This window comes from Phascolarctos cinereus, unplaced genomic scaffold (genome assembly GCF_003287225.1).
Source record: "Phascolarctos cinereus isolate Bilbo 61053 unplaced genomic scaffold, phaCin_HiC Scaffold_7;HRSCAF=346, whole genome shotgun sequence".
Taxonomy (NCBI): Eukaryota; Metazoa; Chordata; class Mammalia; order Diprotodontia; family Phascolarctidae; genus Phascolarctos; species Phascolarctos cinereus.
In genome coordinates, this window is record NW_027556180.1 from 174046925 (window position 1) to 174157930 (window position 111006).

Consider the following 111006-nt stretch of genomic DNA (forward strand, 5'->3'; position numbering starts at 1 on the left):
ATGACAAAAGGGCCTGATTGCCTTTCGGAAATTCAAGAACATGGAGAGCTGAGATGGCGAATAATTAAAACCTTACTCCATCCTACTTTGAGGTCTCATTCACTGACTAAACATCTTCAAGTATGTTATCTTTAAAAGGTAATTTTGAAGTAACATGAATTACAACTTCATGTAATCTTACACAAAGCGGTGGTTTTGGTTATATGGATAGTTTATCAAAGTCCATCCAAACGCCTTGAATTGGTCTTTCAATATTTTGAGTGTATATATATCCTAACACACTAGAGACATCATCTTGTCTACTCCAATGCTATCAAAGGAACGATCACTGCTCTTTCCCAATATTCTAATACTGGAATTCCAATATACCTAAAATTCCAGCTCTCATTCAATAAGGGCAATAGTAGATGTAACCCATGAGTTGATTCAAAACCCCCAAAGAGATGATGTTAATAAAAGACTTAGCCATAAAAATGTATTACACAGTGAAACATGTTTAATAAGTGATTATTAAAATAATCATAAATTATGGTTTCATTACTGAAAGTCTCAAAGAATATTTCCCCCTGTAATTAAAAGTAACCATTTTGTATCATGCAAAAGTATTTTTATTACATTCATGAATACAGACTCAATATTTCAATACAAGTATGTATACGATTCACAAATCTGAGGGTCAGTGAGAAATTAAAATTTCTTTAAATACTATCAAAGTGTTACATCGTATGCTATTGGCATACTTATATTCACAGTTTTCAAAGTAAGAAAAACAAATGTTTAATTTAACTTCAGTTTTAAAACAAATGCATATGTGACACATTCACCAGTTTTGGTCTGTTTTTCTAAAACATGACAAAAGTCACTCAGGAGGAGAAATTTCTTAAAAGAACAAACTCAACAAGTCAGCAGCATCCTTTCACTTAAACTTGTTTGGAAGTTAATGTTCTAGTACAAAGTGCAAAGTCAGTTCTCCAGCTGAGAGTTTTAAAGGTAAAAGTACAAATCAACAGGTTTACAGAACTTCATCAAAATGGTTGTACGTCGACATCACTAAATAGTAAATGATTTTTAATCAGATTGCTCTCAAATTTTCAGATTTAATAACACAATGTTGATTTTACTAGCCAATCGTACGTACTCAAAAGTCAGAGGACGGCAACCCCTTTCTACACCACTCTGCTAGTCACAGAGACTGTGGATTATCCTCCGAATGGACAGATAGCCTCCAATAAGCCACCCCTATGGAACCAATGCCTTTTTCATTCCTTGTTACTGGAAAGCCTTTGGGGCTATACACTCTACATGAATACAGGAAGTTCCTTAGTGTTGTTTCATTTAAATATAATGCTGAATTCTATGGCTTTGAAGATCCACATTCTCACTAACCTGGGGTGAGGTGGGGGTGTAAGTGGGAGAGGGAAGGGGAATGGAAAAGAGCTACAGAGAACAAGTTTGTAATAATTTAGCCAAACTCTGAACACACAATGAAGGCTTACAAATTAACAGAATGGAAAAGGTTATCATGCAATAAAAATAGTCTCTTTTGATTCGGTATTCTATCATCTAACAGTATTCTTATTCCTGTAGCCATACCAAAAAAGACTGAAAGCATGTCCACATTCTGAACACATTTTAAAACATTTGTGTGGAATTCGGTAACCTGGCCTCATAATTCATTTGTAATATTTTTATCCAGTCACTTAAGTTCATGGACACTTTGCCAATTGTCAATTTTCCAATTGTACATTTTCTTTGTATCTTTAAATTCAAGTCCTATCAATTTTGCTGCCAATTAATTTCTAGCAACAACACTTCTGGCAAATCATATTTTGGCAAAGTATAATTAACATTAAATGCTCTAAATTCCAGTTCTGTTATGGGGCCAAAACTTGGGTTCGGGACTTACAGTATTCTCAAGCAAGAACAGGATTCAGAGCCACTAAAGAGTGAGAGGATAGGTACCCCCTTCCCATCCCCACTGGCAGCATAATTAAAAGCCCACAAAAAAGATGGTCTTGGCAGCATCCGATCTCTGAAGGCCTGACATTTGACATCAACCTTCAAGCTGCTGTTGATGTACTTTTTGCCTACATAAATCCTGTCTGTGCACACACACACACACACACAAATTCACAAAAGAAACAAAAGGACTTCATGTGTCTGGGTTATTTTTGTCACAAATATTCTATTTGGTTACAAGCTCAAAAAACATTCTCTTATCACCGTATTAGCGAAGGCCTGACCAACTGTGTAGGTAGGATGCCCATCCAGAGGGTCGAGATGTACTTTCTTCTTCACCTTTGTAGGGAAAAAAAAATCTATTCAAACTCTTCAGTATCAAAGACATTCACATACGAAATAAAAATTAAGCAACTGTAGTTTATAGTCCACTCCAAGTCCCTTAGCAAACAATGCTGTGGTGTCAAAATAAACATGAAAACTTAAAAGGCCTAATCTAAATATGTACTTGTAGAAATTAAGAAGTCAAGTGGAGTCAAGAGGACCTGAGTTCAAGTCCAACATCATTACTAGCTGTGTGACCTCGGGCAAGTCACTTAAGCCTAACTGCCTCAAAAAAAAAAATTAAGGATTGAGCCTTCTTTAAATATACATGGGAAATAATACATGATTACAAGAACTACTGTTCAGAAGAACAATTCTCTTGTATTATATATTTGTTTTCCCATAATCGATATTTATTGACTTTGCCCTTGTGAAGATACAAAAAAAATGCATGAAGTGCTCAGTACATTTATATGTCTAAAGTGAAAAGATTTTTTTTTTTGCTTTTTAGTGAGGCAATCGGGGTTAAGTGACTTGCCAGGGTCGTACAGCTAGTAAGTGTCAAGTGTCTAAGGCCAAATTTGAACTCAGGTCCTTTTGACTTCAAGGCCGGAGCTTTATCTACTGGGCCACCTGGCTGCCTCAAAAAGAGATTTTAAAAAATGTTGTTATTTAAAGTTTTGAAATCCAAATTCTATCCCTCCCTCTCCTCCTCTCCCCGCTCCCTCAGACAATAAGCAATAAGATATAGGCTATACATGTGCAATTAAGTAAAACATTTTAATATTAGTCATTTTGTAGAAGAAGACTTGAATAAGAGAAAAAAAAATGAAAAAAAACCCCAGCATGCTCAAGTGAATATCGGTTCTTTCTCTGGAGGTGGATAGTACACTTTATCATTAGTCCTTTGAGATTGTCATGGATCACTATATTGCTGAGAGTAGCTAAGTTATTCACAGTTCATTGAACAATATTGCCGTTGCTGTGCACAAGGCTCTCCTGGTTCTGTTCACTTCACTATGCCTCAGTTCATGGAAGTCCTTCTAGGTTTTTCTGAAATCACCCTGCTTGTCACTTCACAGTACAATTCCATCACAATCACATACCATGACTTATTTAGCCATTCCCCAATTGATGGGCATCTCTTTGATTTCCAATTCTTAGCCACCACGAAAAGAACTGCTATAAATATTTTTGTACAAATAGGTCCTTTGTCCTTTTTCTTTTTTTGGATGTCTTTGTGATACAGACCTAGCAGTGGTATTGCTGGGTCAAACAGTATGCAGAGTTTTATAGCCCTTTGGCCATAGTTCCAAACTACTCTGCAGAGATTTAAAAAAAAAATTTCAAAATTGAAACACCTGTACCAATCTTTCTTCAAGAACAAAATTTTAGAAAGGATAATTCTATCCTTTAATTGAAAAACACAACTCTTCATTTCTTCTGCATTGGGGAGTAACATTCATGTTCTAAGTGGCATGGTAAGTGCCCAAGAAACTGCTAAGGACTGTCGTCCTAATTTTTATGGGTATATGCTTAATATAAAAAAAAGTATAAGGGGCAGCTAGGTGGCGCAGTGGATAGAGCACCGGCCCTGAAGTCAGGAGTACCTGAGTTCAAATCCGGCCTCAGACCAAACACTTGACACTTACTAGCTGTGTGACCCTGGGCAAGTCACTTAACCCCAATTGCCTAAAAATAAAAAAAAATTTAAAAAAAGTGTAGATTAGTCGATGAAATTATATTTTTTGGTGAAATTTGGGATTAGGATCACCAACACAATTAGCTAAGGAGCTGAAATATTAAATTTGCATTTTATTATGAACATATCGTAATTATACTGAAATATATAAAACTGTTTTTGGTGTCCTAAAAACTTACATAAGTTTGTCACTGAATAACACAAAATTTATTTCATATCTACAACAGACTAAAAAATTTGAAAAGATAAATAACTTGAGTTTATACCTTGAAGAAATTTATGAAGATATATATACAGCAATATGTGATATGTAGTATATGTGTGTATATATGACATACATCTACATACAGACATGTATAATAGACAAATCACACTCTAAGTGCGACAATTAGGGGAAAATTTAATTTCACCAACCTTGAGCAATTGCAACAAGCTTTCCTTTCTCTTCAGGACTGAGCTGCAACATTGTGTCTATGACAGGAAGAAGCCTCTCTCTTTCACTCCCGGCTTTTAGAAATATAAACTGTAGCAGAACATTCTTCAAGTATTCTAGGTTAGCTACTGACTTCTCCCGCTCCTGGTTCCTTTCCAATCTTCTTACTTCACTTTTGAGAAGCTATAAAGAAAAATAGATTTGAAAACGTGTATAAAGGCACCAATCTGGCCTTTTTTCACAGGTCCCAAATAGTCACTAGTGTAATCCCATAAATTTCAGCCACATCCCCGCCTCCACCATTTTGGGATTTATGAAAAAAAAATAGAGGTGAAAATGGTCCCATACTTGAGTAAATGTGCCTTATCCGCAATCATTCCTAAAGGTTTCAAGACTCACTATGTGCAGAAGTACTCTCTTGTGCTGCTCCACCCCCCCCGGCAGTAAAGCTGCAATCTAAATGATTTCTTTTAGACTTAAACCTGCTCAAGCCATGTCATTCTGCTTAAAATCTTTCCATGCCTTTCTACTGGGTAAAGTTCAAATGCTCCTACCTGGCATTCGATGCTTTCCACAATTGGAGAGCATGCTCTCTTTCAGTCTTAACTGATTAGAGAGTTAAGCAGGTTTACCACTCTCTGAAGTCCCCATGTTTCCTCTGTCCTTCCATCTCTTGGGTCACGATGTCACCTATGCCTAGAACCAACTCCCATTTCCCTCTTCTGTGTGAAAATTTTTACCCATGCTCATCCTTAAGCCTTCTCTGATCTGTAGGTGGATAAAAATACCCCACCTTGGATTTTACACAAGGGTACTTGGTTTTGGAGTTCTCTAATGAACACATCATATAATGTCATTATAGTTATCTATGCTTTTGTCCCCTTTTTAAACTATAAGCATGATGGGTAGAGTTACACCTTATAGGTTTCCTAAGGGTCTAGAAGAGTGTTCTGCACATTACAGATGCCCAATCAATGCCTGATAAATGTTTCTTGAATTTCAAGTAGTTCATGCTTTACGGCTCTTTATAAAATATACAGTATAACTTTTTGTTGGAGATATGTTTAATGGGCACATCATATAGAAAGAATGCTTACAAATATTGACAGTTTCACTGGCGACTGGGTTTGGTTAGACTCACCTTAATTTGCTCCATGAGAATCGCATTGGTTGCTTCAGTCTCCCTAAGGAGGCCATTCAAGTGGTCGGCACTCTTTGTGGTGGAATTGAGCTTCTGAACCAATTCTTCTTTGCTGAGTTCTTCGTGCCATAAAGGAGGTTCTGAAATTTTATTTCCAAATGAAAGATTAATTTCCAAATGAAAATACCCAGAGTCAGGAAATGGAGCATCTTATGTGAGCAACAGTAAGGAGGCCAGTGTCACTGGATCACAGATAGTAGGTAAGGGGTTAAGAACATTGGAAAGATAGGGGAGGGCCAGGTTGTGAAGAGCTCTGAATGCCAAACATGTCTATCAGTGGACAGAGTGCCAGGTCTGGAGACACGAAGACTCCTCTTACTGAGTTCAAATCTGGCCTCAGACACTAGTAGTTGTGTAACCCTGGGCAAGTCACTTAACTTGGCCTCAGTTTCCTCATCAATAAGTCCTTATTGATTACAGCAAGATTAATTTCCAAAACTAAATTTTGTATTTGTCTTTGCTAAGTCACTTTACTGCTCTGGATATCATCTGTAAAATGTGGGTATATCTGAGATCCCTTTAACTTTTTAAATTCTCTCTCTAAATATAAGATTTTCTAATTGGGTTCACAAACTGAAGAACTGCTTTACGAATTCCTAAATTTCTAAACTCCTCAACCCTAGTCTTTTTCATTCTTATTTCAAATATTCATGCATTAATTAAGTACTTTCTCCTCTTTCCATCTTTAAACCAATGAATGTTCATAGTTTCATTATTAAAGAATCAAATGCGTTTAGGTCTACCATCCAATTATTCAATGGGTCTTTAATTGAAAGATTACCCTGCAGTGAAAAAAAGGTAAAAAAAAAATCAATGTAAGATAGGTTTTTGCCTTCAAGAAACTTAAGAGGCTTCCAGGTAATTATGGGTTGTATTAGCCTCTCCTCTGCAGTCTGGTAAACTTTCACCTTTACAACTTTTTATCAAAACTGTCATTGATCTTCTGGTCATTTATCTGTCTTCCTGAGAACTGAAAGTATCATGTTACTTACAATCTACTAAGGGAGATTCAAAAGGGCAACTGCATGGCCAGCAGCTATTGCCCTCACCCTCCCAGTGGACCTTCTGACTTACCATCTTTGACTTCCTGCTCAATGAAAGCACTGCCCAAACACCCCCAGCTTGTGTGATCCCAAGACTAGGAAGAAACCAAAACTACATGCTCCTTTGGAAATATTCATGTAGTCTGCTACACAGCCAACATGGATTCAATTGTGAAGGCAAACACTTATTAAAATTTCAAAGGACAAAAGTTTACAGTTAAATAAAGTAAGTTAAGTCACTGATTCTGAATCCAGTACGCAATTATGGAATCATATGAAAACAATCAAACTTTCAGTTTACAAATGGGGACAATGAAAAATTAATATTACTTTTTAATTTTTTCTGGACTAGAACTGTGATTTTATTGGTAGAGGGAATTCTAAGTGAGGAAACTCTCTTAATCAATGCAGAGAATACCCTGCCCAGGGCTCTAAGAGATTGTGACTTGACAGGGGTCACCCAGCTAGTGTAAGAGAAGGGCTTAGATGCAAATCTTAATAACTCCAAAGTCAGCTCTCTATCCAATAGGCCCTGCTGCCTTTTTTATACCTTTTTAAAAAAACATTGCCACTTTTTACTTTTTAATATTGCTACTGAATTCTCATGCATCTACCTGGCTCAGATTTAGGAGAGAACTGGAGCTTATTTAAACAAAATCTCAAACCGCACTCTAGGTAAGGCTTATCACTTGCAATTCAGGAAGGAGTACAATGGCATTCAAAAAAATATCATCATGACTCAACAGGGGACCCTCATAATTTATAGCAGTAGTAATTCTACAGAATACCTAAATAAGGAAAACTATGTTTTAAAAAACGAACATACCAAGTTTAGTTTCAGGAGAATTAAGAAGCTGTTCCAGAGATGGTGTATGGATACTGGTAGAAGACACAGACTCAGTGTCAGTAGTTTCCATTCCCTCTCCCTCCTCCCTGGTTACAGCATGCATTTCAAGGAGGGGCAGGTCTGTGTTTCTCCTTTCACGAAGATTCTTCAACGGTTGATGTGAGGAAGCTGCACCCAATTAGAAAAAGTAAAACAAGAAAGAATGACATGTCTTTGAATCCATAAATGGAAAAAAAAAGATCAAAGATGAAACCAATTCCAAATAAGCTGTACATGCGTAAGTCAAAGACCAACAATGAAAATGAACTGATAATTGGGACAAATTCAAAGGTGAGAAAATTATTTAACTTAAAAGGCCAAGTGGTACAAAGAAGGAATTCATTCTCTCACTCTTAAAAACCAGAAATGAATATATTTCCTAATGATATGAAATCTTTTATCATTCAATCCATTTCTACAGGGACCGAAGGTTACTGCTTTCTAAACAGCTGGATGAGGTAAAATGATCTTCACAAAATTCTTAGAATGGCCAGCTTCTAAAACTCACAAACTTTTTGGTAACTCAACGTGGAGGGTTATTACACTACTAAACACAAGCATGGGTCTTAATTTCTCTACTCCTCTCCTCCCACCCTCAGCCAACACCTGTATAAAGCAGTGGAGAAGAGTGTATGTGTGAGGGGATGGGAGAAGAACAAGATGATAACTAAATCTCACACGATTGGTGTTGAAGGAAAATAAAACATTTTTTAACATTATTGCTTTGTGCTGGGCAAACCTAGCCCCTAAAGTGTGCTGCTTGCCTGCTTCCAAGATGCTGCAATAGCTTTTACTTGATTCAGAGGCTTTGTCAGAGTCTAATCATCCCTTTTGGGCAGCAGGATCTAAATCTAACTAGTCATCTTGGTACAGCTGAAGTCATATCAACCTTTTCTAGCCTATAGGGCTATGCTGAAGCTAGTAGTATCATTAAAAGCAAACCTGAAAACATCTTTTAAAACTATCCTGAAGATGTCACTTCTATAATAGCTTAGGCTTTAACTTTCTATTAACCAAAGAAAAGTATTTAGGGCAGTTAGGTGGTGCAGTGGATAGAGCACCGGCCCTGAAGTCAGGAGGACCTGAGTTCAATCTGGCCTCAGACCAAACACTTGACAGTTACTAGCTGTGTGACCCTGGGCAAGTCACTTAACCCCAATTGCCTAAAAGCAAAAAACAAAACAAAATAAAACAAAACAAAAGTATCTGTGAAGCTAATGCTTTGGGAAATGAGGTGTTTTGTCTTTCTTTTGATCATAAAATATTTATATCAGTCTGTTTAATGAATAGCAATAAAGAATGCTATATAGTCCCACAAAACACTAGGACTAAGCATCATTCTACGGAGATTGATGGAGCAAGTTTAATGTCAAAGAAAAGGAAATATTATCTGATACAATAGATAGTATATAAATGAGGATTTATTACACTAAAAGGTTATGTTGGCTGAAAATATGAACTTAAAAATTTAGACATATTAATGGATAATTTAGGATAAGTTAAAGATAATTATGGTATATTCTTAAAATTGCTGAGATTGATTTAATGAAGGGCAACCACTGCAAACATTTATGAACAGGAAGATTTCAGAGTGGCATTTATTATGGTCATATGGAAAGTGCTGTGAAAGTCTGAAAGTTCAAAAAAAAATGACATCATCAAAAAGTTACTACTTTCATGAATGCATACATACTTCTGGTAGCGGGGTCGCTCTTAAGTTGGAAATACTGAGCTTCCACTTTGGAAAGTTGCTGCTGCAGTGTCTCCATGGTCTTCCTGTGCTCTTCCTGCAAATGCCTCACCTGATCCCGGAAGTTACTGCGGAGTGTTTCGTTCTGGGATGTTAGCTGACTCACAGTCTGTGCATGCTCTGACTTCAACATCATGTTTTCTGACTGTACGGAACAGAGCCTGAAGAATGAATAAAATTTATTTTCTAAAACCATTTAATTTTACTTGCTGCTTCTTTAGGGACTGGGAGACAGAACAAAAAATCTGTTCCTCTACGGAAATTAGGGTATACCCTCAGTGTGACAAAAGCCTTTCTACAATCTCAATTCTATATTGCTTTGAAATCTGTCACTGCCTCATGTTGCTGCTCCCAGTACGAAATGCTAGACACCTGCTTCTCTGAGCAAGCCTTAAAATGTTTAAAAATATAGAAGATATTTTAGTACCATTTTATTTCTTCTTTCTAGGGCATGGCTATATTAATAACAATCACTTTCCAATCTCACTTAAAACAAAACCAAACTTCCAAACAAAGCACAACTCAAAAATACTGAGGGCAAGCCTTTTCATATTGTTTTACAATCACATCAACAACTATGTAAGAGCATCAATGATATTTTCCCCCTCATTATTCATGTACTTTGCATTAACATTTCTAAAGGGAACTCCAGGTGACACAAAGCATAGAGCACTGAACTCAGAGTCAGGAAAACCTGAGTTCAAAACCTGTCTCAGATACTGTCAGCTGTATGGCTTCAGGCAAATTATTGAACCTCTGTCTGTCTCAGTTCCCCATCTCCGAAACAGGGATGAAAATAGTACTTCCCTCACAGGGTTGTTGTGAAGATCAAATGAAATGACACATGTAAAGCTCTTTGATATATAATTTTCAAATTCATAAAAACAAAATACTAATGAGCTTGATTTATAGTGTCATGACAATTTCCAGTACTAAATTATAATGGCAAAATTACCTCAAACTTGTTATAGTTTTTATTTCATGTAATTTTCTTAGCTCTTTATCTGAACAGCTAGGTGGGGCAGTAGGTAAAGCACTGGGCCTGGAGTCAGGAAGACTTATCTTCTTGAGCTCAAATCTGGCCTCAGACACTTAGTAGTTGAATAACCCTGGGCAAGTCACTTAACCCTGTTGGCCTCAGTTTCCTCATCTATAAAATGAGCTGGAGAGAAGGAAATGGCAAAGCACTCTGGTATCTTTGCCAAGAACACCCCAAATGGGGTTACGAAGAGTTGGACATAACTGAAAATGACTGTACGATACATAAAGGCAAAATAACATGTTAGTACTAGAAAAAATATACTTTTCTCGGAGTTCTGCCTCTTTCGCGACTGTCTCCTGCAGCATCTTATTGTGCCTTTCCAGTAGAGTATCATGTTCAGACTGTAATACTTGAAGTTCAGATGCATTGGTCTGTAAATTATTCTGGGTATCTTGCAATTTCATTTTCAGTTGGTCTATCATCATTTCTAGATGCTGTCTGGAGGGAAAAGGAAAGGAGGAAATCTGACTTTGAAATATATTTTAATTTCCACAATTCAACTCCTAATAGGTAAGCTGTTCAGCTATGTCATCAGGAGTCTGAGACAGATGTCACAATGGAGAAGTTATAACATTTATTGACACTTTAATCTCCACATACTAGGCAATCTGAGGCATACAAAATATCCCTGAGTAAACATATTTCACATTAGGATGGAATGCAATAATTTAATAGCACCAAAGAACTTATTTGAAGTAACATGATTGTGTCATGAGCGAAATATGACATAGCTCTAAAGTTTTCAGAGGACAACCTCTGAAACTATATCTAGTTTTCTATTGTCCAATAGAAGAAAGAATGGTATGTTAAGATAGGGTAAAAGTGAAAGAATAAGCAAAAACACTTTCTGCTTTGTTGAATTCTACCTTCAGATAAGGCTAATGTATATAAAAAAAAAAAGAAAAATAATAAATAAGAAAATGAGTAAGAAAGCAAGAAAAAAATTCAACACAACTATGGCTTATTATTTGACCTCAGAATTCAGAGATATTTAGGAATGAAACAAACAAAAAAACCCAAACCAAGCATTTTTAGAGCCAGATGAAAACTCAGTTAATTAAATTCTTAGTTATATTCCACAATTTTTACAAGTGACAGGCTAGTTGCCATCATTTATCAGCCTGCATTCTCTGTCAACAGATTTCAAAATAAGAAGCTTCAGAGTTATAAATATACAAAAACATTCCAGGATATTTGATCTTTCTTAGAATAGTGAGGTCCTGATGGGAAAATTCTTTTGAATGCTGAATCTCTAGTTATAAAAACAAAAACATATGCATCAAAAGAATTCCTGAATCATCTTTTGCTCCAATTTTTTTTTTTTGGTAATCCACAAAAAGTGATCTGGAAATATTTAAACCAAATACTATTTCAATATGGTAATTGAGATACACATAAAGAGTAATAGTTATACATGAAAACATGTTTCTTGACCAAAATTCAGTTTTCAGTTTTAAATGATTTCGAATATTTAAAGAAACCAGACTCAATCATTTCTCAATCTGTACAAAAAATGTTTTTAAACATTCAAAATTTGAAAGTTTGAAAGATACCAGTCCCAGAGGAATTTCAATGTTAGTATTTTTAATAAAAACAGATGCAACAAGTTCAACATAAACTGTAGGCCTGCACAACTTGCACTTGCAGCAGGCCAAAGGATTTCCTCTACATACAAAGGCTATTTTTCTCCACATTTACTGCAGGCTGCCTGAAACACTTTGGTGTGCTGCAAGCAGCCCACGCATAGCCTATGGGTTGCAAGTTGTGCAGGCCTGACACTGCCATTTAACAAAGAATAGAGTACATCATCTATTTACCAGAAAGACCTAAATGTTCACATGGCCATCTTTTTTTCTTTCTTCCCTGCCTGAAGTTCAATATAATGCTTTAACTGATCAAGTTTCGCTACTGTCCTTGATAGGCAATGAAAATTACATTTTCTTATTGGTCTGGCCATGGGCTCCACTCCTCCCCCAAAGTTAGATTATATGAAATCTGAGTATGGCCTAGACTTACTGTTTACTTACATAAGATTTGTTAGTATTCCTTCAAAGAAATTTCACTTTAGAGATATAGCCTATATTTGGAGATATCCTAATATTTTATGTGTTTGATTTTTAAAAAGAAAAATATTTATTATGAACTTAAAACACTAAAAAAAGGAACAAAAAGACAAGATACTCTACAAAAGTATAACTCCCCATTCTGTACCCCTTTAAAACAAACACATACATATATTTTAAAAAAATCTAGACATTAACTGCCAATACTCCTCCAATTAAAAACTGAGAAAAAACATACACAAAAAATGGTCAAAAACTAGATATAAAAGGTCACATAATAAACAAATTAGCAGCAAGGAAGAAATCATCTTTCAAATGAATGAAAAGGGGAAGATTCATCACCAAAACAAGTGATAAAAAGGACTGCACAGGGTAAAGTGAACAATTTTGATTACATAAAATTTAAAACCTTTTGCACAAACATATCTAATGTAGTAAAAATTAGAGGAGAAACAAGTAACTGAAAAAAAATTGCAACAAGTTTCTTTAATAAAGGTCTTGTATTCAAGCTCTATGAAGAACTGGTTCAAATTTATAAGACAGCCATTCTCCAAAAAATAATGGTCAAAGGATATAAGCAGGCAGTGTTCAGAGGAAGACATCCATGTTATTAGTGATCATTATGAAAAAATACTCTAAATCATTAAAAATCAGAAAAATAAAAATTCGGATAACTTTGAGGTTCCTCTTCATACCTATCGGAATGGCAAAAATGAAAAGAGGAAACTTACAAATCTTGGGGGGTGCTGTGGGAAAACAGATACATTACTGCTCTGTTAGTGGAGCTAATAAATTGTTTCAGCCATTTTGGAAAGGAATTCGGAACTATGCCAAGAAAGTTACCAAGCTTTTGACCCAGCTATATCAAATTAGTAGGTCAGTGCCCCAAAGAAATAAAGAGGCAAAGTATCTCTACATACAAAAATATTTATAACAATTCTTTGTGTGGTAGCCACAAATCGTAAACAAAAGGGATTTCCTCTTATTAGGAAAAATGGCTAAATACTGTGCCAGAGGAAATGATGAAATGCCAATTTCAGAAAAAAAAAACCAGGGAAGACCTTTATGAAGAGATGAAAAGTGAAGTGAACAGAACTTGGGAAAAAAATACACTGATAACCTTATAGAGAAAAACAAACTATGAAACATGAAAGACTTTAGAACTCTGGTCAACACAATGACAAACCATGATTCTGAAAGAATGAATACAGATCATTCCATTCACCTCAACAGTGGGATGATGAACTTAAAATGGCGAAAGAGAAGTGCATTTTGGGGCATGGCTAATGTGGGAATTTATTTTACCAGACTATGTAGATCTATGTTTAGAGGGATGTGTTTTTCCAGGTTTTGTTTCTTTTTCAAAGTTTACTCAATGGGGGTAAGATGGGAGGGGGTAAGTAGGAGGGACAGATGCATTTTTAAAAACTTGAATTTGAGGGGCAACTAGGTGGCGCAGTGGATAGAGCACTGGCACTGAAGTTAGGAGGACCTGAGTTCAAATCCGGCCTCAGACCAAACACTTAACACTTACTAGCTGTGTGACCCTGGGCAAGTCACTTAACTCCAATTGCCTAGAAGCAAAAAAACCAAAAACAAACCAAAAAAACCCCCAAAACAATTTGAAAATAAAAACAATGAATCATTATTTTAAAAAGAAACTAATTTATTATTTCTGTGTGTGTGTGTGTGTGTGTGTGCGTGTGTGTGTGTGTGTGTGTGTGTGTGGCAACTGGGATGAAGTGACTTGCCCAGAGTCACACACCTAGTAAGTGTTATTCGTCTGAAGCCAAATTTGAACTCAGGTCCTCCTGACTTCAGGGCCAGTGCTCTATCCTGTGCCACCTAGATCCCCCAAGAAACTAGTTTCTTTTTGGATTTTTTGATCACTAAGTCTGGTGTGAACTTTAGGATTTTGCTGTAGTAGGTGCGTATGAGCTGGGCAGTCTGTCTCCCTTTCAAATAACTATCTTGTAACAGCACTCTCAAATACGCAAATATACCTGTGACCTCTTTGATTTGGGAGTTTCCTCCAAGGATGGAGACTGAAAACCATCCATGCCTATCTTGCTCTTATCTACGTACTCCTAATAGTTGCCACTGGGCAAGCCTGGGGGTGAGTAAGCGATGGAGTCCATCCAACATGCTGTAAGTTTTCTTGCTTTCTCCTGACATTGTGAACACACTAGTGGGCCACCATGGATGTCAATCTGTCAACTCTTGCTCTTGCTATTTCACTAGAACATTTTCTCTTTTCTTCTTGTCATACAATCCCCTGATGACATTCTTTACTTTTATTCTCCTTCAAAGTTCTTCACTGGTTCTATGCAGCAGCCTGCTCACACCCACCATGTGCCTTTCTATTGCCCTCTGTGTGAAACTCATCTTTGGAGGTAGTGGTATTCCATGTCTCCCTGACATATAGCAATGTTAATAAAATGTTAGCATTAAAAAGACAGGACTTTGCTTTCATGGGAAGCTTGGAGTCAGTAAAAATTCTTTGTAATTTCGGTAGACTCTGCAATGTTTTGGGCTTTGAAGAAAATCAGTACAATATCATCTCTAACACAGAACATCAAGAAAACCTCACTATCCACAGGGAATCCCTCCTTAACCTGGACTTTGCTATGTTGCTCTTCTACTGCAGTGGTGAATACCTCTGGTAAGCATATATCGCCTAGTTTTATACCTTGCCTGATGTTAATGATCAGAGGGTCACTAAAGACAGTAATTTTTGTTTACGTCTTCCAACAACTTCTGAATGATCTCAATGTATGGACGGGAGGACATCTTACTGTAAGGAAGCATTATGTCCTACCAATGACTCGACTTTTTTTCATTATCACAAAACAATGAACACAACAGATTCTTATGTTCTCTATATTTTTCATTTAATTGTGAGATGGTAAAAATGTGATTTAAAAAAAAAAGTAAAAAAAGTGGTGAGGACCACTTGTGAACAACAGCTTGTTGCTTATGAGTACTCACTGAGGATGTATATATGTAAAACTTCAAAATGAAAATAAATATGTTATATTATTCAAAGGAACCTTGTTTATCCCTTTTATTTTAGAATTTAACCTGCATACTTGGAAAGTAAGAGGAAATGGATTTTTTCTTAACTGCTAATTCATTTGGTCATACTTTCCCTATTTTGTTTGTCTTTGCTGATAGTAATTACTTTCATAGCAAAAATGAAAAAAAATTACCTTTCTTGTTTTGCTCCTTCTGTTTCACTCTGGGACAAAGACTTATTTTTTTGTTGTTTTAAAACATTATGAACTCGGACTTTGTAGCTTTCGAATTCAGAGGTAACGGCAGCTTGCTCTGCCTATAACATTTAAAATGAAAACAAAAGAAACACATTTTAGTCTCAAATACAATTTATCAGCTCCTTTTGTATTGAAGGAATTTATCTACAGAGAGGAAAAACTTATATAAGGTAGGGGGTGTAGGCAGGGAAAGAAATACTCATTCTCTGAATCAATTTTTAAGTTCTTTTGCAAGATTTATGTTGGGTTTTATTTTTCTTAAGCTCATAACACACACACGTTCTCTGAAAGAGGGGTTTGTATCTTATTATGATGCCCTTGACTCTGATGATCACTTAACCTCTTTGGGCTTCAGTTTCACCATTTATAAAATAAAGGGGTTGAGGGAGGTGATTTCTAAGGTTCCTTCCAGTGCCAACACTCTATGCTTCACATACTGGTAACTTAATTTAATATTTATAGGCTTAATACATTATTTTTCAGTCTTCAGGATTTGATCAAGATTATTCAATGTTGTTACAATGCTAATATGAGAGACAGAATAGTTTAACAGACAGAGAGCCAGCTTTGGTATAAGGAAGTCCTAGGTTCAAGTCTTACTGATGACAATTACAGACCAGGTATTGATCTACATTAGTAGAGGGAGTTTCCTCACCAGGAATTCCTACCAATGAAATCACAGGTCTAGTCCAACAATTCAGTGTAATTATTGCACTTCTTTTCCAGAGAAATAAATTAGAATACTGGGAAATTAAGCAATTTGCTATAGAATACAGAGAGGGATAATGGGTAGATGAGAAATAATCACAATGATAATTTAATTCCTAGAACACAGTGACTTAAGTTTAAGTCAAGTCAAGAAGCATTTATTAAGTGCCTTTATGTGCCAGACATTGTGTTAAGTACATTGGACATAAAAAGAAAGGAAAAATTTCAAGGAACTCACAATCTAATGAAGGAGACAACATGCAAAGGACTATGTACAAACGAGATATATAAATGTAAACTGGAGAAAATCTCAGAGAGAATGCACTAGTGTTAAAGAAGATGGAGAAAGGCTTCTTGCAGAAATTAGGAGATTAAGTATCCAGTATGAGGGGGAGTATGGAGACCAAAGCCACTGGACTGCAGAATACATGGAGGGGAATAAAGGGTAAGAAACTGAAAAGGTAGCAAAGGACCTAGTAATGAAGGACGTTAAGAGCCATACAGAAGACTTTGTATTTGACCCTGGAAATAAGAGGTAGCTCCTGGAGTTTACTGTGTGTTAGAGAGGGGTGACATAGTCAAATCTGTGCTTTAGGAAGATGACTGATAGCTGAGTGGAAGAATGGAATGGAAGGGTAGAGACTTGAGGCAGGGAATAAGTCAGAAGGCTACTGCAATAGTGCCAGTTTAAGGTGATAAGGGCCTGCAACAGGGTGGCAGCAGTGTCAGAAGAGAGAAGGCATGAAGGTAAATTAGAGATGTTATGAAGGTAGAATCGACAGGACTTGGCAACAGATATTAGTGGGGAATGGGGAGAGTGAGGAATCAAGGAGAATCCTAGGTTGAAAGCCCAAGTCATTGGGAGGATGTTGGTACCTCTGACAGTAACAGGGAAATTAGGTAAAGGGGAGAATTTTAAAGGAAAGATAATGAATTCAGTTTTGAATATGCTGAGTTTAAGATGTCTAGGTGACATTCAGTTTGAGATGTCGGAATAGGCAGTTGAAGATGCGAGACTGGAGATCAGAAGAGAGGTTAGGGCTGGAAAAATAGGTCTGAGAATCATCTGCATAGAGATGATAAACTGAATACATGAGAGCTGATAACATTACCAAGCGAAATCCTATAAAGCGAGAAAAGAAGAGGGCCCAGAACAGAGGCTTGGTAACAATATCCAATTAGTGGGTGATATTTAGATGAAGATCTAGCAAAAAATATGGAGGAGTAATCAGATAAATGGAAGAAGAATGAGGAGAAAGCAAGGTCGTCATAACCTGGGACAATACGAGTATCAAAGAAAAGAGGGTAATCAACAGTCAATGGTGCACATAGGTCTAAGGATGAGAAAATGCCACCTGTCAATTTGTCAATTAAAAGATCATTGGCTCCAGAGGTCTTGGGATGGAAAATGCTGTCCACATCCAAAGAAAGAACTATGGAAGTCGAATCACTATCACTTATTTTTACCTTCTGTTGAGTTTTGTTTCATCTTTCTGATGGTTCCTCTTATTGGTTTTAATTTTTACTTACAACTTCACTAATGTGAAAATATGTTTAATGGCAATGTAAATGTAAAACCTATATCAGATTGTGTGCCGTCTTGGGGAGGGTGGGGGGGAGGAAGGGGGAGAAAAATTTTCAACTCAAAAGCATATGGAAGTGATTATTGATAAATCAATAAATTAATAAAATTGGGGAAAAAAAGATCATTGGTAACTTTGGAGAAAACAATTTCAGTTAAATGATGAGATCAGAAACAGACTGTGTTTAGGAAGTAAGCATAAAGGAAGTGTACAGATGGGTTGTAAATGGCCTTTAGTCACAAAAAGGAGGTGATATATAGGATAACAGCTACTGGGGATGGACAGATTAAGTGAGGCTTTTTTGAAGATGAGGGAGATATGACTGTGTTTGTTTGCATCAGGAAACCAGCCACTAGTTAGAGAGAGAACGAAGATAAGTGAGAGTGGGAATAATAGAGAGTGATCTGCCAGAGAAAATGGAGTAGATATAGAGGGGTTTGTCTTAGTAAGGAAAAGGACTAGTTTTTTTTCATGTGAGACAGTAGTGAAGAAGATTAGTGAGGAAAGACATCTGAATGAGGGAAGATGAGGAGGGGATAAAAGGGACCTCTCAGCAAATGGGTATTTTTCAGTGAAATATAAGGCCAGGTTCTCAGTTCAGAGAGTGGGGAAGGGGGAGCAACAGAAGGTTTGAGGAGAGACGAAAAGGTTTGGAAAAGCTGCTGTGTTAAGGGAAATCGTAAATAAATTTGGAAGGTTTAAAAGGATTGCTTTGCCAGTGAGGGTTCAGTTGTGATTATACAACAGAAATTTGTAGTGGATCCTAAGGGAAACTTTTGCAAATTTTTAGTCCACAGATATAACCTTCCTATGGAATTAATGACAGCTCATTCTTTTGGGTACTGTTTGAGAAGTATTTGTATCTATACCTGAACATAACAGAATCAGTTTTTTGAATTAAAAGAGCATACCTTAACATGTCCTACTTTCACCCAAACAAGTAATGAACTCTAACTACCAGAACTTTTATTAGACCCACTCCAACTCCTATTTTGCAAATATTCAACAATCAGAACCAGAATAAGATCCATCATATCTTCCCTAAGGCAGATAAATGGGGTAGTGGATAGAGTGCCAGGCCTGGAGTTGGGAGACTCATCTTCCTGAGTTCAAATATGGCTTCAGACACTTATTAGCTGTGTGACCCTAGGCAAGTCACTTTTCTACAGAGTTGCATGGAACATGAAAGTTAAGTATTTTAGACACACTCTCACAGCACTTGAATAACTCAGATAAATACTTGGCAATCAGCAGGGATCTAAGAAGGAGTAGAAATCAAATATCATTAAACATTTATTTAGTTTTTACTATGTACCAGACATGATGATCCTTCATTTGAAAGGAACAAATAAAACAAATTCATCTCCCCTACTTAAAACATTTTATCATTTTCTGAATAATCTTTTGGGATTCAACACTTTGCATCACAGCTAAAACTATCCCTGTCCTTTATGCCTTCTGACTTTCCTTCTTAAACTTACAATGGTGGATACTTCTGTCCACTAGGGCAGAACAATCCTTTAATTTTTAAGGGGTTGACAGAATAAAACAGTAAGTCTACTGAGTTAATCGTCAAGTTACATCTTTACAAGTTACTGAGTTACATTGAGGATACAATGAAGGATTCCCCTTTCATACATTTTTTGCTACAGAATGTTAACTGGTGTAACATTTATAATAACTATGCTTATTAATAATAATAATAGAAAATAAGTTTTGAAGGACAAAAATTCATGTGTTTATAGATTCCATTTAGGGTTATTCTAAAGTTTCTTTAGGTAACTTGGTTCTACACTAAAAGGTAAGGAAATTCATTTCAGTAATTATGAAACAACAGACAAATATTGTGTAGTAAGTCAAATCTTTTTTGTATAAAGTACCTTAGCTGTGTTGCATTCTTCTTGCAGAACTGTGATTTTTTGGTGGCAAGAACTCAGAGCTCGCTGGTGTTGCTCTATAGAAGTCCTCAGATGTTCCTGGATTTTGTGTTTCTCTGATGTTATTTCAGCTAACTGAATCTGAAAAAAAATATTGTTTCAAAATACTGGTAGTAAATAAATTTCTCATTGATTAAACTGATTCAATCACCAAGGCATTTGGAAAACTTTTTTTTTAAAAGAAGCCATAGTTACAAAAAAAGATACATCTTAAACTAGGTGACAACATTTAAATACTTCATTTAAAGAGTGAATAAAATATAATTAAAAAATTAGCTATTCATTATTAAAAAGGAACCTAGGTCAAGAAGAAGTAAACTTCCCAGGAGAATAAGTACTAGTTATATAGAAAAAACTAGCTGCCTAGGCATGGATGTTACATTTTAATGTTTACCTCAAATGCCAAGAAACTGTCAGTTTGCTTTTTAAAACTTATGATTCTAAATTAAATTTTAGTCTATGGGGGCTCAGTCTCCAAGACTCCAGCAGAAGCCAAAGGATTGGGCTCTATGGCGCTCTCTTGTGGTTTGTTACTGCTACCACCTCTCTCCTCTCTGAGCTGTAATTTCTTCACATTCAAGTTTTAACTGTAATAAAGAATTTGATTTTCCTTTTTACTCCTGCTTTGCTACTGAAAACCATATATATCCCTTGCTTTAGGCATTTTAAAGGATTTTGTTACTAAGCACTAAAATAATGAATAAATGTTAAATGTTGCAGGTTTCCTAAATAATCTTGGTCCTATCTATAAGCTCTGAAGGGATTAAAGCCTTGTTCATTCTTAGTTGCTCCCTCTAGCCCAACAGAATTTTTTTGGGGAATAAGCTGACCCAATCCTGTTTATTGCTGATACATCAATATTTCTAAACTGACACAGATCAGACTTGGCAATAATGACACATGTCACACCCTTTTAAGAATCTTCTCCACAAAGTGTTCAGGTATAGGAATTCCATGCCATGGCTCTCCTCCTATGCTCCCTTCTCCTCCAAAAGAGAACCCTTTTTTCTTGGGTTTCAGCCTTGTAAGGAACTAATGATCATCTCCTCTCATCTTAGATCATTCTGGCTACAGACCAACTTAAAGCCTACCTATCCCTGGGCACCCCAGACAATAAAAGCCCCTTCCTATCCTTCAAGGTTTAGTCTTAAATGTTGACCTTACTGTGATCTTTGGCAGTTCCCAACTATACCCTTGAGGAGATTTCAAAAGCTCTAACTACACATGTATTCTAGTCTCTGACCCATCTTTCTCTGCTGGCTGATCTGCACTTGCTAGCTACTTTTAATAGCTGTTCCTACTCTTATTGGTGAAATTTCTTTCTTCACCCACATTGCTCTACATATGGATCTAGGAAACCTCTTCTCTGGCGATATTGGTCATTGGGTCTAGGACCATGCAATTTAAGCTATCATCCATGTTACTCTCTACAGTGTTTCAAAACCTAACATTTTGTAAGGCTTCACAATGAGGGGTGGGGGTAGGGGAGAAGTTTGGTACATAAAATTAATGAGAAAAAGATTCCCTCCATCAACAAAAGTCAGGTTGTATTATCATATAACCACAGAAAAATATTAGTTTGGAAACAAGTTTATTTAGTTTTATATAGGATATCACTGTAACTTTTCAAATGTTTTCTTGAGATATCTCAAGATATCTCAATTCTTTGTAAGCTGTATATCTACAACCTAACTGTATGCTAAACAATTATTCACTGATACTATTTCAAGACATTTAAAACAGTCTACAGATTGAAGACTCTTGCTTATTGAAATGTGGCCATTTAGGAACATGCACAAGTCACCCTACTTTCCAATGAAAAAATTCATTATTCAAATGAACCTTACTTTATAGACTTCAACTTGCTGCTGGCTTGCTTCTAGTTCACCTTTTAAAGACGACTGAAGTATTAGTTGGTTGGTTTCCTAAAGAATAAATATTTTGGTTAATTGGCAAAGAGTTAACAAATGGGTTATGAAGACTATTAAAGTATAAAGTCAAGAAATTAACATACTGCTTGTTTTGAATCTGCTAGTTCTTTTTTGGTTTTTACTAGTAGTTGCTTTATTCTGGTGTTTTTATCCTCAGCTTGTTGCATTGAAGACTGAAGTGAACCTGGTGTAAGAAAAACAAGTTTTAGAAATCAAAAATAAAGAGCATTCTGTGTTCCTTTAACCAAATTTATTTTAAATTAAAGGGATAATTCACTACAAAACCCATTACAACCTTTCAAAGACAATTTTTTTAATATTCTGAAATGCTAATAAGAACCATAGAAATTAAACTGTGACTAATGAGTTAAGCAGAGGCTACAACACTTAACGATGCTTCTCTTTTGTAGCTTTTACATTTTATTGCTGTGATTGCTCTGTGAAAATATCTTTTGATATAATTAACTTTATGAAGTTGTGTTTACATGGTTAGAATGGCTCATATTCCCCAAATATATGAAAGGTATACAATGGTACCATATCTAATAAACATGAATAAGTGTATATTCATTCCTCTGCTACATTCAGATTCTAGGTTATACATATGTAACTTAAGCTTTACTACTACTGTTTTCTAATCTTACATCTTTCATTTCCTTCCTTTTCCAACTTCTACCATTTTAAGTATAGGACTTCATCATCTCACTTTTGATTTAGTGTAATCTAAACTTCTCTTCTGTCCTCACTATCTCTCTCTGCTTATTATCTGCCATCAGATAAATATTCCTAAAAGTGATTTTATTTCTGGACTAGACGATTTACGATTTCTAAGATCTCATTTCTTTCAAACTCTACTACTAATTATGCCATTTTTTTTGTGCTCAAAAGCTTCAAAGGCTTAAAAAATCCCAATTACCTATAAAATGAAAACCAAATTCCTCATGCTGTCATTCAAGGCCCTCTACAGTCTGTCCTAAACATACTTTTCCACTCTTATTTCCCATATTTTTCTCATCTTATTTCCTGCTACTACTTCTTAGCAGGAACTCTGCACATTCCTGCCAAATCAGTCTTCTTCATGATGTATTTCAAACACGCCGTGTTCATTTCTTCCTCCAAATTTTTACTTACACCATACTCTCTTTACTTTCCAGTTCAAGATCTACCTTCTGTGCGTTAAGGTCTCAAACACCCTAATACCTTCTGATCTCTCCAATTTTTTGGGCTCCCACCTCATATATTTTCAATATTCCTCAGTTTAGCTTTGATCACATTCTACTCTGCACCGCAATTTCCTTTTTCACTAATGCAGGTCTTATGTCTCTAGCTATACTGTAAGTTCCTTAAATTCACATGTATCATTTTTTGCATCTTTCATGGTATGTGTTATGCACGTAGTAGGCAAACATTGATATATGAATAATCTTTAATCTCCCATCCTTTAAGCTGAAATTCTGAAAACTGAATGAATCAATTAATAAAATCATGGAACTGCAGAGTTAAAAAGGAACTGATGTAATTTATTCCAACTATTACTTTAAGAATGAATCTAATTTATAAAATCCTGATAGGCAGTCATCTAACCTCCACCTGATTCTAATGATGGGGGATCCCAAGGCAGCCCAATGCATTCTGGGCCAGCTCTAAGTATTAGGAAGCTTTGCCTTACAAAGAGATAAAACTGGTTTCATTTCTACCCACTGGCTACCAAGGACAGAAACTGGATCAACAGTTTAATACTTCTCCCACTTGATAGCCTTCAAATACTTGAAGATAGCAGCCAAGTTCTCCTCAGGTCTTCTCCCGGTTTAACATGTCTTTCCAACATCACCTGTTCTCTTCAGCCAATTCTTGCATGGTATGCTTTCAAATTATAAGTAAAGAGAAAAGTGAGTTTACATTTTACTCACTCATTTCCTCCTGTAGGGTTTCTTGTTTTTGTTTATAAATTTTAATTTCTTGTTCTAAATCTTCAATTCTGCTGTTTTTATCAGTAATTTTTTGATTCAGTTCTTTCACTAAACGTTCATAATCAGCTATTTCCATGTCCATCAATGTAGTTTGCTGAGCATCCTGCATATTTTGTATATAGAAGATCCACACAAAATTCCAAATCAGTTCAAAATTGTTTTAATTATTAAAAAAAAATTATCAGTAGAGAATATAAAACCCCTTCAATAAAAGAGGAATTATTTTATATATCGATGTTTAACCAAAGGCTAATGCTTATTCATCTAGTTTTAATTTTTACAATGCTTTTCTTAGATTTATTCTAGTTTTATATTACTTTTGTTCTTTTACATGCACAAAATAATTCTCCCCTAAATATTTTTATTATTATTAAATTCTGACTCTTATTGGTTTTTCCACTGTCATTCACATTTTTTTCAAATATAGGTAAGTTTAAATGTTTACATTTTGAAAACTGGTAAGTAATAAAAGTTTTTCTCTTTCACCATAATTGTTCACAAAAGAAAAGAAATTAATAAGATTTCTATGCATTCTAACAAATGTGTAATGTTAAATAAGATCTCAAAATAGGCAAAATTATAAAAGGGGCAAGATTCTTACAGGAAGGTAAGCGCTTTCAAACCGTGCATTGATTCTTTCATTTTTATGAGGGTACTATTTTAGAAATTACTAATTTTACACAATATAATAATTTAAAAACTTAAAAGGGCTTCTAAAATGTTTCTTCTCAAACTATTGGAAGCAATTTGGTACTATATTTACCTGGCTTACAAAATTTAACTAAACGGGCTTATTTACCTTCCTAACCATCTCTAACTCTTGCATGGTTTTCTGAAGATGTTTCTTCTCCTTCTGGAGTTGTACCTGAAGCTCTTCAAGTTCCTTTAAAGTATTAGTATGCTCCTAAAAATCAGAACAAAACTATTAAAAAAGCATTTGCAACAAGGTTACCCAAATGAAGTTACCTCACAGTAGATAGGACCTGTGATTTCAATGGTATAAAGGACTCCCGGATGAGGAAACTCCCTCTACCAACACAAGCTGGCACTTTTTCTGTAACTTACAGCCTTGGAGAGTTACCTAGGACACTAAGAGCTTAAGTGACTAGACAAGGGTCACACAGCCAGTAAGTCCTGGCTCCAAGGCTAGCTCTCTATCCACTATACCACATGCTGCCTTTTTACCTTGTGACACTTTATACAAATCTTCTGATTTATATTTAAACTAATCTAGATTTGGTGAATATTACAGCCAGCTCCTTAATTTCTTACCTTCAACTACATAAAATCATATCCCTAACATGGAATCAACAATTGGCAAATATTCAAGATTTAATGAGTGTCATTTTATATCTGTTGACCATTTTCTCAGAGAGCCTTTCTTTCACTTAAATAAAATCATGAATAAACATTTAGCTCACAACACAGAATCAGAGAATCTTAAAACTAGAAGAGAACAAGCTCAGAGGTCATCTAATTTAAAGCTTAATCTACACCCTATTCTCTTCAACAATATTACTGACAAATGGTCATTTGCCTCCATTTGAATAACTCTAATAACAGTGACCGTAATATTTTAAGAAGCCCATTCCATTTCTGAATACCTCAAATTATTACCAAGTTCTTCCTTATAAGTAAGCTGAAATCTGCAGCCCATTAACTTCTATCTAGTTCTCTCATTCTGGAGCTTTAAAGAATGTAGACTGTCTTTTGGGGACATGACAGATCTTCAAATATTTAAAGAGACAACTATCAGGTCTAATCTCCCTTCTCCTGGACTCTAATTTTATAGGTCATATGAGATTTTATGGCTGTTATTATACTACTGACTCAAATCTGTTTTGCAATTCACACTTTTTTTTTGGTTCATGAACTGTTATATTTCCAAATTTCCCCCAATCTTGCACTAGTGAAGCTAAGTTTTTGAACCTGAGTAGATTTTACATTTATTACTAATACTTTTTATTATTTGGTACAGTCAATTGATCCAGCTTGTCAAGACATTTGTTGGATTCCAGTTTTGTCATGTAAAATAGCTTTCTTTCCACATTTCTGTGTTACTGTAACATTTTTTGAAGATATATGCCAATTAGGGCCATCATTTAAAGTCACTGCTAAAAATACTGAACAAAAAGGGTCAAGGACAGGACCCTGTAGTATGCCACTAGAGATTTCCAGGATAATACATAGTGATCCAAAATCACTGTTACGTAGGTAAGGTTGTTTAACCAATTATTAATCCAGTTAACAGTACATCCCATATTTCTTCAACTTGTCCCCAAGGATACAGTACGTTACTTTACCTTTCTAGGCTTATATTATACATTATTCTTCTTCAGGAACTTTATCACCTAATCAACTAGCCTTACTGCTATTCCTCATACAACCTATTCCATTTCTCATCTCTGTGCCTTTGCATAGGTCTGGAATTCAGTAATTCCTAGTTTCCTTCAAAGTTCAGATTAAGCATCACCTTCTACATGAGGACTTTCTTGATTCTACAAAGCTGCTAAAGCCTTCCATGGTCCCAAATTAACTTAGATCTATTCTTGTATATACTTATACACACATATTTATCTTCCTCAATAAAAAATAAGCTCTTTGAGAGATTATATAAGCTCTCTGTCAGTAAGATGCATTTAATTATTGTCTTTGTATACTCAGTACTTGGCATATAGTAGGCATTTAATAAATGCTTGTTGATTAATTGGACATCATAATTGCTAAGTGTCTGTTGAATTGAAAGGGATATCATAAGTAAAATATCTTACTGAGATCCAAGGATACTGTGTCTACAGAATTCTCTTAATTTACCAATTAAGCAATGTAAAATGAGAATACCAAAATATAAATGCATAAATGGGACTTTACATCACAGTTACCTTTATCTTTTGCTCTTTCTGAAGTTTTTCAGTTTCCAATTCTTTGTCCACTATGACCTTGGCTCTCTGAACTTCCAGAATCTGGGCTTCTAACAACTTGGCATTAGCCTGTAGAGTTTCAATACGAGCTAGGAGATCTTCATTATCAGAGCTCAGCCTGTCACACTAAAAATGACAAACTATTTAGTACTGTGAATCAAGAAATCATTATTTCTTTACAATGTGATGTTGCTTAAGGAAAGACAAAGTGGCCCAAGTTGGACATGGAGCAAGTCAAAGCTTCTTTGCTGAAGAGCAGCAGGAACAGGTTCATGAATGACTGCTACCCTTCAAGCTTTGGCAAGCTAGGAAGATGAAGTCCCCACCTCCACCCCCCTCCCCTATAAAAAATGACACTGGAAATAGGAGGAGGAGGGAAATGATTAGATGTCAAATGACTAGAGGCTTGAAAAGTAAAACCACTCCACTTTCTTTAAGGTTGAAATTTCACAATCAATTCTAAAGTATAAAATATAATATATAAAAAAAATATAATATACATATATATATGTATAAAAATATCACTTTGATATTGATATACTTTTTTTTTAACCTTACATCAGGAAGAGTGGGCAAAGGCTGCTATAAATCCTATATAAGTGACCAAATATGCTAGAAGAGTTAGCATGGTACAGGGAAAAGAGGACTCTATGTGCAGTTAGAGGAACTAGGATCAAATCTGACGTTTGTTGCTACCTGCCTGACCTCGGGAAAGTAAGTCACTTAATCTCTCTGGGCCTCAGTTTCCTCATCTGCAAAATGAAGGGGAGGATTAGATGATTTTTTACATTTCCTTCCAGTCTTAATCTATGATCCTATGAAAATACAAAAAATGACAAAAAGACAAAAGAAGGAAATGAGCATTATTTAGCACCTAATATGTGCTAGGCATTGTGCTAAGTGCTTTATAAATATTACCTCATTTGATCCCCACAGCAACCCTGAGAGGGAGGGGTGCCATTATTATCACCATTTTACAGCAGAGGAAACTGAAGCAGGCAGAAGGTAAGTGACTTGCCCAGGGTCACACAGCTACTAAACGTTCAGATCACATCTAAACTCAAGTCTTTCTGAATCCAAGCCCAGTGCTCTATCCACTGTGCCAATTTGGTGCCTCCTAAAAGGAATAAAGAAGGGAATGAAAAAGTTTAGAGTAAGGATGATGGTTCTTATAGAACTATTCTAGCTCTATCGGTCTCCTGGCAATAAAAGAAAGTAAAAAAATCTCATTTTTAATTGAACCCTAGTCTTGCAATCTACTGTCCTGTTCATGCTGCTTACTTCTGAGCCCATCTCTTCATCTATAATATGAGCCTAGATAGCTGTATTCTGAACCCTAGGTTTTTTCCATGCCACCAATATTCTGATGCATCTGTGATCTTAGGCATCTTTTCAGCAGTGGAACCCACTCTTGCCTTCTCACCCTATGTGACTCATTCCTACCATAAATCATCCAAGGGGATGCTCACCCAACATTCTGGAAACGTCTGATTTCATCCCAGTGGAGCCAAAGGGTCTGCCCAATAGCTTGATTCTGGTACATGACCAGCCCTCTTCCATTTCCGCTCATACATCTCTTTGATGACATCCCTTAGGCAGTTTCTCTTGTGTACCTATGTTAGCTAAGTATTGTCACCTACTTATGCCCACCATGCACTTGTATGCCCTCTTGGTAATCAAAACCTTTAATTCTTCAGAGACTACATTATTCTGACTTGTAGCCACATAACATCACTGGAAAAATATTGATGAAAAAAATCTGGGCCTTTGTTTCAGGAAATTTTGAGGTTACTTAAAGCATGTTATAACTTTCCAAATTAATTCAGCCTAGTCTTTCTTCTGTTCAATTCTGGGACTAAGTCATGGAATATCTGATGTGTCTTTCTTAGACATCTGTAGTGGTGGACCAGTTCTAGCTATAGGTTGTCTACTCAACAGGACAACAGTTTGAAAAGTAGGTACTCTTCATCTACCTAATTAAGGGTGAACTCTTGAGTATGTATCTTTGTTAGGAGGCACTGCAGGGTTTTGGACTTGATACAATCAACACAATATTATTTACAAACACTGCCAAGTAGAAGACCTTTTTTAAGTTTCTGTGCTGGATAGGAAATCTTACAAGAACACTGGCAAACACCTTTGGTAAGCCTAAGTCTTCCTGGTTTATGCCTCAATATATCAAATGATAATAAATAATCAGAGGGTCAAATAAAATTTCTATTATTCATTTCAGGGAATCTTGTACGATTCTGCCACATGCACAGAAGAGATTTTGTTGAGAGTTTGTACAGAGGAAGTGTGTTCTAATTCAATGCTTTTTACAGTCAACAAACAAGCACAGTGGGACCTTGTGTCTAAGTTAAGTTTTTTGACTGTAAAAATGCAGAATACTATTTGTGAAAGCTTACCTGTTTTCTTGTCACAGCTAAATCAAAGATATCTTTGATGTGTATGTAAAATCTTAATTTTTGTAAATATTTTGTAGAGATGGAAAAATGGCATTAAGGTTAATAGCTGACTTTTTTTCTGGGTCACTTTCTTTGGGGTTCTGATTTTTTCCCCAAGTATTTGGTATCTCTCTTCTCTTTGAGACCGAGAATTAATCTCTCAAAAATTGTGTTTCCTCCAACATGGACCATGCCTTCATGTCTGGTTTACTATAGCTGCTATTCTCATCTTTAGTGCCATTATGTAGAACATAAAGGGCTGTGTTTTCAGAGTCTAAATATGGCAGCTACACTGTCATTGATAAGACTGTTACAAATATCTTTATAATCTTTTCTGTTGTTTGTCATCTTTCCAGAAATGCTTTTGGGGAAAAAAAAAGAAAAAAAAAGAAATGCTTTTGGGATGACCCAACTCATTTGGTTATTTTGCCAAGAATCTTTTATTATTTTCTTCTAGTAGATTTTACAAATAAGTTTATATTCTTGCTAACCATTGTTGCCTTTGGCTGGCATCTCTCCTTGCTTGTAAGAGACAAAATGTTTAATGACTGAGGTGGTTTCTGTGGTCTTTGGTTTTCCCCCTTGTGGCTACTGAATTACACTGTTAAAACTTAGGAAACTATCACAGGCTGTTTCAATGTCTATTCTTTAATCCATTTCCCATTTTTCAGCATCAACAGTTTTAAAAATAGGTCAAAATAGAATTGCCTTAATTGTGTTCCCTATCTTATCTTTACTCTTTATTCTAATTTAGTAACAATGAAGTCACAGTTATATGTCCAAGTGTTATTTTTCAACTAGATTATAAACTCCTTAAAGGCATGGATTCTGTCTTATATACTTCTTTGTATTCCACCTACCACCCTCATTTTCTTATTAGCATAGTGCCTGCACACAGCAGGAAATTAAAAAAAAACAACACATTGATTAACTAAAAATTTTATATTCCACTAGCATTTAATCTGATCTATATCTGATGAAAGAAGTTTTCTTAAAGAAAGAACTGAATATATTCTTCAGGATTAAGTATTGATAACTCAGAGCATTCAACACAGTGAAGGGAGAAGTAACCTGTATCTGTAACAGTATATGTATTAAATGAAATTCAACATAACTGGTGGCCAACTTAGTGGACAATAATTACAGGTTTTGCAAAAGAAATCTTATTCAATGAACCATAAAAATGTTTATTCAATTCCCTAAAGTGAACTTATCCCTCACCTATGCAGCTGCTCACATTTGGAAGGCTTTGTTTAAAAATATTTACCAACTGTTGCTATGTTTCATACTCATTCCCCTCAACTAGAAAAAAAAAATTACTAAAAAGAAATGATCTAATCTTTGATATGTAACAAACAGAACAGACATAAAGTAAAGACACACAAAATCCATGATTATATGTTCATTTCTTTTGGTTACTTGCCAATCAAAAGGAAAGCATAGTGCTTTTCCTTATACAGTTGATTTCTGCTGGATGAAAAGGAAAAACAGATGCTCAATTTTACACCATGAATAAGTTTCCAAGTACGGCATATTAAAAAAAAAAACAAAAACAACAGACAATGGCCAAGAAATCTATCCAGTAAATAAGAGTTGCTGATATTTGAATAATTTAATAATTTTAAAAAGTTATACATTAATAGTTTTGGTAACATATCTTCTTTATTAAAATCAATGAGTATCTGTTAATTAGTATACTCAAAAGTAATCAATTTTCAATTACCTGAGAACCTGAACTCTTTAATTGTCTTATAAGATCTTCTATCTGATGCTCAAAATTATTTGCACGCTCCTTTTCCATGTCCAATTGTTCTGCTTGTTTATCATATTCTAAAAAAAGATTCTTTAAGAAGAGATAAAACAATACCATAAGTAAAGCACACAAGAATATCACATGCTGAACCCTTAGGGCAATATTATTGTATTTAATATTTGTAAATAACCACTGGATGTTAATTTTTTTTAATCAGGGATAAATTGGAATACTTAATTTGCACGAAAACTAGGCAATGAAAAACACCTTTGCTACAATTAAATAATTTTTGCCATTAACATGGAAGATAGCTAAAATAATTAAAGGAAAAGAAATTTTTTAGTTTTAAAAATTTTCTACAAAGTGATGAAAAGAGTTGTTATGTATTTCACTCCAAACTGCTACTTTAAGCATAAGAGACTAAAGTTATTACTACTACAAATCCTACTTGGACTTACAATATAAATTTCCACACTAATTTCAAGTTAGTGATTGGCAACCTAGAGCCTATAAATATAAATATTCATTTAATAAGTCAAAACTAGCTCTTAGTTGGACCCTAGTGGTCCATGGGAACAATTATTTTTTCAAGCTACTATCATGTTCTTGATCCTGTACCTTAACTTTTGGTTCAATCATGCCCTAAAAGTCAGGGGACATGATAGCCTCCACTCTTACATACACATTTTTTAAAGGAAGAATATAAACTATTTATTGTTTACAGTATTTAACATAAAATATAGTTGTATAACATTCCAATGACTACAAAGTTACTGGTTTTGTCTCTTTTGGAGGCAATTGACATGAATATGTATTTCACCGCAGAATTGTTGCAGATTTTGTGCCAAAAAGTGGGGTGTGACAATTATGTGAAGCTTAAACACCACCACCACCACCACCACCACCACCACCACCACATTGTGCTGGTATTACTTATTTTTCAGTTTCTGCCAGTCTCTCACCAACTTTTTACTCACTGAAAACTGTTTTTCCGAAGCTCTGTTTCCATGCTGTTCAGTGAACACAACTTTCAACTTGAAGCCCACAGAATAGTTTTTATATTTATCCATAATCAGAAAGAAATACTTTGCACGTTAATGTATTGCTGGCAGATTAACTGTACAGTTTGGCTAGTGCAAGAGGATGCAAGTCTTACCATATCACGTGACTCACTTATGTCAGCTTCACCTGTCCATCTGCTCCCCTTGTGTCTACGGCTCTTCATTGGGTTGAGTGACAATACTGTTAGCATTACAGCACTCCAAACAAATCATGCAAGTTGGCTTTCAGAAATACACTGACAATGTGCATGCACTGAGAATTCTAGGCTTGCGGCTTAATGTGTGAGAGATAAATGCATATCCATATGCCACTGGTGAATACATTGCTGTTCTGTTTACCTTTTAAACGATGTGACAAACAGGACTATACCATGCGATTACACAATGAAAGATCATAAACAAATTTTTGGACCGAAGGGGGAAAAAACCAAACCAAAACACCAGGATGAGGTAATTATGTGGTGGCGATGACTATGCGGTGAAATACGGTATTCAAAAGGTTGGTCCTACATGTTGAAGGTATGGGCTGGGATAAAAAAATCCTCTCAATTTTCAATTCTTTGCCACCACAAAAAGAGCTCTTATAAATATTTTTGTACATATGAATCCTTTTCCTTTTTCTCTGAGATACAGATAGTAGTGGTATTGCTGGGTCAAAGGGTATAATACAGTTTTATAGCCCTTTTGGTATAGTTCCAAATTATTCTTCAGAATGCTTTAACTAGTTCACATTTCCACCAACAATGCATTAGTGTAGTCATTTTTTCCACATCCCCTCCAGCATTTCTCATAATCCATTTTCACCCTGTGAGTTAATCTTATGGGTGTGGGGATACCTCAGAGTTGTTTTAATGTGAATTTCTCTAATTATTGGTGATTTGCAACATTTTTTCACGTAACTATTGCTAGCTTTGATTTCTTTCTTTTCTTTCTTTTTTTTTAAAGGCAATTGGGGTTAAGTGACTTGCCCAGGGTCACACAGCTAGTAAGTGTCAAGTGTTCGGTCTGAGGCAAGATTTGAACTCAGGTCCTCCTGACTTCAAGGCCAATGCTCTGTCTACTGTGCCACCTAGCTGCCCACGATAACTTTGATTTCTCATTCTGAAAACTTCTTGTTCATATTCTTTCACCATTTCTCAATTGGGGAATGGCTCATATTTTTATAAATCTGGCTCAGTTCCCTATATATCTGAAAAATGAGACCTTTATCAGAAACTTGCTGTAAATTCTTTCCTCAGTTTTCTGTAGTCTTTTTAACTGGCTGCATTGGTTTTGTTTGTGCAACTCCTTTTTAATTTCAAGTAATCAAAATTATCCATTATACTTCCTTGATCATCTCTATCTCTGGTTTGATCATAAAATTTTTCTTATCTATAGATTCAAAAGGTAATATTTTCTATGCTCCTCTAATTTGTTTATATCACATCACCCTTTATGTCTAAATCACATATCCATTTTAACCATATCATGGTGTAGGGTATGTTTCTGCCAGACTGCTTTCCAGTTTTCCCAACAGAACTTGTTAAACAGCAAGTTCTTGCCCCAATAACTTGGCTCTTTGGGTTTATCAAATACAAGTTCACTGTGGTCATTTATTTCTGTATATTGTGTACCTAATCTATTCCACTGACTAACTGGCCAGTACTAGATTGTTCTGATTACCCCTTTGTAGTACAGAGTCTGAGATCGGATATGGCTAGGCTGCCTTCCTTCATTTATTTTTTCTCACTAATTCCTTTGCCATTCTTGACCTTTTTTCTTCCAGATGAATTTTTTTTAGCTCTATAAAATAATTCTTTGATTAACTGTTTTGGCACTTAATGAGTAAATTAATTTAGGCAGTATTGTCATTTTTATTATACTGGCTCAGCCTACTCATGAGCAATTAATATTTCTCCAATTATTTAGATCTGTCAAAACAAGTATTTTGTAACTTTATTCATATAGTTCCTAGCTGTGTTTTGGCAGGTAAATTCCCAAGTATTTTATACTGTTTGCAGTTTTTAAATGGAATTTCTCTAATTCTTCCTGACAGGTTTTGTTGGTAATATGGAGAAATGCAAATGATTTATGTGGGTTTATTTTAAATCTTAGAATTTTGCTAAAGTTGTTAATTGTTTCAACTAGTTTTTTTAGTTGATTCTCTAAGTATACCACCATATCATCTGCAAAAAGTGATTTTTCCCCCTTATTCTCTATTCTTTATCTCTTAAATTTCTTTATCTTGTCTTACTGCTATAGCTAGCATTTCTAAGTACAATATTAAACAATAATGGTGATGACAGATATCCTTGCTGTACCCCTAATTGTACTGGGAAGGCTTCTAGTTTATCCCCATTACAGATAATGCTTGCTCTTAGTTTAGATGTATATTACTTATCATTTTTTAAGCTCCACTGATTTCTATGCTTTGTGGTGTTTTTAACAGGGATGTTGTTTTAGAAGGAATCTGATGGCTCCTTTATTTTTAAAAACCGTTTATATAGTAATGAAATTTATTGGTCTTTAAATATTTGGTAGAATTAGCTTATAAATCCATCTGGTCTGTTTTTTTTCCCCCTTAGGGAGCTAATTTATAGCTTATCCAGTTTCTTTTTGTAAGATGGGGCTATTCAAGTATTTTTTTTTCCTCTTTTATTAATCTGGGCAATTTTAATTTTGTAAACATTTATCCATTTCATTTAGATCATTAATTTTATTGACACATAATTGGGCAAAACAGTTCCTAGTAATTTCTTTAATTTCATTTTCATTGGTTATGCATTTATCCTTTTAATTTTGAATTTGTATTTTGCTTTTCTTCTTCCCTTTTTAAAAATCCAATCAATCAACAGTTTATCCACTTTATTTTGCCATAAAACTAGCTTGTAGCTTTATTAGTTCAATAATTTTTTTAACTTTAAGTTCTAATAATCTCTCCTTTGATTTTCAGGACTTCTCTTTTGGTGTTTAACTGAGGATTTTTAATTTGCTCTTTTTTTTTAGTTGCATAGCCAATTCATTCATCTGCTTTTTCTCTTTTACTGATGTTAGCTTTCAGAAACATAAATTTTCCCTTCTAAGCACTGCTTTGGCTATATCCTACAAATTATGGTACGTTATCTCATTTTGGTCATTATCTTTAACGAAATTATTCATTGTTTCTATGATTTGTTTCTATGATTTGTTCTTTTGTTTAATTTCCAATTAATTTTTAATCTATGATTCAAAGGCTCTTAATTAAAAATAATTTTTATTGCCTTATGGTCCCAAAGGGGTGCATTTAACATTTCTGTTTCTTCGCATTTGTTTGGGAGGTTTTTACGTCCAAATACATGGTCATTTTTTGTGAAGGTGCCATTTATCACTGAGAAAACATATATACTTCATTCTATTTCCATTCAATACTCTCCAGAGACCTAGCATAGCTAACTTTTCTAAAATTCTATTCCTCTTAACTTTTTTCTTGATTATTTTATAGTTAGATTTACCTAAGTCAGAGAGGGATAAATTGAGATCCTCACTAGTATAGTTTCACTTTTTCCCTTTTGTAACGCATATATCTTTTCTTTCAAGAATTTAGATTCTATAACAGCTGGTACATATATGTTCAGTATTGATATTACTTCATTCCTCCTCTTACCAAATGCAGTTTCCCTTATTATCTCCTTTAATTAGGTGTATTTTTGGTTTTCCTTTGTCTGAGCTCATATATGCTACCTTTGTCTTTTTTTTTTTTTACTTCAGCTGAAGTATAATAGATTCTGCTCCAGCCCCTTAATTTAGTGTACATCTTTCTGTTACAGTGTGCCCCTTGTAAACAGCATATTGCTAGATTCTGATTTCTAATCTACCCATATCTAAAAACTTACAATAAAAAAAGAAAATGCATATGAATAAACAGAGTATGAAACTAAAAAACTCGAAAAAGAACAAATTAAAACCATATATCTTGCTTGTTTGAGGAGTTATAAGCTCTTGTAAAGTAAAAATAAATTTGATTTACCTGTGTATATAATCTGCATTGCCTATCAAAGTGTCTTGAAAAACTACAGGTACTTAACAAGTTTTAGTTGGACTGGGATATAAAAATGAAACCTTTGCAGATATTCCTCAGCAGATTTAAATGTAAATTTAAAAAACTGGCATCTTAAATGACAAAAGGGCCTAAATCCTCTATTAAAATTAAGCCTCCTACTTCTTCTGTTGGATTACATTTCTCAAAACTTATTAACCAGATTAGCTAAACTGTATAATACTTGACATTCCTAGGCTTTTGCATAAGATGTCATTCATAAGTGGAATGCTCTCCCTCCTCCTCCTCTCTGCTTTCTAGAATTCCTAGATTGCTTTTGAGACTCTGCTCAGATGCTACTTCCTTTATGAGGTCTTGTATTAGAGCTCACCTCCCTCATCCCCAAATTATTCTGTAAACATTTTGTACTTATTTATATGTGTACAATCTGTTATCTTCAATAGAAAATAAGTTCCTTGAAGACAGGAATTCTTTCTTTCTTTTTTTTGTCTTTATACCCCATCACCTAGCCCAACGCCTTATAAATAGTAGTTGCTTAATAAATGCTTGCTGAATTGAGGATAGAATATATGTATACAGTAAAAAAGATCAGTTTGAAATTTAGAGTATTATCCTAGCATAGGCAAAAATATATTTCTAGAAATAATTATCTTCACTTTTAAGCTATAAGTGATATTTCAAAAAAATTATAATAAAAAATTTTTTAAAAAATAGAAAAAATTATAAAGACAATAATTATTTTTACCTTATAGCCTTCTGCTCCTTGAATGAGGTCTTTCATGGAAGTAGACAAATTATCTCTTTCAGATCGAACCAATTCAAGTTCTTCCCTCAGAGACTGTGCCTATTATACATACATATCAATATTGTGAATTTATTCAGCACAGAAAAATGCAGATTTGCTTAAACTGTGAAACTCCAGAGTCTGTTTAAAGATATCTTACCTCTTTTCTGCTGGAATCAAGTTCTTTCCTTGCTTTCAAGGCAACAACTTTTATCTTACTTAATTTCTCTTCTTTTTCTTTGGATTCTTTTTCTAAATTTACTGAAAACAAGGATGAAAAGAATTATGTTTACTGAACTGAACTGAACCCACAAGGAGCTCTTCAGTAAAATGCTCTTAGGATCTGTTCACAGCCCTATTAAATTCAATATTTTTATCAATGACTTGAATAAAACCAGAGAGGGTATGTTCATCAGACCTGTGGAATATCTGAATTTAGGAGAAATAGGTAACATACAGCATGATAGAAGTAGGATCCAAAAATGAGGTTATTATTATAATCCAAACTTAGCAAGATAGAACAAGTATTTTGGGCAGAATATTTTAGAGAAAATACTAATAAGGATGGTGATGGGACTAGAAATAGAAAACCTGCTATATAAAAACTGAGAACAGAGAAAGTTTAATCTGGAGAAGAAAAGACACATTTCTGGGGGTGGTGGGGTAGAGTGCAGAACAGTCGTGGGATACAGTAGAAAGAGTGCTGGATTTAGAGTCAAAAGTTCTGGGTTCTAACTCTCGCTCTGCTACTTACTGCCTACATAACTTTGGACAAGGCCTTTGAACCTCTCTGGGCTTTAATTTCCTCATCAATAGTGAAAGGTTGGATTAGAGGTCCCATTCAACACTAAATCTTTTATCCTACAGTCCAAATGTTGTCTCCCACTTCTGGGCTTTTACATACATTGTCACTCATGAATATAATGCTCTCCCTCCTCATCTCTGCCTTCCAATGGCAGAAGGATTAGATTGATTGACTAATTTATCAAAGGGCAGAGCTAGGAACAATGAGTTTTAGAGGCAGGTTTCAGTTTGATATAACGAAAAACTTCCTAATAATTAGAACAGTCCACAGAAAGGGTTGTCTTTCTAGGTAATGAGTTATCCATTACCTAAGCCTTCAGATGGAGATCCTGGAGAACTATTTGTCTGGGATGTCACAGTTACAGAGAAGAAAACTGTTCAAGTCCATCTCTGACTAGATGACATCTGAAATCCCTTCCAATATTAAGACACTAGGCATAAACTTAATTAGAAATCATCAAGATGGAATTCAATAAACACATTGTTGGACTGTTAAAATGGGATAGTAACATTAATCTTTTTAACCATCTAAAGGCTAACTGCTCCTAGTTAAGTTAGGTAAACAGAGTGGTTTCATGGCATTCGTATCCTTCAATTTTCCCAAATATCCTATATTTGGATCCATTTCTAGATTGTCAAAGGTAATGGGGAAGCCATTATAACAGTACAATGAAGTAGGAAGGCAAGGACCAAAGGGATTAATTTGTGAGTCAGGATCAGGTCAAACAGAATAAACCACTTGGTACAGTCCATTACTAAAGGGTCTTCGGCATTCTCATCTTTGCTGGAGATGTGTTTCTTATTTCCTAACCTACACCATGATGCTCCTGTTCTCGTTCTCTCTCCAACTTAGCTACAGAGTTCCTTATTGTCATGATGACGTCTAAGCCATTGCATTCTGAGTTTCTGATTTCAGTTTTTTCATTAATTGGCTCTTGATTATTCCTTTGTTTGGAAGATGGCTCTGACACTGACCCTTGATTAAACTCTAATTAACTAAAACAGAGATGCTTAGGAGAAAAAAGCCTGAGCTCTCTCTCTTGACAATTTTCTTCTTTTCTTCCTCATTTTAACACTACTACCAATTTAGTTTTTGATATTTGCTTCCTATCTCAAATATTTTTCACCTTCACTAAGAAGTTACATCAAGATGCTGGCTGATAATACTTAACAGATTTCTTATCTGGTATGTAGTTTTCAGACTGTGTAAAGCTTAGATATGCATTCACCTTGGTGTTAAAAAGCCTTCTTAAAAGGACAAAGAGGGAAAAGACTACTAAGAGACCACAGACCTATTATTTGAGGCATTTTTTGATCATAAATCTTGCATTTATAAATTGAATGTCAACTGAATTGATGTTTTGATTGGGAATTTCTAAAATTTAAATGGCAGGACTGATGGGCAGATATGCAATTTTTTGCTTCATGTTTAGTAAAGATAATATTAAGTTCTATATATTTTCAAGTGAGAAATTTCCAAATTGCAGAAGATGTTTTTAATTAAAGAAACGCTTCTTTTCATTAATTAACTGGATAGGCCATAGTTTTAAAAAAACTGAGATTTAAGGAGTAACTAATATAAAAGTAAATTTCTGCTAAATTATTTATAAGTAGCCATAAAAGTCAGTAAATATGATCCTGGAGTACTTTAAAATTATCTTGTTTAAATCTGTTTAACCAGATTTTCTTTCCAGATAGCTTTAACCTCCTATTCAAAAAGGTAGCATTCAGAGAGAGTTGACTATTTCAAACCACCAAATAAAAAATACATATTGTTCAAAATCTAATATCACATTCTGGATCCTCCTTCCCTTATAATCCTTGGAGCAAATCTGACCTCAAACCCTTACTAGCTGTATGACCCTGGGAAAGTTACTTAACTCTGCCTCAATTTCCTCACCTATAAATGAGGTGGAGAAAGAAATGGTAAACCCCTCTGGTATCTTTGCCAAGAACATCCCAAATGGGGTCACAAAGTACGGCATGACTGAAAATGACTGAACACACAATTACACAGGTACTTGCTACCTTTTTGGTATCTGAATCTGTATATCCCAGGAGCCTAATACAGAGCCTCATACAGAACAAGCATTTAATCAATTTTTGAAGTGACCAATGAAGGAAAAGGCAATCAGTACATTTAACCACAAACACTGGTTTAAATTACAGCTAGCCTTTTTTCACTACTAGACGGTGCTAATGCCTCAGTAAGGCTCACTACACTTGAAGACCAAGCAAACTGCCAAATGAACACGTAAAGGTGGCAGAAGACAAAGTAAAAGTGGGCTTTTTTCTTTTAGGTAGTACTATATGACTGCCTAAATGAGTCGAGAAAAGCAAGAACTAGTTAAGTGCTAGTTAGTTTCCTAATTGGAAATCTAAGGTATCTTTTAATTATCACTATGTTAGAGCTTGCTGCTGTATGGTTACCAATCTAATCCTTTGGAGTTTCATCTCATCTGGACATATAAACTTGGTGACTGGACATGACATTGCTTAGTTTTCATGACCACTTATCTATGCAAAACAATACAGAAGTTTATTTGCTCTTATTACTTTACTAACTCTTTTTACAATCAGGAAATCACTATCAGGAAACTGGATAAGACAGATACAACAATCAGAATAGGCAGAAAGAATGTGTGTGGTTGCTTGCATAAACATAAAGTACTCCTACTAAGAGTTCACAGGATCACTGACCTCAGAGATTATCTAATATAATCCCCTCATTTTATAAATGAGGACTGAGGCTCAGAAATGATGAGTGTTTTGTCTACGGTCACACAAGTGGCAGACCCAAAACTCGGTTCTCTGACTCTAAACCTAGTATTCTTTCAATTCTAACACATGCTTTCTACTTCCATGTTATGTTATTTCACAGTATTGCCAAATTGACTCTTTGAAATTTGTAGCTTAGACTTTAATTTTTTACTTATATGATCTTTAACAAGTAGTAGTTCATAAACTTTACACTCTAAATCTTTCACTTTTTTCTCCTTAATCCACCTTTCATATTGTACCAACTTAAATACGTCATTTCTGATAAATGCAACTATCTTTTAAAAATAAAAACACACTGCTGTTAGACTAAGATTTCAATCTTTAACAAATTATATTGCCTTTTCATTTGCTTAGTCACCAATGCTCAAAACTTTGGTGTCCCCTGTTATTATCCCACATTTCTTCACTTCCAACATCCAAACTGGTTGGCCAGTCCTATTGATGGTGTCCCTGGTATACCTCTACTAATTCTGTTCACTACAATGGCTGCTCCTTTACATTCCCACTGCCATCACCCTAGTCCAAGTCTTCATGATCGCTTGGATTAGAGCAGTGGCTTCCTAACCAATCTCCCTGCCTACAGCTTTCCACCCAATAAATCCTCACAACACTGTCAAAGCAATCTTTTAAATTCAAGGTCTGACTATGAAACTTTACTATTCAAAAACTTCTATGTCTTCTTATTATCTACCAAAAAAAAAAGTTCAAACTTCAAAGATTAGCACTCAAGGTCCTGTATAGTCTGGTACCACTTTACCTCTCACAGACTTCTCAATGAATATTCATGCTCATATAACTGGCACGCAGGCCAAACTATTCACTATGTCATAAACAGAGACCACATTTCCTTGCCTTGGTGTCTTTGCTTATTCCATTTTTCTATGCCTGGAATTTCTCCAACTCTCCTCATTTCTACCTGCTGAAATCCTAATCATCCTTTAAGACTTAGCTGAAATGCCATGTCTTCTAAATTTTCCCTGACCTTCCTAGTTAGAAAACAATTTCTTTCTCTTGAGAACTTTCATAACACTTTTTAACTATTTTATCTTTATATTCCATATTACTTCTATTTCTATACATCTTATATCCTTAAGAATTGAATATTTTATATTTAGGTGCCCATTGTTTATTGAACAAATGTATGCAAATGCAGTATGTTTTAATTTAGAAAGTTAACTGCTAAAGCTGTTGTAAGGCTGATTTTATTTTTATCACAATCAATTCCAATTTCTATAGCATTATTCACGCTTTTCAATTAAAGATTAGTATCAATTCAAGTGAGTAGTAAGTGATTGAGAAAAAATAACCTTGTGGCAACTGTAATATTTCATGCTAATTATTAATTGGTAATATAAAAATGTTTTAGATGATTTGTTGGTGAAGTCATTCACTGTAAAACATAGAATTACTTAAATGATGTCACAATACTTTAAAAAAAACCCTACAGGAATTGCCAAATTAAAAATGGCACACAGAAAATACCAGAAAATAATAAATTTATAGAAATCAAGGGTTGAACCTCCTTCTGAATAAACCTTTTCAGATGAATTTAATTCTTTAAAATTTCCAAGATTTCATAACTTCCTTTGTATTACATGTTTAACTAAACCAAACTTAACACCCTAAGCCTTTAAATTCCCTTCCTCCCCACCAGATCAAACATCCTTTTCTACAGACAAATACTTGGAAAAAGAAGGCATAACTTAATAAATAGTAAAGGCACTGGGAAAAGAATATTTGCCATAAAAATCTAATAGCTGCATGAATTCTTATTCCATTAGAATGTGATATTAAAAAAATTATCTTTACAAAAAGATAGGTTAAACAAAAATAGTTACCAATTTTATCTTCTAGTTCCATTACTGAATGTTGATCACTTTTTACAGAGTGCGAGTTCTCTAAGGAATCCTACATTTTAAACAAAGGCAAAAGAAAAATGCAAAATAATGAAATCAGACCAGTTTTTTTGTAACAAAGAGTAAAAATATCATCTTGAAAAAAGGGAAGCTAAAATAACAGATGATTTACATAAAGTTTTTTTGGGGGGTAGCTTTTTCTAGACCAACAATGTAACTAATATTGAACTCATAATAGTATTATCAAAATTTATCAAAATAAATCAATACAAAGTTTAAATGTAGAAAAGTGTAGCATCCATGAATAAGGTACACAATCTGTAACACGGAGTCCTCATAATTAAATATAGACAAGATCAAATAGTTCTTCCTGCTTACCATACTACTATTAAATAATTTTTTGGTAGGAGAATCCCACGTTTTAAAGGGAAGTATCCATACAGTTCTATTTTTATTTTCAAACTGTTGCTTACTGTGTTACAAGTTTGTATGCAAAATTTTCTGGATCTTAGTGACCTGCTATATAAAAAAGAAAAAGTCACTTAATCTCACTATTCCTTTGCATAAGCAAGATTAAGATAATTAAAATCTAAGTGGCGCAGTGGATAGAGCACCAGCCCTGAAGTCAACAGGACCTGAGTTCAAATTCAGCCTCAGACCAAACTCAACGCTTACTAGCTGTGTGACTCTGGGCAAGTCACTTAACCCTCACTGCCTAAGAAGAAAAAAAGAAAAAAAAGATAATTAAAATCTAAAAAATAAAATGTTTAGTGCTACACTTTCAATATTTTTGAGAAAGCTTACCATTTAGAAACAGAATTAAAAAATACTGAATTCTCTTTTGAATTTATCTAAGTTTATTCTCCCAAGGTTTTATGATTAAGCTAGTGTTTTGAATGGGCATACTCTATAATCAAGGATTAATTTTATTAATAAAATAATTTGCAACCTTTAAAGATGTCAATTCTGCTTTCACATCATGTAGTTCTGCCTCTCTTTGTTCTAGCAACAGTCTTATATTTTCTTGTTCTTCTACAGAAGATTCTCCTTGATCCTGAATTTCATTTTTGTTACATAAAAGGTTCTCAGAAAGTTCTGTTATCTGAGCTAAAAGATTTTGGTTTTCAAGCCTAGTCTTTTCATTTACATTATTCATCTCTTGAAGGTCGAGTTGCAATGCTGCTTTTTCTGACAGACATCCTTCTAATTCTTCCTTTAGAAGAATTCTCTCTTTTTCATAGTCTTCAAGTAAAGATCTAAGCTCTTCACAATGAGCCAAATTCTCTTCTTTGATATGTTCATTTTCTTTCTGCAATTGTAGCACTGTTTCATTATTCTGAAAAACCAAAGTCTGTTTTTCCTCCTTCATTCTACCTAAAGAGTCACTTACAGCTTGTAGGATAATCATTATATCTTCTTCCTCACTTATTTCTGAAACTCTGGATCCCATCTCTTTCAGAAAATCATACAGCTGAGACCTAACAATTGAGTTTTGTGTTTGTTCCTTTACAAATAACTTATCTAAATTATCTTTTTCTTCAATTGCCAGTTGAAATTTATTTTCCAATTCTGCAACTTGCTCTTTAAAGCTAATATCTCCTTTTTTTTCAGATATAAAAGTATCCAAATCTTTACTCAATTGGTCTTTTTCCTTATTTAGTCTTTCATTTTCTTCCTGAAGGTTCTTAATTTGAGATGACATTATTTGCTGTTCTTCAGATAGAACTTTAACTTGAACCTTAAGTTTTTCCATGTTTTGGTTGTTGTCCTTTTTTTCTTTTAAAGTTTCTTCCTGTGCTTCTGTTAATGCTTTCACCTTTTGTTCCAGTTCGCTGCTGTACTGAGTAATTTGATCCATTTTTTCCTTAAGCTCTACAATCTCTTCTTCTTTCTTCTTACATTTTTCATGGAGATTATCCAACTCCTCCTCAGCATTTTGTATTTTAGTTAAGAAATCATTTTTTTCATCACTAAGAATGCATATTTTTGCCTGTAGCTCTTGTATCATTATATCTTTCTGATTAAGACTAATCAATATTTCTTCATTTTTCTCTTGAAGGTTCCTGATTACATTTTCACTTTTCTGTGCCTCATCTTGTTTAGATAACAATATTTCTTTTTCTCCTTTGAGACGATTCACAGTTTCAATAAGACTATCTTTTTCATTAAAAGCAGTTCTGAGTTTTTGCTGCAATTCATGAACATCAGAAGCTTGCTGCTGTTTCATGGATTCAAATTCCTGGCTGATCTTTCCAGCTGACTCACCCAATTCTCTCTGCAGAATTTCCATCATTTCTCGCAAACCCTCATAATTTAAAACTGCTTCTTGCTTTTCTTGCTGTAAATTTTCATATTGTTCCCTAAGATCCTGCATTTCAAACATTACGGTTAATTTTTCTTTTTCTGAGTTTGACAATAAAATTTGCTTTAGTTCTGATATTTCTTTTTGGTACTCTTCTTTAAGACTCTGTACTTCCATGTTATGCTGTTTCACAGTATTACTAAATTGATTTCTTGAAACTTCTAGCTCTGACTTTAATTTTTCAATTATACAACAATGATCTTCTTTAACAAGTAGTAGTTCATTAACTTTAAACTCTAAATCTTCCCGTTCATGAAAAAACTCATCCTTTATGTTCTGGGTATCCATCTCCAGTTTTAACTTAAGATTATTCATATAGGTTACTTCATCTTTTAACATACTATGCTGTGACTCCAGTTCTTTCAAGGAATCTTCTAAATGTTTGACTTTTTCATTAACTATTTGTTTTACAGCTGTATCTTCTTGGATCTCCCTGTCATATACTGGATTTTCTTTAACTGGATTCAGTGCTTCTTTAAGGTTTTCAAATTCATGCTTAGAGTTCTCTTGAATGTTTTTATCAGTTGCCATACTCTCCATTAGCTGCATAAATTTGTTTCTTTCTTCTTCATGTTCTTTACCAGAAGCTTCAAGCTGATGCATCAATGTTGCCATTTCTTCTTTGTGTGTAGTCTTCAGTTGCAAAAGCTCCTCTTGCAAGCTACTAATTTCACTTTGGTAATGTTGAGAATTAGCCTTGATAATGATTTGGAGATCACTAATTTCTTGGTTCTTTTCCTCAGTAATGGCTTCCAACTGCTTTTGCAGATGTAAAATTTGTTCTTCATAAGCTGGTTTAATTCTTTGAATCTCTTCTTGCAACTTTTTGACATCATCTTGGGATTCACTATTAAATTTAAGCTGTTCTGAAAGTCCTATTTGTTTTTTCACTGCTTCCTCCAACTCCTTCTCTAAGGCAGCTCTATCTTCACTGTACTTTGACTGTAACTGAGTCAATTCAGTTTTCCAACTTTCAATTTCCTTCAAGTAACTGCTATGTGAGTGTTCAAACTCCTTCTGTAGGTCTTCCATCTTAGTTATGGAATGCTGGTTAAAAAAAAAACACCATACATTTTAATTTGATAAGATTTGAAAAGATACAATTAATCTTAACTTCCAGTTTTCTTTGCATATTTTTAGTTGCGGTCTAACCAGACAGAAGAGGAACCAAGCAGAGGTGGTAGAGAACAATTATCCTAAGAAGGCTCAAAAACTTAGCTTAATTCCTGTCCCATCACAATAGGAACAAGGACCAAGAAAAAAAGCTTTTTTTTTTTTACCTCTCCCCATAAGGCTCAGACTGAATGAAAAAGCAAGATGTTTTAAACAATATGACCACAAGTAACATTTAATGAACACTACTGTAAAAGATACCATAAATACTACAGCCAATGGTTGGAAAAAAAGCAGATAAAATCTATGAATCTGACTTTCCTTTAAAAAGCTCCTAAAAAGTATTTTTTACTTTAAAAAGTAAACTTTCTCTTAATCAAATATGGTAAAGTATAATCAGACTTTGTTTAAAAGAAAAAGGAATTTCATAACCAGAAATGGATGACAGGATTAGCACTGTACTTTTTAAGAGCAGGGATACTTAGGTTCATCAGATATATTACAACTCCTATAACAGTAAATGAGTGAAGGTTATTATAGTTTGTGCTACATATATATAGAAAGAAATATGAAGAAAACTAATTTATCACTATGGAATGAACTTGATGAGGGTACTTCTAGCTCAAAAATCTATGCTCCTATTAACTGTATTTAAATAGTTAATCATAACGTTGAAATAATGTTATTCCAAGTCTTTATATAATAAACATTACTCACGTCTCTCTCACCTCATCCTGCACCTACATCTTCACTTTGGGTATTTAGGTTAAATTAAAGACGTAAGACATCTCCATTTCTTATACTTGTAGCTAACCCAAGGAGAAAAAATAAACCATTTAAACTTCCAGACATAGTTCCTATTAACCTTGGAGAAGATGCATTTATAAGCAATTTTTTACCACTGTCCAATTGTTATTATTTGATTACAGTTGAAAATAAAAATTGCTTGTCTGTGGCAAACATGGGAAGAAAACTTTCTATAGTGGCTTTAGCCTACATTTTCTGTTTGTTTTTTCTCAATGGTATTCCTTTTTCCCTTCCTCTGACTCTCCTCCCCCATTAGCTGTTCAATGCCTGGCTTTCTAACCCTTTCCTCAACACAATAAAAACTTTGGCTAAAACTCATTTACAACAGCTTTAACTATTTTTGGCTACTTTCATGTTTAAATTTTTTTCCATAAATGTCAAATGAAAGGTAATTTAATCAGGTGAATCTTGGTTGAGAATTTATTGGGCAAGGAACTCCTTCCCAGGGCCTTATGAAATCATAAATCATTGAGATTAGCCTAGAAAGTAAAATTACTTTGACTGGTAAAGGTTGGTGGGTGGGGCTAGAACAAACAATGGGCAGCTCAGCTGGTCTTTCTTCTATCCTGTCCCTCAGGGACCCTCAACCCTTTCTTTCTATATCCCTATATTTTGATTCATACTGGGGAATCCTGTCTATTTCTAATTCTCACCGACTCACTGCCCTTCTTCCATGCCATCATCCCTAGACTAGATCTTGCTTTATTCCAAATAGCACTGTAATTATTACTTACTTTGATATTTTAAAAATATCAGACTATGTATATATGTAAAACAAAATCAACTTAGAATCATATAAACAATAAATACATAAATAATAAATGACAAAAATACATAAAATTACTTTTTTCACTCCAAAATGATTTTTCTCAATACTGCTACCATGATTAAACAATGTAACAATAAAGCTAGAGATACTAATCAAGAATATACAAAAAACATGAGAAAAGGCTATGTTTCCATACTTCAGTTTCTTGCTTCATTTTAACATTTTCTTTCTTCAAAGCTAAACAATGTTGCTCAACCTCTGCTTTTTCCTGAAGAATAGTATCCAGCCGTTCTGTGAGAGCCTATTTTTGAACAAGACAATGTGTTTGTAAAGTACTAATCAAAAAACAGATTATAGTTCAACTACAGAACATTAATACAGTTTTGAAACATTTTCTGCTTTTTATCAGGGAAATGGATGACCAGACACTTATTTTTAGGAACTCTCTATGGTCTGCCATCTAGAAATGGTATAATAAAACTCTGAGGATAATCCGATGGTGGAACAGCTAATATTTCACAAAAATTATTTTGAATTTAACTCTCACAAAGGCTAAAAAAGACTAGAGGAATGGTAACAGCTTTGAGAGAACTAAGGTAATTGGAAAAAGAAGCTGGTTTGGGAAAAGGCAGGGTTGAAGGGAAAAGGAAAGAGTATTTGGATTTGGTCTTGTTGGGTTTGAGGGGATGGAAAGACATCAAAAAACAATTTTAAGATGGGCATTATAATGTAAAGAAAACAATACTGAAAGACTTTGGAACTCTGATAAATGAAGTGATAAATCATGATTTCAGAAGACTGAAGGCAAAGCATAACTCCTTTTTCTTGGCAGAGATGTGGTGGACTATAAGTGCAGAATGAGGCATATAATGCTTTAAGAATTGGCCACATATTATTTGCTTTGCTTGATTTTATTTACATGGAGTGGGTCGAAGGTGGGGAGGAAAAGTCTGTGGGTAGCGGTAGTGATATTTCAAAAAAAGAATATGAAGACAAAACAAACACTCAAATGAAGAAGCATGACCAATTATATGGGCCTATTAGCTACAAGCACAAAACTTTTAAGCTGAAGCCTATATAAAAGTGGTTTAGGTATCAAAGAGAATATAGATAGAAATGAGTAGATGAGCAGGATCACAATCAAAGTTAAGGGGTGAGAAAAAAAGTAAAAAAATTACACACACAGAGAACAGTTTTTGGAGCTACAAATTATCTTAAAGACCATCTGGTCCACAGGTTCTTAACCTAGGGTCTGTGGATAGATTTCAGGGAGTCTGTGAACTTGGATGGAAAAAAAAATTTATACCTTTATTTTCCTAACCTTTGCCTTCCTCTGAAATTCTATTTTTATTTTATTGTATGCATTTAAAAACATTATGCTAAGAAGGGGTCCATTAGTTTTACCACACCGCCAAAGAGTCCAAGATACAAAAAAAGGTTAAGAATTCGTGATCTTAGAGTCCACTCTCATTTTACAGATGAGAAACTGAGGTGTTACAAGTCTAAGTGACTTTCCCTAGGTCAGAGAGATAAAAGAGCCAGGATTAGAACAAGTCTCCTGATTTATTGTAGTGTTTTTTCCAATGTGCTAAGCTGCCAACCTGCAAGGAGACATGACTTATCAGATATTTCCCACGAAAGTAAATGTGTATAAAAACAACCAATCCCAGGAGCACTATTCAGAAATGTGCTATTACCTGAATTACATCATTAGTTCCCCCAGCAAGAGGTTTTGATCTGAATTCTTCAATCTCCTTCTCTAATTCTAAAAAGTTAAAAAAAATCTGTCATTACATTTTGAATGATTTAGAAATCAGTAAAATAATTGCATAAAGATTCTATAAAAGCATTTTGTAAAGCAACACTTCCACTCCTCTTTCCTCTCTCAACAATATATTAAGTACCAAGGTAAAACCTACTTTACCCTCTAAGATCAGTACACAACAAGTTATGTGTAGACCTAAATATAGCTACAAATGCCCTCTTCTGGAACAGGATTTCTTTCTAACTAAAATAGTGTCCCTTTTCATCTTGATCCAAATATTACTGAAAACCAAAACTGGCAATTTTTCTAGTAAGAACTTAAGTTTTAGGATGACATTTTAAATCATTAAAAATTCTGGAAATTCAAAGGTAACACATGTAAGTATTTACATTAAAGAAAGATAACAGAGTTTTCTTTTTAAGAGGAAAACATAAACCAAAGATGGCACTCAATATCAATGAATATTAATAACAATAACTACTAACATTTATATAGTGATTACTATTGCCAGGCACTGTGCTAAGTGCTTTACTATTATCTCATTTGATCCTCACTCTCTAATTTCTTTGATACTCTCTAAAACAGTTCTAAAAACTGATAGTTTTAAATTATTTCATTAGAACCATCTCTTTTTCTACCCTTCATCTTCTAATTCCACTCACCTCAAACAAGCTTTGTTCTATCCTTCTAATATTCCCTTCAGCTCAATCAGACAAAGACAACTACTCTTTAGTGTGGTGAGATAATGAAAACATCAAAGACTAGAGTGGGTGGAATCTTAATAGCCTTAGGATCCATAAGACAGTCTGGAAAGAATTATATGTCTTGCATGGTATCATCAAGGACCAAAGCTAAGTCAGCGTAATATTAGCAATTATATAATTTTTCTAAAAAGAAAATGAAGATTTGGGTAGTTAAAGTGAACACTTTATCAATCCAATTACCTGTGCATCTTGATTTAACTTTCTGCATCAACATCATCTGCTTCTTGGCAAACTTGATGAGATCTTCCTTGGGTAATGTTTCCAACTGAAATGTATATAGATGTTATTAAATTGGTTATAACTTACGTTTCTACTACAGCACAAAGAAAACACTTCAATGTTTTGCTAAAACATCTGCTGAAAAAGATTTAATCTTTGCTTTTCTTAGAACTTTTAAGTCAGTTGAACAAAAACTACTCCTAACTCCATGTTTACTTTTTAAGCAATCAATTATAAAAAGAATCTTTTTTTTTTTTAAAAGCCATTTCTGTGGGCTTCTTAAGAAACTGGAAGTCTGACCACATGAAAATTCAAGAACTGTTCCTAAGAGAGAAAGAAGAGACAAGTTAGGGCTACCAACAATTCAATGTTTTCATAAAGATTTTTGTGGAGAAATTACTGCCCTCTTGGATACATAGAGACCTTAGAGATCAAGTGATTCAATACCCTAATTTACAGAAAAAGAAACTGAGACCTCTTAGGTACAAATCATAACTAAGGATCATACCACTAGTCAGTAGTAGCAGAACTTTGACTATCCCATGTCTTTTGACTCCTACTTAGTTTACTTTTTTTGTTTGTTTCACTACAGAATTATGCACAAAGTGCTTAACTTTCGGACTGTGGGTTCTTTCAGTAGTTATAACATCTCTGCTAATTAGGAAATAAAAAAGTATATGTTAAATTTATCAAAAAATTAAGGTATCCCTAAGAAATACCCTCTAAAGGGCTCTCCTACTGTTTTCAAGTTGTAAAATAATGCAGATTGGCCTCTAAGGTCCTTTTCAGTTCTCAATTTTAGGGTTCTATTAAAATTTCAGATAACCAACAAGCATTTACTACATTCAAGACACCGTGTTAGGCCCTGGAAAGATGACAAAAAAACAAGCTTCTCATGCAATTTACTGGAAGGAAAACAAAATAATAAGAAAAACAAATATATGAGAAATAAAAGCAAAGTTATTTGGCTAGGGGAGGGCCCTAGACGCAGACAAGGAAAGGCTTCCAACAAGACTGAAGTTAAGCTATAAAGGAAGTTATGGATTCTAAGAGGCAGAGGTGAGGAACTCTTCACAGAATTTGCTAAGTAACTCTGTATACAGCCCTAATGAAGTTTTTCTTTACCTTTGATTTGCCAGCCCCAGGTGTGGCTGGTGAGGCCACCACATCTTGCCCGGGATCCTGCAAGAAAAGCAGACTCAAACCTGTGAGCTGTCAGCACTGTTCTCTTATAGGAGCTACATCGATAAACACACCCACACCCAGCCTTTCACACCCACCTCTCACCTGGAACTAGGTGAGCAAAACAAGTATACGTATATACGTATATATAATTTAAAGACTTTGGGGACACCTTGTACTCCTTTAAGGGCAATGGGGAGGGCTTGGGGATGTAGCGGGCAGACATCCTTCAGGCAGGTGGCAGAGGTTGTCACTCCCGGGGAACTTCCTGCTTCGGGGCCGGGGGGGGCAGGAAGGACCCGGGCCCGGAGCGGGGATGGGGGGCGGGGGTCAGGCAGCCACCGAGGGGGTCCACAGGCGGCTGAGGAGGCCTCCGACGCCAGGAAGACTTCGCGAAGGCAGGGGCAGGGGAGGCACGTCTACGCCGCAGGCACCTCAGCTTCTCCCCAACCCCACAGCCCGCGAAGCGGCTTACCTCCATGTCCACGCCGGCATCACACCCACCCACACACAGGCAGACCCCCCCACGGCCCGGACTAGCCGGTCGCGGTCGCTACCTCCCCCGCAGTCGCTTCACTTCCGTCTCCAGCAGCTGCGCGGGCAGGACCCGCTGTTGACGTAGGATCCATCCGCGGGTCAAGGGTGACGTTTTACCGCAGCCCCGCCCCGCCCCGCCCCCACTGTTACCGCGGTAACCGCGGCAGCGCTTCCCTGGCTGTTCCTGCTTCTTGCTCCGCCCCACCCCCACTCCCCGCCACGGCCTGTTGGCTGAGCTGGCGCTTCCTGCTTCCGCCTTCCAGATCCGGGAGGAGGCTGCGGGCTGGAGTCGCACTCTTTTTCCTCCATTCTCCTTGTTATGTGAATCCGGGGCAAAGGGTGGTGAGGAAGGGGAAGGAGAAGGAGAAGGGGAAGAATAGGGGAAGGGAGGTGGACGAAATACTGGGTTAACCCCTACACTCTCTCTCTTTCTCTCTCTCTCTCTCTCTCTCTCTCTCTCTCTCTCTCTCTCTCTCTCTCTCTCTCTCTGTCTCTGTCTCTCTGTCTGTCTCTCTATCTCCCTGTCTGTCTCTCTGTCTGTCCCTCTTTGTCTCTTTGTATCTGTCCGTGTCTCTGTATCTGTCTGTCTCTCTCTCTCTCTGTTTTTGTCTCTGTATCTGCCTGTCTCTGTCTCCTTCCCTCCTTGTCTCTCTCAAGCACACCTAAAACTATTTAGCCAGTGGCACTTTAGAGTCACCTAATAGAAAGAAGAGAAAGGCAGTGTTAATGCCAGAGTCTTAAAATGACCCACAAAGCTTAGTCTAGGGTTAATCAGATGCAACCTGTCAAAGGATTCCAAAATGAAAAAACATACATTTGGCACACATTTGGTGACATTAAGTGTAAATAAATAACTGACCAAAGCAATGCTTTGTGTAGGCCTTCTCTGTTCATGGCCCTGTGCACATTGAAGGGATAACAGAAGGTGGGTCGTGTTGTAGATGTCATCCCTGCCCCCCCCATCACACTAATTTTCAAAACTGCCAACACATCTCAGCATAAACCTCATTCCCATAAGCATTTGAGGGGAAAGGGTGGTGAGGAAGGGGAAGGAGTACAGCAGTGCTGTACTCCTAGTGAAGATTTGAAATTGGAGATAGAACAAGGTGCATCAAACCGGGAAGAAGAATCAGAAAAAGTGGAAAGCGTTGACTGCAATATTTCTATCTGCATAATGGACCAACAACTGGTGGTCACCCATTAATCTGGACACCTTGTAAGGTTTGTGACCTTCCTATGGAATTAGACTGGTAAACCTGGATACCCCTTTGAAACTTAGATAATTATAGCTTGGTGAAAAGAAAGAATGCTGGATTTTGAGTCTCTACCACCACCCCTTCCAGCTCTAAATCTATGCTCTGTGATCCTAAGGATGATAATATTGCTATGAAAAAACACTCCAACAGACCTTTGATTTCATCAATTTGTATTCCTCCTCCAATGATATACTGCAAGCTATCCATGCTTGCTCATCCTATGTAACTGTTGTTTATGTTCCTCCGGTAAATTCACCACAGGAGGTCTGTGCAATGTACTGTGAAGGTGGTTAGGCCTCATTCTTGCTTTCTATCCAGTCTATCTATTTTTCCAATTGTACATTTCTCTGATATTTAAGCAAATAGGTAGTTAATGAGTAGGTGCTGCTGTGACCTGTTAATCTGTTCCTATTCAATAGGAATGATCAGAATCTGGGCAAGTCTCATACCTGGCTGTCATGGCACTTCATTATACTGGTCAGACTTACCTAGCTTTTAGTCTCTCTCTGGGAGCCTTGCCAGCTCATCAGAAAAGGAAATGTGGTTAATGTGGATCTACCCAATTAAAACAGCTCTCAAATTCCTATCCTACTGGCAAAATTTGGCCTCTTCTTTGGACTTGTTATATTTTACTGATCCCAAGTCACATTATTGTGACATAATGGAAGTCTTCCCATTTAGGAAGAGATAGAACATACCCATCTGTAAGTAGTTTCTTATTCTTGGCAAAAGAACATGTGTGTGTATATATGTGTGTGTGTGTGTGTATAATTAATGTATACATATACATACAGCTATATACCCCATAATTATGTAGATATATTCCATACACATAGGTATTTCGTTTCCATTTCATTTCTCTTTCATTTCATGTATATTATATATGAAATGAAATTTTCATTTCTGTCTCAATTATATATATAAATGAGTTTTGTTTTATGTATATATGAAATGAAACATGAATTTGAAATGAAATACATATGTGTATTGTATATGCATATATATATGAATGTACCTATATATGTTTACGTATGGGCATATGTCTATATAAGTGTATGTACACACACACACACATATATACACATGGTATATATGTGCATATATGTGTATGTATACCACAAAGCTGTAGACTGTAGCTTCTCCTAGTTGCAGGCAGCCCCTTCCCTGCCCATGCTACCCAGTCCAATTTGAATCCTGGAATTCTTTGAAAGTCACTTTTTTGGTTTGTTTAATTTCCCTAGTTGCACCTGTGAGGAGGTAAAGGAAGAGACTAGAGACCATGAAACACAATTCCCAGATGATATTTGGCTCGTGCCTTGTAGTACTGCCAGTTATTAAATGAAGTCTTGGTTAATCTGGACTTGAGACTCAGCCCCTCATCCTTGAGCACAGACCATGGACTTGAGATTGGATAAAGACTGAGGCTCTTATTGCTGGTGCATTTTCCAAACATGCTTTGTCCTTGGCAGAGACTGATGACTTTTTTTTTTAATGGTGGATGTATTATTGTTTATTGTAGAGCAGGGGCATAAATAAGGACTGGGCTGATGGACAGCATAGAGAGCTTGGAACTTCTGCCCAATCTAGTGAAGTGCCATGACAGCCAGTTGGAATGTGGAGAGAGAAACTTGCCCCCTCTGAGGAATCTCCCAAAGTCGGCATAGACAGGTTTGTAGGTTGAATCCCACCTGGTTCAAGGACTCTCACAGGTTCAAAGGATAGCTTGGGCCCTAGACCTCCCAAATTATAGTAAGTAGTATAGTAAGGCAACAAGACACAGTTAGTTCTATGAATGATATTTACTAAGATGACACAGTAAGAATAGTAGGTACAAAACATTCCATTCAGAAACCTGAGGTGCATATACATACCTTGTCTGTAGCAAGACTGAGCACATGCTTATAATTCACAAGTACTCTGTATCTCTCCATTGCCTCTTGGGTGATCCCTGATTTCAGTTCTCTAGAGATTAGAACATTCCATAATTCAACCATACAAAATCCACAGAAGACCATTCGTGTTAAGAAAAAAAAAAGATACTTTTTTATTTCAGGGACATGCTTGGAGGTCATTAAAAGACTTCAATTTCCTGAAGGCATTTCAGTTCACTCTCCTATTCCATCGTGGGCCTAGTTCAGTGTTCATTTGCAGTGCATTTATTGAGCACCTGCTGTGTATCAAGGACTGTGGTAGACCTTGGGGATACAAAGACAAACATGAAACCATCTCTTCCTCAAGGATCTTATATTCTATATTATACAATTATATGAACTCAAGGATCTTATATTCTGTATTATACAATCATGTGAACTCAAGGATCTTATATTCTGTATTATACAATCATGTGAACTCAAGGATCTTATATTCTATATTATACAATTATATGAACTCTGTATGTTGGCCATCTACCTATATGTCATATTCTGAATAGCTGGGATTCTTCAACAACTTGTTTTTTCCTGGGTAGATTGTCATTTTAGTTTTTTTTGTTATTCAGATCTAAATTAGAAATCTCATAGTTGTTTGACAAGTTTTGAAAGCCAGTTTGCTAGACTGAGAGATATAATGAGAATAATAATAGTTCACATTTGTTTAGTGCTTTAAGATCTTTAAGCAGACAGCTTTTCATATGTTATCTCATATGAGGTTGGTGCTAGTCTTATCTGCATTTTACAGATGAAGAAACTGAAACTGAAACATTAAGAGACTTGCCTCGGGTCACGTAGCTCAGGTCTTTCTGATTGCAAGTCTGGCATCTATTATGCTACCTATGTAAATAGCAGGTAAAGCTAATGGCTAGTCAGTTAAGTATAGTATGGGAGGCAGCATATTGAGGTGCAAAGAACACTGGATTTGGGGTAAGGAGAACCGTGTTCCAGTGCCACCTCCGCCATAAACATTGTTTGACTTTAGGCATATTGCTTTAGCCTAACTAGACCGTAGTTTCCTTCATCTATAAAGTGAGATTAGATGAGATGATCTGTACATATGATTCTCTGAATAATAGAATAAATCAACAAGAACTTGAAAGCCACATTTATAGTGGTTAAGACAAATGACTATAAATGTTTTTTTTTTCTGTTTATAGGAAGGCTTCATAATAATCAGCTGAAACTCAAATTCCAAGAGAATACTTGTTAAATGCAGAAAATTGCATTTTGCTAATGCCACAGCAAAGAAATGCTCATTTTAAAGAGCTTATAATCATAGATTCCTGTCAGTTAATAGCTTGGAAGAAAATAGTTTTTGAAATAATGATCATATCAAAATAATAATGAGATTAAATAGATGTTATGATCATCCTAGCCTTCTAAAAGTTTCCCAGAAAAAGACATTGGGAAAGAGGGTTGCTATGGAATATTTATTATTTCCAAAGAAAAGGACAGATTTTTTTTATCTACCATAAATAAAAACTGTGCTAAGCATGGGTTACAAAGAAAACTATGCCAGCCTTTTTTCCCTGTTTTTACTAGTAACAGCCTAGCTGAGTTGTCTTTTGCATTTAGGTTTGGCTACTATGTTTCCAATCCTGCACTTCCAAGAATAGATAAGGGAAGGGTTGGAATAGCAGGTGGAACAGATAGGTGGGAGTATGGAGTCCCTCATTACTTCCTGGAGCTACCTAGGAAATTCTTCTACTACTTGTTTTCTAGATATTTTCCTTTGCCAATTTTGTTAGCAATGTCTGTAAGAATTATCCCGTCAAGAAAATGGAGGCAGTCAGGCTGATCTTACCCTTTTGTAAGATTTGAGAAATTTCTTTTTCATTTCTGAATCTAACTAGAAACCTTAAAAAAATGCCATTTCATTCAATGAAGAAAATCTTATGCTGGCAAGTAGAGTTTTGATATCCCTTATAATAATTACAACATGTTCTTCATACCAACCAGCCTCTTGTTTAATAGTCTTAAGCAAACTTAAGGAAGTTTGTGAATTGATATATAAATATTCTAGCAGAAACCTTCAAAACTTCCAATAACTCAGATTTCAATGTTTATATATTGTCTTGTTCACATTAAAAAAAACTGCAAAATCACAAACTTAATAAGAACCAACAAAAACAAACAACTTGGCAAAACCACAAACTTAATAAGAATCAACAAAAACAAAAAACTTGCAAAATCTTACACAAACCTCAAGGCTTTAACAAGGTAGAATCAAACAAATGAACACACAAAATATGTCATTCTTTTTGTTGTTCTTACATTTTCAGTTCTGAGTTTTTTCTCTCTTCTGCCCAATTCTACACCAGGCAAGACCAACGGACACACAAACACACACGTATACATGTATATATGTGTATATAATATATGTATGTATGTATATATATATGTGTGTATATCTATATCTATAACTGTGAGCATTTTCCTTTATAAGTCCTTTGTAGTTGATTTGAATATTCATATTACTCAGAATAGCTTAGTCATTCACAGTTGCTCTTAGAACAACATTGTTCTTCACTGTATACAATGTTCTCTTGATTCTGTTCATTTTACTCTTCATTATTTTATGCAAGTCTTTCCATGTTTTTCTAAAGTCAACCTGTTTGTCATTTCTTATAGCACAACAGTATTCCATCACAGTTCCATCATAGACCACAACTTATTTAGCCATTCCCCAAATGATGGACATCCGATGGACATCCTTTCAATTTCCAGTTCTTTGCCACCACAAAGAGAGCTGCTTAAATATTTTAGAACATATAAGTTCTTTCCCTTTTTCTCTCATTACCTTAGGAAACAGACCTTATAGTGGCATTGTTGGTTTACATATATGTCATTCCATGTCTCATTGAAATCTTCTGTTTCTTCGTTTCATATAATGCAATGGGAGTCCATCACATTCATTTACCATAACTTATTCAGTGATTCCTCAAGTGATGGGCATCCCTTTACTTTTTAGTTTTTTGACACCACAAAAAAAGCTGCTATAGACATTTTGTACACATAGGAATTTTTCCTATTTTTAAAAAAAAATTTACTTTTGGGCATAGGCCTAGCAGTAGCATAGCCAGGCACATACTATTTAATTAATTATTTAATAGCAGTTTGCATATAATTAATTCCATATTGCTTTCCAGAATGATTGTACTCATTTACCAGTCAACTAGCAGTGCATCAACGTACCTGTTTCCCATGTTCCCTTCACCATTTATGGTTTTCCCTTTGTTTTTTATCTTGATATTTCTTTCCTTGAGAACAGTTGACTGAATAGCAATCTCAGAGATGCACTTTTTGAGCTCAGTGACTTTTTTGAGAGTTTGCAAGTTCTGGGGTTCCTCAGTTGGTGCTAGATGTCCTGCGGACACTGTGCTACTACAATGCTTTTCAGAGAAGATGACCTCTGATAGGATGATGAGACCAAATTTTGCTCAGGATGGCCAGAATATATGTAGCAAGTAAGCATCTATTAAGCACACAGTAATGGTCAATGTGTGTTCATGTTTCTTTCATATTTTGACCATTTCTTTTGTGTGAAGGATATGAATGTCTGTCTGTGTTGTAGTCTGTCAACAGTCATCCTGTTTATCCCTTTCGGTGAGATCCTCTCAATGAGTCAGAGTTCTCTGTATGTGTGTGTGTGTGTGTGTGTGTGTGTGATAATTACCTAGAGGAAATGAAAGATTGACCCCTTTCTTTAGAGACCAGGCTCCCCCAAGATTGAACAGAGTCTGCTTGACCCCAGAGTAAGGGTCCCTTAGTCACAATTTTACATACTGTATATTGGCATACTGCTCTGTAAAATGTTTGCCACACTCTAAAGTCCCTCCAATATTGTTAAGATTGTTGAGTACCTGTTTCTCTGCAAACTCTTTATTACTTGACTTTATAATTATTTTTGCTAGGTTTGCCATTTTTATGTATCTAAGGTGATATTTTAAAGTTGTCTATATTTGTATTCCTCTAATTATTAGAGACGTAGAAAATATGCTCAAAACATAATTCCATGTGATTATTAATAGCATTTCCACCTTTGTAAATTGTTCATATCCCTTGTTCCACTGGAGAGTGTATATTAGTTTTATAGATCTCAGGATTATAATATAGATACATACCTGTTCCTTATAAATTCTGGATGTTAGGCCTTTATTTGATGTGTTTATTGTAATCATTTCCCTAATCTATATCTTTTTTTTATAAATTTTAGAGCTATTTCTTTTTATTGTTCAAAATCTCTGTCTTAAATATAGATAAGATGCTCTGTACATGCTTGTTGAATGAATGGTCAAACCCATTAATTTTTTTTCTAATAATTTCTTGTTTGTTTGATAAAAATTCCCTTCCTGAAGGTTAGTATTAACTGATGAAAATAACTTGAACTAGGATAAAAATTTACATGATGGCCACAATAATGTAAAGAAAAACACTGGGGGGGGGCAGCTAGGTGGCGCAGTGGATAGAGCACTGGCCCTGAAGTCAGGAGGACCTGAGTTCAAATATGGCCTCAGACCAAACACTTAACACTTACTAGCTGTGTGACCCTGGGCAAGTCACTTAACCCCAGTTGCCTAAAAAAATAAAAAAAATAAAAATAAATAAAAATAGCACTGAAAGATTTCATTATCAATGCAGTGACAAATCATGACTTTAGAGCTCTTAGTGGTGAAACAAATCTCTTGGCATTTTGACAGAGTGATGGACAAAGGCTGAAAAATTAAGCATACATTTTCAAACATGGGTGATGTGTTGATATTATGCTTGGCTATATTTACTTGTCACAAAGTAGAGTTCTGTTGGTAGGGGGGAGGATATCACGCCATCTTCATTTTGAACTTTTGACCCCCCTCTCCACCTTCCACTAGTATCTAGACATGCTCAACTCCATCCCAACCACTTCCTTCCTTTCTAACTTCCTCATGAGAATTAGTATCTTGGAGAAGCCAATATAGTGGAGTGGTCAAAATTTCCCTCCACTCCCAGGAGAATTTCGAGACATTTGTCTCATTCCTTCCTCTGTTCAGTTGTTTTGTGATATTATCAGATCATTCTCCTTAACTGGTGATACCCATCTTCCACTTCTCCATCTAAGATTTCCCCCAATGATCTAGCCTTATTCTCCCAATATTCCAAAAGTCTTTTTCTCCTCTCCCCCCAACATTCCATCTTCTACTCTCCCCACCAGAGAAGGGTTCCTTTGTATAAACCCACTACTTGAAATATTTGTCTTACTAATAAAGGAATAAGATTCCCTACCCCTGAAATATTAAATCATTCTTCCACATACTCTCCTCCTAATTTTTCCCATGATATCTTTTGTCTTTAGATTCCTTAGCTCATTGGTGCTTTCCTTTTCCTCTCAATTTCTCTCATATACCATATTAGAGGTTTTTTTTTTTTATTAAAGACTATCTAACAAAAACAAACAAAAAGACTCACCTTCCTCATGCTCACAGCCTTGTTTGGTCCTAATTGTGTGAAAAGAATAATTATGTTTCTTAGTCTGTTGTTGCAATCTAAACATATTTAACTTTCTTCTATTTGGTATTTTGCATGTTAATTACTGGGCTCACTTCTGGCAAACAAGCTGGAGAGATGTAAGCTAATGAGAATTCTTTTAAATAGATTAGAAACTGGTTAAATGGTTTTGGCTTCTCAAAAATTTTATGTCACTTTGGAGAGAGAGCTCCAGAGGAGTGCATCTGGGATTTTTTTTGTTCTATTCTGTTTGACATTTTGATCAGTGACTTGGATGAAGTCAGAGAAGGCGTGTATAGATTTCCAGCTTCAATTTAATTCAATAAGCATTTTATTAAGTGCTTTCTATGTGTGGGGCACTATGTGTGCTAGTTTCTGGAGATAAACACATACCACAATGAAATAGTTTCTGTTCTCAAGGAACTCACAATCTTTTAGGGCAGGGGTGGTGGAGGACAGAATATATACATAGAAAATTCAATAAAAATATATACGAAGTAAAGTCTAAGGAGGGAAAACAGACAATATGATTGGCAGTTTTTTAAACAATAGAACTGGAGTTTCAGATGACATAATGAAATCAATCACCTATCAATCCGTAAGTATTTAGTACGTGTCTCCTCCATGGCAAGCACTGATGGTGCTGCAGATATAAGTAGAAAGAAACTTCTTCCCTAGGGAAGAAGTATAGATCAGAAAGAGAGTTTGGGTAGAGTGAAGGGAAGTCCCACAGATGAAGAACCTCTAATCCTGCCCAAAGGTCAAGGGGTTAGGGTCCTGGGGAGTGGCTTATTATTAAGGTGTGAAGGTTTGAGATACCCTCCTATTCAGATCATCTTTGACACTGATAACACAAAGCTGTCTGGAATAGCTAAGGTGGATGACAGAATCTAGACTGAGAACAATTTTGCCTGGTTAGAACATTGGTTATATTTATAATTAGCATATTAGCTTTTGTATTCCTCATTCCTTTTTGGTAATTTAGAAAATACCCTCACTTTCCTGGTCCTATAAATAGTAAATAGGGCAGTCTCCCATTGTATCATCTTGGATCTTGGTCATAAATGATAATGTAACTTTGAGTCCTGAGGGACTTAGGACATTAAACTGGAGCATGGCTACCCTTCTCCAGTGGGCATGGAAGCTGCACCCCGAATTGTCCCCGCTATCAACTATTCTCCTCTATCCCTTGTGAGTACAAATAAAGTTGGTTAAAGCTATCTCTTTGTAGGCTGACACTCCTGAATTCCCCTGAACTGCCTCATGGTGGGGACAACAGAACTGGAAACTATACCATATGGGAGACCTTAGTGGGACAGAGTGAAGAGCATGATCATCAAGTCCATATTAGAGGGATTAGGCTTTCTTTCTTTCTTCTTTCCTAAGCAAAATAATGGAGAGCTAATTCTTTATCTAAATAAATCAAGCTTAACAACATTTAAAAAAAGCCCCCAAATTCATCAGTGCGTTGTGAAAGATCAGTGTAAAGAGAACTGAAAATGTAACATCTGGGTATACAGGGAGTAGGCAATGGGGAAAGAGAATAGTTCATTAGCCAACAACAGGGTAAAAATTCATTACTATTCCTCTGCTGTGGTTGCCAGTGCCTCAAGTGCCTGCTATGGACTTCTGGTCTTCTAGAACTGTCTCTTCTCTGTCTTTCTTTCCTCATCTCCAAGTGCCCCCAAACTTCATGCAGAGACAACACATTGTACAGTCTCATCTCAGACTCCAACATAGCTGTGATCCTAATTCTCTCCCTCAAGGAAGTTAGCTCATTAGTTCTGGGAAGCTTGCTGGAAGGGATATACCTATAGAAGGTGAGGTCCTTCATTGCTGTTTGCTAATGGACTTGCAAGTTTCAAAATGACCTGGAACACAGTAGAGCCTTTTAGATCATAACCATTCTATTTTTAAAAAATTGTATTTATTTTATCCTGAACTTAAGAAATACAATGAGCACTTCCATAACTTAGTAGAATAACAACAAAAAAAGATGATTATACACGAAACCTCAAATCTGAAGTATATGACTTGCTATTTTTTTTGAAGTATATAGTAAAGTTATTATGTAACATTCTTTTTTTCCCTTTTTTCTTTCCTCCCTCCTCCCCCCCCGAGATGGCTAATATTACATGTAAAACCATTCTATACATGATTCTATTTATCCATTCTTTTTAATTAATTAATTAATTAGTTTTTAGTTTTCAACATTCACTTCCACAAGATTTTGAGTTCCAAATTTTCTCTCCATCTCTCCCCTCTCCTACCCCCAAGATGACTTGCATTCTGAATATCTCTTCCCCCAATCTTCCCTCCCTTCTCTCGCTCCCTAGCCTTCTATTATCCCTCTCCCTTTCAATTTTTTTTTTTGTCTAGGCAATGGGGTTAAGTGACTTGCCCAGTTAGTAAGTGTTATGTGTCTGAGGCCACATTTGAACTCAGGTCCTCCTGAATCCAGGTCTGGTACTCTGTCTACTGTGCCACTAGCTGCTCCTCCCCCCCTTCTGTTTTCCTGTAGTGCAGGATAGATTTTTATACCCTATTGCCTTTATATCTTATTTCCCGGTTGCTGTAAAAATAATTTTTAACATTCATTTTTAAAACTTTGAGTTCCAAATTATCCCCCTTTCTCCTCTACCCAACGCCATCGAGAACACAAGCAATTTGATATAGGTTATACATGTTAGTCATATAAAACACTTCCATAATAGCCATGTTGTGAAAGACTAACTATATTTTCCTCTATCCTTCCCACACCCCCTCCTGTTTATTCTGTTCTCTCCTTTGACCTGGTCCTTCCTCAAAAGTGTTTGCTTCTGATTACACCCTGCCTAAATCTGTCCTCTCTTCTATCATTCCTCCCTCCCCCATCTCTTATCCCCTTCCCCCTCTGTTTTCCTGTAGGATAAGATAGATTTCCATACCCAATTGAGCATGTATGTTATTCCCTCCTCAAGCCAAATCCGACGAGAGTAAGATTCACTCATTCCCTTTCACCTCTCCCTTCTTCCCCTCCGCTGTAAAAGCTGTTTCTTGCCTCTTTTATGTGAGATAATTTACTCCATTCTGCCTCTCGCTTTCTCCTCGCAATACAAGCGTCTCTCACCCTTTAATTTTATTTTTTAGATACCATTCCTTCATATTCAACTCACCCTGTGCCCTCTGTCTATATATATATATATATCTTCCTTCAAACTCCCCTAATACTAAGAAGGATGTCATGAGTTACAAATATCATCTTCCCATGTAGTAATGTAAACAGTTCAACTTTAATAAGTCCCTTATGATTTCTCTTTCCTGTCTACCTTTTCATGCTTCTCTTGAGTCTTGTATTTGAAAGTCAAATTTTCTATTCAGTTCTGGTCTTTTCATCAAGAATGCTTGAAAGTCCACTATTTCATTGAATGTCTATTTTTCCCCCTGAAGGATTATACTCAGTTTTGCTGGGTAGGTGATTCTTGGTTTTAATCCTTACTTCTTTGGCCTCTGGAAATCTTATCCCTTAATGTAGAAGCTGCTACATCTTATGTTATCCTGATTGTATTTCCACAATACTTGAACTGTTTCTTTCTGGCTGCTTTCAATATTTTCTCCTTGATCTGGGAACTCTGGAATTTGGCTATAATAAGATGATGTCTTCTAGGGTTTGTTTTTTTTTTGGTTAGGCAATGGGGTTAAGTGACTTGCCCAGGGTCACACAGCTAGTAAGTGTTATGTGTCTGAGGCTGGATTTGAACTCAGGTCCTCCTGAATTCAGGGCCAGTGCTCTATCCACTGTGCCACCTAGCTGCCCATAGGCTTTTTTTTTTTTTTGGTCATGGCTTTCAAGTAGTCCAGTAATTTAAAAATTATCTCTCCTAGATCTGTTTTCTAGGTCGGTTGTTTTTCCAATGAGATATATTTCATATTGTCTTCTATTTTTTCATTCTTTTGGCTTTGTTTTATAATTTCTTGGTTTCTCATAGAGCCATTAGCTTCTATTTGCTCCATTCTAATTTTTAAGGAGTTATTTTCTTTAGTGAGCTTTTGGACAACCTTTTCCATTTGGCCAGTTCTGCTTTTTAAGGCATTCTTCTCCTCATTGGCTTTTTGGACCTCTTTTGCCATTTGGGTTAGGCTATTTTTTAAGGTTTTTTTTTTGGGTCTCTTTTAGCAAGCTGTTGACCCATTTTCATGATTTTCTTGCATCACTTTCATTTCTCTTCCCAATTTTTCTTCTATTTCTCTTACTTGTTTTTCAGAATCCTTTTTGAGTTCTATGGCCTGAGACCAATTCATATTTTTCTTAGAGGCTTTGGATGTAGGAGCTTTGACTTTGTTGTCTTCTTCTGGTTGTATGTTTTGATCTTCTTTGTCAACAAAGTAAGATTCTATAGTCTGATTTTTTTTCCCTCTGTTTGCTCCTGTTCCCAGCCAGTTACTTGACTTTTTAACTCTTTGTTAAGGTAGGGCTCTACATCCATTGTGGAGGGTATACTGTCCCAAGATTCAGGGGTTTTGTGTAGCTGTTTTCAGAGATACTTCTAGGGACCTGTAAATTTTCGGTTCTTCCAAGGTGGCATGATCAAAGGAGAAGTGTTTATTCCTTTTCTGGCCTGTGCTGTGGTCTGTGAGTGACCACAAGCACTCTTTTCTGCTTTGGAACTATGAGGAGGATTCGCTCTCCACCACAAGCTCTGCCACGCCAACATTTCTCGTTTCCCCAGGACTGCCACCCAGGACTGTGACCTAGATCCAAGCATGGGCAAAGCAAGAGAATCCTACCTCAAAGCCAGCAAAGAGATCTCTGCAATTCCCCTCTGATCAGCCGCTTGATCCCCTCACCATTTGTGGGCCGAAAGCTCTGGAAGCAGCTGCCACCACTTCAAGGCTGTGCGAGAGCTGGGGCTGGACCACGCTCCTCTCTCATCCAGGTCCAACAGACCTTTCCTACTGATCTAAATTGTCTTTGGTGTTTATGGGTTGAGAAGTCTGGAAATTGCTACAGCTGCCAGTGATTCAATCCCCTGAGGCCTGCTCTAGGTTCACTCGGGCCCTATCTTTGCCTGTGGCCCATGTTGAACTGTGCCTCTCTGCCAGCTTGGTGCAACAGACCTTTCCCATCAACCATCCAGGTTGTCTTGGGCTGGAAATTTGTTTTGCGCTGTCTTTTTTGTGGGTTCTGCTGCTCTAGAGTTTGTTCAGAGTAATTTTTTATAGGTATTTGGAAGGATTTGGGAGAGAGCTCAAGCAAGTCACTGCTTTTATTCCACCATCTTAGCTCCACCCCCTATTTGTCAGTTTTCTCTGGATGCAGATAGCATATTCCTTCATAGCTCCTTTGTAGTTAATTTGGGTATTTATAATAGTCAAAATGACTTAGTCATTCAAAGTTGTTCTTAAAACAATATTGTTGGGTGGGAAGGGAGGAGGGGAGAAAATTTGGAACCCAAAATTTTAAAAACAAATGTTAAAAAATTGTTTTCACATGCAACTGGGAAATAAGATATACAGGAAATGGGGTATAGAAATCTATCCTGCCCTACAGGAAAATTGAAGGGGAAGAGGATAAGAGAAGGGAGAAGAGATAAAAGGGAGGGCAGATTGGGGGAAGGGATAGTCAGAATGCATGCCATCTTGGGGTCTGGAGGGAAGGATGAGATGGGGAGAAAATTTGGAACTCAAAATCTTGTGGAAGTGAATGTTGAAAACTAAAAATAAATAAATTAATTTAAAAATATTGTTACTGTAGAGCTTTCTCTTGGTTCTGCTCATTTTGTTTATTATTTCATACAAGTCTGTCCATGTTTTTCTAAGATCATTGAGCTCATTTCTTATAGCACAGTAGTATTTCATCACAATCATATACCACAACTTGTTCAGTTGTTTTAAAAAGTTTGGCCTTACCATCCACATGGAAAAGCCATGTAGATGGGAAATGTCTACTGCTCAGGCTATGAAATATAGTTAAAGGGGTACCAGAGCTTATCCATCAGTACACTGAAGGGCAGACACAGCAAAGAGATGAATTGGTAGTAGTTGTTCCCTTTTTTTGGTTATAAATAAAGCCCAAGATTTTTCTTACACCTTTAGTATCTTTCCTTCCCTCTGATATTTTGTGAATGACCTGCCTCAACACATTCACAAACTTGTTGCCTTGAGCACAGTTCTCCTCTGTGTATAGTTGGTATAATACAGGGATGGGGAACCTGTAGCCTCAAGGCCACAAGTGGCCCTCTAGGTTCTCAAGTGCAGTCCTTTGACTGAATCCAAACTTCACAGAACAAATCCCCTTAATAAAAAGATTTGTTCTGTAAGACTTGGAGTCAGTCAAAAGGCTGTACCCAAGGATGTAGAAGGCCACATGTGGACTCAAGGCCATAGGTTTCTTACCTCTGGATCGAATTGCTTTTTTTTTTTTTAATGCCATTTCTACCTTTTCTATAAATGCATCCTGAGCTGTGATATTAGAATCCAAGTAGGATGGCTGTACTGTTCTTAAGATGAAATGAGTTTGTTATAAAAATATTTGTAGAGCTTTCTCCTATTTCATCTGTTTGTTGTCCTTTTTCTAGCTTCATCCTTATGTGCCCTTTGGATGACTTTGCTTTAATTCAGTCTCTCACAAAACTTACTCTGAACTGGTTTTATTCTACATTGTTTCTATTTTATGAGGAAATAGTGCTAATAATCTTCCCATCATTCTTTTCTGTAACATTTCACAAATTAGTTTATGTTCTAAAGCAGAGTTGCCTTTGGCTGCTATATGTTTTCACTTGGCAAGTCATGTGTTTGCTGATTGTGGTGCATTTTAGACTCTTAATCCCCTTATTATGGCAACTGACTTATATTGGTTGAATTTTAGTATGAAATTATTGTAATTGATGTTTTCATCATTTCTTCTGACTATATCCCATTTTTCGTCATCAAGAACTAGTTGCCTCTTTACCATATATACTGTCTAAGCTTTAGCCCATTTTTTCCTGGACTCTGCATACAGTTAGGCTACTATCTTGTTGGACAAAAGATCTAAATTAGTACAAAGCTAAAATAAAGAATAAAAAATGATGATAAAATATGGCATGCAAATAAGGCAATGAAAACCTGGCAAATTATATTTTATTTTTCCAATTAACAAAAATCTATTTTCTCTCCCTATTATCTCCCCTTTCGCACTGAAAAAGAAAGGAAAACAAATTCTTTATAATAAATACGCATAGTCAAGCAAAACAAATTCCTTCATTGGCCATGTACCTCCCCCCCCAAAAAAAGTCTTAGTTTGTACCCTGAGTTCATTATTTCTCTGTCAGAGGGGGTTTGCTGAGCAGCAGAGACCCTTATTTTGCTATTTTACCTGAGTTGATGATTTTGCTGTGAATCTCTTGTAGGCATGGCTTTACTAGACTGTAATACATACTATGGAGCTACTATGCCAGCTCCAAGAGCTGGGTTCCCAGGGCTTGGCTATTAAATCCTTTCAGAGATTACAGGTATCCCTGAGGTACTGAAGAATATCTTTGTGGCACTATAGATCATGAGCCTGCATTAATGTTTCCTGTCATAATTATCAGTTGATATCATTTAGTTAGCCAGAGTTAAGTGGCTTTTAGAAAGGAGAATTTACTAAGGTGGTATAGTTGGTACAATTATCCTCCCCAAAAGACTGACATTCTGTTTCACCAGCATATGCAGAGTCCAGGAAAAAATGGGCTAAAGCTTAGACAGCATATATGGTAAATAGGCAACTCACAGATCCTAGTTCTTGGAAGTTATTTTCTTTCTTTTTGGAAGAAGGTCTACTTAGGCTGTGGCTTTTTTTTTTCAGGGATCTTTGTGGATTTGTGGATATTTGTACAATCTGTCCTTGGTGTCTGATGTGGACATGGCCTTCAGCTATTCTAGGGATGCTATTAGGAGACTGATGGGAAGGTCTCTGGCCATCAGAGGACACTAGTTGGTGGGTGATAGGAGAGATCAAGGCAAGATAAAGTAATCTGTTCTTCCCCAAGCAAATCCTTCTTGGGGGGTGGGGGTTAGTTGTAACTCTTTCTCCTCATTATCTGCTCACTGGAGTCTATATCTCTGCCAGTGGCTCAAATAATTTTGATTCTGAACTGGTCTTCTGTTATCTATGACTCTTAGCTTATCTAAATTTCTTCAACCAATCTGAATTCCCTTCCTATTAATGACACTCCAGGCCATGGAAGGACATTTTCCACTTAATCTAAATTGTTTGATTAAGACTTGTAAGGTATCTAGGCATCTTATCACTTACTTTAAGTGGGAAGAGATAACTTGATTGATTTACTCTATCAGTCTCTAGCATGGGAGACTCTGCTGATAGATGAAGCTTCCTTCTGGTTGCTCATTTAGTTCAACCTTTCTTGATCTGGATCTTCCTTTTGCCTGTGTCTCTGAAAAATCTACTTTTTTAATTTTAGTTTTACTTAAGAAGTAAGTTTCTCAGTCCTTATAGAGCCTCCTTTCCCAGTTCTCTTGGACACTGAAGAAAGATGCTTCTTTATGTTTGATAAATAACTTGATTTCTTTCTCTCTGTGTATACCTGAAGTGTCTTTCTGAGACTCATCTTTTTTTTTTGTATTTTTTTGTACTCTTTCCTTTCTCTCTAGGACTTCCTGAGTTCTATTTGTCTTTTATTTTTTATTCACCAATACTTACTTCAGTGTCCAGCCCCTAGTCTAGCCTACCTTGCAAATAGGTATTTAATGAGTGCAGCACCCCCTTAATGATACATGAACAATGGATCCATTCCCACACCCTGCTTCAGAACCAACACAGATATCCTCAACTATTTCCTATTAGCTATAAGAATCATTTAAATTGTTTGCTGTGCTGGAACACCATGGATATAGTAAAATGATAATCTTCGCCTTTCAATCCTAAGGACTACTGTCTGAGCTAGTCTACATTGCCCCATGCAAGCCATGAGTTTATTACCTGGTAGGTAAGTTTGAGGGCAGTTAGGTGGCACAGTGGATACAGTGCTGGGCCTGGAGTCAGGAAGACCTGAGTTCAAATGTGGCCTCAGACACTCACTAGCTATGTGACCCTGGGCAAGTCACTTAACCATGTTTGCCTCAGTTCCTCATCTATAAAATGATCTGGGGAAGGAAATGTGCAAACCACTCCAATAAAACCCAGATGGGGTCACGAAGAGTTGAACATGATTGAACAACAGCAACAAAATAAGCTTGTGTCAGGGAGAGGGCTGCCTCATTTTGTGTTTTCTTTCCATTGGTACAGAGCCATGTGTGGTGTCAAAAGGCAGCTGGCATCTTCCTCAGGGCACCTGAGCAGTAAGGGTATTATCTATCCAAATAGTTTCAATGGCAACAGCTACAATATATTACACATCTGCTTGGGGGAGTTACCTACACAGTGAAAAACCACAGAAAGAAAGAAAGCTTATTTGGTGTTTATTGTTCTGTACTTAGTGGATGTGAAATGCAAAAGTCCTAATAAGCAGCTCTCACAAAGAAGTTTGCAAATGTTTCAGTGAAGCTTGAATATTAGCCTCTTACCTGATCACAATTATTTGTATTTTTTAAAAAACTGCTTTTTTTGCCCCTTTCTGTGGGTGGAGATATAATTGATTCATACTGATAATCTGGGTACCTTTTTACTTCCTTTTCCCCTGCTGGGAAGGACTTCTTAGACTAGAGTCCAAAATAAAATTGTTTCTTAGAAATCTAGGGGAAAGAATTGAAATACTAGTGTGTGGGACAGCAACCCCAACCCAAATTAAACTCAGAGACTTCTCAAGGTGGAAAGCAAAGGTTATCTTTATTACAATCTCGTGAGATGGCTGTCTGCTCCTCCCATACACATGGAGAGAGAAACCCACATAACAGGGGCTGCCTTATAAAAGCAATTCTCCACCCACCATGCAAAGTCTCCACCCACCACTATCCCTTACCCCCTTAACTGGGGGTGGGCTTACATTCTAACTGGGAGGTGGGGCTTACATTCTAGGCGGGAAATTCAAAGACAAGGAAAGAGGCCGGACCCAAGGGCAAAGGGCTCAGGTTGGGGGTGAGGCAGGGCTTATTCTTTCTGTTAAGTGCTTAAAAACAGGGTCTGAGTGGGGGAGGATTTTGAAAGTCTTAATCAAGAATTATTTGACCCTTTGAGGAGCCTTCACTTCTGAGAGTTCATTTCTCACACTACCTTCTGAACTCATTACCTTAATTACACTGAGAAGTCTTCACTGGGACATCCCATTCACTAGGAACCTGTTAGGAAAAGGTAACTCCAGAGTCTGAACCTATGGCAATCCGTGAAAGAAAAGACAGGGACTGGTCTCCAGTCCCTGTGGCTTTAGCTTTGGGGTGCCTGGTTACCTACTGTACTACGGAGATATTTATTGAATTTATTGGTGTCTGTTTTAAAATCTCTTGACCAAAGATCTCTTGACCATTGTGGATTTCCATTTACACACTTAAGCTACATTTACATTAAATTTGTAAGGTTATTACTAGCCACACTAGCATGGTACGTGGAAAATTTCAGGAATGGAAGATATATAAAAGGTAGGGAAGTTGTGATTATGTCTAGATTACAGGTAGCCTGCTGTGGTGGAGACTGGACCCCCCAAAACAGAGAGGTAAATTGGACTACTAGGCCCAGGGGTGAGTGCAAAATATAACACAAAATTGGAGTGTTATACTAGTTTTTATATTTAATACAAAATATTAAGACCGAAAGTAGGTCTCTGGAAGGATGTGGATGGGAATCTCGTAGGATAAGAAGGCATGGACTGATTGTGACCTCTGCTACCCACCTTGATGAAATCATCAGTTCATCTAAGTATTAAGGTGTTAGAGCATTTGCTGATTAAAGTGAAGCGTTTGTAATGATGATAAATAGGTAGCATTTATACAGCACTTTAAGATTTGCAAATCACTTTATTATCTCACTTTGTCCTCACAAAAACCCTGGGAGGTAGGTGATATTATCATTCCCATTTTACTGGTAAGAAAACTGAAACTAAGACGTTTAAATCCCTCACCCTTGGTCACAGAGCTATTAAGTGTCTGAGGCCAGATTTGAACTCAGATTTGCCTGCTTCCAGGTCCATGGAGGGAAAAAAATAATTGACACTTGCTTTGGATATAGGGAAAGGGACCAGTCCTATAATTTCTTTGGTGCAGAGGACTCCCAAGTCAGAGAACTTTGATCAGTGGAGGTCAACACCTTCTTTTACAACTTATAGTCTTGGAGAGTTGCCTAGAACACTGAGAAGTTAAGTGATATTTTAAAGATCACACAGCCAATGTGTGTCAAAGACAATACTTAAATCCTCTAGCAAAACCTGTTCTTGGCTTCAAAGCTATCAACTAACTATGCTGCACTACCTCTTGTAAATAAATAGTGATGAGGATGGGATCTAGACCCCGGAAAGGAAAAACCCTGGACTTTCCCACAAGGCCAAATCTCTGGCATTCCCCTGAGGCTGTAATCCCACACACTGGCCTTTCATTGTGGCTACACCCAATTTCCCAATTACCCTTAACCTAACCTAGCCCTCTCTGTTATCTCCCTGTGGCCCCCGGCCATTTCCCACCCTTAATCCTAGCTAGTCTCCATTCTCCCTTGGCCACAAGATTCAGGTCCCAGGCAGTCTGTTCACCCCAGTTTACTAGCCTCTCCCATCCAGATCCTCCTTAGACCCCTCCTCCAGTCACCCCAAACTACTTAGCTACACCTAGATCCCTCCCACAATCTTTTTATATATAAGGTCCATCTTGTCACCATTAAGGTGCTTAGATTCTTAAAATCTAGCCATGGCCTTAGATTCTTACAATCCAGCTAATAGTTCACTGATGTTCAAACTCCTTAAGAGTCTGCCCAAATGACTGATGTTCTAATAAACCTTGTCTTTGGCTGAAACAAGGCTTGAGTTGAATTCTTTCGGACAGGACCCAATGTTGTGATTTTGGGGTCCCAGTACCCCAGCACCTCTAAACCTCATCAAATAGTATATGCTTAAAAAAATGAATGAAAATATATGATATTCCTGGTTGTTAACACTTTGGGACTGCCTACATCCACGTCACTCTAAAATATGTAGAACTGATAGAATCACACATTCTGTTTGAGTGAAACAAATCCAGAATTGTAGATCAGGCTTTGATGTAAACTCAAGCTGTACCTAAAACTTTCAGACAGTATGGAAGACTAGTAAAAAGACTGACTGGAGATAGAGGGCTTGTATTCAAACCTCCACTTGATGTTTCCTATCTATGTAAATCACTTAACCTACCTGGGCTTAGTTTCTTCATTAAAATACAGAGTCAAATTACATGACCTCTGAGGTCCCTTTCAGGTCTAAAACTTATCATCATTATTATTATATAATTTTACAATCTCAGTGTAATTCCATGCCACTATACAGATGGGGCCTAAATAATGTCATTAATTCTTTGTAAGAAAAAGTTCACCAAGTAGATGGTATTTGCATTATATATTTCTAAAAAGATTGGCAATAATGTGACACTTTTGTGTTTTAAATCCCATACCCACACTTAAGCAAGAAATACAGATACTACATATGAACTTTTGGTACAAGGATTTTGAGTTAAAATCTGTTTAAAAAATCATTTGTTGGGTTATGATGTGGGAAATAGTTAAACTGTTGCTTTGTTAGTCATAAAACAAAAGCAAAAACCAAACTTATGTGATGTTGAATTTAGGTAATTATTCTAAAAGAATCTTTTGTGGCTGTAAGTAGTGGACAAGCAGCTGGTTACATCTCTCTTTCACCGTTGCAAAGGATTAGAGACTGGAGGGCTTTGTCTCTCTTACTTGGTGTTATAAAGATTACCCCAGACTCAGTTCTGAAGACTAGTGTCTCAAAGATTTTTTATTAAAGAGGTTGAAGTGTGCCATTTTGATTCTCCCAAGAAGCAGGTGCACTTCCTTGGGAGGAGAGAACAAGCAAGCCGTAAAAGAAGCCAGAGCAATCTTTATAGTTAGTAATTGCCTAACTCCTCCCATCTGGATCAGAATTGGTCCTAATCCTTCTGGGTTACAATCTTCCTTATATGCCCCACCCCTAACATACATTATGTACGTAGAATTGTGTTATCACGGCCCCCCCCCCCAAGTTAGCCTGTCTGTGCTGATTTCTTATCTGCCTATGTGGAAACTTAAATCTTTCATTTATCACACTTGGGACTTACAAAAGTAACTTTCCCTGATCATCTGTATCTTTCCTTATATTACATTGTTACATTAATAGCATATACTAAAACTAGTCTTTTCGAGTGTAATGAAAATAATTTTTACCAAAAGCAATGAACACAATGCAGAAACAGACTACTGACAAGTTAGGCAATCACAGGTTAATAGAATAAGACATAACCTGGATTTACAATCACTTATTGATTGCTGTGAATCCCTTGACTCTTTTTATCATCACTTGCTGAAAATAGCCTATCCTCACTCTGGGACCCATGCCCAGTTATCTAAAAAGTTCTCTCACAGTCTCTTGGTCTGAGCCTACTATTTTGGCTGCTTTCTAGTCTAGATTTTCATTTCCTCAAACTAAAACTCTCCTGACTGAAATTTTTCTTACATTTCCAGTTCGTGTTTCTAACCCAGGATACTTAACTCTTCTTAAAAGCCTGTGAGGCAGATTCCCATTATTCTCCATACCAAGCAAGCCCTTCTTCAAAGAGAAGACTAAGAGATGATGTTTATCAAAATCAAAATCAGCTGCTAATGATGTGTAACCCATTTATACACAATGCAGTGCAATTCACCTCATGGCTAAAAGGTCCATTTTGGCGGTTTCTAAAAAACCATTATATAACAGGATTAAGAAATATCAGTTCTTTTTTGTCCACGTTGATAAGGTTTACATGGGAGCTGCCCTTTTTTGAATATCTACCAAGCATGGAATAGTTCAATGTTTAAGGAAACAGTATTTCACCATTCAAAATAAATGCAAAGCAACGGGGTCTTGCTGCTGGCATAACAAAGGAAGGCATGTTGTCTAGGTGAGTGGAGACCAATGACCTTGTCTTCTTAGTTTGACAGATTGTATAGGTGGTGTTAGGTATATAATTAATGGTGCTGCTAGAGCTACCCAACTGACTCGTTCCCCAGCTTTCTGTAATCTACAGAGAGCAATGGGCTCATGTAGATGATAGATAGGTGGAAAGATGGATGAATAGAAACATAACTGGATGGATAGAGAAAACATTTATTAAACACTTATTAGGTATTGAGCACTGTTCTAAAAACCATGGGGAAATAAATACAAGCAAGACAGTCCCTGCCTTCAAGGAACAACTCATAAATGGGAAGTGGCAGGGACAGGGTAGTATTGGCCAGCATGGCTTGGAAATTATGACCAGGAAGTAGGAAGTGGCTTAGAGGCTTGTTTTGGGGCAAGATGAGGTGAAAATTTACCTGTCAGAATCAATTCCAGAGGTAGAGTCCAAGGTTCTGGTGTTCCTTTGTATGTGGGGGGAGGCAGGGAAGTAGATGATAGCTATAGTGAAGGCAACATGGGAATGGTGGCCTGGATGTGGTATGGAGGCCTAGTTCTAGGCAAGAGAAGGCACAAGCTTATCTATCAGAACCTGGCATCCTGGCAGAGTCCGAGGTACTAGTGGGAGGGGTATAAGTAGGTGACTGCAGTGTTGGTGGCATAATTTGAAATCATGTATTTAATGAATTAATTGAGTAATTCATTAACTAGTTAGGGTGAATTTTATAATATATATATATATATATATATATATATATATATATGTATGTATGTATATATGATAGATATAAATATATATACAAACACATATGTATGACCAACAGGTGGCAGTACCCTTGGGCCATGAAGTGGTTACTGTCATAGGAAAGGGCTTTGTTGCCTTTCCAAATAGCTTCAGTTTCTCTTAGTGTTCTGACTATACAAGAATATCCTTCTGCCCTTTCCTACCATTGTAGCTTTCCCAAGACAATGGACAGTTGGTTCTGAGTTCTATGTAAATATAGGACATGGATTATGCCCAGAAATTACACATATTGTAATCAATAATGTCTTGAAACTGTATCAAACATTAAGATGACTATCTTTAAAAAAGTGTGGCTGTATCATGGTATGCTTCTATATATATATACATGGACAATATTGCCCATTTCATTTGTATACTATTTGATATTTGTTCATATAATAGATACCTGGGCTGTCATTGGCCAGTCCTCCATTGCATTCACTTTATATTTTTAGAGATTCTGATGTCATGTAATAATCTAGGCTCCAGGCATACAAAGACAGTCCTGCCCTCAAGGAATTTACATTCTATAGGGAGAGACAACTTGTCTATATCTACACACACACATGTACATGCAGAGTACATACAAAGTAAATACAAGGGAATTTTTGGGTAAAGACACTAGTGGTTGAAGGGAATCTGGAAAGACCTTGTGTGGAATATCAAGTCAAGAGCTTGGTGTTAGAAGACTGGGGCGATGAAGAGAAGGCTGGCTGTGGAGTTAGAAGACCTGGGTTTGAATCCTACTTCTGCCTCTCCGTACCTTGTGAACAAGCTATAACCTCTCTTGACCTGGGCTTCCTCAGCTGTAAAACAAGATCAAATGAGATGTCCTCTGAGGTACTTCCCAGTAAACCTTGCTGTCAAGTCAACAAGCATTTAGTAAGCACCTACCATGTGCTAAGGCAGATCAAAAAGTGCCTGCTTGTAATCGATTGTAATTGTGTCAGCTGTTACAATCAGCTGTAATGTTTGTAATCAATATTCTGTTGAGAGTTTACCTTCTTGGAATAGTCCAAAAAACATGCTTGGCCGCTTGGGGTTCCTACTTTTATGGAATCTTCCAGTATTGTTTAGACCTTTCATCTTATTCCAGTTCATTTTGAACCCCTCTTGCTGGATTTAATTTTTCTAAGATTGTAAAATGTTCTGCCTTGCTCAGCCATGCAGAAGAGTTTTTCATGACACTAATCACACACATTTGTATTTGAATGCTCTTTCCCTGTGCCGGAACAAGAAATAAAGAAAAGCATCTCAGCTAAGTTGGGGATGCAAAGCACTAAGTCAACTCTTCAGTATGTGGCTCTTGATATATACATACATACATACACACACACACACACACACACATACACATATATAAATTCCCTATTTATATCTTGGATATCAATACTTTGATAGAGACATCTGGCACAAAATTTTTAGCAGTGGTCAAACAATAAGTATTTAATAATCACCCACTATGTGCTGAGCCCTGTGTTAAGAGCTGGAGATACAAGAAAAAGGCAAACAGACCCTGTCCTCACAAAGCTCACAATCTAAAGTTAATGGTTTTTCTTCCAATTTTAACTTTACTGGTTGTTTGTGCAAAAGGGTTTCAACATAAAACAATCAAAAGTATCCATTGTTTTTTAGGATCACCTCTATACCATATTCAGTTAAGAATTATCCCCTTAGCCATAGTTGTGAAAAATAAATCCTTCCTTTCTCCTCTAATAGGTTTATGATATCACATTTCATTTTTAGGTCATTTATAAATTAGGAGCTAATTTATGGTACTATGATATAAGATGTTGCTCTAGAATATTATTTCTGCCAGAATGCTTTCCAGTTTTTGCTTTTTGCTTTTTCAAGTAGATAATGTTTATAACAATAATTGATGTCTCTGGGTTTAATGAACACTATATCACTATGTCCAATTGATTCTGAGTCTTGATTACCTAATCTGATCCACTGGTAAATAAATCATACTTTTTATCAAATGTGTAATGGTTGAATTATGGTATATGTATATAATGGCATTTTTCTGTTGTGTAAGAAAGGATGATTATGAGCTATTTAGAAAAACTTGAGAAGACGTGTATGAACTGATACAGAAAAAATTAAACAAAATCAGGAAATTGATCGATATAACAATTAAAGATAAACAACTTTGAAAGGCTTTAGAATTCTGAACAACACCATAGGCAGTCTTGACTTCAAAATTTGTAAAAATTTAATAATATGGAATCAGCATTGCTCCTTTGATCTGAGTTTTGCTTAGTCTTAATGTTGTCTTTTTGCAGTTTGGCTTCTTACCTCCTTATTCAACCAAAACTGACCTTTCCTATCTGTCAACATTTTCTTAATTGCAAAATTCAATTGTCTTTTTCACTCCTTAACCTTTTTGATCTCTCTGCTGCATTTGACACTGGACTTGCTTCTCTTGTTCAGCACTTATCTCCTGGTCCTCTTTCTGCCTATCTGAATGCACCGTCTCATTCTCATTTGCTAGTTCATCATCCATAGCATGTTCCATAACTGTGGGCATTCCCATAGGCTCTGTCTAGGGCCCCTCATCTCTTCTAGCTCTACACTCTTTCTCTTGGTGTGACCTCCTCAGATTCTTCAGGTTTAATTAAATCTTTTCTATGCAGAGGACTCACAGACCTGTATATCCAGTACTAGTCTTTCTCCTGAGCCTCAGACCCACAATCACCAACTGTCTTGGACATTTCAAACTGGATGTCTTAGAGGTATCTTAAATTCAATATATTCAAAACTGAACTCATTATCTTTCTCCTCTAGACCTATCTTCCAATATTCCCTATTTCTGTTGAAAACACCATTATTCTTTCAGTCTCCCAGGTTCATAACCTCAACATTTTCCTCCATTGTCATTTTTCTTTGCCATACATACATACATACATATATGTATAATAAATTGCCAGATTTTGCTGTTTCTGTTTCCATCATTCACACCTGACCATTTTCTACTCATATAGCCAACGCTTAGTTTTCTTTTCTTTTCTTTGTTTGTTTTTGGCTAGGCAATAGGATTAAGTGACTTGCCTAGGGTCACACAGCTAGTGAGTGTTATGTGTCCGAGGCTGGATTTGAAATCAGGTCCTCCTGACTCCAGGGCCAGTGCCCCAACACTTAGTTTTCTTTTTTTTTTTTTGGTGAGGCAATCGAAATTAAGTGACTTGCCCAGGGTCACACAGCTAATAAGTGTCATGTGTCTGAGGCCAGATTTGAACTCAGGTCCTCCTGACTCCAAGGTTGGAGCTCTATCCTCTGTGCGACCTAGCTGCCCCATAGTGTTTTAAATTATTCTCCCTGCCCTGAAGTTCCTTCCCACTTGTAGATAAGGCACTGGATTTGGAGTCAGGAAGACCTGGGTTCATGTTCTACCTCAGATACTAGCACTCTGGTTCTGGGCAGGTCTCTGTCCCTCAGTTCCTTTAGTTCCTCAATGAGGGGGCTGGACTCACTAGCCTCTGAAGCCCTTTCAACTCTAAATCTATGATCCATCTTGCACAGAGATGCCAGATTTTTCTTAGGTACAGATCTGACTATGTTGCTCCCCAATTCACTAAACTGTAGGGGCTCCCTGTTGCCTTAGAATAAAATAAAAATTCCTCTGTTTGACCTTTAAAGCCCTTTATGCTTGATTCCTAATCTATCCTCCCAGACTCTTTATACAGCACTCCCAACAATCCTGCCAAACTGGTCTTTCTGTTCCTCACCCATGGCATTCCATCTTCTGTCTTTGTATCTTTGCTTTGTCTGTCTCCCTCCCTGGAGTGTATTTCCTACTTACTTCTACTTCGTAGGATCCCTTTCTTTCTTTTTCTTTTACTTTTTTTGGTGAGGCAATCAGGGTTAAGTGACTTGCCCAGGGTCACACAGGTAGGAAGTGTCAAGTATCTGAAGCCAATTTGAACTCAGGTCCTCCTGACTCTAGGGCTGGTATTCTATCCACTGCACCACTTAGCTGCTCCCCTTTCTTTCTTTAAGACAAAACACATATACCACTTATTTTTTTTAAAATTCTGATCTTAAGCCAATAAAATAATAGAAAAGAAAAAAGATTGTATATGAAATGATGAATCTTTATTACGTCCTGATTGATTTTTAAAAAAAAATTATATGATGAATTCAATTTGTAACTTTCAATAAGCTGTCTTGTTTGTGCATTTCTAATAAAAATTTAAGTGATCTTTTCTTTTTCTTTTTCCTACTCATTTTCAAATTGAGAGAAAAAAGAAAAAAAACCTTGTAACGAATCCCACCTTCCACCTTCCACATGAAGCCTTACTGATCTCCCAGGTATTAGTAGCTTCCCTTCATCACTCCTTTGATTTTATGTTGCAGGTATTTTGTGTGTGTGTGTGTGTGTGTGTGTGTGTGTGTGTGTGTGTGTGTGTGTGTACTTATGTATGTACAAATTACCTCATTCCATAGAATGGAAACTCCTTGAGAGCAGGGATCATTTTATCCTTTGTATTGAATCCCAAAGGTCTAGCATACTACCTGGCTCATGCAGTAATAGACTTAATAATACTCGTTGGTATATTAACTTAGTATTAACCACTGCTTATTGCTAGGTGGAGCACTGATGTAGTATTGGGAATGTTGTTAGGAATACTCATCTTCCTGAGTTCAAATCTGACCTCAAACACTTACTAGCTGTATGACCCTGGGCAAGTTACTTAGCTCTGTTTGCCTCAGTTTCCTCATCTGTAAAATGTGCTGGAGAAGGAAATGGCAAAACAGCCTCTTTGCCAAGACAACCCCAAATGGGGTCATGAAGAGTTGGAGGTGATTGAAATGATTGAACAACTGCAACATTGTTTCATCAGTAACATTCTTGTTTTTATTCCAAGTTCCTGACAGTGAAGAGTTTTGGTGCCACTGTCTTGATTCATGTTAAGGAGCCATCAGTTTTACCCATTGTTGTTTTTGTGCCATCAGTGCAGATGTCAATGTGGTTGTTGAAGGATAAACCATCAGGTTCAAAAAAGATATTAAACACTTTGAATGTTATAGTGCTGTTTGTGCTCGTTGCCAAGCACTCACATTAAAGGAAGATGTTCTTCGATGATTGGTTGGTGCTGATGCTGGATGGATACAAGCAAAATATCAAGTTTTGCCATGTCAGTAAATCTGTCCATTTGTAAGGCAAAAGTACAATTCTGCAAGCAAGATATTAACTCATTCTTCATTTTAGTACATTACATCTTGAATTCACAGGCCACATATATAGCCTCCGGAAAATTTCACTGCATACTTGTGTGAGGATCAGAGTGAAAAATGCAAATAACATCTTGGTATTATTATGAGAATAGTTTTTACCCTTTGAAAGGGTCTCAGGGAGTCTGTAGACCTTGCTTTGCGAACCTTGATCTGGTACAAGTTTCTTCAGTTTAGAGATGGTGAAGCTGAGACCTATAGATGTTAAACAACTTTTTCAAGGTTACCCAACTAGTAAGTCCTTAAAGGAGAAATAGATATAAATGTATTATAAGCAAATATAGTTGTTTTTGAGGAGACATTTAGGCACATTCTTATTTAAGGAAATTTAGTATAACATTTATATTAGTTATATTTTTATATAAATTTCATAATTTCCTAAATTAATCCATATAAGCAAAATAAGCTAATTAAATGTTAATAGATGCAATTTAAGATACTATATGAATGAGAAAAATGATGATTAAATTCCATATCTTCTAATGTTAGTCACTATAAATACTAGTTAGTATGCTTTTTTTAAAAAAAATTTATTTAAAATTTTTTTTTCCATATGCTTTTGAGTTGAAAATTTTTCTCCCTTTTTCTCCCCCCCACCCTCCCCAAGACTGCACACAAGCTGACATAGGCTTTACATTTACATACCCATTAAACATATTTTCACATTAGTGAAGTTGTAAGTAAAAATTAAAACCAACAGGAGGAACCATCAGAAAGATGAAACAAAACTCAACAGAAGGTAAAAATAAGTGAGAGCGATTCGACTTCCATAGTTATTTCTTTGGATGTGGACAGCATTTTCCATCCCGAGGCCTCTGGAGATGTCTTAGATCCTTGTAATGCTGAGAAGGGTTCAATTTAACATTCTTAGTCATTGCATAATGTGGCTGCTATTGCATACAAACTCCTCTTGCTTCTGCTCACTTCACTCAGCATCAGACCATATACATCTTTCCAGGTTTTTCTGAAGTCAGCCTGTTCATCATTTCTTATATATGCCTTTTTTTTTAAAAGCATGACTGATGTGAAACTGTAGTCTAATGAATCTAACTACTCTACATGATTATATTTGATCTAAAGGGGTCAATGGTACATATAATATTAATGTTGCCCAACTGTAATGCTTTATAAGCATCATTGACCATTCCCTTACTTAACTTGTGGGTTCAAGATATTCTGCTACTCTTGGCCCTTGTAGAGACCTCCGAACTATGTCCCCTATTTCTGAAGCTCTCTGTTCTGTGTGTGAGTCTTTTGTAGGCATTACTAAAATAGCAGAATAACACATGAATATCATTTTCAGACTTTGATTTTGTTGTTAAGGCAGCTTTGTAATTAACCATAGTGAAGTGCAACATGGACGTTCTGGCTCCACTCTCTGAGGGCTGGGTCCGTTGTTTTACAATGACAGGGTTCTCTGGTGCCCTGAGATGACTTTTCTCTGTCACTGGTGAGAGCTTCCAATTTTGGGGGCCCAGTGACTAGCACTCGATTTCCATTTACCCACCAAATATCTGATTCACTTTTGTAAAGAGATATTGATTTCAGTGATAGCAGGAACAAGCATCCAAACATTTCCTTTAGAACTTCAGAGGTAGAATCCCCTTCTCCCCATACCACCTACATCTTGGGGAAAGAATGGGGGTTGGGCTCATAGTTTAGCTCAAAATAGCATTAATGCCAGCAAATTCAGGTCCAAATCCCTGTTAGGTCCTTGACCTAGACGTCTGCTCCTTAGGACTCTTCTGCTAGGCTTATTGCAATATCTGACCTGCATTCCTGTTCTACCAGATCCCCATGACTGTACTACCTTTATCTTTCACAAAAAACACGAATAAGAAGGCCAAAACCCCAGGGCCATTTCTTGAGATTACATAGCCTAAGGTGGAGGAGAGGAAGAAGAAACCCTTTCCGGCCCTCCCCCTGCGGTGAGTTAAGGCGTTCACACTCTGATGGAATGCAGGAAAAAGCCCTGAAGAGTACTCAGCCAGGCACCTTTAGAGACACAGACAGTTTTGGCTATGCAGCCAATGGAAGAAGTTGACAAGCCAGCTGCAGAATGTCCACAGATCTCAGCTATCCAGTCTCTGAGAAGCAGATCCCCTAATATCTAGTTGGGTAAAAACCCTCTTAGGTAGTCTAGGCGTATGCTGAACCTCTATTACAGAAGTACAAAAATATGTGTGGACCAATTATAATTTGGATGTTTACTTTTCTGATATTCAAATTTATATTGCTATTTAGATTATTTATCATGTCTTAGAAATTCTTTTATATTACATGCTTTTGAGGAATAATTAATGGGATTAGAATTTGAGCACTTTTTAATTTTATTCTACCCCAATCAATTCTAATTCAGGATTTCCACCCTAGGGGGAGCTGTTTATCACTTTTTAATAAGCCCTACATTTCAATTACACAAGCGTGTGTAGTCACTTTTTGTACACTATATTAGCTATATCATGGAATCATAGGACTTTCAAAGTGGAGGAGGCCTTAGGGATCACATAATTAAATATCTTCATTTTACAAATGAGAAATTTCAGCTCACTTAAAATTAAGCGATTTGCCCTGGACTAAAACGGAGATGTCCTGACACTCAGAACAGTATTCTTTTAATATACTATTAAACCAAAGTCTCATTCAACAATGGGACCTGAAAGATATGGGAATCATTATAATCATGTACTGCACTGAATGTTGGTCAAGACAGGGCCTTGTATCACTTATTACAAAAGATCAGATAGAAGAATATAGCAAGTCTTTTGCAAGGTACCATATGAATCATGTATTATTATTAGGTTTTATTTTTTTCTTTTGCTGAGGGACAGCTTTTGGTACTATATGGACTTTTTTTCTTATTGATGGGTTCTGTGGGTATAAGCCCAGTGATGAGGTTTCTGATTCAAAGGATATGGACATTTTAGTCACTTGCTTTGCATAATTCCAAATTGCTTTCCAAATGGTTATATAATTTCACAGCCCTACCAATTAATATTTCCACAACCCCTCCAACATTGACATTTTTGGGTTATTTTTACCAGTTTGCAGGGCATGAGGTGAAACTGAGGATGGGGGGGGTTGATTTGTAACTGAATCTCTACAAGTGTTTTGTGTACTTTGGGAGGTTGATAACCAGATATTTTTTGTACTTGGTAGTACTTGAAATAGGATTTCCATTTCTATTATTGTTTCTTGGTGTTTTTTTTTTTACCATATAGAAATGTTGTCAATATTTGAAGATTTGTTTTGTAGCTTGCAACTTTGTTGAAGGTATTGTTTCAGTTAGTATCTTTGTTGATTTCCTACAGTTTTCCAAGTAAATCATCATATCATCAGCAAATAAGGATAGTTTTATTTTCTCTTTACTTATCTTTATTCTTTTAATTCTTTTTGCTATTAGTAGCATTTCTAGAACTATATAAAAAATAGTAGGGAGAATGGGCATCTTCGCTTCTTGTATTCATTCGGAAAGGTTCTAGTATATCTCCATTGCATATGATGCTTGTTTTAGATAAATGCTTTTTATGATAGTAAAAAAAGGTCCCTCTCTGCCTATATTTTGTACATTTTTTTAAGTAGAAAAAGAGCATTGAACTTTCTCAGAGGCCTTTTCTGTATCTGTTGAGGTGCTCATGTAGTTTTAGGATCTCTTTCAGGCTGAGATTGGTGGACTTTTCCAATTTCTAAGGCCTATAGTGGTAAAATTGAAATTTTGTTTGGTAAGTTTTTGGATTTCTTTTTCTAATTGGTTGATTTTTCATAATTTTCTTGCTTTTCTTGCATTACTCATTTCTTTTCCCAATTTTTCCTCAGCTTTCTTATTTTATTTTATTTTTCAGCCAAAAACAAGGTTTATTAAAGATCCACCATATTAGCCAGACTCTTAAGGAATCTGAGCATCTGTGGGCTATAGGCTAGATTGCAAAAATCTGGGCAGTGGCTAGATTATAAGAATCAGAGCCTCTTATTTTATTTTTAAAGTCCTTTTTGAGTTCTTTCAAGAATACTTTTTGGGCTTGTGACCATTTTACATTTTTCTTTGAAACTTCACAAGAAGCTTTTGTCTACTTCTTTTCTGATCTTTTCTATCACCATAGTAGCTATCCATAGTTGGGTTCTTTCTCTTTTTTTCCCGCCACTTTTTTCTACAGCCTATTTTTCTGGTTTTTAACTTTATGTCAGGGTCAGATTTTGCTCCTGGGGTATGGAGGATAATGTTTCAGGCTGCAGATTTTTTGTGCTGTTGTTTTCTGAGCTCTATCTGGGAGTCTTTGATCTCTTGGTTCTTCCAATGTTCTATAATCCAAGGCAAGGTGTGGTCACTGCTTCTCTGGCTCACATCAAGTATTCCTCTCTGCCCCTGAGCTATGACCAAGACCTCCAGCACGGCTGCCCCAAATGCTCTTGCTCCCTGCAGACCTTAAGGTGGCTGCAAGTGTGAGCTTGCTCCTCTGCCCAGGGACTGAAATAGGGATCTCTGCTCTCCTGTAAGTGACCACAACCAGCAGGGCCCCTCCCCTCTATGAGCTACATATTTTTGTGTTCTCACTCCTTGGTCAGTATCCCTGGGCCCTGCATTCAGTGCCAGTGGAGGGCTTCTACAATCTTTCCCTGATTAGCCACCCAACTCCCATATCGTCCATGGAATGAAAATTGCTGGGAGCCAAGGCTACCTATGACATAGCTGCCCCCAGGGCTTATTTGTTGATTCAATGGTATTTGCTTGGAGGCAACTATACTTCAATCAGATCAGACCACCAGTCCTGGAGGTCAGGTTTTTCCTAATGTCCCCCCAAGTTGTCTTGGGCTGAATGAGTGCTTTACCCTGACTTTTAATTATTTCTGCCACTCTAAAATTGACTTTGAGGCATTATTTTAAATTATTTGTGGGGGAAGTTGGGAGAGCCAGGTAATTTCCTGCCTTATTCTTCCATCTTTCACTTTCAAACTTAATTCAACTTTTTAATTTACATGAAGATAGACTCTTGGTTAGTTTATAACGAACATGGTTTATAAAAGGTTTAGCTATGATGCCAATACAAAATTCAATTCAATAAACATTGGTTAAACATGTACTATGTGCCAGATATTGTGTTAAACTCTGGAGATTCAAAAAGAGGCAAAAGACAGCCCTTATTCTCAAGGAGTTTACAATCTAATAGGGAGACAATATATAAACAAATGCATACAAAGTAAGCTATATTCAGGACAAATAAAAAATAATTTTTTAAAAGGAAAAGTACTAGAATTAGTAAAGGTTAGGGAAGTCTTCCTATAGAAGGGAGGATCTTAGTTGGGACTCATAGAAAGCCAGGGAGGTCAATAATTTGAGTGGAGTAGGAAGAGCACCCAGGCATGGAGGGCAGCCAGAAAAAGAGCCTAGAGCTGAAAAATGAGTATCTTGTTCACGGAAGAGCCAGGAGGCCAGTGTTACTAGATTGAAGAACATGTGTCAGGGAGTAGAGTGTAAGAAGACTGAATAGGTAGCAGGGGGTTAGGTTTTGAAAGGCTTCGAATGCCAAATAGAGCATTTTATATTTGCTCCTGGAGGAGATAGGAAGCCATTGGAGTTTATTGAGAGGTTGGGGTGGGAGGTTTTGGTGACATGATATTTCAAGACCTGTGTTTCAAGAAAATCACTTTAGTGGTTGAATGGAGAATGGCTTGGAGTGGGGAGAGACTTGAGGCAGGCAATAACAGTAGTCCAGGTGGTGAGGGACTACACTGGAGTGGTGGCAGCGTCAGAGGAATGTAAGAGAGATGTTGCAAAGGTAAAATTGGCAGTCCTTGGCAACTGCTTGGATATGGAGGTGGGAGCTGGGGGGTTAGGGATAGTGAGGAATCCAGGATGACTGTTGGGTTGTGAACCTGAGAGACTGGGAGGGTGATGTTTCCATCTACAATAATATGGAAGGTAGGAAGTGGGGAAGGTTTAGGGTGAAAGATAATGAGTTATGTTTTGGACATATAATATTAAGTCCATGACAACTTTAATCACAGAATTTCTAGCTTCTTGAGAAGGGAATGAACAAAAAAAAATGCAATCCTTTTAATTAGCAGAATGATGATGACTAAACATAATAATAACAATAACAATGACTAATACGTATATAGCACTTTAAGGTTTGCAAAGCACTTTATAAATATCCTTAAAACAATGCTGTAAGATAGTGCTAGTATAAATGATAGGAGAATTCAAGAGTTGCAGATAAAGTCTTCATACATTTGGGTTCCTTCTGATTTCTTCTTAGACACTGGAGCAGAAAGTCAGAGTGGTACCCATCATTTTCTTCTTGTAGTCTTTATCAAATCTCTCATTCTGGGCCACAGTGAAGTAGCTCTTCCAGTCTCCTACAGACCCTGCATCACAGATGGAGAGATTTAGTGGCCATTTAAAGTATTTTCTTTCCTTCCTTCCCCCTCCCAGTTTTATTAAAAGCTTAATGTTAAATATAAATACAACCAACTACACTTGCTTAATGGTTATTTATGCTTCAGTTAGTTAATTTAAATACATAAAATATTATAACAATTTTGTATTCACTTCCTCTACATCCTCACCAGTATTCTGTGTTCATTTTCATTCACTTTACCTCGCATATGGTCACAGTATATTCTCCATTCATCTGGTTTCGCTTTTTTTTTTTTTGGCTAGGCCATGGGGTTAAATGACTTGCCCAGGGTCACACAGCTAGTAAGTGTTATGTGTCTGAGGTCGGATTTGAACTCAGTTCCTCCTGAATTCAGGGCCAGTGCTCTATCCACTGCGCCACCTAGCTGCCTATTTATGTTTTTGCGTTATCTCATAAGGTCTTCTCAGATGTCCTTGCCTTTTTCTTGCTTGTTGGTCTCAGTTACCTTATGGTATTCCATTTCATGAATATACAACAATTTATTTAACTGTGCCTTTTTGTTGCTGTTGTAAGTAAAGGATAAAGCTCTAGTGTAGTAGCCAAAAAGACTTGGGCTCAATTCCCACCTTTGACACATATTTGCTATGTGACCCTGGGCAAATCGCTTAACCTCTCAGTGCTCTAGGCAGCCCTCTAAGGTCTTTAAGTTGTAGAGAAGTGCTGATCTGCATTGACAGATGAAGTCTTCTCACCTGGGAGTTCCTGTATTTGTGAAATCACAGGTCTGGTCCTTATATTCCTATCCCAGTTATTTTTAACTACATATAATTTTATTATGAAAATCTTTCAACAGATAGTTCTTTTTTGTTCATTTGTTTTCCTTTTAAAATAGTATTTTCAAAGTAATGGAATTACTGGGTTGAGGATATTATTTTTTGTTGTGATATTTTTTGTAACTTCTAATGGGTACTTTTAGATTATTCTCCTAAATACAAGATTAATTGTCATTTCATCAGCCACCCCTTAAAACAATTATTTTATTTTGACAAGTATGTCCATTCTTGAAAGATCTATATTTATAACTATCTGAGTAGCTGTGATTCTGAGCTAGAGAAGGGTAAATGAAAATTTCTAAATGACTTGAAATATAAGAAGAGAATATTCTTAAGAAAATAATAGAAAAAATGTAGACACCTTTTCTCATGAATGGGGAAACAGAGTGGTCCATAATTTCACCAGGAACTGATGTGTAATTTGCCATCGGATTCTTTTTCATTATGTCAAAAGAGGTATGATAGATGATTTTATCTAAAGCATCTTCATCTAGGTTCTTCCCCATGAATTCCATTATCTTTCTAATTTCACACTTTGGGCTCTGTGTGAGAGTGGAAAGAGAAAGAATTCATTGTCAACAAAGAATAAGGCTGAAAAATGCGAATACTGAAATTGATTCATCAGTGTTAAAAACTGAACATATGACTACTTGTATTGGGAAAAGCTTAAGTAATTATTCTAAATTTAGAAATTTACTGGTTCAAGAGAGTTTGCTCCTAGAAATGCACAGTTAGTAATCATAATTGTGAATGTGAATGGGGTAAGCTCACCCTAAAAATCAAAGTGAATTAGAAACCAGAATCCAACAATATATTGTTTAATCTAGTGTTTGATAAACCCAAAGATCCAGGCTTTGGGAGCAAGAACTCACTATTTGACAAAAATTGCTGGGAAAACTAGAAAGCAGTTTGGCAGAAACAGCATAGACCAACTTCTCACACCATATAACAAGATAAAGTCGAAATGGGTATATGATTCAGACACAAAGAGTGATATCGTAAGCAGGTTATGAGAGCGTGGAAGAATTTACCTGTCAGATCTATGGATGCAAGAATTCGTGACCAAACAAGAAGGAGAGAGAATCACAGGAAGTAAAATGGATAATTTTGATTATATGAAATTAAAAAGGTTTTGCACAAACAAAACCAATGTAGCCAAAATTAGAATGAAAACAAGAAACTGGCAAAAAAATTTTCAGCAATTTTCTCTGATAAATGCCTCATATCTTAAATGTGCAAGGAACTGAGTCAAATTTATAAAAATGAGAGCTATTCCTCAACTGATAATCAACAGATATGAACAGGCAGCTTTCAGAAGAAGAAATCAGAGATATAGTCACATGAAAAACATGCTCTAAATCACTATTGATTAGAAAAATGCAAATTAAAAGAAGATTCTACCTCACACCTATCAGATTAGCTAACATAACAGAAAAGAAAAATGACAAATGCTGGAGATGTGGAAAAATAGGGACACTGATGCACTATTGGTGAAGTTGTGAACTGGTTTAGCTATTTTGGAGAACAATTTGGAACTACATCCAAAGGTCTATAACACTGCATACTCTCTGACCTAGCAATACCAGTTCTAGGTCTATATCCCAAAGAGATTATAAAAATGGGAAAAGAACCCACCTGTTCAAAAATATTTATAGCAGCCCTTTTTGTGGTGGCAAAGAATTGGAAATTGAGGGGATGCCCGTCAATTGGGGAATGGCTGAATAAGTTGTGGTATATAATTGTTTTTTTTTAAATTTTTTAATTATTATTATTTTTAGGCAATTGGGGTTAAGTGACTTGCCCAGGGTCATGCAGCTAGTAAGTGTCAAGTATTTGGTCTGAGGCTGAATTTGAACTCAGATCTTCCTGACTTCAGGGCCGGTACTCTTTCCACTGTGCCACTTAGCTGCCCCCTGTGGTATATAATTGTAATGGAATATTATTTTGCTCTAAGAAATGACCAGGGGGATGGTTTCAGAAAAACCTGGAAAGATTTACATGAACTGATGCAAAGTGAAGTGAGCAAAACCAGGAGAACATTATATAGAATAACAGCAATATTGTAAGGAAGACCCACTGTGAAAGCCTTAGCTATTCTCATCAATACAATGATACATGAGAATTTCAAAGGGCTCCTGTTGAAAAATGTTATATACTTCTGGAGAGAAAACTAATGAATTCTGAGTGCAGATTGAAGTATAATTTTTTCACTTCATTTTTCTTGCTTTTTTTTGTAATATGGTTAATATGGAAGTATGTTTTGCATGACTTCACACATATAATTAATAATCATATTGCTTACCTTCTCAAGAGGAGGAGATAATTTGAACTTAAAATTTAAAAAAAAGAATGTGAAAAAGAAATAAATAATAATCTAAAAAAATCCTTTCCATGTTAAATCTAAAACTGAGGCACTACCTCTACAGAAAAGTACCCTTCTCAAGGGTACTTTTTCTACTTCTGATATTTTTTCTCTTTCTTTCCGTAAATACTCTCCAGCTTGACACATTTGCTTATGACATAGAACTTTCATAGTGTATTATAGTGTGTTACATAGTACTTATGATAGTGAAAACATTCAACCCAGTGTAACACATAGTACAATATAGTAGAAAGTGCATTAGATTTTTTTCAGTTTCCCACAATTTTTTTCATTATTAAATTTAATTTTTTATTTATGGAATAAAACAAGCATTTCCATAACATAGTACAATAAAAAAAGATGATTACACATGAAACTGCAAATCTACTAGGCACAACTTGGTATTCCTTTCAAATACACAACAAAATTATCATGTAAATTTTTTGTCTCTTCCCTTCTGCCCTCACCCTAGAGATGGTTACCATTACACACACACACACACACACACACACACACACACACACACACACACACACTGTACATATATATGTATAATTATTCTATACTTATTTCTATTTATTAGTTCTTTTTTTGGATGCATAGAGTGGCTTCACATGTCCTTTAGAATTTGGGTTTTTAGAATAGTCAAAATAACTTATTCATTCAAAGTCATTCTTAAAACAATATTGCTATTACTGTATGTGATGTTCTCTTGGTTCTGCTTATTTTGCTCAAGTCTTTCCATGTCTTTCTAAAATCCCTGCAGTTTCCAATTCTTTGCCACCACAAAGGGAGCTGCTATAAACATTTTAGAACATGTAGGTTCTTTTCCCTTTTCCCTAATTATCTTCAAAAATAGACAAGTAGTGGTATTGCTGGGTCAAAGGGTATAGGCAGTTTAATAACTCTTTGGACATAATTATCTTAATTATCACTATCTTCCTCTAGGTAAGCTCCTTTTTTCTTGTTTTTGCATCTGCAGTGCTTAGCACAATGACTGGTACATAGTAAACACTTAATGAATGCTTGCTGACTTGACTTTATGATTAGGAAATAATAACAGAGTAAGAGGCCTAGAGCATCACTCTGGGGAAGGACAAGTTTTTCTTATCTTTGTATCCTCAGTACTTAGCACAGTGGCTCTTACATAGTGCTTGCTGTTGACTTTAGGGCTAGGTTGTAATACCAGAGAGAAAGGTACAGAGCATTGTTCTGGGGAAAGTTTATAAAGATGCCACCTTCACTGGGCAAAATATCCAGAGCTTCTGTGATTAGTTCTTAGAATCATTACAAGAGAATCGATTTCCTTCATACACAGCAACGATGCAATTATACATTTAAAAAACCTTACTAATACTACTTTGGTAAAGCAATAATTAAAATATAGCATCTGTTGAACATGATAAGGTTCTTATCAGGCCAGTCTTCTACTTTCTAAATTATCTTAAGTGCCTAGTATAGTTATATGCACCTTGTGGACCCTTAGTAAATACTATTGATTGACAGATTGGATCTATCCCTCACCTTCTTCATGTCCTCATAGAAGAGGTAGAGAATGGGATATTTGTCTTTTGCATCCCACCATCCTTTCACATGATCATGCCAGGAACCCCAGCACACTGAAAGACAGGTAAAAAAATGTGTAAATTCATTTGAGTGGAAGAAGCATTCAGGAGAGAGTGTGGGTCACCCTACTAATTCCTTGATATTAAAAACAAAAGAGGGTTGAGCTCCTCATGAAAGGTTCAAAGATTTCTTTATATTTTCAAAGTTTTGTTGGCAGCAACAGTATAATTGGATTCTGTCACCTTTTCCTTCCAGGAAATCTTCAAAATACTCCTCCCAGGTTCCTGGATCAGGAAGTGCTGCATTCATCTTTTGGAAATGGTAATAGGACACCAAATTGTCCTTGGCATTTCTTGCCATGTAGATTATCTGAAATTGGTCATGAGGGAGGGGAGAAAAAAGAAGCATGAAATGTATAGAGAAAAAAATTGCAATCGAAGTTAGTTATCATTGATTCATTTGTCAACTGTTTATTCCTTCTGTCTCAGTTTTCTCATCTGTGAAATGAAGCCTTTGGACAAATTGACTTCTAGTTAGTCACCTAGCGCTAATATTGACTAGGTGCTGTGGTGGCATAAACATATATAGGAGTCTGTAAGTCTGCTAATTTGGGTATTTATAATAGTCAAAATAACTTATTTATTCAAAGCCATTCTTAAAACATATTGCTGTTGCTGTATACAATGTTCTCTTGGTTCTACTTACCTCTTTAGGCCTTTTTTTAGGTTTGGTGATCTCAATGCTATCTCATAATTACATTTAGAGGTTGCTTTCTTGTGAGTGATTTGCTATTTTTGTGAGTGATAGAAAGGATTCCAAAGTAATCATGATAAGGAAATGTTACTGGACACAGCAGGGCATAGTTGGTAGAGAGTTAACCTCAGAGTCAGAAAGATGTAGGTTCAAGTCCTTCCTTGAATACATATTGATTATGTGACCCTGAGTAAGTCACTGTAGCTCTCATTGGTCTAGGTAACTCCTTAAGACCATAAGTTGGAAATAGTACCTAACTGTATTGATAAGACTGTCTGGTAATTCCTTATGGCAACGAAATCATAGGTCCATCCCTCCTCTACTCCCATAAAAACCAAATTACTGGACTTAGTAGTAGATTAGGGCCTTTGAGACCAGGAGAAGTTTGTTTCTAGAAGACTGGCTGAAGCCTGCTTTAAGAGGTTCCAATGTGTATCTCTTGCTCCTTACCTTACAGCCCTTCTCCAAGAAGGATGGTGGCAATAGCTGGATGGGAAGGTGAGTTTTTAGTGTGCGTGGTGATGGCATTGCATTAGCTTGAGCCAAACCTGCAAAATAGTTTTTGTCCATTCATCATCATTCTTATATTGTGACTCTAGGATCTTTTCTCTTTCATTGCTTCAACTTTGGGAACAATTCAGTGCAGCTGCCAGAGCACTGTAGCTGTCTCTAGATCTCAATGGCCATCTCCACACCATGCTGCCATTATCCTCATCCACCTCCCACTGGAACTGGAATGTTGGACTCTGCCCCTGGGACACTGGGCTTTGATAGGTGAGCCTTTGTCTTACCTTACCACTTCTTCTTGGCCATGTCTGTGCCATACTTAGGTTCAGCATCTCCTAATTCGGTCCCCCTTTATATGTATTTTGCCATTAGAATGTATACTCTTTGAGCTCAGGTAAGAATCTTTTGTTGTTGTTTAGTTGTTTCAACCATATTTGATGCTTTGTGACCCCATTTAGGGGTTTTTTTTTTGGCAAAGATATTGTTGTGGTTTGCCATTTCTTTCTTCAGCAATGAAAATATGTTGTAAAAATGGTTCAAGATTAAGAAACAAGAAGAGTTTGTGGATAGCTCAGTGGATGACCCCACTTTCAGGAACACTTTCTTAATAAAGAGAGTTAGAAAATGTTGGACTTAGGGGGGCAGCTAGGTGGTGCAGTGGATAGAACTCCAGCCTTGGAGTCAAGAGGACCTGAGTTCAAATGTGACCTCAGACACATGACACTTACTAGCCTCAACGAAAAGGCAAAAAAAAAGGACTGTTAGGGGCAGCTAGGTGGTGCAGCAGATAGAGCACTGGTCCTGGTCTCAGACCAGACACTTGACACTTGCTAGCTGTGTGACCCTGGGCAAGTCACTTAACCCCAACTACCTTGCAAAAAAAAAATGTTGGACTTAGAAAGTTCAACATCATCACAAAAAATGAAATGGACTATATCTTAAAAGATTGGAAATAACTTGTAACTGATGTGACAGTTACTTTTAAATTAGTTGTTTGTAGTCAGTGAGACCACCTTAGAAAAAAAAAAGAGGGGCAGCTAGGTGGCGCAGAGGATTAAGCACTGGCCCTGAAGTCAGGAGGACTTGAGTTCAAATGCGGCCTCAGACCAGACACTTGGCACTTACTAGCTGTGTGACCCTGGGCAAGTCACTTAACTCCAATTTCCTAAAAAGAAGAAAAACTGCAAGAAAAAAAGATAAATTCAACACCAAAGTAGAAAAAGAGGAAAAGATAAGTAACTGTGTGCAATTAAAATGGTTTCAATATGTTCTAGTCAAATGAACTTTTGATGCTGAAAAATAAGATATAGATTAGAACAGTCATTAATAAAGAACAAGTTGACTCCTATACGAGTTTATAAAGAAATTGCCACAAAAATAATGCTGAAAGAACCCAGAAAAGAGTTAGCCATCAAGCAAACACTTGATCTTGACAAATGGAATGACATGATAGCCAAGGGCAACAGGTGAGACAACTGGGTGGCATAGTGGATAGAGTGCTGTATTGGGAGTCAAGAATATCTGAGTTTGAATCCTGTATTAGATTCCTATGAGCTATGTGATCCAGGGCAAGCCACTCTTAGATTCAGTTTTCTCATCTATAAGACGAGGAGAATAATAGCACCTGACTTATGGTGTTGCTGTAGAATCAAACAAGCTAATCTATGTAAAGTGTTACCTACCTAATAAATGCTAGCTCTTATTACTTAGACTATTCATTTATTTTAAAAGATTACCAAGGAAAATGATAGAAAATTATGAGAAGTATCATTCATAAAACAGCAAAGAATAGAGATAGCATGAGATTGAACCAAGTCAAATCATCCCAAGGACATTTATAGATGAAAGTGAAGAAGAAAAAAAAGTAGAATTAGAACAGCAGTTCTATGACAAATTATTTTCATCATCAATGGCAGTGCAACTACCATATTTGGACCACACACGTCAATCTCATAGGTGCTATATGAAAAAGTGGAAAAGGCACTGAGAAAGTGGAAGATGGAAAAAGCAGTGGGACAAGACCAAATGCACAATGAAGAAATCACTGGTGGAGGTGGCACAGTTTTAAAAAAATCTCTTAGTGTAGGTATTTCCCAAGGTATTCTCACTAGCCCTCTTTTCTTTTCTCTTTTATCTCTTTTCCTTGAAATCTCACCCATTTCCAGGGCTTTCCTTTTATGTGGGTGATTCCTAAATTGTTATGTCTAGTGCTGTGCTTTCTACTAAGTCCCAGACTCACATTTTCAACTGACTACTGGATATTTTAAAATAAAAAATTGGGGCTGATAACTGGATGTCCCAACTGGTATTTAAAACTCACTTTGCTAAAATCTGATATTCCTTCTGGCTTTTCTGTTTTTGTCAATAGCATCTTTCAGCCAGTATTTTGAGTTTGAAATCTTGCTATTGTCTTTGACTCTTCCCTCTCAAACCCCTCCTACATTCAATTGTCAAGTCCTAGCGATTCCATTTTCGTATATGGTATATCTCATCTCTGTTCATTCTTTTATATTCCCATTGCTCCCTTTCTCCTATAAGCCCTCATCACTTGCGTGGGCTTCTACCATAGCCCCTGGACTGGTCTTCATGCCTTCATTCTCTGCCTTCTTCAATACATCCTTTATATTACTACTAAATTAATTTATCTTTTGCAAAGGTGTAACCATTTTATTCTACTGTACAAAAATCCTTCATAGCTCCAAACTTCTTACTTTGGCATCCGAGGTTCCACAGTATGTCATCACTTTAACTTTCCAGTCTTATTTCAACTTACAACATTTTGGACAATATTGACCACTCACTGTCTCTCATATGTACAATGCTTCCCCAACTTTGCTCAAACATTTCTTCCTCTGTAATGCACTTTTCTCTACCTTTGCCTGTTTAATTTATTTCAGTTCAAATGTCCCCCTTTCCATGAAATTTCCTTAGATGCCCCCAGTGAGTAGTGACCTTTTCTTCCTGAGATCTTAAAAAGTACTTTGTATGAAGTATTAAAGGCATTCATCTTGTCATATTTTCTATCATAGTTATTTTAAAAATACCATATTCTTCTCTTAGATTGTAAACTCCATGAAGTTGGTGACCGTCTCTTATTTAGTTTTTAAATTTCCCTCAGTGCTTAACACTGTACTTTCTTCACATAATAGGTGAATAAGTAATTATGGAATGGAACTAGATCTCCAGTTTCTGTCATGTAAATCTATTCTGATTTTATCAAGGTACAGACGTTGCAGAGACTTAAAAAAATATAATCACACAAGAATTTACCCTATCCATATAGGAAAAACTGAGGATACAAAAATGTCTGTTGTCTACAAAATGATATTTAGTTGGTTGAACGACTGGTCCATTATCACATATATCCTGGTCAGATAATGCAGATGGGCGATGACTTTGGCCCAGTACTGAATATGAAGAAGAGTGGGCCGAATTGCATTTGGGAAATTGTTAAAGGCTTTTATTAAGCACAAAGACCTTCCTCAAAATTCCATCTTTAATGTGAATATGTTTCTAATGATGCTATACAGGTACAAATCATAGTTTATGAGGAATTAAAATTGCTGGCTAAAATGAGTAATTCAGAGATGCATGAAAAATTACATGCACAAAACTTTGCATGCATTACCAAATAATGTAAAAGATATCAAATACATGCCTGATTAAAAAAGTGGTAGATTGGTCAGGTGGTAAAAATAAGTAATAGTCCACATAATACATTGGTTTAATAATGTCGGTGTAATAATGTCTAGAGATCTAGAGGAAATCAAATTGATAGGCATTTACCAAGCATTTACTTTGTGACAGGCAGTGTGCTAAGTCCTGGGGATACAAAAAAGGGCAAAAACAGTTGATGTCTTCAAGGATATCACAGTCTAATGGATGAATAGTGTGAATAGTGAGATAGATGGAAAGTTCTGTCAGCTAGGGAGACTGGGCAAGGTCTGCAGAATGTGGGATATGAGATGAGTCTTAAAGGAAATCAGGGAAACTAAAAGGTGGAGAGGAGGAGGGAGAGCATTCCAGGCATGGGGAAAGCCAGAGGATTCTAGCTAAGGGGGAAAAGGCAGAGAGGCAAGAAATGCAGTGTTGTGTCTGAGGAATAATAAGTCATCTAGTATTGCTGGATTTAAAGTGCATTGAGGGGAATAAATAAGACTGGAATACTAAGTAGTGGCCAGATTATGAAAAGCATTAAAAAAAAACAACAGAGTACTTTATTTGATTCTAGAGGTATTAAGGAGCCACTGGAGCTTATTGAATTTTGTGGGGGAGGGTAACAGTGTCAGATCTACACATTAGAAAAATCACTTGAATGGAAGACGAATTGGAGTGGAGGGACATGAGATAAGAGACCAATTAGAGGGTCCCCAGAAAATTGGATGAACCTTCTTTGGAGGATTTAATGGGGAACATAGACAAGAGTATGTATTGGAGGAGAAAGGGAGGGTGCCAACACTGATGAGATCATAGGTCCATTAAAGTGTAATGTACTTTATCCCTTTAAGTTAAATGGAACCATTTAGTGATGAAAAGAACAGAAAAATATTTTTACATAAAAGAAGAGATTTATATTGATTATTAAATTATATAAGATGTTGCTGCTGTTTTGCATGAACATTTTGATGACTAATAGAAGTAGAAAAAGGAAGATGGCAGAGTGAAAGCAGTGGCTTGCTTGAGCTCTCCCCCAAACCCCTCCAAATACTCATAAAAAATGGCACTAAACAAATTCTAAAGCAGCAGAACCCACAAAAAGAGGGAGTGAAACAAATTTCTGGCCCAAGACAACCTGAATGATTGATCAGAAAGGTATATCGCTCTGGGCTGGGAGCGGAGTGCGGTGTGGTGTGGGTGCACAGGCCGCAGTGAACCTGGAGCAGGCCTCAGAGGGTAGCTGTGGTGGTTTCCAGACTCCTCAATCCATGAATGCCAAAGACAACTTAGAAGGTCAGTGGGAAAACTCTGTTTCTGCAGTGCTGAGAGAGGAACACCGGGTCTCAGCTCCATTCCCCAAGAGCGTGGTCCTGATGGGGCAGCTGCCTCCTGAGCTTCCGGCCCATAGACTGAGGGGGAATCCAGTGGTTGATCAGAGAGGGATTGCAGGGATCTCTTTGCCAGTGCTGAGGCAGGAATCTTTTGCTTTGCCCGTGTTTGGATCTGGGTCACAGTTCTGGGTGACCATCCTGGGGCAAGGAGGAGCACTGGCATGGTGGAACTTTTAGTGGCTGTGGAGAGGAACCTTCCTCACAGTTCCAGGACAGAAAGGAGTACTTGTGGTCACAGGCCAGGAAAGGAGTAAACACCTCTCCCCTTTTCATACCACCTTGGAAGAACTGAAAATTTACAGGTCCCTACAAGTATCTCTGAAAACAGCTGTACAAACCCCTGAAGCTTGGGACAGTACATTCTCCACATTGGAAGCAGATTCTTACCTTAACAAAGAGTTTAAAACTCAAGTAATTGGCCGGGATCATGAGCAAGCAGCGCAAAAAGAGTCAGACTATATTATCTTACTTTGGTGAAAAAGAAGATCAAAATATACAACCAGAAGAAGACAACAAAGTCAAAGCTCCTACATCCAAAGCCTCCAAGAAAAATATGAATCAGTCCCAGGCCTTGGAAGAGCTCAAAAGGGATTTTGAGAAGCAAGTAAGGAAGTAGAGGAAAAACTGGGAAGAGAAATGAGAGTGATGCAAGAAAATCATGAAAAACAAGTCAACAGCTTGCTAAAGGAGACCCAAAAAAATACTGAAGAAAATAACACCTTAAAAAATAGCCTAACCCAAATGGCAAAAGAGGTCCAAAAAGCCAATGAGGAGAAAAATGCCCTAAAAAGAAAAATTGGCCAAATGGAAAAGGAAGTCCAAAAGATTACTGAAGAAAATACTTCCTTAAAAATTAGAATAGAGCAATTGGAAGCTAGTGACTTTATGAGAAATCAAGACACTGTAAAACAAATCCAAAAGAATGAAAAATTAGAAAACAATGTGAAATATCTCATTGGAAAAACAACTGACCTGGAAAATAGATCCAGGAGAGAGAATTTAAAAATTATTGGACTATCTGAAAGCCATGATCAAAAAAAGAGCCTAGACATCATCTTTCAAGAAATTATCAAGGAAAACTGCCCTGATATAGTAGAACCAGAGGGCAAAATAGAAATTGAAAGAATCCACAGATCTCCTCCTGAAAGAGATCCCCAAAGGAAAACTCCTAGGAATATTATAGCCAAATTCCAGAGTTCCCAGGTCAAGGAGAAAATATTACAAGCTGCCAGAAAGAAACAATTCAAGTACTGTGGAAACACAATCAGGATAACACAAGATTTAGCAGCTTCTACATTAAAGGACTGCAGGGAATGGAATATGATATTCCGGAGGGCAAAGGAGATAGGATTACAACCAAGAATCACCTACCCAGCAAAACTGAGTATAATCCTTCAGGGGAAAAAATGGTCATTCAGTGAAATAGAGGACTTTCAAGCATTCTTGATGAAAAGACCAGAGCTGAATAGAAAATTTGACTTTCAAATACAGGACTCAAGTGGAACATGAAGAGGTAAACAGGAAAGAGAAATCATAAGAGACTTATTAAGATTGAACTGTTTACATTCCTGCAGGGAAAGATGGTATTTATAACTCATGAGACCTTTGTCAGTATTAGGGTAGTTTGAGGAAAAAAATTATATATATGTATATATATATAGATAGATAGAAGATTAAGGGGTCATATCTGGAGAATAAAATTAAGGGATGAGAGAGGATTATACTCGGAGGGGAGGAGAGGGAGAGGTAGAATGGGGTAAATTATCTCAAAAAAAACAGAAAAGAAAAGTCTCTTACAGTGGAGGGGAAAGGGGAAGGTGAGAGGGAATGAGTGAATCTTATTCTCATAGGATTTGGCTTAAGGGAATAACATACACATTCAATTGGGTATGGAAATCTGTCTTACCCTACAGGAAAATAGGGGAGAAGGGGACAAGAGAGCAGGGGGATGATAGAGAGGAGGGCAGATTGGGAAAGGGGGTAATCATAAGCAAATACTTCTGAGGAGGGACAGGGTCAAAAGAAAGAATAGACTAAATGGGAGGGCAGGATAGAATTAAGGGAAATAGAGTTAGTTTTTCACAACATGTCTACTATGGAAGTGTTTTGCATAACTGCACATGTATAACCTATATTGAGTTGCTTGCCTTTTCAATGAGGGTGGATTGGGAGGGAGGAAGGGAGAAAATTTGAAACCTAAAGTTTTAAAAACATATGTTTAAAAAAGTGTTTTCACATGCTACTGGGAAATAAGAAATACAGGAAATGGGGTACAGAAGTCTATCCTGGGGGCAGCTAGGTGGTGCAGTGGATAGAGCACCAGCCCTGGATTCAGGAGGACCTGAGTTCAAATCTGATCTCAGACACATAACAGTAACTAGCTGTGTGACCCTGGGCAAGTCACTTAACCCCATTGCCTAACCAAAGGAAAAAAAAAAGAAGTCTATCCTGCCCTACAGGAAAGTAGAAGGGGAAGGGGATATGAGAAGGGGGGAGAGATAGAAGAGATGACAGAGTAGGGGAAGGGATATTCAGAATGCGTGCCATCTTGGGGCAGGGGGAGGGGTGAGATGGGGTGAAAATTTGGAACTCGAAATCTTGTGGAAGTAAATATTGAAAACTAAAAATAAATAAATTTATATATAAAAAAGAAGTAGAAAAAGAACTTTATTTTAATTTGCTAATATAGATATAAGAAGGAAGAACTTTTAGTTGGAATTTGAACAGTTTTGGAGAGAAAATTATCTGTGATATAGATATAAGGACATGGATCTTTTTCAACAAAGTAGAGTGATGTTTAATGTCATAAAGAAGCAGAGGAAGACTTTTTATTTATTAAAAGCTAGAGAAATAGGATGGTCAAGAAACAAAGATTCAAAGTTGAAAACTTTGGAACATGATGGATACCTTGGATAATTTGCATATGCACGTTTTGTGAGAAATCATATAAACATTTGGAGACTGAGGTGTGATTAAAAAAGTACTGCTAGTTTAGTACAGGAAATTTGTGAGACTGAGACTTTTTAAGCAACAAGTGAGTCAGTCGCTGAGAGTCAGGAAGTTCTCATTTAAGCCACTGGCTTGAGCAGCAGAAGAGGAAGAGGAACTGAGGAGAGGCAAAGAAATAGGAGAAGGATTGAAAAATTGCTTTATTGGAGCTGGGCAGTTAGAAGCAGTCAGTTAAGAGAAGGCCTCAACTGAGTGATCCTCTATTGGTTGGAGAGAAAATTGACTTCATTGGCCAAGAGCTCTAGTGACATGTATTGCCTTTCAACATCACCCATAATTAGCAGAATGTGAAGCTTTTCGTGAGGGCATTTTGGTCTCTGCTGCCACCTCTGGCTTGAGAAGGCAAAGCAAAGCTGCTTTGGTATCCTGGTGAGCTGGAGCTGTGTTGGTGAGCTCTGTTCTCATTGGTTAGCAAAATACTTGGGTCAATAAATAACTGGCTGGGCCAGTTTATATAACAGAGAGAGCTAGTTTGATGAGCATTGCACTTCCCTAGCTTAAAGAGAACTGTAATTTACATTAAAAGTTAACACATTCTAACTACCCTTTTAATGGTAATAGTTAATTGAAAGAGCTTGTAAAGGCTAATTATACATAAATTATTCTTTTTTAGATAATAATTCCCATGATCATGGCCATAAACAATTTCTGCTGTGACTACATATTATTACATTACCTTTCATAATATAAACATTTGTGCTTAAAGTTGTAAACACCTACTGCTCATGCGCTATGCTAAGTCATCATGATATTGCTAAAGTCACTCTAAACGTGTGATGTTATTGGTGGCAAATTGCCTTCTTTGTGTGCTCCTCTTAAATCAAGTGAGCACTGGTTAATAAGAGGAGAATGCACAAACTGGAATGCTGTGCGTGTCTCAACTGGTACCCATCTGGAGTTAGGAGATACTGTGGGAGTTGGAACTCCTACTCTGTATATTCTGTCTGCGCCTTTGAGAAGAGTAATTAGGGAATGCTGTAGGAGCTGGTGCTCCTATTATCATTAACTTCATTGAGAAGAATAAAGTAATTAAATATTCCCTCATTATGTCTCTGGTCCTGTGTTTCTGGCTGCCCAGAACAAGAGTGAACCTGTTAGAGGCCGGAGCCCAAAAGCTCCTGTGTTATGCTAACATTCAGGTTGAGAAGAGAATAGTATTTCCTTAACTGAAAAGTAGTAAGGATCAACAGTCAAACAGTGAGTCTCAGCTTCTTTCATGTGGTGCAGATGTTCCTGAATGGGCAATAACATTGAAGCCTGTAGCCCACATAACTGTGGGTTATTTATATATTGTGAGTTACCCGAAGCACCTAAATTTTCCTCCCTTATGTGCTTCCTTTTCAGGTTCCAATGTGTATGTTCACATAGTTCACCATAGGTACTGAGTAAATTATGGAAAAGCATTTTCCAAGTTTATGTACATATAATGATGTATTTTATTATTTATGTACTTTATTTGATATATTATTTTCTTTTTTGCCTTGTAGTTAAGTACATGGTTATATTTAGAATTTAAATATTATATATCTAACTATTGTAAGTAGTTTTATATAAATGTTACATATTGTGTGGATTCATTGCTTTATTGGTTCCTGCTTGTGTAGATAGAAAACACATTGGAGAGGGTGGTTAACCCTAGGACCCTGAGAAAAATTGAATGTAATTGTATAGTGGAAACTTAGACATAATAGGTTGAGGCAGGTTGGAGTAAGTGAATGAAACTTAGAAAGAAGTTGGGTGTTTCTATCTATGTCTATATCTATGAATACTATATAGATGTATCAATCTATATATATACACTATATATACATATATACTATATAGATATATCTATGCATCTCTACTATATATACATATACCCATATAATATCTATGTATCTATGTATTTGTGTAACTATGTATCTATATATGTATCCATGTCTCCAGATAGACATTGTCAGGGTTCACATTAAGAAATACTTCCCACCCACGCAAGCACACTTTGTTTCCATGGTGCAAAAATGTAAGGTTTGAATGAATATTACATTTCAAAAATCAAAGGCCAGAAAAGAGCTTAATTCAATTAATTATCAACCAAGTATTTTAGTGTTCTGGATCTTGAATGAGAGTCATTATGGCTCAAGGATATACACTGAAAGCCAAAAGACCAGTGTTGGAGGGCCAGCTCCAACACTTTCTGTCTTTGTGACTTTGGTAAATCATTTAGTATCTCTGAGTCTCAGTTTCCTCATTTATGAAATAGTACCACTGATAATTAATTACATTACAAGGGATGCTATGAAGAAAACACTTTGTAAACTTAAAAGTTCTATATAAATGTGTTATTTTATATAGATAATATAGGAAGCAGAGAGAAATAGAGACAGAGAAAGAGTAGCAACATGTCATAATGCTAGTCTTAGAGACAAGAAAACTTGGGTTCAAATCCTGTCTCAGATACTTACAAATTGTGCAATCTTGGGTTACTTAATCTCCCTTGGCCTCATCTGTAAAATGTGGGGGTTGGACTTGACCTCTAAAGCAGAGGTGTCCAACTCAGGGGCCAATGGATCAACCTGGAAAACTAGATAGTGTGGCCAAACCAGATTAAAATACAATAGAGACATGTTTAACAAAATAAATAAAAATACAATACCACCTAGATAATGTTATTTTGTGGTTTTCCAAGTTAATGTGTGGTGAGAGGGATCCATTTCTATTTGAGTTTGACCACTGCCCTTCCAGCTGTAAATATATCTTCTTATAAGAAATATTATACCATGCTGAATAAAATAGATGAACAATCTTGAGCTTAGGAATAGGCTATGTTTGTAAAGTTCATTTGTAAATAAATTGTTTAGAACTTAAAACACTTAATTTTTTTAAAATCACAGATACAGTGATATTTGTGGTATTTAAATTGTCAAGCTAATTCATAAAAGTGCATAGTGTAACTAAAGCACATAGTACCTAAGCAACATCAGAAACAAATTTTTTGGGGGGAGGATGGTGTTTCAGGGACTTCCCCTTCTTTTCCCCTCCTCAGCCTGGTGGCGATAAGAATGAGAACTTTTTCAGTCCCAACCCAAAGATGGAGAATCCTGTCACCTGGGGTCAGGGGTTAAAGTGCAAGCACAGGGGTTTGTGATAGGAGATTGTTAAAAGAACCATGGGCACTTCAAACACAGGGGCACTTTTTAATTAGGCCTGTCATTCTTTTTTTCTACCCTTATCAAGTCCATTCCCCAGTCATCCCCTTTCTTTTACTTCTTAGGCCAGATCTCCCCAAGTACCCTCTTTGTTATACCTAGATTCCCCCAAATCAGCATACTTTCTCTTCTTCAATCATGTTTTTGAGTCTTTCAAAATATTTTGCCTGGGAGTCTTTGTACAAAAAGAACTGAAACAAGTAAGAATCATTTACATTTCAGTGGGAAATCAGTGATTTAAGCTATTCTACACATATTGTCCCAGAATCTGGTGGGGTGGGAGAGAGGTTGTGGGAGGGGAGTGGGTTTAGGGGACAGGTTCTTAACCTTTTTTTTTTGTGCCATTGAACCCTCTAGCAGTCCAGTGAAGCCTGTAAGACCCTTTCTCAGAATAATATATATTTTTTTAATAATTAAAGGAAATGCTAACTTTCAACTAGAGGTTAGTGAAAATAAAGATGTAGGTTTTTCCCTCCCATGCAAATTCATGGACCCTCTGAACTCTATCCATGGACTCTTTAGGTCTGTGGACCCCAGGTAAAAGTGTTATAGGTAGAAAAGAGAGTCTGGATTATGGCTTGTATGAAGAGATAGAATGAGACTAGAGCTTTTATTCAAGAGACTGGTGCTGGAACTGGGGAATCTATTGGCAATAATATAAGAATAAGGGATGTTTGGGGGTGGATGGGGGATTCCTCTCTTCCTTCTCCTTCCTCTGGCTACCACTAGTCCTACTATTGTCTGTACTGTTATAAAAGACTATGCCTTGGACTGATCCTGGGAAACTGTGAGAAGACAGGGTAGAAAACTGTCCTTAGTGGCCGGAAGTTGAGGGGAAAGCGAAAGCGGAAAGGTAAAAGGTAAAGATTAATTATGAGCAGAGAAAAAAAAACAAATAAGGAATTTTGCTGGCCATTGTTCATTTGTTGTTAGGGTATAATATAAGTGAGACATTGTTTATAGTCAAGTGTGGCTGGGTGGCCCTACTGTCACTTACCAGAAGGTATTGATGGAACTATCCATTCAATGAAAGGAAATCGAAGGTGAGTAGGAGCTCGTTTACATTTCTCAATATTTCCATCATTTTCTATCATGTCTACTATCTCCTGGGTCCAAGTTGTTCCTTATTTCATAAAGAGAAGTGAGAAGAATAGAAGTTTGAAAAGGTTCTTAATTTTTTTTAAGATATGGACTGTTAATATCGAATCCATAAAGCAATACAGAACCGAATTCTGTATTGTCCTGTAAAAATCTCACTATTATTAACAAAGATAAAAAGCACTGCATAATGGCACTCTATATGGGAATGAAGATCTGAGTCCTCATGAATTTTTCATTCTCTCTGAGAATGGAGCATTTGATATCTCACCATTGATCCCAGGTTCAAGTTTAAAGAAGCCATTTGGAAAATAGCTGTCTCCTTTTTGAGGTGACAGGGCCTAGTGGAAAGAAGATTGGATTTGGAATCAAAGGACCTGGATTGAAATTTTAACTCAGCCATTTTATTACCTTTTTGATCACCCAGTCATATGGAATTAATATGAGCAGAGTTCGGAAAATATCAAGGGAGTTGTGATATTAGGAGGGAAGGAGGAAACTTCAATGACCAAAATGTCAATTGATGCTTGATCTTTGTCAAAAGCAGACCTAGTACTCAATTCCTGATTTTCCTTAATGATTATTTCATTCTTGAAAAAGTAGAGAGAATACAAAGGGGCTGGATGAATCCTTTTTGTAGTATTTTAGAGTGTATTCTCATTCAGATACAGGTGATTTTTAAAGTCTCCTTCAATTATAAGATTCTATAATTTTATGACTTTGGGTAAATTACTCAGACTCTTTGGGCCATAGTTTCAACGTCTGTAAAATGAGGGGTTGGACCATGTGACCCCTAAAATCCACTGAAATCTATGATGTGTGACTTAGGCAGATGAACCAGAGGAATAATACAATTTCTCCCTGTCTATTGGCTCATTCTTTGCCACTTAGAGTTATTCAAAAGAAGAATCATCTTCCTTGAGAGACTGTGAATTCCCCTCTCATTAGAGGTCTTCAAGTAGAGACTGGATGACCATTTGTTGGATATGTAATCTCAACTGGGCCCTCACTGTGGCAAGGAAATCCTTTTACTTCTCTCTAATTAATTCTCTATTTCACTCCCTGCAGTGGCTTTTCTAAAATTTCTCTTCTCACATCTCTTCTACTTACCCTATTCTCCTATCATCTCATTTCATACTTTTCTAAGAAAAGTGTCCATTTGCTGTGAGTTCCTTCTTATTTTATACTCAGTATTTCAAAACTTTTCGACATTATCTTCCATTCTCTCTCTCTCTCTCTCTCTCTCTCTCTTTTAAGGCAATTGGGGTTAAGTGACTTGCCCAGAGTCACACAGCTAGTAAGTGTCAAGTGTTTGGTCTGAGGCCAGATTTGAACTCAGATACTCCTGACTTCAGGGCCAGTGCTCTATTCACTGTGCTACCTAGCTGCCCCTTTATCTTCCATTCTCTACTCCTTTACTCCAGACTGATGTAAAGGTGGCAATTCTCTTTGCCAAGTTCAATCCCAGTACTTGACCCCTTTATTCCATTTCTTTATTTATTAATTTATTGGCTTATTCCTTGCTGCTTACAAATACACTCAGGCTTACCCGCATCCTTAAAAAGACCCTCACCCTACCATTTCCTTAAGCTATAGTCATACATTTCTCCTCCCATTCACAGCCAAACTCCAAGAAAAAGCTGTCTATACTCATTGCTGCCACTTTCCCTTTTTGTTGTTATTTCTTAACCCTTGGCAATCCAACCGTATCAGTCTGTTGAAATGGCTGTCTCTGAAGTTAACACTGATCTCTTAATGGCCATATGTGATGGTGTTTTCTCAGTGTTCATCTGTCTTGACTTTTCTGCAGAATTGAACACTGTTGTCCACTCCTGGTTACTCTATTCTTGTTAAGTTTTTATGGTACCCCTCTTTCTTGATTTTCCTCCTGTTTATCTGACCACTGCTTATCAGTCTCTTTTGATGGCTCATCATCCATACCTTACTCCTAAACTGTGAGTGCTCTCTATAGCTTGGTTCTGGTCTCTTTCCACACTCTTTCTTGGCGATATCATCAGCTTCCATGGATCTGATTGCCACTTCTGTTTAGATAACTTCCAGATAACAGTACTAGTCTGCTGAATTCCAGGTCTATTTTATCTACTGCATATTGGAAATGTTGACCTAGGTATCTTCTAGACAACTCAAATGCAACACATCCCCAAAAGAACCTATAAAGGTTGTGACTAACTTTCTCCCTGATGCAATTTAACCAATCAAAATTTCTGTTGTTTCTGATGACTTCTGACCTCCCTTCACAACTTCCCTGTTTCTATGGAGGGTTGTACCAGGCTGCTAGTCACCTAGGTTTGCAACTTTGGAGACAACTTCAATTCCCCAATTTTTCTCAGCAAGTCCAGTCGTATTGATTGTACTCCATACCATCTCTCCCTTTTCACTCACATGATAACCTCCCTAGTTCAGGCCCTTATAATCTCTTGCCTGGATTATCGCAATAGTTTCCATTGTCTCCAGTCCATCCTCCACTCAGCTGATAAAGTGATATTTCAAAAACAAAAATCTGACCATGTTATTCGTCTGTCCAGTAAACTCTGGTGATTACCGATTACCTCTAGGATCAAATACATTTTTCTCTGTTGAGTCTAAAGCTTTTTGCAATCTAGCTCTAACCTACCTTTTCTAATTTGTTATTACATATTATTCCCCTTTTCAAATTGTACTTTCTAGCCAGAGGCCTTTTTTATTGTTTCTATCACATGGCACTCTATCTCTTCTCTCTGTGCCTTTTGCATTGGCTATCCTGTATGCTTCCAATTTAGTTTCTTTTCACTTTTAGAATCTCTGATTTCCTTCACAATTTTGGTTCGGATACCGCAGCCTACATGAAGCCTTTCTTCATGCATCCAGCTGTGGATGTGCTTCAGTTTGCTTCCCTCTATTACCTTTTATTTACTTTGTGTACATTTGTAAATGCGAATGTTTTCCTTTCATATACAATGTAAGCTCCTAGAAGATAAGGATTGCTTTACTTTTGTCTTTATATCCCCAGAACCTAGAACTGTACCTAGCACATAGTAGATATTTAATACATATTTCTTGATTGATTATTGTGCTGGGAAAGTTTTATTTATGTATGAATTAGACTAGATAGCCTCTCAGACCTCTTTCAATTCTAAAATCCTCGGTTTTCTTGACTTTCAAAAATTATATTTAGTATAGAGAATTTTTATAATAATTTAAAAAAAAACTTTAGGTAACTAGGCAGATATAGAATGTAGGCCTTGGAGTCAGGAATACCTGAGTTTGAATCATCTCAGATTCTTACTAGCTGTGTGACACCCTGCATAAGTTACTTAACCGCTCTGTGCCTCAGTTTCCTCCTCTGTAAAACGGTGATAATAATGACGCCTATCTCACAAGGTTGTTAGGAGGATCAAATGATTTTGCTTTGCAAACCTTAAAATGATACATAAATTACTTATTATTATTATTATTAGAAGAATTTTATTCTTTGACTCTACTTGTAAATTTTTAAATTTTTTAAAATGAAAAACACTTCAGTTTTTTTTAATAAAGTTTAAGGCACTCAGAAGTCATCAGAAACAAAAGAAATTTTGATTGGTTAAATTGCATTAGGGAGAAAGTTAGTCACAACCTTTATATTACTTGATAAGAGTATGAAATTGATTAGAGCAAACATTTCTTCACAATGACAAAGATTGACCTTTTTCCTCTCTCCTTCCTTCCCTTCTTCCCTAACTCTCTCTCCTTCTTCATAAGAGGATTATAAATACAGCGTACATAAAATCACTTGTTTTTTGGTGAAATAGGTAAAAGGGAAGGGATTAGGATCATCCAAGCCCACACTTCCTACAGATTTTTGCTGATATTTTGAAAGGATAGTCCGTGTGTCTATTTACATATACATATACACATATGCATACAAATGTATACAGGCACACATGTACATACATACAAACTGATGCATCTACCTTTCTCTCAAACATTTATGTATATTGTTAGAACTCTCTTTTACAGAGATCTTTGTAAACTGATTTAACAAATAAAGCATGTCTTGTCATACTCCAAGAAGGAAAGCAGAGTTTATACTTCAGCAAACTGCCTCTTTGTCTTTTCATCAGCTCTCTCATACAAATATTGTTTAATCTATTTAGTGACTTTTTACGACTTCCGTACCCTGAGAAATAGATCAAATCTTTGAAATTGTAGTCCATGTTTATTAATCTCTCACTAACTTTCTCTAGAAACATTCATCTTAATCATGACCACAAACCCCCTCCCTCACAAACTCAGTTCAGATTTTTACCCACTCAAGCATGCTATTTCTTTCTTTCAACTAAGGAAATGTTTATTCAGGGTCCACAATATGCAAAGCCCCTCCCTCCAAGTTCCCTCATTCCCCTGTCCCCCACACCTGCTTTGGGATAGGTAGAAATAAGTAGATCGTCCGGCTTGGCTTGAAAGTTCCAGATTTCATCCCAGATAGCACAAGTGGGTGTAGGCTGAAGAATCCCTTTTATGTAGTCAACATCTATTCGTTCATTTCTCTTTATGTTCAACGACTTCATCTCTTTCAAGTCCATTAGGGTCAGGATTCAAAGTTTGTTAAACAGAGAGAATGCCTGTTTATATGCAAAGAATCACAAGCCCTGTAGATTATTAACACACAGAGATTTTAAATCTAGAGTGACAGCCACTATTTGAATTTAGCTTTCAGTCTGGAATAAAGAAGGAAGGAAGAAAGAATAAAAAGGGACTTTTACCCAATCAGCTTTGAGTTAAAGCACATAACTTGAAATCTCCCGGATTCTCACGTGATCAGTTTTGTTTTCACCCTCAAAGCCTAGTTTACCAATAAAATTCTTGTTCATCATCTGCTTGAGTTTATAAAATAACTCACTGATATTTTCATTGGTTTCTTCCTTAAGACAGAGGAGGGGTTAAATTAAATGATTCTATCACCTAATCCCTTTTAGCTCTACAAGTTCTAACTGAACTTCCTGAAAAGCAGGAGGCTGCTGAGAAAAGGAAAGCTCTTTGCAGAGATAAAGTTTTTTTTTTATAAGTTTCGAAACAATGATGAAGTTATGATCAAGAAGTTTAGAAAGGATCCTTTTACCATTTATAAAGTACAACGTAAAGAGAGTTTTGGTTATGTTCCCAATGTTCTTTTAAAAAAGAAAGGCACGTTCTGGGTCGGGGGAGGGGGGGAGGGGGAACAGTCAAGAGTGGAGGCTGAGGACAGCTCTGAGAAATATGAGCTCTGGAAGTTGAGAAGTGAACCAGCATTGAAGAATCCAGCTCTTGAAAGGGAATCATTCCTTACTTTTCAGGAGGAGGGAAAGAAGGGGGTTTTTCTTCCTTTCTCCCACACCATTGACTGTAGAGTCTTATGGTGGAGATTAATGCCCACTAAGAGCTGCCACACTAGGTAGGAGGCCAGTGGAGCTATTTGCCCAGCAGAGACACTGCAGCGTGAGGATGCCATGAAAAGAAAAAAAGATTTTGTGACCACGAAACATCCGAGGGAGGCATCAATCAAATTGGCTACATGGGTTTCCCAAGTGTGTGTGTCTCTACTAGTGTACTCTACTTATGTGCCTGCTCTTCCCACTGGTGCTGTGTATATTTGTGGGAGAGTATGTCTCAGGTTTGGGGGAGGTGGGAATCTTTTGTGACTACTGCTCATGCTATGCCATTTTAGTAAATTCCTTTGTTTTGAGCTAATTGTATTGACCATTTGACTAATAAAGGTAAACACACTGGTGGGGACTCCTAAATTATAGTTTTAAGAGCACAGATGCACAGAGTACATTGAACCTGAGATAGTTGTACCTTGGGGTTCCAATTTGCAAATGCAAATTGGGGGG

General features: G+C 36.5%; 2 protein-coding genes across 4 annotated transcripts; both read right to left on the bottom strand.

The window, feature by feature from the left end:
* Positions 1 to 474: 474 nt before the first annotated feature.
* GCC2 (GRIP and coiled-coil domain containing 2) lies at positions 475 to 51823 on the bottom strand. Of its 2 annotated transcripts, none has more exons than XM_020979492.2 (23): positions 51683 to 51823; positions 51151 to 51207; positions 49987 to 50071; positions 48975 to 49042; positions 47474 to 47578; positions 43176 to 45635; positions 42209 to 42278; positions 36946 to 37046; positions 36747 to 36845; positions 30896 to 31015; positions 26687 to 26851; positions 24604 to 24708; positions 23745 to 23907; positions 21918 to 22018; positions 21751 to 21828; positions 19847 to 19984; positions 15613 to 15734; positions 10602 to 10778; positions 9242 to 9459; positions 7489 to 7677; positions 5560 to 5699; positions 4400 to 4601; positions 475 to 2298 (listed from the first exon to the last, which is right to left on the bottom strand). In XM_020979492.2, the coding sequence occupies exons 1-23, from the start codon at positions 51686 to 51688 to the stop codon at positions 2228 to 2230; spliced, it is 5040 nt and encodes a 1679-aa protein (XP_020835151.1). In that variant the 5' UTR covers positions 51689 to 51823; the 3' UTR covers positions 475 to 2227. The 2 variants fall into 2 exon arrangements, with proteins under 2 accessions (XP_020835151.1, XP_020835150.2); XM_020979491.2 differs by having other exon boundaries at positions 51765 to 51813.
* A 33603-nt stretch (positions 51824 to 85426) lies between these two features.
* SULT1C4 (sulfotransferase family 1C member 4) lies at positions 85427 to 109891 on the bottom strand. 2 transcript variants are annotated; one of them, XM_020979505.2, is made up of 7 exons: positions 109551 to 109885; positions 105054 to 105179; positions 92755 to 92852; positions 91794 to 91920; positions 91510 to 91604; positions 87985 to 88165; positions 85427 to 86797 (listed from the first exon to the last, which is right to left on the bottom strand). In XM_020979505.2, exons 1-7 carry the CDS (start codon positions 109717 to 109719, stop codon positions 86685 to 86687), a joined length of 909 nt encoding a protein of 302 aa, XP_020835164.1. In that variant the 5' UTR covers positions 109720 to 109885; the 3' UTR covers positions 85427 to 86684. The 2 variants fall into 2 exon arrangements, with proteins under 2 accessions (XP_020835164.1, XP_020835165.1); XM_020979506.2 differs by lacking the exon at positions 105054 to 105179 and having other exon boundaries at positions 109551 to 109891.
* Positions 109892 to 111006: the final 1115 nt, after the last annotated feature.

Excerpts from the sequence above, each read along its gene's own strand:
- SULT1C4 (XM_020979505.2), bottom strand. The coding sequence starts at position 109,719 with ATGGACTTGAAAGAGATGAAGTCGTTGAACATAAAGAGAAATGAACGA. Across the intron at positions 105,180-109,550 it reads TTCTACCTATCCCAAAGCAG|GAACAACTTGGACCCAGGAG; the intron begins GTGTGGGGGACA and ends TTATGAAATAAG. Across the intron at positions 86,798-87,984 it reads TTCCCCATTCATGAGAAAAG|GGTCTGTAGGAGACTGGAAG; the intron begins GTGTCTACATTT and ends TCTGTGATGCAG.
- GCC2 (XM_020979492.2), bottom strand. Across the intron at positions 49,043-49,986 it reads AGTTAAATCAAGATGCACAG|AATTAGAGAAGGAGATTGAA; the intron begins GTAATTGGATTG and ends TTAACTTTTTAG. Across the intron at positions 37,047-42,208 it reads GGAACTAGAAGATAAAATTG|TAAATTTAGAAAAAGAATCC; the intron begins GTAACTATTTTT and ends CCTTGTTTTCAG.